At 42.4% G+C, this 144,179-nt stretch overlaps 4 protein-coding genes and 1 pseudogene across 10 annotated transcripts; 3 read left to right on the top strand and 2 right to left on the bottom strand.

The window, feature by feature from the left end:
- Positions 1 to 13,544: 13,544 nt before the first annotated feature.
- Positions 13,545 to 28,993, bottom strand: SPCS3 (signal peptidase complex subunit 3). Its single transcript, XM_066631658.1, has 5 exons — positions 28,679 to 28,993; positions 25,501 to 25,574; positions 23,834 to 23,910; positions 16,388 to 16,503; positions 13,545 to 13,968 (listed from the first exon to the last, which is right to left on the bottom strand). Exons 1-5 carry the CDS (start codon positions 28,819 to 28,821, stop codon positions 13,836 to 13,838), a joined length of 543 nt encoding a protein of 180 aa, XP_066487755.1. The 5' UTR covers positions 28,822 to 28,993; the 3' UTR covers positions 13,545 to 13,835.
- A 1,279-nt stretch (positions 28,994 to 30,272) lies between these two features.
- Positions 30,273 to 61,403, top strand: ASB5 (ankyrin repeat and SOCS box containing 5). 4 transcript variants are annotated; one of them, XM_066631653.1, is made up of 8 exons: positions 30,273 to 30,375; positions 33,201 to 33,494; positions 53,763 to 53,842; positions 55,061 to 55,168; positions 56,240 to 56,390; positions 56,486 to 56,620; positions 57,204 to 57,395; positions 58,771 to 61,403. In XM_066631653.1, the coding sequence occupies exons 2-8, from the start codon at positions 33,299 to 33,301 to the stop codon at positions 58,896 to 58,898; spliced, it is 990 nt and encodes a 329-aa protein (XP_066487750.1). In that variant the 5' UTR covers positions 30,273 to 30,375; positions 33,201 to 33,298; the 3' UTR covers positions 58,899 to 61,403. The 4 variants fall into 4 exon arrangements, with proteins under 4 accessions (XP_066487750.1, XP_066487751.1, XP_066487752.1 ...); XM_066631654.1 differs by lacking the exon at positions 30,273 to 30,375 and having other exon boundaries at positions 33,187 to 33,494; XM_066631655.1 differs by lacking the exons at positions 30,273 to 30,375; positions 33,201 to 33,494 and adding an exon at positions 45,832 to 46,138.
- LOC136656671 (5S ribosomal RNA) lies at positions 52,741 to 52,864 on the top strand (annotated as a pseudogene).
- Positions 61,404 to 65,701: 4,298 nt separating the features above from the next.
- Positions 65,702 to 77,676, top strand: SPATA4 (spermatogenesis associated 4). The gene is made up of 6 exons (XM_066631657.1): positions 65,702 to 65,897; positions 67,609 to 67,738; positions 69,431 to 69,549; positions 72,557 to 72,777; positions 74,598 to 74,711; positions 77,024 to 77,676. Exons 1-6 carry the CDS (start codon positions 65,797 to 65,799, stop codon positions 77,113 to 77,115), a joined length of 777 nt encoding a protein of 258 aa, XP_066487754.1. The 5' UTR covers positions 65,702 to 65,796; the 3' UTR covers positions 77,116 to 77,676.
- A 2,645-nt stretch (positions 77,677 to 80,321) lies between these two features.
- On the bottom strand, positions 80,322 to 143,932 carry WDR17 (WD repeat domain 17). Of its 4 annotated transcripts, XM_066631900.1 has the most exons (29): positions 143,804 to 143,932; positions 143,187 to 143,370; positions 142,452 to 142,682; positions 136,431 to 136,682; positions 135,288 to 135,410; positions 127,247 to 127,434; positions 126,011 to 126,179; positions 122,774 to 122,865; positions 121,175 to 121,257; positions 120,699 to 120,785; positions 119,075 to 119,239; positions 118,374 to 118,576; positions 118,118 to 118,267; positions 117,126 to 117,256; positions 114,886 to 115,011; positions 107,694 to 107,849; positions 106,059 to 106,123; positions 103,895 to 104,027; positions 102,351 to 102,442; positions 100,885 to 100,984; positions 97,996 to 98,135; positions 95,400 to 95,420; positions 92,604 to 92,715; positions 91,090 to 91,231; positions 90,866 to 90,968; positions 90,445 to 90,546; positions 88,368 to 88,466; positions 88,001 to 88,184; positions 80,322 to 81,099 (listed from the first exon to the last, which is right to left on the bottom strand). In XM_066631900.1, exons 1-29 carry the CDS (start codon positions 143,924 to 143,926, stop codon positions 80,980 to 80,982), a joined length of 3,876 nt encoding a protein of 1,291 aa, XP_066487997.1. In that variant the 5' UTR covers positions 143,927 to 143,932; the 3' UTR covers positions 80,322 to 80,979. The 4 variants fall into 4 exon arrangements, with proteins under 4 accessions (XP_066487997.1, XP_066487998.1, XP_066488000.1 ...); XM_066631901.1 differs by lacking the exon at positions 95,400 to 95,420 and having other exon boundaries at positions 143,804 to 143,926; XM_066631903.1 differs by lacking the exon at positions 119,075 to 119,239 and having other exon boundaries at positions 143,804 to 143,926.
- Between the last annotated feature and the right edge of the window lie 247 nt (positions 143,933 to 144,179).

The raw sequence follows: 144,179 nt of genomic DNA, 5'->3' as shown, positions 1-144,179 counted from the left end.
ACACTATTCAGAGTGCGATACCATAGTCTTTTGAGACTGAAGGATGCCAACAAGAAGATTCCAAGGGGAATTTCACAGACAGACACCTCCACCACCACAACAGGATTCTAGGTAAGCAAAGGAGGAGAGATCCATGCAACTTAATGTTGCTGCACCTTTGCCTTTGAAGTATATCTTTTCTGTTGTTGCAACTATTCCACTAATAAATAGGGCTCATTTCCATACAATGTCATGTGGTATGACCACAATTTCTTCTTCAAACCAACTTGTTAAATTTTTTTCATTTCCACAAAACCCAAGACCTCTCTTACCCATACTGACACAGATAGACCATCACATTTTCCCCCAATATCTTGCCAACGCACTGTAAGCATCAACAACAAGGTTAACAAACAATTTTCCCTTAGTCAAAGAGAATCAGTGAAGACATTCAGCAAAACGGCTATGGGATACAACATTATCCTATGAACAGTATGCCTTATCCTTTTCTGCAGTCTTTGTATTCTAAATATTGGCTGCAGTTCATGTGCATTTTCTTTCATCAACAAAACCCAAAATGACCAACAGTGACTTCTTGTGTGTGGAGCTAGTTCCCATCTGAAAGCTCCATGCTGTGTCAAGGAAAACTTTTGTGCATACAATCATCTCCTGAATGCTTCCTGGTGATATTTAAACAGGTTCCCACACCTCTGCTCTGAAAGACTAAGGTCATCTGAGAAACAAAACAGATGCTAATATTTCCATCTTTGCAATCAGTGAATGTGTAAAAAGTCAAACATATGTTTTAGTATATCTGAAGCCAGCAGAATGTACAATGCCTCGTTGCTGTGCCCGTTTTGATTTTGAAATATTTTTATCCCAATTTTTCATTAGTAATTTTCCAGTTTGTTAAGACTAAGAGCATAAAAACAAAACCAACAATACATAACAGTGGAACAATGCCTATTATAAATAGCAGCATCTATTCACTAATACAGCAATAGTTTCAATAGCATAGGGAATATCCTCCCAAAGTTAACATCTACCATTATCTACAAAATCATCCGTTAGGTAAGATAGAATCGCAGCCCTTAGAGTGTATAGTTAAGCTGCTTAAATCCAGTATTTAAATTATGGTGTGCAGATAATAAATAGTCATGATTTAATTCATTCATGTATGTGGTGCTTTACAAAAAAAAATATGAGTGCAGGTCTCTGCCCCAAGGGCTTACAATCAAGACTGTAGAACAGATTGATGTTATGCAGGTAGGTTAATTGCTACTAGTGGTCCGTTATGTACATGCATAGTATGCATTTCTCTTTCTATGGTTTTAGAGGCGTTTTCATGCACAAGCTATGAAATATTTTAGAAGCGGCATTTTAAAGACCCAAAATGCCAAAGCTGATTTTTGTTTGCTAAAGCCCCTCAAATTTGAAACATGCAAATACAAAAATCACTACCCTGTGCAAAAGAGAGAGGAGGAAAAAAAAAACCCTTAGGTCACACTGTCTAGCCCAACTGGGTTAAAGATTATAGAAGAATAACAGAACATTTGTTTTAGGAGCATGCATGAAGAGATGAAGTGGTCTCTGCTGGCAAGATCTGAGGAACTAAGTGACAGCTGACTTGGGTCTTAAGAAGCCGCAAGGCTGCTACAGTTCACAAATGCTTTGAACAGCTCATAATCTGACAATTAGACAGTTTTTGTACAAATATTTTAGAGGTTTTCCACATGCTTCCAACAATTCAAGCCACCCCCCTCTCCATAACAGAATACTTTCAGAAATCTCAAGTTGCAAAGTATTACATTATCTACTGATATTGCTTGTTTGTTTTTATCCCTATTTTTTCTCAGCTGAATTGGTTTCTCTTTTAACACCATGTCAACATCTTATATGAATACGTAGTGAGACAGATTTTCTTTCTTTTTTTAACTGACGGTCTTATGTTCCATATGAGAAGCCTCCAAAAACACTGAATGCTTGTCAAAGTTTACCAGAATGGATTACTATCTTTAATTCTAAAGCAGATTTTAAATAAGTCATATCAGATGTTCTGGCATTGCTGACATATTCACAAGGAGACAAATCTCTAGATTAAGAGACTAAACATTTTTGTTCCATTTATGGTCAGAAGACTTGTTCAGGGGAAAAAGAGAGAGAGAAATAAATGCCACATGGATATAAGTCTCACACGCTATTCTTCCAAAAACGTCTGACTTACATCCCTAAGGTGTTCTGAAAATTATCATGTTTATTATATGTTGTAAGTTATCAGCACATTAGGAATAGAAAAAAAAACAACCTGTGGTACTATACCATATACAACACCATCGGTGTAATTATTTAATCAGTTAAGATTGGGCTACCAAGTTTTCTAGACTCACAAAGAGAGTCTGGTCCAACAAGAAGCTGACAGAACACACCAGGATCCAGGTCTACAGAGCTTGCGTCTTGAGTACACTTCTGTACTGCAGCGAGTCATGGACTCTTTGCTCACAACAGGAGAGGAAACTGAACGCTTTCCACATGCGCTGCCTCCAACGCATCCTTGGTATCACTTGGCAGGACAAAGTTCCAAACAACACAGTCCTGGAATGAACTGGAATCCCTAGCATGTATGCACTGCTGAAACAGAAACGCCTGAGTTGGCTTGGTCATGTCATGAGAATGGGTGATGGCCGGATCTCAAAGGATCTCCTCTATGGAGAACTCGTGCAGGGAAAGCGCCCTACAGGTAGGCCACAGCTGCTATACAAGGATATCTGCAAGAGGGATCTGAAGGCCTTAGGAACGGACCTCAACAGGTGGGAAACCCTGGCCTCTGAGCATCCTGCTTGGAGGCAGGCTGTGCAGCATGGCCTCTCCCAGTTTGAAGAGACACTTGCCCAACAGACTGAGGCAAAGAGGCAAAGAAGGAAGGCCCACAGCCAGGGAGACACACCAGGGACAGACTACATTTGCTCCCAGTGTGGAAGGGATTGTCACTCCCGAATGGCCTTTTCAGCCACACTAGACGCTGTTCCAGAACCACTTTTCAGAGCGCGATACCATAGTCTTTCGAGACTGAAGGACGCCAATAAAATAAGATTAGGTGTTGGTATCCAAATTTCATCTATAAAGTGTCCCCATATATATGTACTATGTACACTGCGGAACAAGGAAAGTATTTGCCCATATAGCTACCTTGTCAAACAAGACTACCCACCATTCTGGATATCTAAGTGTACCTGTAGAACTAAGTTAATAGTGACTATAGGCATCTGATATACATCCAAATGGTCTCTAGAAAGTTATCAGTATGTACAAAAAAAAAAATCAAGATGCAACATAAACATGTTTATATTGGTTGTTTCCAACGTGGTCATCACAGTTCCTGTGCAATCTTAGAAACTGTTGGTAACCAACAGGGCCATAGAGAAGGCTTTTACAACCATTGTTCTTCACCAAAGTATGACACAAGTACATTCTCAAAACGTCAGATTTTGACTCTTCAGACAAATCAAAAGATGCCTCAACTGATCAAATGGTTATTAATGTTATAACAGTAAGACAAGAAGATGGTGTTATATATACTCTTAGTTCTTTGGAGCACTGTCATCATATATACAGAGGTCCTTAAGTATGAGAAACGTGTAAAAGTTAACAGATTACACAAGATGTAAGAGAACATTGGCTATATACTAAAGAAATATTTGAAGGGAAAACACACACACACACACACACACACACACACACAGCCTTCATTCAAAATGGGACTGCTTTCTGTGTATCTCACAGGAACCCCTGTTTCTAAAGTCCATCACCTTGCAAGTGATGACAAGATTTATGAGATATCCACATGCTAGCAAACACTCATAACAATAAGAATTTTTGTTTTAATTCTTTTCCGTGTGAAAACTATCACATGTATCATTACTATGAAAACTAGCCCTTTGGAGGCCCAGGAACTCATAATTCATAGTAACTAAGATCCCCGAACTGAACAAATATTCCAAGAATTCAAATGTGGTTTGTGAGAACAAGCAGTCATTACTCCATCAGGCTAAAGGGTCATTGTAGATATATTACCCCTAGGAATCACTGAACCGACATCACATAGTTCCATTAATCCATAGCATTTGTGTGCGATTACTTGATATGAAAAATGTAGCAATATACCAAGTACGTATAGCTGAAAGATGAAGATGGTTCATAGGACATCTGCTGCAGGAAAGAGCATAAAAAAAGATGAAGACAGAACAAAAATGATCCATCATAAACACTATTGGAAATAGGTAGTACATACTTTCTTGAAATTCTTAAATATTATGAATAAATATTGCTTAAACAGTCATGCACACAGCCCATCTTCGCAGGGAGTACCCAAAACTGTGGATAGCAGTAAACCCAATAATCACTGTTGCTCCAAAAGTGCAAACCCTCCAAACCGCTTCTTCTTCGTGCCTGCTTGTTAGTGCTTGCCCTCCAAACTGCTTCCCCTTTGCACCTGCTTGTTAGTACTAACATAAAGAGGAAGCAGTTTGGAGGGCTGCAAACAGGCAAATAAAACAAAAACAGATGAGTGTGCAGAGGGAATTTGTAAACCACAGATACCTGAAACCATGTCGGTGGTAACCCCAGTAACTAAGTCCACGGAAACAGAGGGTGGGTCTCCAAACCCTGGCCCAGGGGCCAGATGCAGCCCACGGCAAGCCTCTATCCGGCCTGCGGCCAGCCTTTGATCCCGAGAGCCTCTGGCCCAGTTGACCGAACACAATTAGAGTTATGCTTGTGGGGTGGGGAAATGGGGATCTATTTAAGTGTGTGCTTTGTGCTGTGTTTGAAAAAATCCTGGACATTTGAGCCCATTCATTCTTTCATTCAATCATCTAAGTTCCATCTCTAACATAGTCATTTAAATTTTACATTTAATTTTTTTTTCCGCCCTTGACACTGTGCCATATATTTGATGCGGCCCTTCGGTCAAAAAGTTTAGAGACCCCTGATATAATCCATTATCCTGATTATGGGCAGTTGCTATATTCCAGTGAAAACCTGTGTATTCAGAATTGAACCATAAGCAGTTTTCATTTAAGCAGCCCATCAAATTGAAGGCATAGAATAGAAGCAGGATGTCTTTGAAATATTGCTAAAATTAATGTCTGCTAAAATTAATGATGACTCAGTTCAAGACATTACATTATTTATTTATTTAGAAAATGTATAAGCTCTCTGTCATCACAAGGCTCCCATGGCAGCATAGCAAAATAAGCACACATCACCAGAGATTAAATAAAAAATAGCAGGGGGCAGTAGACCCCGAAATCAGTAAAACAACATTTGAAACCAGCTACGAGATGTACTGAAATGCCTGGGAGAACAAAAAAAAGTTGATGCCTGGCACCAAAAAGACAACAAAGTTTGAAGCAGGCAGGTTTCTCTGGAAGAATATTCCATATGATGGCAATCATGAAGGCTCTGTCATCAATCAAGAACTTTCGATGGCAGAGAAACCAAGAAGAAGCCCCTGTGATGGACACAAGGTGTTGGCAATCTCACATGGAATAATGCAGTCCTTCACATACTGAGGTCTCAAAAAAATTGGGGCTTTAAGCCATTTCTGCCCAACATTGCATACATGCAACAGGGACCAAATGTGTACAGCTATGGGCAGGGCAAAAATGGGTTAAGGTTACAACCAACACTGTGAAGTCTCCCTGGAAAAGGGCGAGCAGCCAACGTAGTTGCTCTGAGTGCAGGTGAGATGTGTTGTTCCCTGTAGCTGGTCCCAGTTAGTAACATAACACCTGCATTTTATATTAACTGAAGTTGCCAAGAGGGCTTCATGGCCTCTCTCATAAAAGCACAAACATAGCATAACTAAATGAGGGAGAGCTTGTGCAAAATTTCACAGCTCTAACAGGCACTCCTTTTTGACAATTGTTGGGGAAGGGTGTAAAGAGTGTCCGTAGTGTGTCTGAGAGCAGAGGCTAAAACATGTTCCTATTGCCAAGGAAGTAAGACATCAGGCACAATGCGCTTGCCTAAGCAATGGGGTGATATGCGCAAGAAGAAGATACAGCAAAAGAACATTTTAGAAAAGTAGGGAAAGATAAACAGGAAAATGTTTACACTGTTACAAAAACACTGTAGTGGCATATAACTGACTTCTCAGAAATGTGAAAGAATGATTGAAATTGAAAGCCAAAGTCCATCTTACCTGTTAAAGGAGAAGCAGCTCCTTAAATCTTGGGACAAGGTGACTAAATGAGGCAGGTTTCATCAGGTAGTCCATCTGTTCTAAAAAGTAGCTCAACCTCATGATCCTAGAATGATTCTCCCTGTGTGTCTATTTCCCCAATGGTCAGAAAAGGAAGTAGTTTCTCATATGGTGCACAATTCATTTATGGTATTCATTTCCACTAAGTATGGTGATGGCCACTGGCCTGGATGGCTTTAAGAAGGGATTAGACAAATTCATGCAGGACAAGTCTCAATGATTATTGCTACCTTTGGAATTAGAAAGTTTGCCTCTGAATACCAGTTGCTGTAAAGCAATCTCAATGGAACGGCTATTGCTGCTTGTATGCCCTACTTGGGATCTTCCCAGAGACATCTGGTGGGAAACTAGAGGCTGACATTCAGTATGTTTGATCTGATCTAGCCAGGTTCTTCTGATGTTCCTACGTAACAGAAGCCTTGTTGCCAAGTGCCCTTCAGTTGGTACTGGAGTTGTGTGGGCTACGGGACTACTCAGCGGATGACTTCTGGGTCTCGTGGGTTCTGAAAAAGCTGGTTCCTTCAGAAAAGTCTGAAAAACAGAACTGTTTGGGACCAAGTACCTCCTGGCAACTATAAGCTTCCCCTGTAGTTAGAAAATTGGGGACCCTGGAAAAAAAAGGTATACCGCAAAGCTGTAAAAAGTGAAGTATGGCTCTCCTGAGACCAGGAAACATTCAATGACTCTTGTCTACAGGGAAATCATTTTTATCACTATAATAATTCAAGTGTACAGCATAAAGACAGGAACTCTGGTTTGCCCGTTTCTAAAGAAAGGATTTGTTCTGGGCAATATAGTACTAATTAAAAATAATCCTGGCTTTCCTTCAATATTCTGGCAGATTTTTACCTCACGCTAAAGGTCTCGCATGATGAGAATCGACAAAATAAAGTCCAAATATGACTCATTACTATTGTTTTCTGTATTTTTTCTCAGCACCTTATCCTGCCCCATTTCCCATGCCCACAGATGAAAAAAAACAGATTAGTGGAAACACTGCTGTTTAAAAATACATTTGAAATGTGTTCTGAGCAACTTGAAATTCTCACATTGCAGTACCCCAAATTCTGTATTTAGTTACAGCATACCAGGCGTTGATTTTGGAATTAGTTTAATATTAAATATACCCACACACTCAACACTGCTTTATACAGAGTCAGACCATTGACCTATCTAGCATAGAACCATCCACACCAGCTGGCAGTGGCTTCCCAAGATCCTGAGTAGGGATTTTCCCAGTTCTTTTCACTGGAGATTGAAGCTGGGGCCTCTTGTATGTAAAGCATGTGCTCTACCATTGTGTTATGGCTTCTCCATTGTGTTATGGCTCCTCACAATATTAAGGTCTCTTTACAAGTCAGAGCATTGGTTCATCTTGGCCAACACTGTTCTCTTTCTGGCTGGCTGCAGCTTACCAATGTCTCACTCACCTGTGTCATGTGAACCTTAACTGGAGATGGCAGGGACTGACCCTGAGATGTTGTGCATGCAAAGCTACCCTCTCCTGTGAGCATCTAAGAAATCTCTCCTTCCCCCCTAAAAATACCAAATGATCCAGTACACAAAAAAGGAGAAGAAAATCAGATTGATATAGAATAGAAAGATATCCATAGTAAACCACTAGGATTTTACACTTCCAAAGTCTTCAAGGCTTTGTTTCTCCAGGGAAGGTTCTTTTATACATGTGTAGTAGGTACAGTTGATCCATTTCTAGTACAGCAGTTTGAGTAATCTGAACAAATTGCTTGCTTGCCTGCCATCGGTACAAGGAATGAAAGGGCTGCTGGTCCAAAGAGAGGACCACAGAGCTATTAACACTGTAGCCTGCGAGAAAATGAAAGAGCTGCATGACAAAACTATCCTCTTGTTATCCTTGCCTCACTCACGCAACAAAGCATTCAAAACATGGAGCATGGGGGGGTGGATATTGAACACATTGCTCCACTCCAATCAGTGTGCCTGTTCTAACTCGATCAAGAATTAGAAGGTCTAACTGCCCCCTTCTGCCCCAACACCCCTTAGCTGACTGAAGGTATGAATCCAACTGAGAGTATACTATACCTATACACTGTAAATATTAGGCGTATTGCTTCAAGGGATGGGCAAACTGTTTTATTTTGTTTTTAACAGGATTTTGACTAAACCTCACACAGGAGAAGGTTTGGGACTCTCCATCTTCAGAATTTTTCATTTTTTAAAAGATGTTCAAGTTTCACACTGGGTTTTACTTTTACTACTGCACATGAATCTGAAAGAAAAATCTTCAGCTGTCCAAAGACAAGGTGAAACTTTTCACACAAACAATCCCAAAGAAGAGTAGCAACTGTATGGAATTATGAGTGTGATGGCAGAGAGAACATGGCTTGCTAGTGGGCTCACAACATTGTCTAACCATGGTATCTCCATGGCTAGATGTTTGCATGAAGACAGTTGCAGCAAAGAATCAAGTGTTCTTTGCTTAACATTGCCCTTAGAAGCATAAAATATAGACCTTCAAATGGGCTTCAAACAGTGGTTTACTTTCCTTAGTCCCTGCCTTCTCCACAGCTTCCACCCTTCTTCCACACTGGTGAACAGATCATCTGGCATTACCTTCGACTGGACTGATTCTGGGTGTAGCTTTATAATAGGCTAGTATTGTGAGGAGACCCTTCTCCTGTAGAAACCCTTAGTGTCTTCACCAGAGGCTGATGCAGAATGCTTTGCTCTCTTTCCTATCATCCCTCCATCTTGACCAAGCCACTTTGCTAATGCAGGATAATTTTTAACAGAAGACCCAACTATATTAACAAGCCCTTTTTACAGTTTGAGCCCACAGAGTACGTCATCTCCAACAAGGAGTTACCAGAGAGGGTTTTGGCCTCCCATGAACTGGATAAAGATTTAATATATGTACATATGATTTTAAGCAGTGAACAGTGGATAAAGCAACAATTAAAAGAATAATAATCCAATAGTCTCATCCAGCTAGGAAAAGGTTTAAAATATCAAATCAACTTTCATTACATACAAGATTAAAAGCTTGCCTAAAAGTAAAATCCCAATTGCCCACTCAAATGATGAGCTGAGCTCTTGGTCCTCCCAATAACCAATGGCAAGGAATTGCATGAACATGGGGCCATTCATTTGATGTTCCTGGTAGTATACTTTGGTCTTTAAAATGAAGCCTTCTTTAATGCAAATCAAAGCACTATTTATGAAAAAAGACTGACATCTAGTGGTAGCAGCTATAGAATGAACCGTTTTGAATGTAACTTTTAGAGATTTTCCATTCTCACTTTAAGCTATTTTTCATGTGTTTAGAACAGTGGTTCTCACGCATTTAGCAATGGGACTCACTTTTTAGAATGAGTGTGTCGGGACCCACCAGCAGTGGTGTCATGACCGGAAGTGTTATCATCAAGCAGGAAAATTTTTAATAATCCTAAGTTGCGATCCTACCCACGCTTACCCAGGAGGAAGCTCCATTGACTATCATTGTTAAAAGCAAATACAGAGTAGCCTGTTAAAAGTACAGATCTGCAATATGTTCTCAAATGCAGTCTCATACCAGGGTAGCATTAAGTCTAATATATTAAAAATAAAAATAAAATATTGAAATGGAGACCCACCTGAAACTGGCTCACAACCCACCTAGTGGGTCCCAACCCAGTTTGAGAAACACTGGTTTAGAACATAAGAACAGCCCCACTGGATCAGGCCATAGGCCCATCTAGTCCAGCTTCTTGTATCTCACAGCAGCCCACCAAATGCCCCAGGGAACACACCAGATAACAAGAGACGGTATCCTGGTGCCCGCCCTTGCATCTGGCATTCTGACATAGCCCATTTTTGAATGTTTGAAAATTTTCAGTCCATTTAGGTAGGCATCAAAAGTCATAATTTAATTCTTTATCCTGGGTGTGTGTGCGCGCGCGCACGCGAGCACAAGAGAGAGAGCACGTGCAGCCACGTGCGTGTGATTTTCACACAAGTCACTCATTGTACAGGTGTGATTTATGATTTTATTTGCCAATGATGGAGGCAGAAAAAGTGTCATCGTTTTATAAATTGATTTTAGACAGTTTTACTACCAAAAGTGTCTACTCCATGTCCAGCAGGATGGTTTATCAGGCTCTTGCAAAGACTCTAAAACCTTGACTCCTATACTGTTAACACTGGCTTTGAGCCACGTGATTAGAAAACCAGCTGTTGGCTATTATTCAAGCATTAATAAAAGTTGGTGTAGCATGGTAGCAAGAGACAGGCAGTCCAATCCTAACCAGTGCCAGGCCGCATGGCTTGTGCTGTATCCAGCGCAGGTTAGGAAGCGGATGGGTATCTCCTCAGGGTAGCAGGATATTTCTTACCATGGTCTGAGTAACATCCCAGCCAACCCTATGGGACGTCTTGAATCCATGCCAGCTATTTAGCTGCCAAAAATCCAGGAAACCCAATGTAAAGCCAGGATGGCCAGGAAGGGCGTTAGTCTACAGCAGAGGAGGCATTCTCATGTTTCTTCCCCATTTGCAATACAGAGATAAGACTTACAATATAGGGCTGTAGTAACCACCTAGTGAATTATTTTTTGTTGAAAAATAGTATACGCATATTTCTATTAATACTACATATACTGTGCTTCTGAGTACTCAGGAAGCCCCAAGTATTAATACTCAAAGAATAAAGGTTGTGCAGAACCAAATCCTAAAATGCAGACTAGGTTAGAAATTGTATTCGAGCAAAGCATCCAGGATGGTATTTCACTGCGTTTTCAAAATCATTGTTCTATCTGTAAAGTATGAGAAAGGTACAATCTTGTATGATTCCCTACAGATACTCTTCTGAGAACGTTAAGAGCAAAGGGACCTTGATAAATGAACCATCTAAAAGAACACAAGGAAAACCCTGAGCTTTGCACTTTGCAGACAGTGTCATTTGGGTTTGTACCATTGTGGTCCAATCATGCATACATCATGTGGAGGAACAAATACAAGCCAAAGACCTGTGGGTATGTGGACCAGGATCAGATATGCTGTACACATACATCTGCCCTAAAAGTGGAATTCATGCAAGTGTGCCTTTTTCTACACACAATATTGGAGAAGCAGTCAGCGACATCTATGTGAGTTGCATGGCTTTCATCAGCCACTACTAAGATTGCAATCCTACACACTCAGTTAACTCAATGGAGATTACTTCCAAGTAGATATGTATAGGATTGTGCTGTAAACCACTTTACATGTTGCAAGATCAAAACAATACCACAATATGATGGGCCCAGAGGCTTTTCAGGAGAAAGGGGAATAATCAGACAGCTATAAATCTAATCCAGTGTCTAAGCCATTACAGCATCTTCTTTGCATGTCAAACTTCACCACACTGATCTGAGATAGATGAATACTATGCAAACATGAATACACAAGTAAAAAGAAAATAAATGCTTGCTTGGATAAAAGCCACGAACATGCTGAAGAATAAAATAACCATGAGGAAACACAAGGTGTGACTGTAAAGTAGTTTTAGCTAAACCAATGTGCACAGTATCACAACACACTGAAACACCCTATACCAGTGTTTCTCAAACTGTGGGTCAGGATCCACTAGGTGGGTCACGAGCCAATTTCAGGTGGGTCCCCATTTATTTCAATATTTTATTTTGAATCTATTAGACTTGATGCTACCATGGTAAGTGACTGTATTTGGGAAAATATTACAGACCTGTACTTTTAACAGTCTACTATATATATTCTTTTAACAAATGATAGTAAATGGGACTTACTCCTGGGTCAGTGTGGATAGGATTGCAGCCTAGAATTGTTAAAAATTTTCCTGCTTGATAATAATAATAATAATAATAATAAAACTTTATTTTTATCCCGCCCTTCTCCCTAACGGGACCCAGGGCGGCTAATAATAGTGATAATGTCACTTCTGGTCATGACATTACTTCCGGTCGGTCCTAACAGATTCTCATTCTAAAAAGTGGGTCCTGGTGCTAAATGTGTGAGAACCACTGCTCTATACATTGCATAAAAAAGAATATACTGAGAAAAGTTTACAGGAGTCAGTCTACAACCATCTTGCCTCACTAGTATAATGCAATAGTGCCACCTAATGGTCAATTGCTGCGCTGTTACACATTTTCACAACTTGCCTTGGAGGGCCAACATCACCATCATAAATAGAAAGCAAGCTTTCACTCTTCTTCATACTGGATGTTAAGCAAAAACAGGGTAGGAGAGAGCGAAAAAAGATAGCACTGGCAAGATGAAACAACCCCTGTATGCAGTTTGTGACAGTCTAAAACTAGAACAGAGAAGGTATTAATGCAAACTTAATTAGGTTAGGCCTGCGGTTTTCAAACTCTCTGAGAGTTCAAACTCTGAGAGTTTGAAAAGCACAGTAAGTTCTTGCAAGGGAGGGGAGAAGCAGCGACACCCCAGTCTGAAAACCACTGGGTTAGGCCACAATATGAGCAAAGCTCTCAGAATGCACTACAGATATACTGTAGTGACTAAAGCACAGTTCACAGGTACAACCATTGTTTATCTGTACCAGGAAAGTTTAAGTTCTTTACTCAGCTCCTTTGTGTAAATGGAAGAATGTTACTAGGCCTCACAAGCCATGAACTGCTACTATTATTCCACAGCCCTGTTCCTATTCATCAGATCTTTTATTATTCTGGAGTTTATGAGGCTGGCTGGAGTAGAATTGAATATGGGAATTTCTACACATCCCAATTTCATGGGAAAGGGTGAGTGAGAGACAATTCTGAGCATGGACAAAGGCTGGACTTGGTAGCTTTGATCACTGCACGAAAGGTGCAAGAAAAATGAACAGGACATAAGTGTTAGATTATGACAAAAAGTTTGGTAAGGCTTCTTTTGAAAACTGCTGAACATCATTACTTTCCCTACAATCTCAGAGCTGGGTAGACTAAATCAAAATAAACTTACACATAAGGGAAAAAACACACTATTTATGCTTACTGCTTTAATGCTTCATTGTTTAACTCTGCCTATGAATTCTATTTGTATTTTTAAAAATACTTTTAAGAAGTTAACTTCATAAAATTGTAGGTAATTCTTAAAATGAAGGCTACAACACAGTTTTAACAAGGTCATGACCATTAAAGTTTATGTTTTAGCTAAACTAAGTGGTCTAAAAGGCTATTTCAATCTTCTGTGATACAACCCATTTAAGACCTTATATTTGCCATAGTACTGTTCTTGAAATTGATATTCCCTACATATATATGTTGGTAGGAAGATACCAGAAAAGGAGCATGAATTCTCATTACACTTAAGAACAAACAAGCAAACTGTTTAATGGTTCCAAAAAGTTTATTTATAAGAAAGGTATTTCTTGTCCCAATAAACTGAAAAGACACCCCACCCCCAAATTTAAGCAATTACCTTTCCTCGAGATTTCAGGGTTGTTTTTTTTTCAAAATTTAAAATTAAACACAAGTCTGACCATTTTTTTTCCTTCTTTGTCAGCTAAACCTAAAGAAAACAAGTACAGTACCTTTGAATTGCAGTGGGTGGGAGACGAAAGTGTGATAAAGTTTATAATGTACAAGTATAAAAATATGATACTCAAGGTTCTGCATAATTTAATAGCTTTTTGCCGTTTTGTAAGTATCCGGGAATGGGACAGATACATGCCCTGCTCCTGTCACGAGAGGTAGGATGCCTGCATTTGGTACGACATTCCACGACAGAGTCAAAGTGATGTTTCTGTTGCCCCTGAAATTTGAACAGAACTGTTAGAAGGAATGCAGCTTAGAATATGCAAATTGAAGTCACAAAGAACACTACAGTATTTGTTAGAAAGACTGTCCATGTCACCATCAACAATTTACTAATCTGATTTACTGAACAGTGTGCATCAGCCATATGCAAATAGCATTTTTCATATCAAGAAACTATTTCTATTAAATACTATATTGCAGCATTTTAATGACAAATTATTTCAGCATCTGTCTTTCTGGACTGCAGTCCATTAGTATGCTATAAGGCTACAATCCTATGCCTACTTTCCTAGGAGTAATTTCTGAGTAGACATGCATAGGTCTGGGCTGTAAGACTCTTTGCTGATTCCGCTGCAACAGACTAACATCACTACTCCCTCTGAAAGTTATTCCCAATAAAGTTCACAGTATCCCACATTTGTATCCCACATTTAGTCAGTCATGATTTTAAAGTTACTCATGACTAATAACCTAATAAACGCTATGGATGCAATCTGTAGAAAGTGTGTTTATGCCATAAATCAAAGGGATTAATGTTAAGCACTGGAATAGAACACATGTCAATGTGACATTGGCATGCTTAACTTTCCCTGGATTGCATTCTAAATTTGGAAACAAAAGCAATACAAAAAAATGGAAACGCTGTGGTCTCCTGGAAACATTGTGGTCTCCTGTGAACACTTTCTTTCCGATTCACTGAAAAGTATGAATTCACCATATTCCAAGTCGGTCCTTCTAACTTAGTATTGCTACACTGACTGGCAACAGTTTTCCATAGTTTCGGACAAGGGTCTTTCTCAACCCTGATCTTTCCCAACATCAACTTTGCACATAAAGTACCCAACATTCTGGCATCTCAGAAGTACTTCTCTCTCATCAATGTTTGTGTCAAATGAGAAGGAAAAAATTGCTTTGGTCATTTACTGTGGCTTGGCACTTAGAAGGTGGGTTCAGGGACACGGTTTCAGTCATCTATCTCCTTCCCTATATCTATGTATGACACAAGGATGATATATAGTTGTAAAGAGTCATAGTTTTGGACCAATTCACACAATATCTGAATAGTTCTCAGTCAGATGGTAAAATGTATCTCTGCATTACAAATGGAAATCAGTAAGCATGATGGTCTCCTTAACAAGGAAAGCTCACATGGGAAAGGCGGGATATAAATGTTTTAAATAAATAGTGCTATATGGGAGGAGTTCAGCTTTGACAACTATCAGGAGTACAATATCTTAAATTGCAGAAAGAAAGCAAAGATGCTAAAACTGACATAAAATTGGTTTGAGTTACTAGTATAGATACATTAGGTTAGAGCTGTGATCGTGCACAGTCCAAGATACAACATAGGACTCTGTATGTCAGTTAGAAGGCAAGCCTTTTTGCTGGGTACTGGTGTGAAGTCACATATACAATTTCCTTTTGGAAAGGCGGGAATAGATCGGCAACCATGTCAGCTATCAGCAGTAAAGAAATGTCAAGACTATTCATTCACAAGTCTTGAAGTTTCTCAGGTTTCCCTCCACTCCTTCCCTGTACCAAAACACATGAGATGCCTTCCTCCTTTGCATTGGTTTCTTGTTAAAGGGGGCTGATATGGCATAGCCACTAAAGTTGAATTGTGAACCCGGATTTCCTTGATTTCAGTCTTGCTTTGCTATGTACTCACTAGGTAGCCCTAAGGCAAGCCATTCCCTATCAGCCACAACTATAGGGGATAATAGTTAACAAGGCTATTGTATAACAAGATAATACATGTGAAATGCTCGTTCAGAGTGCTACACAAATGCCAGGTATGATTATACTAAAATCTAAGCATTCCTGTCCCAGTGTAACTCTTCTCAGCTCTTGCGTTAGCAGACAGGGTAAGGGCCACAACTCCTACAGAATGTTTTCTAGATGAATTCAAATTGTGCATAAGATAAATCTATTTATGTCTGCAAAATTTCTTATACCGACAGCAGGTTTGCTGGTAAAATACTGCTGTTTTGTGCTTCTAAATCAGCCATTTTCAACCACTGTGCTGTGGTACCCTGGTGGGCCGCAAGTGGTCCACAGGTGTACTACAGAAATTTGGGTGAAGATCATTTATTAATAGGGCCAATGGGAGATGTGAACCCCCGCCCCCCCACACACTGGCAGCATGGTGTGCCTTGTCAATTGTCAAAAACTTGATAGTGTGCCTTGACCATTTTAGTACCTTGTCAGTGTGCCATGAGATGGAAAAGGTTGAAAATCGCTGTTCTAAATATTTATGCTATTTTGGGGGGGACGGACAACAGATTCTAGCATGGTCATGAACACAATCTTCGAAATACACATTCTTGCTACTTAGGTATTCTCTCACCTCTAGCACCACACATGCACACATCACAAATATATAGCAGTACAAAATAAAGTGGAGATTTACTCACCTGAGACCATTTCCATCATCAAAGAAAAAGTATTTCGATTTCATATCTTTCAGCAGCAGCTTTGGATTATCTCCTCTCAAAATGATTTTATCCCATAGGACCACTTGGTTCAAAGCCTACAATTAAAATTACAATTAAAATTATTCCAATGTGGCAGAAAATCCAGGCTGCAAGCTAAAGGTACAGACAGCCATTCATATAAAACTTTAGGGATACAATTTTTTTTCAGCAATAGATTGGTTACTAAATATCAAGAATTACTGGACTAAACAATTCTACATAATACAGCATGAAGCAGCACGTGCCTGCCTGAACAATTGAAGACAGTAAATTAACACTAGCTTAGTTCTCATAAAATTAAAATGAATTAGTAGTTTTATAAATAGATATTTGTCATGACCTTGAGGAAAATAACCCATAGCACAACAAATTGTGAACCCAATCCTAGGCTATGCATTATAGTCAATAGGACTTAGTCCCAGATAAATGTGGATAGGATTGCAGCTTGTGTCTTGTTATTAAGATTTTTATTACCTACCTAGCTGAACAGGATTACACCACTACCTTGGACATCAAGCAGATTCAGAACTGCAGACTGTTTTTCAAAAATGTTGTCGTATAATCACCACTGAAGCCTGTGGTATAATCACCCTGGAGGCCAAATTTAGGCTTTTAGGTAGAAAGCTGAGAGCCAGGACCTCTAAGGTAGCGTTCTCTGAAGTGCTACCTGTTCCACACGCAGGGCCAGCTAGGCAGGCGGAGATCAGGGGTCTCAATGCGTGGATGAGACGGTGGTGTAGGGAGGAGGGGATTAGATTCGTTAGGCACTGGGGAACGTTTTGGGACAAGCGGGGCCTGTACAAGACGGGCTTCACTTGAACCAGAATGGAACCAGACTGCTGGCGCATAACAATGAAAAAGGTGGCAGAGCAGCTTTTAAACTGATCCCTGGGGGAAGGCCGACAGGAGCCGAGGGGCATCCGGTTCGGGACTCCTCATCCCTATGGGACGAGGATGGGGAGGTTAGAGAACAACAAGACAAAGGCAGAGTAGGAGAAGAAATTGGGAATGGTAGCATGATGGGATGTGATAGACGGTTTGGCACAGTGAGAGGATGTGGGGACAAAGGAGCGAACAAGCAGCCCACCCTGGGGCATTTCGTGTACAAATGCTTTTATGCGAATGCCCGAAGTCTCTGAGCAAAGATGGGGGAACTGGAATGTCTGGTGACAAGGGAAAACATTGATATAGTGGGCATAACGGAAACCTGGTGGACCGTAGAGAATCAGTGGGATACTGTAATCCCGGGCTATAAACTCTACAGGAGGGACAGGCAGGGGCGTGTTGGAGGTGGGGTGGCCATTTATGTTAAGGAAGGGATAGAATCCAGCAAAGTAGAGATTGAAGGTGGGTCCAACTCCACCGTAGAATCTCTGTGGGTTAAATTACCAGGCCTGTGGAGCAATGTAATACTGGGGGTGTGCTATCGTCCTCCAGACCAGAAATCGGAAGGGGACCTTGAAATGAGGAAACAGATCAGGGAGGTGACAAGGAGGGACAGGGTTGTAATCATGGGGGACTTCAATTATCCTCATATTGACTGGGTCAATTTGTGTTCTGGTCACAAAAAGGAGACCGGATTCCTTGACGTGCTAAATGACTGTGCCTTAGAGCAGCTAGTCATGGAGCCCACCAGAGGACAGGTGACTCTGGATTTAATATTATGTACACAGAACCTGGAGGCTGCTTAAAACAACAGTAATAGAGGCCCAGCAGAGGTGTATACCACAAAGAAAGAAGGGTTTCACTAAATCCAGGAGGGTACCCGCATGGCTAACCGGCCAAGTTAGAGAGGTTGTAAAGGGCAAGGAAGCTTCCTTCCGTAAATGGAAGTCTTGCCCTAATGAGGAGAATAAAAAGGAACATAAACTGTGACAAAAGAAATGTAAGAAGGTGATATGGGAGGCCAAGCGAGACTATGAGGAACGCATGGCCAGCAACATTAAGGGGAATAATAAAAGCTTCTTCAAATATGTTAGAAGCAGGAAACCCACCAGAGAAACGGTTGGCCCACTGGATGGTGAGGGAGGGAAAGGGGAGATAAAAGGAGACTTAGAGATGGCAGAGAAATTAAATGAGTTCTTTGCATCTGTCTTCACAGCAGAAGACCTCGGGCAGATACCGCTGCCCGAACAGCCCCTCCTGACTGAGGAATTAAGTCAGATAGAGGTTAAAAGAGATGTTTCAGACCTCATTGATAAATTAAAGATCAATAAGTCACCGGGCCCTGATGGCATCCACCCAAGAGTTATTAAGGAATTGAAGAATGAAGTTGCTGATCTCTTGACTAAGATATGCAACTTGTCCCTCAAAACGGCCAAGGTGCCAGAGGATTGGAGGATAGCAAATGTCACGCCTATTTTTAAAAAGGGAAAGAGGGGGGACCCGGGAAACTATAGGCCTGTCAGCCTAACATCTATACAGGGCAAGATGGTGGAATGCCTCATCAAAGATAGGATCTCAAAACACATAGACGAACAGGCCTTGCTGAGGGAGAATCAGCATGGCTTCTGTAAGGGTAAGTCTTGCCTTATAGCAGGGGTGCTCACACTTTTTTGGCTCGAGAGCTACTTTGAAACCCAGCAAGGCCCAGAGATCTACCAGAGTTTTTTTACAATGTTCGCGCCATCATAACATATAACATTTATGTGTACAATGTATGTTGGTGTACCTTGCATAACCGCATGAGCCAATATTGCACAACACAACATAATTAACTATAAACATTTTTTGTAATTGCTTGAGTTTACTTTGATGACTTGCACTGAAGTGAATCAGCAAAGGATGCATAGTCCGGACAGTAGCTACTGACAGCCAGTCTCAAGCACACTTCCAAATGTTCATCAGTCATGGTGGAACATTACTTGGACTTAATGATCTTCATGTAGGAAAAGGCTGACTCACATAAATAAGTGGAGCCCTTCCTGCCTCAGGTGCTCTTATATCCCTGAGGGCCCTATTGCCTTCAAGTGGCTGCAGCTCTGCAGCACACTCTGCTGGATGCCCAGGCCTTACCCTTAAAGGGGCCACTGCTGACACCACATCTACCTCCTCACCAGATCTTCCTCAATTCCAATACAAGTGGGAGGGGGAGCAGATCTCTATACAGACCAGTGCAAAAACAGGGGAAAGGTGTGGGGGAGGGAGCAAGACCAGTGCAAAACCCGTTGCACACAAAACCAACAGATGGAAGTTGGGGGGGGCAGATCTCCATACATACAAGTGCAAAAACAGGGGAAAGGTAAGTCAGCCCCAGTAGAGTCAACGGGGCTCACTCCCAGGGATGCGCGGACCGGAGAGAAGCCTGCCAGCGGCTCCTCTCCAGGTCTACTCACGAGTCGGCCCCAGTAGAGTCAATGGGGCTCACTCCCAGGGTTGCGTGGATGGGAGAGACGCCTGCCAGCGGCTCCTCTCCAGGTCTACTCACCAGTCAGCCCCAGTAGAGTCAACGGGGCTCACTCCCAGGGATGCGTGGATGGGAGAGAAGCCTGCGATCGACTCATTGTGCCTCGCGATCGACCGGTCGATCGTGATCGACGTATTGAACACCCCTGCCTTATAGAATTCTTTGAAAAGGTCAACAGGCATGTGGAAGCTGGAGAACCTGTAGACATTATATATCTGGACTTTCAGAAGGCGTTCGACACAGTCCCTCACCAAAGGCTACTGAAAAAACTCCACAGTCAGGGAATTAGAGGACAGGACCTCTCATGGATTGAGAACTGGTTGAAGGCCAGGAAACAGAGAGTGGGTGTCAATGGGCAATTTTCACAATGGAGAGGAGTGAAAAGCGGTGTGCCCCAAGGATTTGTCATGGGACCGGTGCTTTTCAACCTCTTCATAAATGACCTGGAGAAAGGGTTGAACAGTAAGGTTGCAAAGTTTGCGGACGACACCAAACTTTTCAGAGTGGTGAAGACCAGAAGTGATTGTGAGGAGCTCCAGAATGATCTCTCCAGACTGGCAAAATGGGCAGCAAAATGGCAGATGCGCTTCAATGTCAGTAAGTGTAAAGTCATGCACATTGGGGCAAAAAATCAAAACTTTAGATATAGGCTGATGGGTTCTGAGCTGTCTGTGACAGATCAGGAGAGAGATCTTGGGGTGGTGGTGGACAGGTCGATGAAAGTGTTGATTCAATGTGTGGCGGCAGTAAAGAAGGTCAATTCTATGCTTGGGATCATTAGAAAAGGTATTGAGAACAAAACGGCTAATATTATAATGCCGTTGTACAAATCTATGGTAAGGCCACATCTGGAGTATTGTGTTCAGTTCTGGTCGCTGCATCTCAAAAAAGACATAGTGGAAATGGAAAAGGTGCAAAAGAGAGCGACTAAGATGATTACTGGGCTGGGGCACCTTCCTTATGAGGAAAGGCTACGGCATTTGGGCCTCTTCAGCCTGGAAAAGAGGCGCCTCAGGAGGGACATGATTGAGACATACAAAATTATGCAGGGGATGCACAGAGTGGCTAGAGAAATGCTCTTTACACTCTCACATAACACCAGAACCAGGGGACATCCGCTAAAATTGAGTGTTGGGAGTTAGAACAGACAAAAGAAAGTATTTCTTTACTCAGCTTGTGGTTGGTCTGTGGAACTCCTCGCCACAGGATGTGGTGATGGCGCCTGGCCTGGAAGCCTTTAAAAGGGGATTGGACAAGTTTCTGGAGGAAAAATCCATTACGGGTTACAAGCCATGATGTGCATATACGACCTCCTGATTTTAGAAATGGGCTATGTCAGAATGCCAGATGCAAGGGAGGGCACCAGAATGAGGTCTCTTGTTATCTGGTGTGCTCCCTGGGGCATTTGGTGAGCCGCTGTGAGATACAGGAAGCTGGACTAATGGGCTTATGGCCTGATCCAGTGGGGCTGTTCTTATGTTATGTTCTTATGAAGCACCAAACTGAGTTACAAACTACTTCTTAAAGCCTGTTTACACCTTTTCCAAGATACTTATTAATCAATAAGAATCTTATTGTCTTAAGAATAAATGCGTCAAATTTTCTAAGAGGCAAACTATAGCTGTAATGGAAGACTTCCGGCAAATGTCAGGAAAGCTGAAAAGTGGGAGGTCCAATAAATTGACTTGCCTTACTGGCAACTTCATCCTTCAGAAAGTGAAGGAAAGAACAAGGAGGCTAGCTACCCTTACAAATAAGGACAAATTGATCAAAGAAGTGAAAATGGTAGAAACTTCAGGCAAAAGTGCCCATGTATCTTGGAAGAGAGATGGACAGGAACAGAGAGAAAGCAAAGTTACAGGTAGTCAGATGTATATCCTGCATTTCAAGAAAGGCTGGTTTTTAATGGGCTCAGAAGATAGTTTTGATTATAACTGTTCAAAAAAGAAAACAGGCTAAGAATGGGGATATCTTGAAAAGCATTTGGAAAGATGAAATACTGAATGCAAAACTGCAAACATGAGAAGTTGGGATATGTCTGAGGAAACCAGTTTGAAAAATTGAGAAGCAAAAGTAACAGTTATAAGACATGGAAGGTGGAATGCTTAAAAGAACAGCATACAAGTATAGCCTTGTAGGAATCACCTGCAGGAATGATTCCGGGAAACCTGAAGCAATGGATGTCTTGAGGTTGGTGAGGGATGCTAAACACAACACTGAAAAGAAGAGGAAGGTCAAGAAAGTGGTAGGTGATGTTGAGAAGATGGGGGAAGTGGTAATTGATGACTGAAGGGAGGCAGAACTGCTTAATTTTTATTTTATATGTCTCCTCTCACAAAAGAAAGGCGGCCCAACCTAAAAATGGTTGCACTAATAAGGAACTGGGAACATCATGGCTCAAGATAAGTAAAGGGTACCAGTAAAGTACCAAGGCAGGTAAAATAAAGGGCACACCTAATTACTTTAAAAGAATTTAGACCCCTTCCCCCCCCCCACCACCAGATGAACTATACCCAAGGTACCAAAGGAGCTTGTGGATGTGATTTTGGAGCCATTGTCTGTAATCTTTGAGAACTCCTGGTCAATGGGTGAGGTGCTGAGCACTAGAGACTAGCAAATGTTGGTCCCATCTTTAAAAAAGGGGGAGCATAAGCCAGGAAACTACAAACTAGTCATCTTGACACTTATCCTGAAACAGATTATTAAGTTGAAAATTATCTGAACACTTTGTGGACACAGTATACCTAGGTTTAAGCAATGAACTCTACAGAGACTTCTATTATATCCTTGTAGATGAAATAGTAATATTTTAGTTAGATGTAATACTGTTCAGTGGGTTCAAAGTTTGGTTCAACAATCCTTCAACCAGAACTATTAAATGGTTTCATATCAACCTGGAAGGAGTTAATGAGTGGAACACTCCAGGGTTCAGTCTTTAAAAATGACCTGGATGAGTGGATAGGAAATGTCCATCAAATTTGCCAATTACACAAAGCTTGGGAGGGGAACAGCTATCCTGGAAGATCAAATCAGGATTCAGAAAACGATCTTGTCAAGCTTGATTAGTGGGCTCATACCACCAAGATGGTGTTCAATAGAAATAAATGGAAAGTTCTACACATTAGAAAAAAAAGTCAGATGGGAGTAACTTGACTTGAGATGGGAGCACGTATGAAAAGGATCTAGGTGGACTACAAGCTGAACATCAGCCAGCAGAACAACTCTACTGCAAAAACAAGGTAATACAATGCTGGAGTGCATTACCTGAAACATAGCATAATAATCATGAGATTATTATTATTAACAATGTTTATATACAACTTTACAACAAAAAGTTGTAATAGATCCACTCTATCCTGCACTATTCAGACCTCACTTGGCATATAGTATCCAGTTCTGGGCACCATATTTTAAGCCATTTCTGCCCAACACTGCATAAGCAACAGGGACCAAATGTGCACTCCTGTGGGATGGGCAAAAATGGGTACAGATAAACTGAAGAACATTCAAAGGAAGGCAAATAATATGGTGAGGGATCTGGAAATAGAGTCTTATATTAAAGGTTAATACAGTTCGGTATGTCTCACCTAGGGAAGAGACTATTAAGGGGAAATATAATAGCCATCTTTGACTTATAGATATAAATTATGTAGAAGCACTTCCAATGGGAGAAAATTACAAGACCATCTTCCACTGTCTGCCAGATGATGGCCTCTTTTTTAGCACAAAGCAGATCTCAAACCATATTTTAAATATCCTCAGCATGCAGTGTAGGCTGGATGCACAAGCACTGCGTGATATGGGTGTGGAGGGGGAGGAAGAGCACAGGAAACTGCTTTTGAGAACAAACAAAAAAGAGTCTTATTGCATGTACAGAATGACTAGAGTTCCTAGTGCTAAAAACTATCCATTAATGGCCATTATGAAACAGATGTAAACTAGTGTATTTTCCCCATCTACCATTTTACCATCATACTTACATTGTTCTTCGTGGAGTATTCTGCTGATAAATACAGAAACAACTGTTTCACGTTCCAATCAAATATACTATGCAGATGTGTGGAAGTTAAGAAATCCTAGCCTTTTAAAAAAATTCTCTTTAAAAAGTATTTGTCAACATTAGAGTTGTCCAACTATGCCATAAATTTCTATGTACTCAGAACGCATGATATTTAAAGGACATGGTCTGAACTATGAATTTTGGAAATTTTATTTTTCTCTGCGACCTAGTAGTCTAATAAAAATTCAAGCTTTTAATATCATCTTACCTACTGAATACACACCACAAGGTCTCTGTGTCGTCCCTTTATAAACCTATTTAACTTCCTTGTATTCATCCCAGCCTTTCCCAGTTGAGCTCCAATATTTATTTCAAAACTTTTAATAAACTCTCCAAAAGAAATTCCATAGCTATGCAAAATAAACAAAGTTAAAGCTTCTTAATGCAAGTTCATTCCATCTGCAGGATACTGTTTCTCAAGCAGCAGGTTCTTGTGCCACAGAGAAAGTCATCATTGAAATTGAAAGAAATTTCTGATAATGGTATTGAAGCTTGTAGTTCAAATAAATTCAAACACCTCAATGGACTAGTGAAAGCATTCAGGCAGACCTGTACATCATAAGGTCCACAGGCCAACTGCACATAGCCTCCCTTATTTGTGACCCACAGGGCACTTCTAAACATCTGTTTCAAAAACACATGCAGCCTGTACAAGTTTCACAGAAGAACATCTGCATTGTCATGATCGTCCTGGACTCAGAAGTGAAGTCATGGCAAGAGTTGGTGCCATATGGTTCCTTCTGTTGCAGTTGGCCATACTACCTGCCCACTTAGGGAGAAACTGTCAGAGAGCAAAAAACAAGACTGAAAGATTGGACAGAACAGTAGAAGAGAAGAGCATACTACTGTGTAGAGAGAGAACAAGAAAAACTCAGAGAAGGAGGAGAGAGAATGAAGTTAACACTGGTGGGAGACCAAAGAGAAAAAGGCCTTACTATGGCAAGCCATACTATGCTTACTATGGCATGAAGAAACTTAATGCAGTTTGGATCAGCGGCAGGCAATAACAGGGTGAGTGGCAGTGAATTTTTTTTTGTGAGCAAGAAGACATTTAATGTATTCTTCTATGTAAATCACTTTGTGAACTTCTTTATGAAAAACATTATATACATATAAGATGCGCAACAGATAATGTTACATCTGCAACTGCCAACCAGGGCTAGCTCAGAACTAGAGTTTGCATTTAGGCTGTTTTGCAAACCACTGTCAATCATGATTAGCAACTTCAGAGCCAACATAGGTATGCTACACTTATGGCAAAAAGTGGGGAGGCCTCTGTCAGGGAAAGAAGCATGAGCCTGCAGTCCATTCCTCATCTCTTTAACTTAGTTAAGCAATCAAAAAGTTACATGTGTACCAAGTAAGTGTTACTGATGTAATTACTACCCATAAATTGTAATTGAGACAAGTTTCAAATACAGACTACATGCTTTCTGTAGCAATCTGTACCATGTATCCATTGTTCCTAATTTTTGTCTGAGAGGCTTTAAAAGAATGCATGGATTTTTCTCATACCAGCACCCCAATTCATTTGTTCTTAAAGTAAGATTTATAAGCTCTAGCAGTCAGCTTTGTTATAAAGGATATCTGCAGTAACATCAAATGTAATTATCCCAAGGTCGCTTCTTTCTCCAGGTCCAGTGAAATCATCTACGTTTTTTCTAAGGAACAAAAAGGGGAAAAAAGCCTTTATTTCAGTATTCATTGCAGTTGGTACAAAAGACAACATAAGATTCTTCAGGAAAATATCATTATTCAGAGTGATGCACAATGGGACAGAGACAATATAAATGATCATTTTAGAATGCTTATGTGGTGGTAGTAATTGCAGTTTAAAACTTTTTTTAAACAATAACTTCAGAACAAAAGAACTGCAAAAGACAATATTCTGGCTAACTTTAAATTTTTAGAGTAGGGCTGTAATTATTCTTATTTACCAATACAATTAGGTGTACACAACTGTTCTAAAAGTACTCAAGTTCAAATCTGAGCTCAGAAATACTACAGACACTTAAACACAAATCCATTTTTCTGTATCCCACAATGTAAAAATAAATGATGCCTAGAACTGGATTAGAGACAAAACATTGCATAACAATTCTAGAAAGAATTGATAAATTCAACCACGAACATCTTCACAGTCTTGGCAACAATATGGAAAGGGTTACAGATTATTCTGCAACATGTTTTAACATCTTAACCCATTTCTGTCCGACCCACAGATGTACACATTTGGTCCCTGTTGTGTATATGCAACGTTGGGCAGAAATGGCTTAATACAAAACAAAGACAGACAGAATACACACACAATTTTACTCTGATTTGTAGTTCATTGCATGGAGAGAAAACAAGCATTTCCAATCCCCTAGTAAACATCAGAACACAAAAGTAGATGTTTTGACAACCTAGTAAATATTTTAGCATAATCAAATACTGTCCTGATTGTAGAATATTAAAATTGAGCATACATTTCCATATTTCTGCAAGATGGACAATCTGCATGAAAGGTCAATGTTTCCCTTCTCTCCCGCACCTGGGCGACATCACACCACCACATACTGTAATCACATAGGGGGGGTAGATGCCCCCATAATGTCCAGAATGCCCCAGTGTCTAACAGACAAGATAGATAAATTATCTGAATTAGCCTACTATTTTTGAACATACTTCAAATCAAAAGTTAAGAAAAAGATTCATGATATAACTGCTTGGTAAACATTTAGGGAAGGGGGCTGAAAAACAGTACATAAATATCCATCAACTTCAAGAAGTTTTATTTTAGTTAAGAAGGAAAAAACAATGTTCTATTAATTTACCATGGATATCTAATGCAATTCACGGAACAGTCAACTGTTCCACTCTGGTGAACAGAAACGAATGAAGGAACTGGGCAAAGCATTGGATCAAAGCGACCCATTGGATCACTATCCATTAAGACTTTGTATACAATGTTAAAAAATCTTTAGAATTGCAACAATTACCTATAACCATAGAGTGACATCTGAAAAACTGAATGTGATTTCCTTGTTAATGGGACAATATAAGAACAGAATAAAATATTAACATTTTCCACATGCTGAGTTTATTCATGCTGGAAAACCACTTGAATTAGCACACTCTAACTGCAAAATGTATATGTAAAATTACTAGTTCTTAATTTAAAGTGCAATAACACTACACTGGAATGTGAGACCAAAAATGAACCCACTGAAACCAAAAGAACTACTCAGATTAACATTAGCATTTTCATGACTTGCATCTGTCACAACGGCAAGAGTCTGTTGCACAATAACACCAACCTCCTTTCTTTTTCTATCCCCCTTTTTTCTATCTATAGGTGGAAAAAATCAACATATGCTTGGCCACAAGCCAGCAGTACAACAGCCACTGACATCTGCTAAACCCATTAAGTTAAATTGTCTTTCCACTATACGCAAGGGAGACTACACTATCAGAGAGTTCGTGTTGTTTGCTCATTGGCTCAGAGAACCAGGAAGTGAGAAAACAGGAAGGAAAGGGGGACAGCTCTGGAAACCATGTACAAAGAGAACGAAACATCAGCAATGCTATGGAGAAGACACGGAAGGAAAGAACGCAGTATTTTAAAAAACATGATAACCCAGATTTAAATCAAAGGCTTCCTTAGGACACTTGCTGCTGGCAGAGAGGCTATGTGAAATAGCAGGTGGAGGGGTACGGTGGGGAGGAAGAAATTATGGTGCCAGTGGCATAGGGGTGCAAAGCACTAAGTTTTGCAGGCAGTCTCTCTGAAACATGTAAGGGGCCCCTCCTTTGGAGCCATTCCAGGCAGTAGAAGCAAAATGGAGGGGTGCAAAGCACTAAGTTTTGCAGACAGCCTCACTACAGCATGCAAGCAGGCCCCCCCCCTTCAGAGCCGTTCCAGGTGGGGGGAGCAAAACTAAGGCATATGTGTGGAATAGCTCTGAAGGGGAGGGTCCCCCGCACGCTTCTGTGAGACTCCCTGCAAAACTCTGTGCTTTGCAACCCCTCTGGCTATGCCACTGCATGGTGCCACCCACCAGCCATTGTCAAAACCATCATGAGCCACGCTTGAACTGCAGCTGGGGGGGAAGGTGGCATCTCACACGGTATCTGCAACAGAATGGATCACTGAAAATCCAGGGTGCATAAAAGGGGACGCCCTGCAATGAAAGCCAAAACAGGAAAAGGCACTGATCCTGCGAGGCGAACCGATCTTGCCTCAGCAGCCCTGTCCAGAGGCACGCAGGGACAGGAGAGCTGGAGCCCAGTCCTATGCCTGTCTACTCAGAAGCAGGCCCCACTAGAGTCAGTGGGGCTCAACCCCAGGAAGGCATCCACGGGACTGCAGCCTTGGAGCCCGAGCCCACGCCCACCTACTCTAAAGCGAGTCCTGTTACACTCAACGGGGCTTACTCCCTGGAAAACGTGGGCAGGGGTGGCAGCCTCAGAGACACCTCCTACACCTGTCTACTCAGAAGTAAGCCCCATTATAGTCGGTGGAGCTTACTCCCAGGTCAGTGTGGAGGGGCTGACAGCCTCAGGGCCCAATCCCCTGCATGTCTACTCAGGAGCAAGCCCCATAAGAGTCAGCGGGGCTTGCTCCCAGGTAAGCACGCACGGGGTTTCAGCCCCAGCCTACGCCCGTGTACTCGGAAGCAAGCCCCGTGGTCGTCAGTGGGGCTCGCTCCCAAGTGAGCGTGGCCAGGGCGGCACCCCCGAGGGCAGCCCTAGCGAGCGCGCGCAGCCTGCTGGCGCCACTCACAGCATGACGCGGGAGACGGCGATGCTGACGGGGACGGAGCGCTCCTTGAAGGCGGTGGTGATGAAGCAGCCGAAGGTCAGCGCCGCCATCACGCTCAGCGAGAAGGCGAAGAGCGAGTTGGCGCGAGTCAGCACCGTGTTCATCTCCGCGCCCTTCCTCCTCACCGCCGGCCCTCTGCTCCCTCAGGGCGAGGGGACCAACGGCCGTCGCGAGACCGCCGCGCGCACGCGTGCCTGTCAGGAGAGGCTCAAGCGGCCGCCGGAAAGCGAGCCCGCCCAGCCGGAGGAGGAGGAAGAGCCCGGAGCCGCGTCCTCCGCCCGCCCGCCCGCCCGGGAGCCGTAGAGAGCGGGCGGCAGAGCGGCCCGGAGAGAGTTGGGCGGCCATGGAGATGGCACGGCTAGAGCGGCCGAGAGAAGGCGTGGCCCTGGCGCCATAGAGACGTTGCGGCTAGAGAGGCCGAGAGAAGGGGTGGCCCTGGCGCCATAGAGACGTTGTGGCTAGAGCGGCCGAGAGCGCGGGGAGGGTGCAGGTTGGTCCTCGGTCTCTCCTGGCGACAGGAAGAGGGCAGCACGTCTGCGCACGGTGCCGCCCATGCCCAAGCCTATGCATGTCTACTCGGAAGTAACTCCCATAGTAGTCAATGGGGCTTACTCCCAGGAAAGTGTGGACAGGTTGGCAGCCTCAGAGCCCCATCCTCTGCATGTCTACTCAGAAGTAAGGCCCATGATAGTCAACAGGGCTTACTCCCAGGAAAGTGTGGACAAGGTGGCAGCCTCAGAGCACAACCCTATGCCTGTCTACTCACAAGTAAGCCCCATTAGAGTCGGTGGGGCTTACTCCCAGGGAGGTGTGGACAGGGTGGAGGCCTTCGAGCCCAACCCTATGCAGGTCTACTCAGAAGTAAGTCCCATTGTTGTCAGTGGGGCTTACTTCCAGGAAAGTGTGGCCAGGATGGCAGCCTTACCCAGTTCAGGGCCTCTGAGAGGAATGTCACTAGGGGGTACCAAGTCTCTCTTGGGCCCTTCCCAAGGGGGAGGGGGTGGGCGGGATGGAGGAGAAGGAGTGGGGGAGGGTGGCAGCAGCCGGGAGAGCCTCTGGAGCCAGGTCCCCTGGGCTTCCCAAGGCAGAGCCAGGCTTACCTGTTTGTGCAGCATCAGCACTGAGGAAAGCCAGACACGCTCTTTAGTCTATCTGACACCTTTTCAATACAGAGAAGCATTGCAGAGAATCGGCACCATCGTATTCAAGCTCACACTAGAGCAGAAAGTGTCCTGCGTGCACCAATGTGGCAGAAGTGTCCCTGAGCTCCTCTGCAGGGGTTGCCAACCTTTGGAGTCTGCAGACCGCCAAGGCAACAATTGGAATAATCGTGGACCGCGTGCAGCCCCCACCCCTCCCTCCTGCACACCAAAAAAAACTATGACTTTTATTTATTCTTCATATTTTGTTCAATGGGGCTTACTCCCAGGAAAGTGTATATAGGATTGTAGCCCCTGTTATATCTGCTAAATGGATCAAGAGATATCTTAAAGTGGTGACTTTTTTATGCTTAACAGGGAGAAGTGCCCAAAGCAGGATAGGTGTGTGAAGTGTGACTGGAAAGCTCAGAAGGGTAGCATTCTAGCCTTGGTTTATTCCCCTGTGACCTTGCACCTCACACAACACTTCTCAAATGTCTCTTCCTTCACTACATGAAGGTAAGCACATTTGGTTGCTAGACCTTTTTATCTGGTAGCAGTGGAATGCTTGTCAGCTAGTGCTTCGGGATGGAATTATGTCAACAGCTGTGAGAGAAGCAAAGGACTAATGCACTGGCTGACGATATCACAAAGGCATTAACTTTCCACACACACACCTCAGCTTTTAAGTGGCTTTCATCTATGCAGTTCCCTGAGGGATGAGATATGGAGAACTCTCCCATGTGAAATGTTGTAGGTTACTCAAACGCAGCATATTCTTTACCGTTCCATCTCAGTTTTCCAATGCTCCTACTTCTGCCTGTGCTAGCAAAGCAGACAGATGTGCTCATTCACAGACTTGTGGTGCCTTATTTCAGAAAGTTTCTTTCTTAGGGTTGGAAAAGCTGCCTTCATTGGCTACTTCATTGCTGGCCTAGATATGAACAAAGCCCAATTATTTAAAAAGAAAACATTTTTTGTATGTGTATTAAATATATGTGTATTAAATAATATGAATTGCCATTCTTTGAAACAGCAGATATAAAAGAATGTTTGGTGGGGGGCTGTCAATTTTTCTTGCATACAGATCACTTTTGAAATAAACAAATGAACAAGATGTTCAAAATCTGGTGCTTTTAACCATGAATGTTTTTTAAAAACTTACCTTTTTGCTTTCAGCCAGACTATATACACTGGCTGAGTCTGAAGAACCATTGTGTCACTGGAAATGTATCTGAGGCTGCAATCCTGTCCACACTTTCCTGGGAGAAAGCCCTATTGTGTTTTCCTGGGAGAAAACACAATAGGACATACTTCAGAGTAGTCATACATAGGATTGTGCCCCAAAACAAAATCCTATACACTCTGAGGGTGCAATCCCAACCCGTTTTCCAGCACTGACATAAGGGCAATGCAGCTCTGAGGTAAGGAAACAAACATTGCCTTACTTTGAGGAGGCGTCCATGTGTGCCACCCAGCTTCAAGATACAGCACATACCCTGTTGGCACAGCTATGCTGGTGCTGTAAAGTTGGTTAGGATTTGGGCCTTACTTGAGAGCAGTTTCCATTGAACTCAGTGGGACTTCCTTCTGAGTAGACATGCAGAGGATTGTGCTCTAACTGTCAACTGGTTTGACTACATCCTGCTCATAAAAGGGAATGAAAGAGGCCCCCTGGACATACTGGGGCTACTGTAGTGCAGCTCAATGAGCACAATCTAGAACAGCAATTGTTAACCTTTTCATCTCATAGCACATTGACAAAGTGCTAAAATTGTCAAGGCACACCATCAGTTTTTTGACAAAGCACACCATGCTGTTGGTGGGGAGGGGGGGTTCATACCCTCACTGACCCTACTAATAAATGATCTAACTGCAAACTCCTGCAGCTCACCTGTGACCCATTTGTGGCACACTGGTTGAAAATTGCTGAATTCTAGAAATAAATTGGTCTCTGTTTCATTAAAATCAGTGGTGGATTTCTGCTTGTGCAAAGGAATTTTTCCACGCTTCCATTTCAAAGTGCAGCCTTTGCACCTGTTGAAAATCTACTTCTGAGTTACCCTTATGTGCAATTTGGAACAGAGGCTACAGCTAAAGGTAGAAATCAAGAGACTTTTCCTTGCATAGGCTTAAGTGCTTTCTGCTCACACAAGAAACTCTGTGATATTTTTGCACAAAGCAAAGCACTACCACAACTGATTTAACAGGACATAGACATACCTAATATCATCGAGTCATGCCACTAAGTCACCCAATCATTGATACGTTCAAGCAGGTCCAATTAACTCACTGAGCTCCTTTGCCTGGCATGACTTTCCCCTTCAATTAACACAGCTGATCTGTGAACATTCTTTGTCACATCCAGACTGGCTCACTCTGATAAAAGTGACTGTGTGGAAGAGATCCGATTGTATGCATTGAAGCCCACATGAATCACTTGATAGTTTTCTAAAAATTAGATCTGATAAAATTATTTGTACTTTTGCTTAGTCAAGGAAAATTGTTCTTTATTAAATAATTGTGAGTGGAAATTCAACTTCATTATATAGTCAGCTCTAAAAACAACAGGTAGTCCCAATGAGTCATCAACATCAACTCTAATAATCAACTATAATAATATTTTTGGCTTGATGATTTGATTGGTTAAAGAAAGATAACCAATAAGGCAACATAAATTAGAAGATAGCCTTTTTGATAACCCTGTGTGATGGCTCTGCAACTGGACCATTGTATAACTTGCCACTAACTAAATGTATTTATTAAAATAAAGCAACATTTATTCCTAAAATAAAGCAAGAATTATTCCCAAAACACTACCTTCTATCCTTTTAGAATATATGCATTAGAAAATTTTATAACATTAAACATGAGATGGAACAGAATTAAAATGAGAAAAATGAATTTGAACAGAAATGTCTTCTCTTTCAGAATTATAGCAGATTGCTACAACAATTACAGCCCAGTTACAGCCCAGTTGCAAGCCTACTGCATTGTGTTCAATGGGGATTATACCCAGTAAAGTGCATATAGGATTGCAGCCTTAGGGTTATAAGCAAATAAAAATAAAGCTGTACATAATACATTTGATAATCTTTGTTTAACTAGGTGCAAAATTAAAAAGATTACTCACAACAGATATACGAGCTGTGGAATGAAACAGTTCTTTTAGTACAGAGTGTTAATATTCAAAGTGTTTGAAACTGTGTTTGTATGTATTCTTCTCCACATGAATACCATCAGACTAGCAGGAGCTCAAGTGAACTCAGTGCTATGTACAGTATAAATAATGCTCATATTTTGAGCAGCAAGCATCATGACCAGCTGATATTTTCTTTCCTCAGGACCAGCTGTTCCCTAGGAGTGTCTGGCTGGAGCCATATGATCTTATCAACATAGTTCAGAGCTGTATCTAAACACTGACAAAGCCTCTTGTGCAGCAATGACTGTCATGGAGGAAAATCGCCCATTTGCCCAACAATTATCAAATGTCTACTTTACAATACTTTCACTTTTCTGTTTTAAACTTTTTGTGAAAATTAGCCTGGCTATACTCAGCCATTTCTACATCGTGAAAGGAAATCGTAAAGAGGCAGCAAGAATAGCTGAGGAGTTTTATGGAATTTCCCAAGGACAAGGTATGTTTCTGTTTACTGTCATTTGTGTAATTTCCTTGTTATTGGATCTGCAAACTTCAAAACTTATTTTACAGCATTAGCCTATACATGTCTACTCAGAAGTAAGATCCATTTATTTCAATGAGACTTACTCCCAAGTAACTGTGTAAGGTATTGCAGCCTTACACAAATTTTCTGTGACTTTTCTTATTCTTCATGCTAATTAACATGTATTAGCCAGTTTGCCACCTTCACTGGTGGGAAAAATATTTACTGTTATTGAATAAAAACAGTTCCTTCCTTCTTTGTGGGCTATCCCACAAATTGCTTAAGCAGACTGTTTAATATGAGTAAAGCTGGCATAGTGTGTTACATTAAAATTGTGAAATCTGATTTCCTCTTGCTCTCCCAAAATTAATTGCATGTATAAAAGAGAATACTGTTACAATACAATATAAATACTGGGAAGGGAGATCTGTGTGCGTGTGTAAAACCAAAATACTGCAAGTTAAAGACATACTGTCTATATCTGTCTCTGAATATTCCTAGGCTTTAGTGCTGAAGCAGTGAAGTAACGCTCAATGGAAGACTATAGGATTAGCGTGGAATAAGCAATGGAAATATAGCATTGCATGTTATTTGTCAGTTTTGAGTTATTTACCCATTGAAGAGAGGAATTGACAATTTAGGAGGTTTTTATGCAAAGGAAGCCCATTTCAGCATGTATAGCTACCTGAGCTTTCATGGTGACTCAATCTCAGCATTCGGCTCTGCCCATGGCATATTAACAGTGTTTATATACCACTTTTCAACAAAAAGTTCACAAAGCGGTTTACAGAGAAAAATCAAATAACTAATAGCAGCAGCCATTAGTTTTGCTGGTGCCAAGGATTGCCTGTATCCTGGAAAGATTCTTGTTTGGTGGTGACAGGGCCAGAATTAACTGTTCAGCACCCCTTGGAATTACCACAGTCATCAGTACAACAGTGCAACAGCTCCCCCCCTTTCATAACTGAACTGTTAATAACAAGTGGGGAAAATTGAAGAGCTACTTTTCCCATAGGATGTTCTTCTACCAAGACAGATCAGGGATCCATCTAGCTCAGTAATGACTACACTGACTGGCAGAGGTTCTCCAGGATTTAATACAGAGGTCTTTCCCAGACTACCTGAAGATGTCAGAGATTGAACCTGGAACAGTCTGCATGAAAAGCATGAACTCTGTGACTCATTTGTGACCCTTCTTCCACAGTCACTCTTATTCCCCCATCCAGCAGAGTTTGAACATGATATGAATCCAGGCCTTTTCACCACCTTAGATGAGAATCCTATCACTACATCATTTTAGCTATCATGAATCAAAGCATGTTTAGAAGTAAAAACAATTTATTTTGATGTGACATTTCCTAGTAAGTAGTACAAGTAGAATTTCAATCTTTGATTGTCTCCACCTGTGACACCGATAAGCGCTTTAAGTTTCTCTTTTATTGTTGTGCCATGTGTGAATTGTTCATAATTTGGGAAGCCACAAAATGGAATGTAAAAATGCTAATGAAAGTACATTTTTAGTTATACTAATTTAAACTTCTATTTAAATACGTGTATTAAAATGCCCTTACAGGTCTGAGCTGCCAACTGGAAGGAATTTCTAACATGAAAGACATGAGATTCTGAAATAGTTTCCACAGGATATATTTTGAGCAAAACAAACTCTCATTTGTTGAATACATGTGGGTATCAATTCACTGGGTGTTTCCATATCATATTTCACTGGTTTCCAAACATTGTAGCACCAGGACCTACTTTTTATAGTGGTACTCTATTGAGACTCACCTAGCTTTATGAGACTTAAAAAAAATATTTCACCTTACCAGCTGTTCAAGCCTCCACTTTCCTTTTTACTAAGGTGAGGGAACCACCTTCTGGAGCATTTATTGAGTTCCACGTTCATCTGATCAGGACCATTCTGGTGGCCATGCACTCTGCTTTGCCTGGCCTTCAATAGGAGCCAAGGCACATTTGCCTACTCACGACTAAAAGTCACTGGTGGCTCAGTTTCTTTTTCCATAGGGCTCAATACATTTTTGTTGTCCGCTTGGCAAAGGACTTCCTTCTTGAGTGTTCTTTGGGGCCTGTGTTCATCAAACCATTCTGGTGGCTTTGTGTTCTTCTTGGCCTGCCCTTCAAAGTGGACTGAGGCAGTATTCACCTACTCATCAGTAAATGCGCCATGCAGCTCAGTTTCACTTTCCATAGGGTTCAATACATTTTCCTTGTCCGCTATCCACTTGTCAGTTTCATGATCCACCAACACTCAAGTCTCACCCACTGGTGGGTCACACAACCCACTGTTTGTGAAAAACACTGTTGTACTTCATTTTCCCTTTAGGGCCGATTCCAAACAATGTTTGCCTTTGAGGGAGTTTATTCATTTTGTTATGAATCTTGTGGAGGTGTGAGGCTCTTGGGGCAGGGCCTCAGCTCAGCCTGATTGACCTTTTAAGGGAGTCCTAGGAAGGCCTCAGACTGGCTCAGGGAGAGGCGGTTACAGCACCTTGGTCCTCTTCCCTGGCTGGGCTTTTTCTGCCTGGGTCCTGCACAGCCTCCCAGCTTCTGGCCAGCCCCAGCATCACTGGCCTCCCAGCTTTTGTAGGGCCAGCTGCCCTTCCCCCAGCCCCTTCCCTTCCTCTCAGGGGAGGTAAAGAGGGCAGTTCCCTGGGAGCTACCCTTCCCTAGGCTTAAAGGCCTCCCTTCTTCTCCTGTTGCCCTTGCCCTTCTTCCCACCCTTCTGGCTTCTCCCCTCTCCTGTTGCCTGGTTCCCCTGTCCTGTAGCCTTCTCCTGAGGTTAGGCAGGGGCCCGGATGCAGGGCGACAGGAAGCATATGTAAAACGTATTGTGTGAGAATTACTTAAAAGTTTTAGAAACCACTTTTTGCTTTTATTGATCATCCAAGCAGATTTTTTTTTTCTTTCCTGGGCAAAAAGGCCTTCTACTACCAGCTTGTGAGAGTGGCTGAGGACAAGTTATTGTATATAGCTAATTCTGATAAATTTGTTTCATTCATTTATTTAAAATACTTTCTCCCAGATAAAATGTAACATTTTTCATCCTATACCTTCAAGGGAATCATTTTAAAACCCCTCTATTCAAAACCCCTCTATTGTTATGCCAGAAGGGAATCTCGAAATGACTAGCAACAAAAGGTTAGGTGGAATGAATGGGAGCGAAAGCACTAAGAACATTTTCTTCCATTGGAACTTCATAGACAGAGGTTAGATACATTCTCAGTTGCATTATAAAAAAAGGAATTTTCTTCCCGGTTTGACTCACTGGTTATTTTGAAGATTTCTCTCTTCCCCGTAATGCAAAATGCATCCTGAATAGCATGATGCACCCTTGTCTTTGGGCCTGTTTTGTACCCAATAGGTGTGCAGCCATCACTGATTTGTTGGAGAGCTCCTTTCCTTCAGGCACCCCTTTGGTTCCTAGCAGTCTCATGTAAACCTCCTATAACCAAGAAAATGGTAGATTAAATATCATGGGCAATTTTGGTAATGTATGATACAGTACATCTTCTCAGAGGCCTCATTAGTGTTTGTGTCACCTGATGCGAGAGCTCATTATGTCACCCCCATGATGGATCTCCTCCTGTACCAGACCATACAGAATAAATTACAATATAATGTGCACAACCTAAATACAATGGCATCACTAGGGTTGACGTAACCCCATTATTTATTCATTTATTTTAATATGTAACCGTACAGGTCACCCAACAAATCACTAACCAACAAAAAAACCAGTGGCCAGCTTGATGACACTTACATAACTGAATAAGAATTCTAGTATTAGATCTGATATATGAAAATGAGAGTTGACTTACATCAACACCTCACTGGTTCCTTGCTGTTACATAATAAACCCCCCCATTGGCTCTTGGAACAATCTGTCTCATTGGTCAGTTTTAAATTTTAAAAATCCACTTTTTGTTACATAAGTCAATTGTTATTTTGAAGATTTGTGTTTCTTTTCTGTTATTTGTCCATAATATTTGATAGAATACAAAGATGTTGATGCAGTTCGTTTCATTGCATTCTGCATGAAATTCCACATTGAATGATATATAACATGATGGTATTATGCAAAAAATACCAAGATTTCACAGTTTTGGCTAGTAGTGGTGTCACCTCACCCTGAGTGCATCACCTGGTGTGGTCTGCATCCCAGCACTCCCTAGCAACACCACTGCATCCTTTCCTCCCACCATATCTGCTGCATTTAGAGAACTTTGGCGTCTCCACTGTGTGTATAGGCATGCCCTGGACACGCGAAACCGTGTATACCAGGGAGGCCCCATTGCCTTTGGAACTCATGAGGTGAGGGACGCTGTGCTCCCCTGTCCTCCAGAGGCTCTTCTGACCCCGGCAGCGGTTGTGCACGTCCACCTGTGGCCTCTGCAGGCCTCAAAATGACTGTTTATGCCAGAAAAATACAACTTCTAGTTTTTCCAGTAAAACTAGAAGTAACATTTTTATGCCTTTAAAAGGAGTTATGAGGGCCGGGGAAGCCACTGAGGGCTTCAGCTCCCCTTGCTTCTGGAGAGGGCACAGGGTGCCTCGCATCTACAGACAAGTGAAACTGCAGATATGGGATCCATGGATATGTGCCCCCTCTGTAATTCTATCACTTAAATGCAGGTACTCCTATGCTAAAAGATAAAGGTAGTAGACACTAGCCTGGAGAGCACCACTTCAACTCCCTCCCTCCCTCCCCACAGCAATACCCTTCCACCCTGTGAAAGCTATGTGGTTTTTTTCTTTCTTATATCTCAGTGGTTATATCTGGCATAAAGGTCTGCAGACTATGGCCACTATTGCAACCACATGTCACTCTTTCACATAGGTAACATACACAAGCCAGTTGAAACAACATATTCTTGGTGTCTTTCAATATACATAATATCATCACCACAATGCTCATCAGTGTAAGCATTGTTCAATACGCAGGCTACATTTTTGAAGAACGGGAATAATAGAGGGCTAAGGAGTATTTTAGTTACTCCAAAGAATTTTTCACAAATTCCCTGCAAGTGGCTTCAGTGAGATTGGAAAAATGAAAAGCTGCTCCACATACTATACTTATACTCCCATTAATTTTTAGTATAAAACCTTTTGTACTGTCAGCTTGAACAAGTTTGCAAATATGCAGCCAGTACAAAGCACCATGTTTAAGGACTTTTGGGGGGAGGATCAGATGCTAAAAATCTAGTTTCATTTTTAACATTAAAGCAGAGTTAAAAGTAACTACCATCAATATTCTCAGTTCTGTGTGCAAACCTCAGCTCAGATATCCAAGTTCAGATGACTGCATGGCAATGGATTGTGATATCCCTGGACAAATCATTTATGTACTATTACTTTTTATATACATTTGCATTTTAATCTAACTCTTCCTCCAAGGAGGTCAGGGCAGCAGATACATTTCTCCCCTCAGTGCTAACCACACTCTTATGAGATAGGCCAGTCAGTGTCTCTCTTACCTAGTATTTTAAGAAAAGTCTTAAATCATATTATTCTACTGTAAGTAGAGCTAGCAACTTTTTCCTGACAGATCTCCTATGCCTTTAACACCTGCTTAAAGGTAGCTAGTAGCATAGCTAGCAGGGTGTGGAGGGGGCAGGCTGCACTAGGTGACACCCTCAAGAGGGATGATACTACTAGTGGCCCAAATTTTTGAAACTTTGGTTTTTACTCATAATACTGTCATGTTGTATATTATTTGATGTGTAATTTAATGCAGAATGTAATGAAAAAACCAGGTTGAATTATATGTGTTCTGTCAAATGTTATAACCAAATAACCAGAAATTGAAAACACAACTGCCTTATGTAAGAAGAAGTGGATTTTCTAAACTCAAAAATGACCAATTGGAATGCTTGTTCCAAACTAACAAGCAAATGAAATGTTAATACTCAAGGAGCAAACACAATACAAAACAAAACAAAAGGCCCTACTGGAAAGCTAACAGTGATGGTTCCATTCTAATTTCAATAGAGACAGAGTACAATTGGCCCTCTTTATCCAGTTCAGCACCTGTGGATTTGCCTCAAAGTGGTTGCCAACCCCACATTTGGAAGGCCTTGAGAACCTCCCAGATATGACAAGAATGGTCTTCTGGTTGTGTCCAGTAGGTGTTCTGAAGCATGAGGAGGCTGTACTCTGGCTCCCTGAGCCTCAGGAGGCCTCCAGAAGGCACTTCCGGTTTTTGGTGAAAAGCCTTCTGGAGGCTTTCTGAGGCCTCCCCGCAGCTCAGAACACCTCCCAGATGGCCAGAAGGCATTTCCAGTCGCGTGTGGGATGTCCCTGAGGCCCTCCCTGCAGATTCCTTTATGCATGGATATTGGTATCTGCAGGGGGTCTGGGTACAGATCCCCCATGAATTCCAAGAGCCAACTGTATCATATTTGTGATACCACTATGAAGGAGGACTTCCTTTTGGCGCCACCAATCAAGCCTCAGAGATTGATGGCATGGCATCCATAATAGCCCTCCCACCAGCAGTGTTCCTGTGAAGGTGTGTGGAAGTGAAGCCAAGCACCTCCCAGTCAAGCTTCATGCATTGTGGAGCTTGGAACCCTGAAAGTTCAGTAATGACATTATGATATCATCGCAAAATAGCCAGAGGCAGCGTCACAACCTGTCATGGCTCTGCACAGCTGTAGAAGGGGTCTTTCAAGGGGAACCTCAGGGGGCACTGCATATGGAAGAACGTGGTCCTTAAGATACCTTCGCCCTAAGCTATTAAGGGCTTTAAATGTTAAGACCAGCACTTTAAATTGTATTTAAGGCACAGAAGCCCTTCTTGAAAAATGCTGGCAGTCTTAATGGTAGGGGCTGCTGTGAGATGAAGTGCTATGAATTTCAAAGTGTGCAAGAGGTTAGACTAAAATTGTGATCACAATGTTCTTTGGAGAAATCCACTCCCCACACCCCAGCTTTCATTATTTTAATGATTGGCTTACAGAAAATGAATAAAAATAGCAATTCTAGGGGCACTGTCGGCTGAAGAGTGGGGTAAAAATATAAATATTGTGAAAAGGAGCCCATGTTTGATAGCACAGATATTTATAATTATATACTGCTTTGATCAGCATGATATGACAAAAGTTTTCTTTGTCAATAGAGTTAGAAAACAGACTTCTTGTATAAATAGTGTGACTGGACACACAAAGGCTACCAGGATTTGGATTATATGAAATAATTAGGATGTGGCATAAACATGCTATTTGAGTTCTAGTGTTGATTTTACAAGTAGATCTGCCATATATCTTTTAAAATTCGATAATGTTGGTGCATAGTCAATACACAGCAGGTGTTTTAATATAGGAGTACATTACTTAAAAATTAACTGGAGAACAACTACCATAGCTTTAAATTAGGAAAACTTTGTTCCTCATCTCAATATGTTCCTGTTCAGAGAAGAGACAAAGGCTACAATGCTTTGTGCACTTATCTGGGAGTGTGCTTAACTGAGCTGAACTTAACCAAGTCTCACTGAACTTAATGGGACTTTTAAGTAGACAGGCCTCTCTATTTCACTGCACTGAAAGTTGCTTTAACATAGTTTAATCGCTTTGGGAACTTTTTGTTGAAAAGCAGTATATAAATACTGTTATTATTATTATTAACATAGTAGCTGATGATTCTTCACAAGTATGACATTTTCTAAGCTGTGCTGCATCAATACAAATGTGGGACATGCCTGGCATGTGTTTTGTCCTTACGTGTTCTCTAACTCACTGGTTCCCAAACTGGTGGGTTGTGTAATGCTCCGTTCTGCAGGAGGTGCTTTGTGCCTGCTTTTAGAAAATGTTCCAAGCCTTGGGGAGCGCTCTGCAGGGCTCCGCAGGGCTCCCCGCACCTCCTGTAGCTTGCTGCAGCCCTGCCTTCTGAAAGTAAGTGCAAAGAACCCCCCCTTGCCCCCTTAGCAACACGATCGTGGGGATTGTGTCGCTGCCCTAGCCCCGCCCCATAAGAACTAACAGAGAGTAAAGTTCCCTCAAAGTTTGAGAACCACTGCTCTAACTAATCCAAACTACAGTAGTCGTGAATCATCTTCAACATAACCTACTGACTAACTTCCCAGAGCCAACTGCTTTGTATCATTTCCCTCCATCCTTATCCAGATAGTTATATCCAAAGATCCACCCCTTGAATTCTGGAAATTATGTAGTAGCTCATATTTCTAGATTGGTTATCCGGAGAAGCTGACTACATTCACAATTACGAATGATAAGTAATGTTTTCCTATTACCCTGTTTAAACAATTGCAACTGATAATGTTGTCCCACAACAGGTGTGGGGAGAGAGAAAATAGTACAAGTTGTCTTCTCAGCTCACATTCCTGATAGATCATAGTTCTATTTATAAAAACTATATGCATGTATCCTTGCTTTCTAGGTGCAACAGAGATCTTGTTGGTCACGAAAAGAATGTGACAGAGAGTAACTACTCAGCACAGCACGTAAAACAACAGCATTTAACATTTTGTTTTTCTCTGGCCATATAATCAGCAACTGAGCAATGAGATTTACAAGAGCCTTACACAGTCTTAAGGGCATACCAAATCAGTTGAGATACAGAGCTTTGTTTTTTGTAGCTGTCATAAATTCTCCTAGAAATAGGATCACTATCCCTCCTTTTCAACATGGACCTTCCTGGTTTTCAATGTCTCCCAGCCTAAGGATGAAGCTGTTACATCCCCATGTTGCCATCAGCGGCTTAAAGTGTGCTTTCCTTAGGACGAAATCCTAACCAACTTTCCAGCACTGGCATAGCTGTGCCAGTGGGGCATATGCTGCATTTGCAGTTAGGGGACAGTCACAGAAGCCTCCTCAAGGTAAGGCAGTGTTTGTTCCTTTACCTTGGAGTTGCATTGCCCTTTACTTCAGTGCTGGAAAATTGGTTAGGATTGTGCCCTTAGGCTGCAATCCTAACCACACTTTCCTGAGAGTAAGCCCCATTGAACAAAATAGGACTTACTTCTGAGTAGACCTGGTTAGGATTGTGCCCTTCGAGTAATAGTCACACATGGCTGCTTCCTCCCTTGCCATGACACACTGAGTGTTTTCATAGACTTTCATAGACTTTCATTCACCCTGTGTGCTCAGTACTGACACGATTGGCATCAGTCAGGTGGGGCACTAACTGAGAGCCCACACCCCCAATCTGAACCCTGGTGTACTTTTGGCAGTGCGCCATCAGGTGCACACAGAGGGCAGGGCTTTGCTCTGGAGACCCTAGCAACCCAACTCTGGTACAGAATCCTGAGTTCAGTGGTGGTTCTGGGGCTTCTGTCACTCTGGGATTGTGCCTATAAATGCTGTCCCCAACACACGGGCCTGGAGGGCTTCTGAGGGCTGAAGTGGTCATGTGCAGCCTCTCTAGCCCTGAGAAGGCCTTCTACGGCCTCCAGAAGGCCTTAGATATGTACTTCCATTTTAAAAAAGTACCTTTCTACAGCCTTCTGAAAGACCTTCTAAGAGCAGGAGAGACCCTCAAAACACCTCTGGATGCAATTGGAGCACCGGGCACCCTGAGCAGCATGGCTGGGGGGCAGTGGATGGTGGGCAGCGCCCCTCAGCCATGCCATCTGGGAGCATGTGCACCCACTGACCCCACCCCCCAGTATGACAGTGCCTGGGTCAAGGGTAAACTAGGGTTGCCAACTCCTGAAAGACAAAATTCCTGCATTTGGAAGGATCCCTGGGGCAGAACCTGGCAGGGACAATGGACAGTGTCTGGGAGGATCTGGGACAGAACACACAGGAAATGTGTTCGTCTAAAATGTGCAAGCTCTCAAATTCTTATTTACAGAAAAATAGATTTCTTGCCACCCACCCTGAAGACCTACCATTGAGCATTTGCTTTGGCATAGGAAAAGCAAGGTATATCTTTTAATAAATACATACAACATACATAAATATATAGAGTCATACAAAATACATACATAACTCATGCTCCCTTGAGAAGAAAAGGGAAGGCATGAAAAAGGAGGAACTTGGCCCATGATCACCTCCTGGGCAATCTAGTCACTAAGTTTTCTTTTTCCCTGGCACATAAAGAAACTGTGGCCGCAATCCTAACCAAGTTTCCAGCACTGACATAAGGGCAATGCAACTCCGAGGTATGGGAACAAACATTGTCTTACCTTGAGGAGGCCTCCATGACTGCCCCCAAACCGCAGGATGTAGCACATGACGCACTGGCACTGCTATGCCAATGCTGGAAAGTTGGTTAGGATTGCGCCCTGTATCTCCCATCTCTATATTTTAATAAGCAAAAACAGTTTAGCCAAGAGAGAGACTGACCAGTTTGGATGGGAGCCAATTCTTGTTGGCCACAGCTACAGAGGGTAAGGGTGGTACAAACTAATCAAAAATAGTGGTGCAATTCTCCATGCAGCTATACAGAAAACTCAAGTCAAACATCCTATTAAGCATTCCCTCATTCAAATATTCCTATAGGTCAGTGGTTCTCAAACTTTTTCGCATCAGGACACACTTTTTTTAAATGGCACTCTTATCAGGACCCACCTAGGTTTATCAAACTTTTAAAAAAGGAGATCTAGAAAGAAATAATATTTTATTTATTTACCTACAACTAATAATATTTTTGTTTCTCTATTTACAAAAAAAACCCCCATCCACATCTTATAATGAAGCAGCCCTAATGAACTTTAACAAATGCTCTTCTTCCTTTCCTACATTCCGCCCAGAAAAAAAGAACATAAAATCTTCTGGGTGTTCTTTTTTTTTTAACTCTTTTTAGGGAGCATCAACTAAGACACTAACAGCCCAGTCTTGAGTCGCCCGGCACGCGGGGCTGCCATGGTGTAAAAAATGGCTGCCACAGTATCCTGTGTATGCTGGGTAGTTGCCAATGGCTCCTCGGGAGAAGCTCCTTACTTCTCCCTGAGTAAAGGAAGTAGCCCCACAATGGGGCTACTTGATTCTGCAGCAACTCTTTAGCCAGCACAGAATCAAGAAGCCTTGTGTTAGGCTGCGAGGCCCAACACAGGGCTCTGGATTCAGCGGAGCTGAGCTCTGCAGGTCCTGCTCCCTCCTGCCCCTCTCCTAGCGTTTTGGGGCTGCTAGAAGTGGCATCCAGCACAGAGGTGAGCACAGCTTCCAGGAGGCAGGCAGCACTCACCTCCTGGGTGCTGCTTCCAGCGACCCCAAAGCGCTCCGATGAAGCCTTTTGCACTGCTTAGCACAAATGGCTCTATCGCAGTCGGGGAAGTGACATGAGTCTCCTCTGAAATCCTCTCCTCTTATAAAGGGGGGGGCGGCCCAGTCTAGTACTAAATCACTGCTTGAGAGGCAGCAGCTTGCTGCCTCTCAAGCAGCAAACTTGGGCCATCTCCTCCTCCTTTGGGAGAATAGTTTTTTTTAAAAGCGAAAGAAGCCGGCAGAGGTGCCAGCTTCTTTCATTTTAAAAAAAAAAGAAAAAGAAAAATGGGCGGTGGGGGGACGAGGCTGGCAGTGGCACCCCAAAGGGGCAGCACCCAGGACATTTGCCCCTCTTGCCCTCTCTAGGTCCGCCACTGCCTCTCCCAATGTTCCCGATCTGCCCCTTGCATAATGCAAGGGGGCACAAGCCTTTTTTTGCACGGCTGCATGGGGGGGAGGATAGGATTGGGCGCTAAGTTAGTTAAACAGGACCAGAAGATAAGTAGTTGCTTTTACTAGGCAAATCACTGCTGTAATAAGATCATTACCCTAGTTAATCTCTGCTGTAACTTCATCCTAGATGAGCCTCTTCTGTTTGCTTGTTTATGCAGATTTCTTTCCAGCATTACAAATAGGTTGTTTAGCGTCATGTCCAAAGGATATTTGCTCTAGTTTACCGGGTGTTCCGAAAAATAACAACAGTTACATATGCATGATCCTTGCTGCTATGTTTTAGTACATTTTAATTATTATTTCCTCATTTACATTTCTCCATATTGTAGTTTTGCAGCATCTCAAAATGCTTTAACCACTGCAAAAGTTAGCTATTTCAGTCAAATGGTGAAGCATTGACATGGCAGTTTTAATTTGTAAAGTGCTACAAAATTTATTATGCTTGCCTTCATAACTATCATGTGAAAGATAAATCATACTCTTTACAGATGGGGGGCTAACCTGAGAGGACCATGATTTCTTTTAACTGGAAACCAAAAATCAAGCAGCCTCGTCCTTTTTCAATCACGTAAACAAGACCCAGGCTGTAGCTAAGCTGATTCTTTCTGGTTTTATAAATAGAAAATGCCAATGCAATCCTTTCCTTCCCTCACTCTAGCTAGCTGTACTGCTTGTAAACGTTGCTGAATGGGTTTCACTGTAGTAGCTATTCCACTGCAAGCTATCGTAGCCAGACCCTTTGTGACAAAATGTGAAGGGAGGGAAGAAAGTAGTTCAGTTTGTGGATGTTCTGCAGGGAAGAACATCTGCATTAGTGACATGCAGGGTTTGGTAGGAGAAAAAAAAATACTAAAATTATGTCTGCCAATACTGCTGTTGAGAGGAGCTGCAGTAAACAGAATCTCTCAAAGAGGAGCCTAGAATGCATGGGGGAGTGTCCTCCGAAACGAAAAGCTAGCTGGGGTATTCTCACCAGCCAAGGTTAGTAACGCAATCATTTCAACTGGCCGAAGGGGCCCTGGAAAATGCTAATGTGACTCATTTTTTGCAACAGACTAATGTTAACTGTGTTTCTCAATTCAAAACGTCAGTGTAAATCTTCATTTGTGGCATTGTGTGTTTTGCATTACAGTTCCATATGAAATAATGTATTTTTCCTGTCATGTGTATTGCTGTTCAACTAGCGGTAATACGTTTTGTTTGACTTCTGCCTATGCAAATGTTGAAGCCTCCTTAGATAGAAAGTGAAGCAAAGGCCAGCATTGCTAAGTACTGAGTTCTGTTTACAGCATAGAAGGGGTGGGGTTGGGGGAATCATATATGTTCCTAGTCTTGTTGAGATAGCAAGGCAGGAGACCTCAAAAGAACTACAGGTGATAAAACACTGTAGAAACTGGTCGATATAGTGATTTGCACCTATATGTGTGCCTCTAAAGCATTTTAATGCACACAAAATATGTTGGTTTATATAAATGAAGGCATTATTAAATTTCTGTTCAATGAATACCCCAGGGTTCCTGCCATTGGTAGCTTACCAAAACTCGATAAACCTTGGTTTCTTCTTCCTGGCCATCCAGTTCTACTGACACCATTTTATCATGGTTTCAGATTCTGTCCTGAAACCATGACCAAAACATGTAGATCTATTATTTGTTATATATTTGAAACATTAATAGTACAGGCCTATGCATGTCTACTCAGAAGTAAGCTCCACTTAGTTCTATGGTACCTACTTCCAGGTAAGTGTGTATAGGATGGCAGCCTACAGATATTACCATTAAAGTGAAAAGGCAACTATTTGTAGACAACATTACTATGGTTACCCTTGATGTCTCCCTATATTCTTTCAGAAGCCAGAGTTTTACTTGAGAATGCTTTAGATCCTTGTTTCAGGATTCGCTAGTGTTTTTTATATCTAGCCAGCATTATTCTAAAGAAGAATTATTTTTGATTAAGATACTGTTTTTATGTCAAGTGAAGAGCATAGCTATGAACAGTGTCTCCTGCCTAGCTAATTGAGTTAGGGCGCAATCCTTATGCTGGCATAGGAGCCCCGGGAAGGTCACAAACGTGCCATAAAGCACATTTGCGCCTCCGTGGGAGGAAGCTGCATCAGCGCATCTAGATGCGCCGATGCACGGAGGCCAGCAGAAGCCTCCACGGCGGCTTCCTTGCCGCCGCTTGTGCCAGCGCACCCACGCTGACACAAGTGGCGAAGGTAGGCTTGGGTGTGTGTGGAGGAGGCGGGAGGGAGTCTACTGTTTGGCACAATGGAGACAAAATAGCAAGGGAGAGAGATGTGGTGTTAGTCTTATAGATAACTTGCCTTTGTTTATTGTTCAGAGATATGCTTCCTAACATATACGTAGTACTTGCATAGTCAGGATGTGATCAAGTCAAAGTAAAGCGAAGTACAATTGATTTCAGTGGGAAATTAAGCACATGTTTTATTTCCTCTAATTTAAATTAATAGGACTCAGGACTACTTAACTTTTTCTTAATTTGATCCATACTCAAAACTTTTTAACTCAAATTTTTGCAAACTTCACTGGGCAGACAGGCAGCCAAATCAAACATCCGTTCCCACACTGCTGTGCCATTGCGGACTACACTGCACCTTGCAGGGAATTTTTGGCTGCTGAAATAGGGGAACAATTAAGCAAGGCAAAAGCAGCTGCAGTGGGTCAACTTGGACCTGCGCCAGCAATATCACTGGTGCAAGTCCATGTTGATCCTTGCAGGTGGGTCAGGCCCAGGAAGGGCCTCAAGATTCAGCACATATCAGCCCCATAATCCAGCCCCCTTCAGGTCCAATCTGCCCACCCCATCCACATCCTGTTCCACCCTCCTCCACCCCATTCAACCCTCTCCCTGACTTCCCCCCACCCTGTTCTGCCACCCCCCACACCAGGCTTACCTGGTCAGGGACCTCCATCATTCCGCTTGTGCACATGGGAAGGCTCTTGCTTTATGGCACTTTTGTGGCAGCCAACACTGGTGGAACATCTTTCCTATCAATAGGGTTGGACTGTAAGCTAATGTAAGTTAATATTTCTTATAAATAAGCTGATAAGCTAAGCAGGAGTCATGGAACTTCAGACTCCCCTTTACTGGGCTGAAACATTAATAAACCTCAACCCAGGCTGCATTCTGTTTTCCTCCTTACTGCACTCGTTAAAGAAACTGCAGGTGAGAACTCACCAACTCTTGGGCATGACATGTCATTGCTTCCATTTCAGGCACAGAAGGCCAGGCAGAGCCCCACATTGTTTGCCATGCCAGGAACCTTCAGGTGTCCATCTTTTTACTCTGACCTGTCCTCTGACCTGAGCACTCACCTTGCCACAAGGACTACTTAACAAGCAATTCCTAGGGCTGCTAACCAGCCAGGGGTTGACCTGGAGACTCCCAGAATCAGTCTTCATTTCCAGATGTCTACTGAAGTAATTCTAGAAATGGCCTACCTGATTTAATGACACTATGATGGGGGGGGGGGGAATCTCCTGGAATAGCTTTAGTTAGAATTGGCAACCCTAGCCACTCCCCCACCCCCTCCAAGGCATAAATGCTGATGGAGTTTCCTATCACCATGCAGACATCTTTTTCTGGGTTCTGTCCATTTTACCTAGAAATCTTAGCAAGTTGATGTTATTGTTTCCATGGTCTAATAAAACAAGATAGAGTAAGACCTAGATTCAAATCACTGCTCAGCCTAGAAAGCTGCTTGATGGCCCAGGCCACAGGTGATCCTTTCTCATAGGGTGTGCAAGGATAAAAATGGAATTTATAATCCCATGTACACTACTCTGAGCTTGTTGGAGGAATGATGGTAAAAAGATGCAATAATATTTATATTTGCATGTAGCTAACATCGCCAGTTCCTTTCCAGCCAGTATTAATCAAAGTTAATTAGGTGTAATCATTAGGGGGTTTTGAAGATCAAAGCATGGATGAGCTAACAGGAAGCAAAATACACAGTGACAGCCAATCGAATAATTCACAATAGATTAAAGGGACATAATTTATTACCCAGTTTGAGTAGGAAAGGGACGTCAAGAGAATATTTTTAAAGAGATGTTAAAAAGTTAAATTACCATTCCCCTCTGAAGCATTTAACATACTAGTTGAACTTACCTTCTACTGTGGCTGACTAGAGAGCATCCTACAAATGTAATATTCCCTTCCATAAACACTTATCTTTTGCTCAAGCATATGTATGTATAAACTTGCGTATTATTACTTTAAAACATAAGGGTGATGTGTGGGAGCACTTCCATAACTTAACAAGAAGAACACCCAGGAAACTATCCCAGTAGCATATTGAAATATTGCCTTTACTTAACCTTTCTGTGAAGGTTCAACCCCCAGCCCACTGAGCTAGGAAAAGTGAAAAGGGGGTGGATATGATGCAATACAGTAGAACCTCCAAAGTTGACCACCTCTCTATAATGACCACCTCCTTAAGTTGACCTAATTTTCACAGTATGGACAGACACTGCATATACACTATGGGAGACCAACCTTTCTATATTGACCACCCCGTAAGTTGTATCTTGACCACTTCGACCATTGCACAGAGTATTAATTTACCCTCCGTAAGTTGCCCACTGAACGCGAAACTGTGGGCCTGTGTTTTGTCTGGTTTGTCCCATCTTGGAAAAGCAAGAAGCTACATGACAATCCCTCCCCTATGCCTGCTAGCGTGTGTGTGAAAGGGTTTTTATAGGTGGGCGCACTGCTAATAGCCTTGGTGCCCTTCGGGGAGAAAGGCGGAATACAAATCTAATAAATAAATAGCTAACAGCCCTGTGCTGGCTGCCGATTGTACCTGGACACGTACCAAGTTGTGAGGGACATGAGGTTGCTTGTGCTTAGATCCTTCTGGAGCACTTCACAATCCCTTCTGGTCTTCACCACTCAGAAAAGTTTAGTGTCATCCACAAACTTGTCCACCTCCCTGCTTATCCCTGTTTCCAGGTCATTTATGCAGATGTTGAAAAGCACCAGTCCCAGGACAGATCTTTGAGGCACTCCACTTTCCACCTCTCTCCACTTTTTTTGTCAATTGTCCTTTGACACTCACTCTCTGTTTCCTGATCCTCAACCAGTTCCCAATCCATGAGAGGACCTGTCCTCTTATTCCCTGACTGTGAGATTTTCTCAACAGCTTTTAGTGAGGGACCATATCAAACACCTTCTGGCATTTAGTGAATCTGAGAAGACCTAGTGGAGGCCAGGCAGCCTAAGTAAAAAAGTGTGTTTTTTTAGCTGTTGGGGCTATGTAACATGCTACATTCTGTGGGCTGGCAAGGGATAGCACTGGTCTGCCTGTCTACTATGAAACCAAGTATTTTTTTTTTTTTTGCTTACAAGTTTTTTTAAGCTTATGAATTTTCAGGGTTTTTTTTAAACACTGATTGTGGGCTGTTTATTCTCTGTCTCTTGATATAGATATAGATGATATAAATAGTAAGCATCACAAGAGGATCAATTCTCATTGATATCTGCAATAAAACTTTTAAAAAATCCAATCTAAATAATAACTTGGCCTTGCATTTGTTGTCCTGGGAGCTAAACAGGATAATAAATAAAGGCCTTTTCCCCTATATGTTGACCACCTTCCTATGTTGACCAATTTCCTCCAGTCCCTTGGGTGGTCAACTTAAAGAGGTTCTACTGTATTTGCTCTCACAATAATCCTGTGTGATCCTCTTATTCTTCCCATTCTATAGATGGGAAACTGCTAAAGAGAATCATTACTCAAAGGTGAGCTCTTTGCCCAGTTAACAGAGGTAGGTTGAAAGAGATCCTTTGATCTACCTTTGATAGTTTGAAAGGTTGTCACCAGATCCTTGAACAAGACTATGATAGGCATTTGATATGAAAGTCATGCAGTTCGAAATCCAGCCCTCTAGTCACTGGATCACATTGTTTCTTTGTTATGATAGTGATATTTTAAGCCATGCATTATTTGTATGCGTGATTTGTACAAAGTAGTACAAGCTGGCTTGCTCCTAACCTCGAGGCTTCGCAGCTTTGTTTACTGCAGAAGTTTTCCAGGTGAAAGTTCATATTATAATGAGTGCAGAGCTCATTCTAAAAATGGCTGAAGTGCATTGGGAGCTGAACCCAACTAAAGGGGACCCATCTTATTAACGATGAGCAGGTTTTATAATTTTGATTGGCTGGAAGTGCCATGGGGAGATGGAGATTTAGGTATTGTATGTGTTTTTTAAAAAACGATTCCTTGTTCATGCCTGTTTCTAGTCACTTTAAAAATCTGATCTCTGCAGTAGTTTCAGAACTGTAGGCTGCTATTTCCAGTAAATCAGATACCAGCTGGCTTGGAACAGAGTCTAAATATAGACAGAGGCACTTTGCATTTCAGTCAGAGGGAAAAGATTCATACAGATGATGAATGATTTTTGTGCAGGGGAAATGTTGCCAAATTGCCTTTTTCAAATGCTGTATACTTGTTATAAAATGACATTTTGAGCCAGTATGCTTCAAGGATGGCTTAATCTCCTTTACAATACATGGAAAAGCTCCTGTGTGAGAGTAGGAGGGTAGCCTTTGAAAAAGGACAAGAACTTGCTAAAATTCATGTACATCAGAAGTAATATGTACATTCATGTACATCAGAAGTAATATCATTATCTGCAAAACTGTGTCCACAATAGAGACAGTCACATAGCCAAGTACCAGAAAAGACAACTTGCTGAGTTTCACTATGATGATGATGATTCTTATAATGTGTTCACTGGAGCTTTCTTCCAGGAAAGTATGTATAGGATTAAAGCCTGGATAGCCTACTTTTTAAAAATGAAACTGTTGTCAGTTTCAAAGCACTCTCTGCTTCAGATGTCCCAAGCTATTGCGGAATAATACATCATACTGAGGGTGGAGAAGAGCTTCCAGCAATATGTAATGAGGGGCACTGAGGGAGGAAGTGATCTCTGGTGTAACAGGATGGATGCTGAAAGTGTTCAAATGTGTTGTCCCTTTTTTTAATCTATAAAATGTTGGAGGGCATATGCTGTTGATATCGACTGTGGGCAGGGACACCTTGCAGACTTGATACAAAACAGAGTTTGGATTCTGCCTTGGTATTGTGTGAGAATATGTAAACTTTGTTTGCATAAACAGCATTAAGTAGCAAGATTTCACAGTTAAGGATGAAAATGATTTGTAGGAAAGAAAAACAACAACTCGGCTGCACTGCTTTATTTTCCTTTCAGCAAAATCTGTGGTGTCTGCAGCAGATCAAAATGCCACAGAGGTGTTAATAAGGTACTTTATATGCGCAGTACAGTTTCTCAATGCAGCAGCTTAGGGCTCACTTTGGCAGCAAAACAAGTTGGCACGAGGGGTGTTGAATTCTCTGCAGTGGCAATGCATAAGGCTGGTTGTAAACAACAACCAGTAAACCTGGGATTTGTGTCTTCCATGATAATATTGCAAAAAGAACATTTTCTTCCTGTCTTACTATTTTCTGGCTCAAATACTGCCTAAGATTTTTAAAATACATCTCTAGCATAATGACAGATATTTAGGAAACTTTAATAAAAATGCCATTAATTTCAGCTTATAACTTAAACAACCTATCCTGCACATGCCCGATCTCGTCTGATCTTGGAAGCTAAGCAGGGTCAGGCCTGGTTAGTACTTGGATGGGAGACCGCCTGGGAATACTGGGTGCTGTAGGCTTATACCATAGTCTTTCGAGACTGAAGGTTGCCAACCATTTTGGAACAGTCCTGTTCACCCTGGTGACTGGGTGATCTTGAGCTGCCTTATGTCCAGATTTGTGACCTTTCTCTGTGCATCATAGCAGTACTCCGTGTGGAAGCTGATCCTGTGTTTTGAATATGGTATTGAAAATATTCAATTTCTGTAACATGCTAAAAACTGGAAAGTAATCCAGTGTTTTTCAAGGCACAGGAAGCTGCTGTGATCTCCCTCTGGCCACAGCATCAGAATGAGAAGTTCTAAGCCTTGGCATAAATAAAGGTACATGTATTTATAAATAAGTCAAGGACCAACCCAAGACCTCTTGCTGCCTGAGACAACATGCCAAATGCCTCCCCCTTACTTGGTGAGGTGCCAGCTTCTGCTCCTCTCACACTAGCCCACTGCTCTCCTCTCCTCCACACTTCTGTTCTGTTCCCCTCTTCCTTTTCCAGTTCAGGAAGTGGGAACAATCAGAAGAGGATCAGGGGAGGCAAGCAGGTGGACAGAGGTGGGAGCCCCCTCCAATCTGCTGCTTGAGGCAACTGCTTCAGTTAGCCTCATGAATGGGCCAGCCCTGAATAAGTTCCACTTAGTCCACTGGGATTTGCTCCCAATTAATTGTGCATAGGATTTCAGTCATCAAAAACATGGTTTGCAATATCATCCTTTTTGAATGCGGAAACCTCCTGCTATCTTTCTGTCTCTGTGTTTGCAATTGAATTAAATTAATGTGCATACACTGAGGGATGAGATCTTTGTGGCATAAGGTTGATGTAGAATTTGGGATTTTCGGATTTACTATTTGTCAGCTATGATACTCATCAATGAAAACATATATTTTTGTAATCTAAACTATATTGATGATATTCCATAGGTTCCTGGGCAGATCGCTCACCATTGCATGAAGCAGCGAGTCAGGGGCGTCTCCTTTCTCTAAAAACTTTAATTACACAGGTAAAAGTGCTTTTTTTTTTAAAGACAGTGGGTTGAATCCTCATTAGAACATTAGTCTTAAGAAGTCCAACATAAGGAAGCCTTTTCTGTTTCTTTCTCATGTCCATTTCTTGGCTTTTTCCATGCATTTCCATCCTGGGCTTTCAAACCACTCTGTCATAAACCTCCCTTCCTGCCTTTGATAATTGCACTTATTACTATCAAATATGACCACAATTCACCTGCAAGTGCAATAAGAACTACGAAATACGAGGAGGTCACCATGTCATTTTCCTGTGTAGCATTTAAGTTTCCTGCAAGGTGTCTCCCTCTGTTGATGGAAAAAGTATAATGCTAGAGATGGATGTAAACTGGATCTCTGTTTATCTTTATTATCTACAGTTTCAGGATTAGATAGGGGTCTTCCCCAGAGCCTAATGGATCTAATCTGATGCTCAGATGAAAATAAGATAAATAAAGGTTATGGGTGTGGGGAGGGGGGGCAGAGAACCATGGATAACCAGATCTGTGGATAGAGAGGGATACCTGTATTGTGAAATTTTGATTGTAGGAAGGCAGAAGTATATCTTTTACTAGGAGATTGAGGCCCCAATCCCATCATCTCCCTCCCCCTCCAATGCAATTGTGCCACTAGAGCTGATGCTGCATCCAGTGGGGAGGGGTCAGTTCCAAAGGTTTCCTTTGAGTAATGGAACATTTGTTACCTTACCCAGGAGTAATCCTCTGGCACTGGAAAGGGTCTGCTCAAACATGCACCAGTGATTTTGTTGGTGCAAATTTGAGTAGACCCAGGAAGGGGGATAGGAAATAGGTAGTGCCGTTTCCACTGATCCTGCCACCTTCCAGACCGCATTCCACCCTCTCCTCACCCCCCTCCCATCCCCTGCACTGACTTACTGATACCTGTAAGGAGGATGTGGAGACTTTGCTGGTATAGAGCTGCAGCTGCTTGCAGCTTGTGGAAGCAGCCCAGCTCTGCAATACAGCATGTACTCCTTTGTGTCAACTGTGAAGGACCTTATACAACTGGAACACTGTTTTCAGTGGTATAAGGCCTGTTGGGCTCCTTGGAGACAATCCTATGCACACTTTTCTGGGAGTGAGCTCTGTTGAACTCAGCTCTGTTGAGTGAGCTCAGTGAGACTTCTGAGTAGAAAGGCATAGGATTATTTCGTGAACAGATTTGGTTATAATTATTAATATTTTTCTTTTCTTTAGGGATACAATGTAAATGCTCTAACAATTGATCAAGTGACTCCACTGCATGAGGCATGCTTAGGGGATCACGTAGGATGTGCTAGAATCCTTCTTGAAGCAGGAGCAAACGTAAGTATTGTTTTCTCTGATAATATCTGCACTACTACCAGCTTGAATTAGCTAGAAGACATTGAGGAGCCTTTACAAATGTTGGAGTACTGGCACAATATTCAACCAGTAAGCCATCCTATTAGACAGCAAGCCACTATGTTTTGTATTAGATTACATTTTGCAATAGGCATTTGGGCAATCCATTGGATACATGTAGAATTTGCTTATCCAAAGATTCAAAAATTTAACCATATAATTTTGCAGTTAGTACATTTTGTAGCAACACTACTTTGCTTTGGGAAGCACACAAGGCTTAAAGCCTTGTTGCTTGATGGAGTGCAAGGAGCAGAGGCACTCTGAGGGTTGAGGGAAGGAACTGGAGCAGCAAGGAGTCAGAGAGGCAGAAAAGAAGAGACGGCAGGCAAGGTTTCAAATGTGGATGCACGGGGGAAGCCAGAAGCTGGAATAGATCCTTGCCCAGCCTCCACCAAGCTTTTTATTGACTCTCAAGCAGTACAGAACAAGCTGAGTTTACTGTCGGTCAGAGATAGCAATACTATAGTAACACATTCCTGAGCTCTGAGCACTTCTCCTTATCTCTAATGCTAGCTCATCCTGTTTACTAGGTAAAAAGCAGTGAACAAGGTTGTGGCTCAGAATGTGTTCTGGCCAAAGCAGGTGTGCCTGCGGTTGCCAAGTTCACTAAGCCTCTATGTTACTATGCATATTTCCTACACATTTCAGATCAAAACTTTCTTCAATAGCTTGACAACATACTGTCTTACTTCTTTTCCTCTTTTGTCATCGTATATATTGCATCAGTTAAGGACTTTTTTATCCTTCATATTTTGCCATTGCCTTCCAGTGACCTTTATCACAAGTATTTGGGTTCCTTCATTGGACAGATCTTGTTGTTTTCTGCTGCAAGCCAAAATGGTGGACGGTTCAGAGAATTGGGTATTCTTGCTGTAACCGCATCTTCTTGAAACATAAAGAAGCACAACAATGACAAAAGATACAAATATTCCCCAGAAAAAAAAATACAAACAAGTATTTTATTCCTGATCATGGACCTATCCAATATTTTAGGTGAATGCTACAACAATTGACGGAATGACACCGCTATTCAATGCCTGTTCAAGAGGAAGTGCATCCTGCGTAGAACTTCTGTTGGAGTATGGTGCCAAAGCTCAGTGGGAAACATGTCTTCCTTCTCCAACTCATGAAGCAGCCAACAGAGGTGAGAAATTATAACTGAAATAGATCAAGAAGTGCATTTTTCATTATAAATACAATTTCTTGTTGGTCGGGATACTTACATTTTATTTTGATCAGGTCACAGCAATTGTCTGGAGTTGTTGATCTCTTGGGGCATAGATGTTGACCAAGACATTCCTCACCTGGGAACACCTTTATATGCAGCTTGCATTTCACAGCAGAAACAATGTGTACATGCGCTTCTGCATTCAGGTACATTTTAATTTTAAAACTGCTTGATCAATATATGGCTATGCTCTTTTTTCTTCTCTGAGTAGGGAGAAATTTCTGCGTTTGGCTTCTTCTGGAGGAGATAGTGCACTAGAGGCTTATGGCATTTCTGTAATATTCGCAAAACAACAATTAGATCATAGGTAAAAAGAAGCAGCATGTGCAGTGGCAGCAGGTTTACTGTTTCTCATTAGATCCATCGAAAGAGGAGGACCTGTACCCCACTGTGCCTTCAGCCATCTCTGTCTCTCTCCTTCTGTTTCAAACAACAAGCAGCTATTTTTTTTCACATACACCTTACATCAGCTCTGCCCTTGTGCCAACTTTGTCTCAGATAATTTCTAAAGGATTTTGTACATCTCTAGAATAGTATAATTCATTATCCACATAAGTAATTATGACAACCCCAGCTGTTGTACTACTGAAAATATCTTCTACTGCAGAATCAATATCTAGATTAGATCAAGAACCTAATGTCTGAGAGTTAAGAGTTAGAGTCAAGCACTAGGATTTGTCTCTGTCACTTTAATTAACCTATATTCTCCTTTTCCGTTACAATCTACAGGTGCAAATGTACAAAAAGGAAAGTTTTTGGAAACTCCACTACATGGAGCTGCAAGGCAATCTAGTGCAGAAATAATAAACATGCTTCTTGAATTTGGGGCAGACATAAATGCCAAAAATACAGAGTTTGAACGACCTGTAGATGTAGCTCCTCCACACAGTTTGGTGGAAAAAGTATTGCTTCTACATGAAGGTAAAGCAGAAGTATATATGTATATTTATCAGAGTAACCACGCCTTGAGAAAAGGGTTTCTCCATGTTTAAGATTTTTAAAAGAGGAAGCTACTTACAAGTTGTGGAAACAATGATAGCAGAACCAGTCCAGTCAAAGACACATTAAAAACAACTTTCACAAACGGAAAAGGAACATCTTCGATTATGGAAAACTTTTGCCTAGATTTGAATTCTCCCAGCCTCTTTTCCCAGTGTGAAGTTTGTTGGAAAACAGGTTTTTCTATATTATTATCTTTTACATGAATTATAGCCATGAAGTTTTCTTTTCCTAAGTTATATGAACATTTTCACTAACTTTATCCTCCATAAAAACAGAACTATGTATATTTATATATGAGGCAGAACCTATGGGACAATATTTTTTTTTCTGTTTCTATTTAAAAGAATATAGAGTACATCTGAAACATACTAAATAATGTAATTTTTGACAAATGTAACCTGTAGCTTTAATCATTCTCAGTACAGTAGATTTTGTGCTCATACCATACAGAAAGTGGAAACCCAAAAGAGTAACAGTTTAGGCATTTGAAGAAGTCTTGCTGAATGTTTACAGGCAGAGCTTTCATACAATTAGTTAATTAAAATTGAAATAGCTGTTATGGAAACCTGTACTAGGAAGTGAAAAAAATACATCTTGGTAAAAATGGAAGGCACATTAACATGAATGTGTGAGAATGGCAGTTGTGGTACATAGCGGGAAGTGGTTGGTGTTGTTTTACTTTGAATTAGTTTAAAGTTTCCATTTGGGTAGACTAACATACCATACTACCTGGGGAAAAAGGTGCCTTTTGTGGTGGGTCTCTTATATTTAGTAGGGGGAGAGCAACTATCCCTATTCACCCCAGCACAGTGTCTCTTCTAGTGACTGTTGCTGGTCTACTCAGATGTCAGTCTCATTATGTTCAATGGAGCTTACTCCCAGGAAAGTGCATACGACTGCAGCCTTAGGGCATCATATGCAACTTTCCAGTGCAGATGCAACTGCAATGCAGCCCTCAGGTAAGGGAACAAACATTCTCTAACATTGAGGAGGCCTCCCTGGCTGCCACCTCACTGTAGGGTGCAGTGCATGCCCTGTTTGCACAGCTGCATCAGTGCTGGAGAGTTGGATAGGATTGGGCCCATAGATTGTGAGACCTTTTGGGACAGGGGACCATTGTTTTATGAATGTTTTATTAATTTATTGTTTTGTAAACTTATTCTTCTTTCGAATACCAGCATATAAATATTTGTAGTAATAATAGTATCTTAAAAATATATAATTGTGTCATAAGCACACACTGTGAAACCTTGAGAATAATTAACACTCAATTTTATGTTTTATCCACTTGCAGCTACTCCGTATTCTCTTTGCCAACTGTGCCGACTACGTATCCGAAATTACATAGGAAGAGCCAGGTTGCATCTTGTTCCACAACTCCAGTTGCCAACCATATTGAAAGACTTCTTATTGTATAGATAAAGTAGTGACTAACCTTTAAAAATTTGAACAAGAATGTTACTATATGTTTTACGTGAACAATTGTTTGGATAGGGAAGGAAGGGCATAAACTGACTTTCATATACTAACATAAATTCCTGACAACTGAAATGCAACAGTTGTTAACAACAATTTTGGGGATCCCTTAAATAACCCAGTGACTAGGTGCTCATATAATAAAGTTAGAATTTATTCATGTTCTGGAACTGTACTTTAACATAGCATGATTAACCACTCCACTGCTGAAATACATTTTACCTATGTTTAGGGCCTTCCCAGATGATTGATTCTTATGTAGGGAATAGGCAGCTGTAATTAAGGCCCAGATCAAATGTGCAAAAACCTATGTGGAAATCAGCATTTCTCTGGTGGGGTCAGTCAGCTGAAGGTGGGTCAGTCAGCCGAAGGTGGGTAGCTCCTCATCCCAGGCAGGCAGGTCAGGCAAAAGCTTCCTGTGGTGAGGAGCACCCCCTGGCTTCCCAGACTGACCTCGCCTCATAGGAAGCAGGTGAGGCTTTCAAAACCCACGTGTGTTTCCTTATCCATGACTTTCCCCCCCCCCCACAATGAGTTCTTTTTTCACTTCTTAATCCATGAGTTTGGAATCTTCTATATGGGTTTTGAATGCATAGTCAGAAACTTAGGTGGTTGTCTGATATCTGTGAGTTCTGACATGTTAGATGTTAGGTGAGATAGGCCACAATCCTAACCCACTTTCCAGCACTGACATAAGGGCAATGCAACTCTGAGATAAGAGAACAAACATTGCCTTACCTTGAGGGGGCCTCCATGACCGCCCTCCAACTGCAGGATGCAACACATGCCCCACTGGCACAGTGCTGGAAAGTGAGTTAGGATTGCGCCCATAATGTCCTAGACCAGTATTTACTAACTTGTGATACACATACTACTGGTGGTATGCAGGGTTGTGTGTGGTGGTACACACAGCACCCCCGGACACCCACCACCCAGCATCAGAACTGTGACAAACAGTGGTTTTGTGCACTTGAAAAAGCCCTCTGCCTGCCCTGAGCCTCTTTCCAGTGTTTGTTCTGTCACATATGACTTCCCAACATGGAAATAATTGGCGATGACAACATCACCAGCTGTACCTCTGTTCGGTGGACATCTGGGGATGACGGTTGCAAAACATTGTTCTAGTCTGTCTCTTGAGGAAGATTGGACCAGTAAATTTATTGCCTCAGAAGGGAAACTCCTACCCTTTCAACAGACAAGTGCTGCTGGGATATGTGCAGACACAGGAAGACAACTGCAGGATGCTCGACAGCACCAGAGAAAGGACTACTGTAGCTTTTTCCACAGATAAACCCCTGCACTGGAATGAATGTGTGGTTGCAAATCACATGTGAGTTGACTCTCACAGATGTGACTGACAAATATCATTTCCCAGGGATGTACTGCATATTTGGGCTAGGCCTAATTTGTTGTAGAGATTCCAGAGTCTTTCATCTAGCAATTGCCAAACCAATCCTATTCATATTAACTCATAAGGTCATTGTGTTCAATGAGTTTCGTTCTAAATTAATGTACATAAGATTGCAGTCTGAGGCTGCATCCTTGTACATACGTTCCTGGGAGTAAACCCCATTGAACACAATGGGACTATCTTCTGAGTAGAAATGCTCAGAAGTACAAAGTGTTAGACAAGAGATTCTGGTCAGATATCAGGAAGAAATTCCTGACAGTAAGGGCAGTTTGGCAGGAAAAATAGACTGCTAAGGGAGGTGGTGGATTTTCCCTTGCAGTGGATCTTCAAGCTCAACAGGGTACCTGCTAGAGATGCTCTAGGAAGATTTCCTGCTATAGGCAGGGGGTTGAACTAGATGACTTTGTGGGTCCCTTCCAATTCTATGATTCTATGCCTGGTATTGAACTGTAAATCAGTTTCACTGGAATGGCATTTTCCTGCCACTTGCAAGAAGTATTTATTGTTGCTGGAAACATTAGAATTTCCTAGGAATGCTTCAAATTCTTTCCCCATTCACTCTCATTCCTCAGATGAGCACACCAGGTGAAGACTCAGACCCTTTTTTTCTTCCAGACAAGAAGTCTCAGCCCTTAGTGGGGGCATTTGTCCCTTTAAATGGTATTGCTCTGTCACGCTCAGCTCCCCTTTCCCATTCATTAGAGGAGACTGCAGGTGAAGAAGGAAGGAAGCTGAAGTAGCCAAAGCAACAGTTTTTTATATGGACACAAGCCTTTTTAACAACTGACTGCTTTGTGTCTAATCCAGACACTTACACAGAGTGGTGCTATACCACTTAGGGAAGCTTTTACGAGCTCGTATTTTGAAAGCTTTAGAGCCTGTATGTCTGATTAAGCCCTTTTGTTCCTTTATATATTTTTGTTTGTTTTGTTATATTCTGGTTCAAGAAGTCAGTAATGTGTATATGTAGAAATGCAGGCTGTTAAGTGCATTCTATACATATCTAAAATCTGAAGACAATAAAAGAAATAAATGTGTCATTTTTCTTTCTGCCTTTCCTATTCAAGCACTTCATGAGCAAGATACTGTGAATTATTTCCCTTTCTTTTCAGTCTTCTGCTTGTGGTATGGAATCAAACACATCTCCACCACGGACTACTTAATGTATAAGCTTGTCCACTCCAGCACTAGTTTCATCATACTAGCTGGCGTTCAGAAATCATTTTGTGCAGTTTTTCATACAATAGAATCACTGGCCAGGATTGCAGTTCATGATACCTGTCTACCCTCCATCCATCCACCGGAACTCAAGTAGCCAATAGGCAGTCCTATGCACCATTCACCACATTTCTCTGTATCTTTGTGTAAGTCTCATACCAGTTGTCACGCCTTTACCCATATGAGCCAAAGTTCTTTGAAAGAACTTGGATTTTCCAATGCCATGCTACGCTGAGAACAGTGCCTACTGCTCCATCAAGAGTTGTACCATCTGCCTTTCTGCTGTTAGTGAGAGAGGTGTGAGAATGCCAGGAGGAAGAATGGCCTGTGATTTTTCCATCTCCCTGGTGATGTGCTACCCCCAAATGGACTTAATAACTCCATGACCTACTTTTGCTGGGGGGTGGTAGAGGGATATTTCTCCCAGGAGTATCCTGCTGGTGAGTCACCAACATAGTCGCCTGCTAAAGAGGGTGATTCCAAAGGGCCGCCTCCCCTTGGGAATGACACACGGGTGCTACTCCCCTCCTCTTCTACTGTCTCATATGTCAGAACATTTTGCTTCTTTGATTATGCTTGTACAAAAGGCACAGGAATCTTTGATTAGGCAGTCAGTCAGTCCACTCAGGCATCACTTGTCTTATGTTGCTGTGGGCCCAATCCTATCCAGCGTTTCAGTGCTGATACAGCTGCAGCATAGCCCCGAGGTAAAGGAACAGAGGAGGCCTCTGTGTCTGCCTTCCCACAGCAGGATGTATAGCACATACCCTGTTGGTATAGCTGCAATGGCACTAGAAAGTTGGATAGGATTGGGCCCTCGATCACTGTTGCCCTTAGTACCTCTGTAGCGAGTAGTCTATCCAGCTGAATGGTCTGCACTGCCAACTGTGGGAGGACTTGATCCTCATTTAGGGGTAGCACACATTGTTTAACAAAAACATAATGAAAACCTTTTGTATGACTATGAAGATCAGAAGTTATTTTAAAATCCAAATGTGCCATTGTTTTAGAATGGTTTATACCTCTACAATTTTTTTAAAAAGTACAGGTAAAGATAAACTTCAGTACACAAATATAGGTGTTAACTTGTCCCCTGGATTGTGTTTATCATCCAGCAGCAACTAAACAAGACTCCACATAAGAAGCTTGCCTCTGGCTACATTAAATGGGTGAGGTAATTCGGAAACAATCCAACAGCACTGCTAAAGAATGGGGCTTTACAAGAGAGGCCCTTTCCATAACAAATGCTTGGGAGTTAAGCCAAAGTCAACTGTGGATGCCTTCCTAAATGTCAGTCAGACACTTTGGGCACAATCCTAACCCTTTATGTCAGTGCTTTCCAGCACTGGCATAGCGATGCCAATGGGGCATGTGCTGCATTCTGCAGCACATTTACTTTGAATAACATTCTCTTACTCAAAGTAAGGGAATGTTTGTTCCCTTACCTCAGAGCTGCATTGCCCTTGTGTCAGTGCTGGAAAGCACTGACATAAGGCGTTAGGATTGTGCTCTTTGTGGCTTTGCTGTTTGACATGAATCACCAAACCTGGTTTGTCCTTCCTGTTGATTCAAAATATTCAGTTTGGTCTTTAGACTTACATGACATTTTAGAAATGGCCTTTGAGCAAATCCTCAGGGCACCTTTCATTAGATATTTTCTCCAATTGGCTGCAGCTCATTTCCACATGTGGAGGCAAAGATAGCCTTGATCAGAACTGGTATGATGATTCACACAACCATTTGTTCAGTAGAAGAAACAAGTCTTGAGTAGAGATGTGAAAGAGAACAAAAATAAACTGATCAGAGGTGTCCTGCCTGTTAGGAGGAGAAGGGAGGCAGCACAGCAAAGGAGAGGGAGAAACTCATGTTGAGCTTAAAAACCTACAGTTCACAAATGGTCCCTACACGATAGTGACAAAAAATACCAGGCTATGCAGGGAAACACCCCATTGAGTTGTATGGGATTTATTATACAATCTATGTATGTCTACTCAGAATTAAGACTTGCTGAGTTCAAGGAGACTTACTCCTGATCAAATGTGTATAGCATTCCAGTCTTAGGCTGCAATCTTGTAACATCTGAGAATGAGTTCCAATGAATTCAGTGAAGCTTATTTCTGAATAGACATGCATAAGATTGTTCTGTCAGCCACAGATAAGTGTGTACAAGATTGCAGCCTAAATATATTTTGGATTGGATTATGGCCATACTGGGTAGATAGGACTCATTAGCCTGGGAAGGCAGCTCATCTGAGAGAAAGAAAACTCTGATCCCAAACCTCCACTGCCTTGTGGCTACATCCAGTTATGGAAAAGGCTTCAGGAGGCAACCTCAAGGCAAAATCCGGAGCCAGAGTCCCTGAGGCAGTTCATGGCTGAACACAGTCACGTTCTGGCAACTCCTGCAACACCACTGGAACCAACCCTATTGGCCTCTGCCTTTCCATTGGACCATTTCAGCGACGACGTGGAGAGGGGGGATTTGCTGCATGGGAAACAGTCTATCCTCCATATCTACGTTACCCAGGCTTCACGCACTGGAGAGGACACTCTGTTCCAGAACCACCATTCAGAGCGCGATACCATAGTCTTCCGAGACTGAAGGATGCCAAGAAATTACGGCCATACACTTTTATCCTAAAGACACTTGCTTGGATGCAAGCTTCATGGAAATGAAACACAAAATAGCAAAATTTGATGGATATTTTGCAAACAAGTTTGACCACCCCAAAAATTAGATGATTTAACAAAAAACGATCATGACTTTTTCAGGGACCAAGACAAACAACCATACCAGAAATCATAAGTCAATCTGCCATAACATTTAAAAATTAATTTGGTCAGGATAAGTTTGTTTTTCTTTTTCTAGCCAGGAATTGTTACTTTGGGGGGGGGGGGACTGACTCCAGGGTAACAAGATACAATAGAGAGACCCTCTGCTGCAAGTCCAACTGAGTTCAGTGGGGGTTACTGCAAGAAAAGTGTGCAAAGGATTGCACTCTCAAGCACAGCTCCCCATCTTTAAACATTGTCTAGCAGAGAGAATGTTGACAGGTGCAGCTTCTTAAACCCTTCCATGTTGATCTTCGCCTGCCAACATTCCCTTTTCTAGACAATGGTTAAAGATAGGGGGCTGTGCTTGTCCCCCCCTTTTTCAATTTAGATTGAGAGTGCAATCCTATGCACAGTTTCCTGGAAGTAAACCCCACTGAACTCAGTGGGACTTACTTCTGAGTAGACATGCATAGGATTGGGCTGTAATTCCAGACAAGAAAGGAGAAAGGACAAGAAAGGATTACAGGATCTGAATACATGCATTACAAAGAAGCCCTGGCCAAGTTGTCTGTATTAAAGCCTTTGCGCTATTCTGAAAGAGGGAGGGAATCAAAGGCATCCAAGAGAGCGCTCCAAGGGCATCTCTGCTCCCAAAGTGAACCTCCGTCTTTGCAGGGACATGCGGTGGGTGGGGAGGCAGGTGAGGCAGAGCCTCTACGCTGGAGTCCTTCGAAAAGCGATGCTGCTGTGTAAGGCACCCAGGAACCACAACCCCCGCACTCTGTGCTCCCCTCACCCTGCCCGTGGGTTGTGAGTGCGGTGTGAGGCACCCAAGCAGGTGAGGCAGAGCCTCCCCGCCGAGTCCTTGGAAAAGCCATGCCGCTATGTGAGGCGCCCAAGCCCCCAGAACCCACACGCTCTGTGCTCCCTCCCTCCTCGCTCAGTGCGTGGTTTGTGAGTGCAGGGTGAGGCACACAGGCAGGTGAGGCAGTGCCTCCCCACTGGAGTCCTTTGGAAAGCGTTGCACTCTGCACTTCTGCGCCTGGGTTGTGGGTGCCTCACACGGCAGCGGCGCTTTTCAAAGGACTCCTGCGAGGAGGCTCTGCCTCCCCACCCACCGCACGTCCCTGGTCCCTTGGGTACCAAGGTAATAATTGCAACCTACCATACAGCCAAAGCGTTCCCTAGCAACGAGTATCTCTGACGCGCTTGCGCAGACGGGACAAGCGGGCTAGGCACTGCAACGCATGCGTGCCGGCGTTTGTTGTTGTTTAGGTGGGTGGGGTGGGGGTGGAGCGACTCTCCAACGGCGGGGCGGTTGCCTGGGCAACCCACTGTTGCCATGGCTACGGAGGAAGCCTCCGTAGGCCTGGCGGCGCTGGAGTAGTACCCTCAGAGCCTCGCCAGACCCTGACCGTCGAGGGTGCTCCTCTCGTCCTCATGTCTTACTTCACGAGCCAGAGGAGGACCGGGCTGCCCCGGCCGGTGCTGCGCTGGCTGCAGAGCCTCGACCTCACCTTCTCCCCGAGGCACTTCTGTAGGTGAGGCGTGCGAGGCCCGAGGAGGGCTGGAGGCCACCCTGGCAAACCCCTTGGCCTGCCAGGCGCCTGCCCTGAGGCTCCCCTCCCCCCAGACCAGGTCCAAAGAGCCCCAGTGGGGCTCATATAAAGCCCAATCCTATGTGTGTGTCTACTCAGAAGTAACCCCAGTGGGGCTTACTCTCTGGTAAGTGTGGATAGGACTGTGGCCTGCCATCCTATGCATGCTTTCCAGAGAGTTAGCCCCACTGGAGACCATGGGACTTACTTCTGAGTAGACACATAGGATTGGGCTCTATATAAGCATCACTGGGGCTTTTTGGACACTTTCCACTCTTTGGACACTATCCACACTTTCCTGGGAGTAAGTCTCATTGACTATAATGGAGCTTACTTCTGAGTAGACATGCATAGGATTGGGCTGTCATTCAGTATTTCTATCCTGCCTTTGCACCACTTACAATTCAGTGGTTCTCAACCTGTGATCCAGAGACTACAGGTGACCCTTGAGACCCGGTCCCTGAGGTCTCAGGGGTATAAAAGATCATTTTGATCACTTCCAGTGTCTCACCAAGTGAGTGCTCCCCCATGGACTTACTTCTGAGTAAACGTGCATAGGATTGTGCTGTAACAAGCTTGTGTATGTTTACTCAGAAGTAAGGCACACTGTTCAGTGGGGCTTAGTTCCAGGAGTGTGTGTGTATAGGATTGCAGCATCTTAGACTCTTACAGGGGAAGGGAGGGGCTGCAGTTGGGTGGTAGAGCACCTGCTGTGCATGCAGATGGTTCCTGGCTTAATCCCTGGTATCTCTAGATGGTTTTTGGCATCCTTCTGTCTCGGAAGACTATGGTATCACGCTCTGAATGGTGGTTCTGGAACGGAGTGTCCTCTCCAGTGGGTGAAGCCTGGGTAAAGTAGATATGGAGGATAGACTGTTTCCCATGCAGCAAATCCCCCCTCTCCACATCATCGCTGAAATGGTCCAATGGAAAGGCAGAGGCCAATAGGGTTGGTTCCAGCCATGAACTGCCTCAGGGACTCTGGCTCCAGATTTCGCCTCGAGGTTGACTCCTGAAGCCTTTTCCTTAACTAGATGTAGCCACAAGGCAATGGAGGTTTGGGATCAGAGTTTTCCTTCTCTCAGATGAGCTGCCTTCCCAGGCTAATGAGTCCCATCTACCCGGTGGCTGTTTAGTCATCTCTTACGACAAGTACAGCCAAACGGAGGGCCTATTCTTATCCCCAGCCCCCAGGGGACTAGATCTCTATCTAGTCTAGATAGGGCTGAGGAAAATGTCTAGATAGGGCTGAGGCAAAGCATCTTCTATGCTTTGCCAACACTGTCCAGAATGGCTCCAATGGCAAGTGGGAGGGGCCGCTTTCACAGTGCATTGTGGCACCTGCAGTACTTGCTGTTATGCCCCCCTCTAGCTACTCTACTGACTCCTTGTGCCTGAATGTTTCTGTACTGTTTTCCAGCATGTTTTCCCTCTGTTCAGCAATGTACTTCTTCTCTGTAGAAGAAAGGGGAAACTTTCAGCTGTTTTGCTTTTTACAGATACCTGAAGGGTGGGGAGGCAAGGAAATGTCTTACTTGAAAAGACCTCTCAGGTTTGACAAACCTACAGAGGTCTCTTGTACAGGAAGTGATACTCCTCTGCAGAGGACTAACAGAAAAATATTGAAACATAATTTTTTTTTTCTTTTGAGTAGAGATTTTTCAAATGGCTTTCTCATTGCTGAAATATTCTCTTGGTATTACCCAGAAGACATTCCAATGCGTTGCTTTGAAAATGGGACCTCATTAGCTGTCAAGCTCAGCAACTGGTCACAGCTTGGAAAGGTGAGCAACCAATGTAGCCTGTGCTTTTCAGATAAATGTTACTATCTTTGACAGGAAACATTAGGAGTGCAGCTTCTTTACTTATCTGCATTCTGATTCTTTTACTGTCTCTTCAAGCCACCAGCAGTCATGTCTACTCTAAGAGATACACAATATATAGCTGTTAGGTTAAATATGTTGCTTATATTCAAGTGGGAGGGAGGAGAGTAGGTTGGATGATGACAGTGTTTCTTCTTAGAAAACAGAAAAAAATGAATACACTACCATCATTTAAACACATTTATAATGTGGTTTACAAGACAACCCTCCCTGCAAGTTATTACTTAAAGAGCATATAAGGTTCTACACAGTTCTGATATTAATTATTCCAGAAAGTAAATGTCCAATCTTGTGTTGACCTAATTCTGTTGACCAGCATGTTTTTGCATAATACGTCAATATTGCTCTGCTGTTTGAGCAAAGAGCCACTTTTTGCTGTGGTGCCCTCGTCTGTATGTTTTTGTTTTTTTATGATTGTAAGCTCTGACAGGGAACCATCTGACTTATTTTGATTTATTTTTCAGTGTAAATGGCTTTGTGAACTACCCTTGTTGAAAAGCAGTATATGAATATTTTTAACAATAACAACAACAAAAATATTGTTGTAACTGATTTGTTGCATATTTTTGCAATCCTTTCTGCACTTGAAGGAGCAGTAGGGTTCTTCCAGCATGCCACATACAAACGTTTGAGTTGTAAGCAGATTAATGAACCCCTGCCAAGTGGGCAAAAACTTCATCTTTTAAAGTGGTTTCCTGTTATTTTTTGCAGCGAGCGAGCAGCCTTCTCCTTTCATACCAGCATGGCTTCTTTTCCAGTGGTTCTCTTCCAGTGGTGTCTCTTCTGTGTGTGTGTGTGTGTGTGTGTGTGTGTGTGTGTGTGTGTTTTAGATTGTGAGCCCTTTGAGCACAGGGAATTATTTATTGATATATTTTGCTATGTAAACTGCTTTGTGAACTATTTTTTGTTGAAAAGCAGTATAGAAAAACTCTTAATAATAATAAAAATTAAACAATAACTTCCAAATCTGTCATCCTTCAAATAACACAGTAAAAATAGTTTTAGGATTATATGATCAACCAGATCTATCATTAATCACATTTTAATTTTTTATCACTGAACTAGGCTAAAAATATGCATTTTATTGCATTTGTGCCTCCACACTTGCAACATCAGCCATTCACTATAATAACTGTTTAAAAAATAATAATACTGAAACATTTTTGGAGTAGCTGATTTTGGGCCCACTCCTATCCACTTTTCCAGTGCCAGTGCAGCTGTGCCAGTGGGGTGTGCGCTGCATCCTGTGGTGAGGGAGCAGTCACAGAGGCCTCCTGAAGGTATGGAAACATTTGTTCCCTTACCTCGGGGCTACATTGTGGCTGCACCAGTGCTGGAAATTTGGATAGGATTGGGCCCTTTGTTTGGTTTCAGTAAACTCTGTGATTTATGCCTACCTGTATGATACACATCTGTCTGTATATCAGTTGTGGTGCACAGATTTTGGAATCTGTGGTGTTTGTAATCCTTACTTTGTCTGAAAATGATTTTCATGTTCTTGATTTGGGGGTGAAGAGGAATAGATTTTTAAAAAGCTGAAGGCAAGAAAATGAATGATTTTGTCTGAAGCAATTCTTTTGCTTTTATTAAAAGTTCTTTGCAAAAAGAAACCTGAAGCCAATTCGAGAGCTAATTGATGGGACAATTCATTGTAAACCAGGAGCTGCCGAAATATTTGTACAAGACATTTATACAATGCTGACAAACAGGCGGTAGGTTACATTTGCCACATTACATTTGAAAGTTGCACGTTAGCACCTATATATGGATAAAATTTTGTGCTCCCTGCGAGTTATTAAGTTACATATTAACAATAAGTTAATACAGTGGTTTCCTAATTTTTCCAACTGATGGCTCCCTTGACCTACTGGGCTATTGGCCATGGCTCCCCCTTAGGGCTACAATTCTATACATTGTATAGGACAACTGGTTTTTCATGAGGATTCCACAGTTCCCTTGGCTGGTTTCTAAGTCTCCCTGGGGAACCATGGTTCCTACTTCGCGAACCACTGAGTTAATAGATTAGCAGTTGTTCTACAGAAATGAGTTGAATTAACTCTTAAGCTTTTCCCAAGTGTAGAGCAAGAGTTATATTTTTCTCTTACAAAATCTTCACTTCTCATTAAGACATAATCATGAATTAATTACCCCAAGTAGTATTTAAAAAAAAATCAGTGGGGCTTTTGATATACAATCAGTTCTCATTATCTGCTAGGGTTAGGTTCCTGGAAAACCTAGTGCTGTGGTTTTCACGCATTTAGTACCGGGACCCACTTTTTATCTGTCAGAATCTGTCAGGACCCACCGGAAGTGATGTCATGGCCAGAAGTGACATCATCAAGCAGGAAAATTTTTAACAATCCTAGGCTGCAATCCTGCCCACACTTACCTAGGAGTACGTCCCATTTACTATCATTATTAAAATAATATACATAGTACCTTGTTAAAAGTACAGGTCTGTAACATTTACCCAAATGCAGTCACATACCATGGTAGCATCAAGTCTAATATATTAAAAATAAAATGTTGAAATGAATGGGGACCAACCTGAAATTGGCTCGTGACCCACCTAGTGGGTCCCGACCCACAGTTTGAGAAACACTGACCTAGTGGCTACCAAATTAGTGGATACTGAATCACTGAGCCTGTGGGGAAATGGGGTTAGGTTCCAGGGAACCCTCTTCACCATACACTCAGTGAACTTTATGAACCTGAATCTTATCCTGTAGTCTAAGTAGCTGGGAGATAGGGAGGGCTCATCAACAACTCCAACATCTGATGCTTCCTGCATTGTGCTGGCTCTCCCTTGACTTGTTGAAGGTTGCTGGCCTGACAAAGAGGCTTCAGAGTTCAGCAGTGGGGAGGGGGTTGCTTCACCCTTCCTCCTCCTTTGCCTGTCTTTAGGGCTTCTTCCTTGGGCTTGCTCCAGCCCCATAGTATCCCTCAGGTAGCCTTCCAGAGACCGCTCATCGTTGCCAGCGTTGTGAAGGTTCAGCTGGAGTCCCTGAGATGGTGGGGCAAGTCTGGAAGCAGACACAAATGTGTCTAATCTCTATGGGCAAATACCAATGGCCATATGATGGCAGAGAATGGACCTAAGCCAGACGACATTCTAAAAAACAAGGAGTATAATTGGCTGGATGAAATTACTGCAAGCCCCTGCCCAATGGCCATATACTGTATAGGCATCTCTTCTTCTCCCCCCTGCACAGTGTTGGCACTGCCTTCTGTTTGCAAGGAGGCAACTATCTCTTCTCTTCCGCCTCCTGCAACCCCTCTTACCCCCACCTGCAAGGAGGCAACTGTCTCTTCTCTTCCGCCTCCTGCAACCCCTCTTACCCCCACCTGCTTGCTTTAGCTATGTCAGGCCCCCCCCCCCCCAGCACTGTATTCATGGATAATGAGAACAGAGTCTGGGATAATGAGAGGTAGTTGGCAATTCTGCCCCTTGCAGATGAGTAAAGTCACAGATAGTGAATTCACATATAAAAAAAACTGACTGTAATAGCCAAGTGAAGGAAAAACAATGGCTTAAAATACCCAGCTCCTCATAGCACTGGTGCACTGTTTTTGGGAGTCAAGCTGTATGTCTGAAAGCACTGATCCCAGACTGTATAACAAAAATGCTGAATGCATGCTGTGTACAATTAAATTACAACACATTTGGATCAATACTCTATACATGTCTGCTATAAATAAGTCCTATGAACATAACAGGACTTCCTCCCAGATTTCAGAATAAATAAACCATATCTGTTCAGATGTCTCATAAAAATAAAATGGTACATATACATCCTTATCGGCTTCAGGCACGAGCTAGTTTGATCAGCACTGATGGCAGCTGCAACTGGTGGTGTCAGCAGTGAAGTACTGTCTCCCACCCCATTCTTCAGTGGTCACATCAGCAGCTTTGTGGTTTGCTAGTCACCATCACCAAAAGTGGCTACAGTGCATGGGTGTTGAAGGGTCTGATTAGGTTCTGTGATAGCTGTACCTGCATTGTCTTACTGGTTCACACTGTGATCCAGGGAGCTGCTAAGCAAGTATAGGGAGCATGTAAGAACCAGCCATAGCTTCCCAGGGCAAGAGCAAAACAACTGAGGCACGTTTGCCTACTCATAAGTAAATGCATATGTGGCTCATTTTCACTTTCCATAGGAATCAATACATTTTTGCTTGCAGAGGGGAACGTCCTTCTTGAGTGTTTTTTGGGGGCCTGCGTTCATCAGATTAGAGCCATTCTGGTGGCGTTTCATTCCACTTGGCCTGCCCTTCTAAGTGGACTGAGACATGGTTGCCTACTCATGAGTAAATGCACATACCTGGCTCAGTTTCACTTTACATAGGACTCAATACATTTTCCTCCACATCTTTCAGCTTGTCAGTTTCAATGTCATAATCCACCAACAATGTTGGGAATCCCACAGTTTGGGAGACACTGGCCTCCATACTACCTGATGAATTTCTGTATGTGTCACCTGCTGAGCCTAATGCTTGTTCTCAGCAAGGGTTCTTTGAAAAAAGTGTCAAAGGCAGCAATCAAGCAAATGACATCACCACTCCTGCTGTAGGCAGAGTTCTGCTCCCCCTCAATGACATCTTTTGAGTGTCCCTCATTTATAAAAATGGAAATATCAATTACAGCAATAACTGTTTCTGTGTTAATTTGACTACCAGGAAAAATATATGCAATATGTATGTCTTTTTTTCCCCTTCTAGGATAAAACACATTCAAGATGAAGAGACTGACTTTACAGACCGCATTTACCAAGATAAGTTACCAATGGTTGCTAGATCAACAGCTTCAAGGGCGATTAAATCCAACATTACGCTAACAGAAATAATGGTGGAGCCAAATATCAACAAAAACAGACAGAAGATCAATGCAATCATTAACATGCACATGCAGCGTAGACTGTTAGAGAGGGAGCAGAATCCAGGTGAGCGGCTCTTCCTAAACCTGCTTTGGAGAATGGATGATTCTTGAATATTAGAATTACTTTCCTAATGCCATTTCTTGCCACTCATCTCCTGAATCGGTAGTTCTCAAATACCAGTGTGTTGGGAGCCAATTTTTGGTGGTTTGGGAAACTGACAGAGCAGATTAGGCCATGTTCATCAAGGATTCAGCAGGCTGCTACTCATGGGGAGCACTGGTGCCCAATCACCATTATAGCCACACACCTTGGCATTTATAAATCAGGCAGCAGCCTCTAGGGCCCTTAAAAAGTTCAAGAACCAGTGTCCTAAGTTCCTATTCTGTTAGTTGATTAGTGTTCTCTTTCTGTTATGTTGGAAAGGCAAACTGCCATATCAACTATAAAGCTGAAACTGAAATACTGAATTGGGGATAAAGTAAGTTAAAGTTATTCAGAGTGCAGTCTTAAGTTTCTGGTGGCACAGTAGGCACTCCCCCAGCCAAGAATGTCGTGAATATGCTGGAAAGGATTGCTGTCCACCTGGAGAGCAAGCAGCGCTGGTGGATGGGCCACTGGCAGTGATAAAGAACGTGCTGGGGGTGAGAATGGATCAGAGCTGAGGTGTTTCTGGGTGGAAGGAGTGCAGAGTGCAGAACGGGGGCAGATTGGGCCCGCAAGGGGTGAGACTGGCAGAGCAGGCCTTTGCCATATCCCAGGGGTGCCCAAACCCTGGCCTGGGGGCCATTCGCGGCCCTCAGGGACCCCCAGTCCGGCCCATGGGGTGCTGCTAGTCTGCAATGAGCTTCTGGCCCTCCGGAAACTTGCTGGAGCCTGCGCTGGCCCGAAGCAACTGCTTTCAGCACAAGGATGGCTGTTCAACCTTTCGCATGAGCTGCAGGCCAAAGGCTCCCTCCACTGCTTGCTGTTTCACATCTGTGATGCAGTAGCGGCAGCAAAGGAAAGGCCAGCCTTGCTTCATGCAAGGCCTTTTATAGGCCTTGAGCTACTGCAAGACCTTCATTCATTTAAGTCCAATCTGTAATATATTCATTTATGTATATTTATTCAAATTTTAAATGTAAATTAATTATTTCCCTGACACAGCATTAGAGACATGATGTGCCCACCTGCCAAAAAGTTTGGACTCCCATATCCTAACCCCCTCTTGGGTCTCCTGGCATTACATGGGGCTGCTCAGACTTGCACCTGTTATTTAGCAGGCATAGATCTGAGTAGCCCCATAGGGCAGACTGGGTTGTTACTCAGCGTAAGGAAGAAAATATCCCCTTATCCCAAGGAAACCTCCAGCCTGCTCCAAAGCTGCACTGGATACAGCAGAGGCTATACAGCCCTGCTGCACCAGTGCAGCTTAGGGTTGCGCTGCACATTAGGTATACAATATATTCCATCCTGAAAGTTCAATGTCTGTTTCTACACGAAAAAGCAAATATTCCATTACAATTGTATAAAAGTTCAGTAACACCCCATTGAACTACAAAAAATCTGGAAAGTCAAATTGTGCAGGACAAAAGATCCTGTTCCTTGATTGCTGAACCCAGATCTCCAAGTGAGCTATTACTGGATATTTCCAGAATGTATCTAGATTGCATGCCACACTTTGGGGAACAGAAGCTTGCTTATGCATGAAATCGTATCCCAAATTATCAAAATGCCAAATTCTGGACTATTCCATTTAACATTTGGAATGCACCTGAATATCATTTTTAAACTTCCCCAAATATTAATCTGCCTTGTGAGGGGCAGTGTATTTTTTGAAAAAAAGGGCATGGTGCTTTAAAAAAATGACTAGACATTCAGTAATTTGTTATGTTCTTTTAAAGAACGGTTTAATATTAAACGAACATTGGGAGAATGTGCTATTCGTCGTCCTTCTGTTTTGACTCCTGCCATGAGCTCACCTAATCTTCTAAAGCAGAAATCTGTTCGTGTACCAAGTAAGCATTTTCTTTTTTGGATTTGGAAGTCCAACGCTGCAGTCTTGTGCACTCTGAACTTGAACTTTTCATTGAACAAAGTGGGAATTATTATGTGTGTTTATTTGGGAGTATCACATAGTATTTCTGTTAATATGTGAATGTAATTTCCGCTGAAGTCACTGGGACCTAATTCTATGACACCTAAACAATCTGTCATACAATAGCTAATGCTATACATCTATCCATGTGAGCAACATTTCTTTGAAAAATATTTCTCTTATATCAAAAGTACTATTAAAAAAAAGTAATCTAGGATCATTGATCAACTAAGGATTTTAGTGGGACTTAATTTGAAGTAAACATACATAATATTACACTGCAATCCTTTGATAATTTTACATCATTAAATAAATAAATAAATAAATAAATAAATAAATAAATAAATAAATAAATGTGCTTGAATTTGAATATTAGACTATAGTATTCATGCCTTTTTGAAATATCTGTAAGACTTACAGACTTACAGACTGTAATTACTTCCAGGTCGGAGGGGGTGGCAGGCTGATTGCTGTGCCCTGGGGTGGCACCAATCAGCTGCACAGCTGAGAGAGTGATGGAGGCAAGGGTAGAATTGATTGCAAAGGAACCCACTCTGCTACCTAGTTAATTAGCCAGTCAAAGTGTATAACTTTACAGCAATTATACTGATAGAACTGGAATGAATTTCAGTAGCTAGAGTATTTGTCATATGAAAATTGGAAATGAAAATGTGTGTACAGGCTCATGTACTGATATAAAAACTAGGCTATATGTTCTATGGATACTCATGTACCCTCCCTTTCCAGCATAGGCTGTGGTTTCCTTAACCTTATGGCATCATTAACAGATGATATCTTTTTTCTCCCTGCTCTTCTGCCTAGCATAAGTCATTTAATAAAACTGAATTAACAACAGATTGGACCAGGGCTCTCCAGACTTCAGCCTATGGGCCAGATCTGGTGCCCTGCCTTTTCTCTCTTCTGTGCGAATGGCGCTTAACATTTTGAGGGGGAGCCTTCCTTCCCTGCTGCCGATCGCCCACAAACTGCTCTGGCCTGCTGCTTCCAGGTTCTGTCATCCTAGCAGCCACTGTGTCCAGATTTCTAGGCAGACACGGCTGGCCAGGGCAGTTTAAGGGAGATTGGCTGAGAGGATGGAAGGCTCTCTGGTGGAACAGTAAATGCCAGTCATGCCAGGGACCTTTCCCAATGCGCAGCAGTCTCCATTGTAGAGTTTGCTGGATTAGACTGTTAGAACTCGATGCATATTGAGTTGTGATTCTCAGATGACTTGCTAGTTCAACAATGGTATCTTTTAACAAGAAGTAGCCCTCTGTAGTGTATGATGCTCATTTCAGCTGCACAAATTACGAAGAAGCTAATTTCATAGATTTCCCCTAAGATATTATTATGAACGCTTATACTTCAGAAATACTGGCCTTTTGGAAACCACAGATGATATTATTGGTCTGAAGTTCTCTGTATTTTTAATAGGGGGTAATTAGTCTCTCAAAGGCTGCTTTTGACCAATACAAATTGCCTTTAGACAGTCTCTACTGTCAAGCTGAGTTCATGCATATGTGGGTAGTTCTTTCTTCTCTCCCTGCCTTGGCTTCTAACTTCAAAGCTGCCTTGCCCATCTACTTCCTTCCTACCCAAAACAACCTTTTCTGTTACAAATATGAGTGAGATTCTTCCCCCAGTCCCTTCTCTCCACATGCAGCTCCTTTCCATCACCTCTCTGCCCCATTCCTCTACCTACTGTATTTTGTCCTTGCTTCTCATCTCAGTGTCTGTTCTTGTTCTTCTGCAAATGTCTCTCTCTAGTGGTCTAGTTTCCCTGCCACCTGGGCCCTATTCCTTCAAATAATTCAGCATCCCTCTCACTTTTTAAGGAATAGACAACCAGTTATTCTTACTGTTATCTTCTAAGCAATGGGGGGGGGGGCTTTGCCTGTTCCTGCACCTCTCATGGTAGCTTAACTCACAGAAAACTGCAAAGTGAAGACTGTTGTGGCATGAAGATGAACATCATCATCCACACAGAAACCACCATTAGACACAGGAACTGGTAAAGTTAGCAACCTGGTTAATAGTGTGTTGCTGACAATCCAAATTGTTTAGAAGCAAACTGTTTAAAACTTTCTATAACATTTTAGCAGTTCTAACAATGGTTTGTTGTAGTATGGGGTCTGCTCTATAAATTAACTTCTAAAAAAATGGTTGTGTGTATTTTGTGTTTCTTTTTTCCCAAGCTTTAGCAGTTTGCAACTCATTTTCTGTTGTTCTTAGGTGTAGTATCCACAGAAATCAGAGGCAAAATGGGTGTTCACTTCAGAACCATCCAAGTGAAACAAGCTGAGAGATGCCCTTTTGATTTGTAAGTGATGCAGCTCTAGGCACCCATCTTAAAGGATTTTAACCAGAGACAGATCATGGAAGCATGACCTTTAAATGTAAAAGAAGCCTTATGACTTTGGTTCTTTACCTTATGCAGGAACTTGTTCAATAAAGAATAGTGGAAAAATAGCTGCTAAATTTGGTATTTGCACAGGTGTGAGAAAGATGCATCAAAAACTGATAGTACAGGGAGACATGAGAAGTACTGATTGAGTCTGCTGAAGTTTTCCTTTTTACTAAAGCTAGCATTTGCACTTTTAGGTAGTATTATAAGCTTAATAAAACTGATTACTGAAAAAATGGCATCAAGTTTTCTTTTAGGTTACTTAGTAAGTGTACTGTTCCTCTTCAGTCATAATATTTACAATAGAACAATAAAACTTTGTTTCATAATCTGTAATCCTGAGCATTTATACTCTGAATTCAGTGGTCATTCAAGTGTTAAATTAGCTAATTCACCAGCTGTGAAGAGAGTTTCATATTACATTCATTGCAATCTGTTTCACATATTTAACAGACCAAATTAAAAAGATTTTTCAACCCCAGTTGTATGTAGTGTTAACTTATCTGCATTTTATTCTTATGTAAAGAATCTATTTCAACAACAATGCCCTGGTTAACTAGTGATACTTGATGCTGTCAGTGCTTCTGCATGTGGATTTCTTTAGTCTCATATAATCCTTTTGCTTTGGTGGAAGTTTTTGATTAGAAACTTCTTTGTTTCTAATGTGCATTTCAGTCACTAGAATTGTTGGATCTCAATATTTTAGTTAATTTTTAACAAAACATAGATACTAGTATGCATTGCCAACAATTTATACTGACAGTTGTAAGAGGCTGATATCAGAAAGTATTTTTAATGTGAAGGCTAACAGCCCAATCCTATCCACTTTCCTGTGAATAAGCCTCATTGAATCTAATGGGACTTACTTCTGAGGAGACATGCATAGGATTGGGCTGTAAATCAGTTCTGTTTCACAATGAAGTTACATTCACATTTTAGTAGACAATGAATATTTGAATAAAGGAAAAACAGAGGGTCTGTACAGCTGTAACAGACAGCTATTGGAGTACATCTAAGCCCTGCTTATTTCAGTAAAACTGTTGTTCACAACTGTGTACTGGATACTGGCCTGGGACTACAATTATCTCAGTCGCTGTCTACAATATATTTAATGTCTATCCTTACATAGAACACCTCAAAATAAACTGCATTACAATTAATAACCAATATCACCTTAGTATAAAAAGAATTCTTTGCATAAGATTTATTGTGGCCTAGTTTGACATCATGCAGAAAACAAGATCTAATCCTAATTCTGCTTGACATCCCCTAGCCTTGGGCATGCCTGCTCCTTCTCAGCTTCATGCTTGAAGGGGGGTTTCTTCTTCAGTTCCTAATGTGCTTCAAATTATGTTCAAAACAAGTCTGATTTGCCAGGCTCAGACACTACATCCTGGCTTGTCTAAACTAGAATTAGAAGTAAAATATTAATCCCTTGCACAATGGAGATGGGAGAGCATGCCTGCCTGAGGTAGCGGATGCTACACAGAACCAGGATTAAACCATGGTTCTGCATAACTTCTGAACTGTCACTGTGATTCTTTGAAGAAAATCAAGTCTTCTAGGAACAAATTCAGTTTTTTCCTTATTATGATATTCTTTAAGGCAATACTACCATAAAGTTTAAAATTATATACCTTTCCCCAGAACCGAACATAGCAGGACACTAAAGAAAGCAAGAAATGGCATTTTGAAGTAGTTTTTACTTATACCTCAGTTCATACAACAAATGTTGGTGTTCAGAACCCCCCAAATCCATTTGTCATTACCTGCCATCCTCACCCTCATCCTGACTATGTGGTATTACAAATTAAACACTTGATTTTTTTATTATTTTTTATTATTTTTTTAAATAATTATCAATTTTACAGGTAATTCTTTAAGATAATAGGCCTCTTTTTAAAACTTCCAACTCTGCAGAAAACTTGTCAAAAATAGTAAAACATAAGAATGTCATCATTTCCCCCTAAATTGTGTAAAGATTGTACTGTGAGAGGATTTAACTGGCATATATACAAACTGGGGGCATCAAGTGCCTCAACAGTAATCCCATTTCTAGCACTCCCAATTTCTCCCTTGAGCTTAATCTCCACTGAAATCAGATGCCTAGAACCACTTTACCCATTGGGACACATTTGTCTTGATCTACTCACAAGGAGGATGCAGATTCCCATAGGCCTCCCATGTCCCCCAACAGTCTGAAATGCAGCCTATGCGCATAGTCCTATATAAGGAGCAAGAGAAGGGAGAAAAAGACCCCTGTGGGTAGACACTACACTCTTGCTGGGAATGTATCATGCACAGTTTTTGGTCTAGATTACCCCTTCATCTAACAATGCAACTACATCTTACTGCTTATTCTAGCTGAATCAACCATTGCAAACCTTCAAAAAGGTGATGGTGCATCCAACAGGAACTTGAATCCTTGGCAGAACACACAACATTCACCACAGGTAAAATGTAATATGGGTTGAAAAGCTAAGCAGTTCACCATAGTCAAAGCTACAGAACTATCATTGTTTACCCAAATTGCAAAGATAAGGGAGGATTACATGATGTTCATGATATCTTGAAAAATGAAAAAGGACCAATTTGGTTTGTTTTTTAATTATCACTAGTGAAATGCTTGAGGAATACTTTAATCAACTCAAATAAAAAGCAAAATAGTGAGTGTTTTGAAATAAGTCACTATTTTTCTGAGGTTATCAACAACCTCATGGAAGCACCATTGTGGCTGCAAGTACAGAATGTCTCTCTCCTCTTTCCAGCATTATGCACTATGATACCAGGAAGAGACAACCCAGGCTGTGTGAAGAGGCTGTGTTTGCAGCCACATTGGTATTTCTATGAAATATATTACATGAAAGTATCACTGACCAAGAAGGATGCTTATTTTACATGCATTATGATGCAGAACTTTTAATCTATTTCTTTTTTCATAATTATTTTAGCTAGAGCACAACTATGGATATAAATCCTATGTAAACCACCATTACTTTATACTTGGGTGCTGAATTTGAATATCATATCTTTACAATAAATAAAATAATCATTTTAAGTTTACATATGTATTTGGGTACATTCCAATAATTAGTTTGTAGACAATGTATTTGTTGGAAAGCAGATTTTAGAAATATGCTTACTCATTAAAATAAAGAAATGTCACAAAATGCAAATTCAGATATTCAAAATATAAGAAATTTCTTACGCTAGTTGAGGTGTAAAACTAAGTATTCCAAAATACTTGTTAAATAATAATCTGTATTTACTATACAACCATTTAAATTTATACATATGAATCATTATTAGAACACAATCCATCATGCACAGTAGCTGCATAAGCTCCACTCATTGCAAAGGATCTTGTCCCAAATATTCAGCAAATTGTGTCCTTAGAGAAATACCCAAATGTTATCTATAGAATGAAGCATGTACTCCTCCATCATAGGATAGTAGTTCTTACAGCAGCTACAATGACTGTTCAAAGCAGCAATTTATGCATGCACATAGTCTTTCAAGATACGAGCTTCACAGAGGTGCAGGTGTGTCTTACAGGTTTGTTCACAGAAATAGCATTTTAATCTTCCTTTTAGAAAGTCCATGGCTGCCAATGATAGATGTGACTTTTTCTTTGGTTTACCAAATGTGTTAATATAAAATTTAAATTTACAATTTGCAAAGTTTATAAAACTGTCCAAGGAGGATTCAACCTTATATTCTTCAGCCAGTATAGATTAAAGTAACTAGTTATTCACATTTAGCAGAACTGGAGAGTGTTCTTTCATTAGAATGGGTTGAGTCGTATTCCTGTGCCCAGAGGTGAAAAGGGATTCACTTTTGCCCACATCAATGCATCGTTCAGTGAAATAGCAGATTTTCCATCTTCAAGGAAATACACTGGACCCTGTACAATATAAGCAGCATAAACACCAAAGTATTACACATTTCATTTATAAGTACTCAGAGGCAAAGGAAATGTAGGAAAAGTAAACATTGCTTTGTTCTTCTCTGAAAAGAATATCAATAGAAAAATATCTGCCTTATAGCACAAGCCTATGCATGTGTTCTCAAATGTCCCACTGGATATACTGGGATTTATTCCCAGGTAAGTATGTATAGGTGTGCACCAGTATCCCCAGGGGTTCCCTTTCAAAAACCCCGATAGGTACCAGAAACCACGGATATAGGGAATGCTATAAAAATAGTGACCCCCCACACCCATTTGGTTTACCTTTGATTTTTGCTGTCACACCTGTACTTTCATTCCATTTCCAAGCCTTTTGCAGCAGAACTGAGCTTTGTGCAAATATATTTTGCTTTACTTGCTTGTTAAACTGAAGAACAAAGCCTGCATACTAAAGAAAGGAAACTGAACATTAACAGGAAGCAAGAGCTTTCTGTTAACATTCAGTTAAAACCCCCTCTAGTGTGCAGGCTGGTTCTTCAGTTTAAAAAGAAAAGAAAGCAGGGTACACTTGCACAAAGCTCAGTTCTGCTGCAAAAGGCTTGGAAATGGAATGAAAGTACAGGTGTGACAGCAAAAATCAAAGGTTCCATTTTTGAAGTATAAGCTGTCAGTGTTCAGTGGCTTACCTTGGTAAGTCCTGTTCCTGGTGGAGACGGGGCATTCCTGACAGATGGGAATGTCCCTCATCGCATCCTGTAGGCAGGACAAAACCCAAAGGGTGGAGCTCCCTGTGCAGGGGACCTGGACCCAGACTAATAGCCGAGCCACAGTCCTCAGAAAAAACAACTTCATAATGCAGAAAAGGTTAACTTCGGACAAAAAATGAAGAGACACTCAGGATAGAAAAACGAGAGTGCAGTAGACCCCAAACAAGCAAAGACTAACCCCTCATTGTGTGTTCAAACTTCAAACTGGACCAGAAAGGTGCCGAGTCCAATGAGAATAGAAAAAATGGGAGGGCAGAATGCCCTGTCTCCACCAGGAACAGGACTTACCAAGGTAAGCTATAAACTACTGATTTCCCTGGTGGAGACGGGGGCATTCCTGACAGATGGGATCTCCCTGAGCAGTAATCCCTGAGTTGGGCAGGATCAGAGACAGAACACCTTAAACCTTAAGCACCTTTTGGAGGATTTTACATCCAGAGGCAGCATCCACAGAGCTAACTTTATAGTGCTTCAGAAAGGTATGAGGTGATGACCAAGTGGCTGCTCTACAGATCTCAGACAAGGAGGCGATGCCATCGAAGGCGGCCGAAGTGGCTGCCCCCCTCAACGAATGTGCTAGAATCCCTTCAGGAGGTTGGAGTCCCAAAGCTTCATAGGCCAGAGAAATGCATGTTCTCAACCACCTAGCCAGAGTCACGGGAGAGACTTTCCTTCCTAGTGTCCTACCCTGGTAGGCTATTTAATAGAACATCAGTTTTTCTAAAAGATTTAGTGTGCTCTGTGTAGAATCTGATAGCCCTACGTACATCCAGCATGTGCCAGGACCTCTCTCTTGGATGTTTGGGATTTGGACAAAAGGATGGCAGGACTAGTTCTTGTTGCCAGTGGAAAATCGAATTGACTTTGGGCAAGAAAGATGGGTCGGTTTGGAGAACCACACTGTCCTTATGAAAGACGCAGAGTTTGGGATGAATAGAGAGGGCTCCCAGTTCCAAGACTCCACGAGCAGAGGTGATAGCCACAAGGAAGGCAGTCTTTATGGAGATCATTTTTAAAGGAATTGTAGCCAGAGGCTCAAAGGGGGCACTAGATAGAGCTGTAAGAACTTTGAAAAGGTCCCAGGTTGGTACCCTATGAATGGGGGGAGGATTAAGAAGAGCCACCCCCTTTAAAAAATGCTTAACATGGGGGTGCATCAGTAGAGACAGATGGCCTCCTGCTCCCAGAGTGCCTTGAATTGCTCACACCTGGCGCAGCAGGATAGAAGTTTTGAGGCCCTTCTCCATCCAGTCCTGTAGGAAGTCAAGAATAACAGAAACTGACGGGGAGCTGGGGTCAAGATTCTTTTCTCTACACCACAAGCTAAACCTCTTCCATGTGGTTCTATAAACCCTTCTTGTGGAAGACCGTCTAGAGCAGGGGTCGGCAACCTTAAACATTCAAAGAGTCATTTAGACCTGTTTTCCGGATAAAAGAAAACCTTGGGAGCCACAAAAGCCTCTTGACATCTAAAATGAAGATAACACTGCATATATAGTTTTTTTACCTTTATGCTATGTATAAAAAAAACTATAGTGTGTTAAAATCAATGGGATTTCATTTGACTCCAAAGTGGAGTCAGGGGAGGGGAAAAAAACTGACAGATGCTGCTTTGTGCTGAATCAAAGCAATGGGAAGACTTATGCAGGCTTACTCAGAGGTAAGCGCCTCTCTGATTTCCATGGGGCTTCCTCCTTAGTCAGTGTGTGTAGTATTAGGATCGCATCCTCCACCCTCAGACTTCTTTTGGGAAGTCTGCCTTGTCGGTTTCAGAGGGACTGACTTCCATGCTCAAGCGCACTGACCAGGAGAGAAATCGCACAAAGAACAAAGAGGGGCTGATTCCAGAGTCGGCTCCCAATCCTAAGCATGCCTACTCAGAAGTAAGTCCCATTCAGTTCAATGGGGTTTACTCCCAGGAAAGTGTGCACTCCCTGCAGGCGCACTCCAGGGAGCTCCAGGGTCGGTCACCCCATCTCTTCTGCAGTGGGGGGGACGGGACTTTAAGGCAAAGGGTGTCACGAAGCCTGCCAAACTCAGAGGGATGGAGCCAAAGGTTCCCCCTGCCTGCTCTGTGCTGGGGGGGGGGGACGGTGCCAGGGTGAGAAGAGCCCAGCCTGGGCGCAGGGGAGGTGCGGCGCCCCGAACCCGCACTCACCAGCAGCCAGCGCCTGCAGCACATTGCGCCGGAGAGAGGCGCCCTCGGGGCTGGGCTGGCTGGGTGGCGGCCGCGGGGAAGGCACCCCACTTCCAGCCCCCACTTGGGAGCCGCAGCAGACCGCTGAAAGAGCCGCATGCGGCTCTAAAAACACAGGTTGCCGACCCCTGGTCTAGAGGATAACATGGTGGAGATGCACCTCTCAAAGAAATCTAGACGTTTAAGCTCTAGCCTTTCAACTTCCACGTAGTCAGATGGAACCTGTGTGACTGTGGATGAAGTGGTGGGCCCTGAGAGAGAAGGTCTGCCTGGTGAAGAATTTTCCAAGGGGGGAGAACTGACAACTGTAGAAGTTCTGGATACCAGGTTCGCCTTGGCCAGTTTGGGGTGACTAGGACCACTGTCACCTTGTATAGCCTTATTAGTCTGAGCACCTGTGCCAGAAGAGGAACCGGGGAAAGGCGTAAAGACGACCCTTGGGCCAAGGGGTCGAAAGAGCATCGATTGCCTCTGCCCTTGGATCCTCCGTCCTGGAAAAGAACCTTTCCACTTGGGCATTTTCGCTTGTGGTGAACAGATCCAGAACTGGTATGCTGAAGCAGGCTGTGATTTCTGAGAAGGTCTGAGGATGCAGACCCCATTCTCCAGCTTAGCCAATCTGCCTCTACATTTGATTTTCCCGCCAGGTGTTGGGCACTTAGAGGTGTTGGGCACTCTGGATTTGCCTGAGACACGAAAGGAGTGAAAAGGCGGGATGGGTCTGAATTTTACCTGATTTTTGGGTGCAGAAGGCAAGTCCTTTCACTTGTCCCTATTTTCCACCAGAACAGGTTCAAGAGACTAACCGAATAGCTTACCCCCGACAAAGGGGGTACCTACCAGCCTGCTTTGCAAAGCAGGATCTGCGTCAAAAGAGCGAAGCCACAGGTTGTGTCTTGCCACTACGTTGGAGGCCCTGGCCCTGGACGAGAACTGGAGAGCGTCCAGGGAGGAGTTGGCTGTGAATGCTACTGCCAGGGAGATCTTTTTGAGAGAATCCTTGACAGCCTTAGGAAGAGAAGGGTTGGAGTTAGAGAGCTCATCAATCCAAAGAAAAGTGACCCTTGCAAAGCTCTCAGGGCAAAGGAGGAGGCTTCAAAGGCTCTTTTAAGATTGGCCTCGAACCTCTGATCAGAGGGATCTCGAGGTCCTCCCTCCCCTTCTGATGGAATGATAGCATTGGTGGCCAAAGTTGCCACTGGAGCATCCACGGAAGGTGTCCTAATTTTTTCAAGAATCGCTTTGGGGAGGGAGTAGAATTTGTTAACTAATCTAGCATCCCTCCTGCCATGCAAAGGTGTTTTCCACTCAGATTCCATCACTTTAAGGAAGGCCTCAGGGATTTCCCCCTGGCGGAGGGGCCCTTGGGGAAAAAGAGGCTGACCTGAAGTGGAGGACAGTGCAGCCGAGCCAGATTCAACATCTGTGGATGCACTGAGGCTCAAGGTTCCGATTACCTTCTCCAACACCCTGGGTAGGAATTCTGCTGGAAAAAGGCAATTCACGTTGGAGCCAGCACCTCCCTGCTCCCCCCCAGACAATTCTCCTTCTTCTCTAGAGGAGAGTTCCTCAGAAGAACTGAGTTCAAGGCCTCCATGTCCCATGGCAGCAACTGGTGAGCGCTTGGACTTGGTAGCATGTGTGGCTCCCCGTGGCTTAGAGTGTTTAAGACTTTTCTTATGCCTGGGGGCATCAGAGTGAGGCAGTGGGAAAATCAGACCCCTGCAGGGCTAAAGGTGGGCAGGGAGGGGTTCTGAGACGTTTAGCCTTGCCCTTCCTGCTGTCATTGGAGGACTGTGATGGTTGAGCGGCAGAGCTGTGTGCAGCCAACCTGGCATCTATAAGTCCCTCCAGCCATTGCATAATGTGTTCTTTGTCTGCGCTCCCTATGGAAGCAGGGGCTGCAGGAGTCTTGGGTGCCTTGTGAGTTGGTGCCAAAGATTTGGCTAATCTGGGTATTTGTGAAGTGCCCAGGTCAGGCAGGCAGGACTCAGAACTTGCATCAGAATACATGGTGAGCTCAGTGGAAAAAAATCGCAGTTAAAAATTTGGGGGGGAGGGGTGATATATTGGGGGGGCCAGGGGCCAAAAAACACCCAACAATTTAACAGCCTAAGCCAAGACACAAAAGGGGGTACTTCAAAATTCACCCAGACCAGGTCTCACAACAGTTGTACCAGCCAGAGCCAAGACACAAACAAGGTCCCTAAAATGGCTTCCCATTCCTTGCTGGTTACAGTTAAAACTTACAGTTTTGGCGGGAAAGCCGGGACCAGGCAGCAGCAGACAGCAGTAGGCAGCACAAAATGGCACCTGCACCTCCATGGAGGCAGACCTGGGCACTCAAGATATGTGGAAGGGGTCTGCCTAGTCTCACCCAGGACGCTGCATTAGCACTGGGGAGACCTGGGGGAAATCCACAGCCCCCCTTTCCCTGCCACCACCTCTGAGAGGTGCGGACCAGGCACGCCAAAATGGCTGCTGCTGCTGCGTCCCCAGAGGTGGGCGCCGGGCTGCCATGCTTCAGGGACCTCGGAGCGGCAAGGCACAGAGGCAGGCTGGAAGCTCTGCTGAGTGGAGCGTGCCTGCCTGCTCCAGAGAAGCCTCCCGCCGCCCCAGCCGGCGAGCCCGAGGAGGGGGGAGAAGGCGTGGGAGAGGAGAAAAGAGGCGCGCTGCGCAGGAGAGCTCCAAAGGGCGACCAGCCTGTGTGCGAGGCAGGAATGATCTGGGTCCAGGTCCCCACGCACAGGGAACTCCACCCTTTGGGTTTTGACCTGCCTATAGGATGCGACAAGGGACATTCCCATCTGTCAGGAATGCCCCCGTCTCCACCAGGGAATTGAAATGTATTACACAATAAATTGTTCAAAAATGATGCATGCGATTAGTATCTTGCCATAAAACATGATGGCTAACATGACTTTCTCTTAAAAATGAGCCCATCTGACAGTTAACTTAATCAAGGAATAGCAAGATACTTCTAATGCAGAAGAGCTTTACCAGAGTGTAGATCCATAATAAATCACAATGAGTGAAGCAGAGGGAGAAGATATACTGTGTGACCCTAAGCATGCTGACTCTGAAGCAAGTTCCACTGAGCTCACTGGAAATTGCTCTCTAGTAAGTGTGTTACGGATTGCAACATTCAATATCTTCAGGAGGGGGCAGGGGCAGGAGGTCTGGTCTAGAGGGCTGAGCCTCCAATTGCCTGAAGATAACATCTGAAGGTCTCCAGTTCAAGGCCACCCGCACCATGAATGGCAAGACCTTGAAGCAGCTGACAAGCTGAGCCGAGTTATTCCACCTGCTCTTCGGAAGGAGCTGCTTGTCAGCCTGTGTGGGAGGAGGCCAGAAAGTGATAACAGAATGCAAAAGTTCCATCTGAAATGTTGTGTGGTTCTTGAAAGATAGAACCTTTCTTTAACTGTAAAAATCCCTACGGGGATTTAAACAGCCTGCCTATGTAAACCGCCTTGAATTAAAGTCTGAGGAGAAATCTGACAACCAAGCAAGGCGGTATATAAATACCTGTAGTATCATCATCATCATCATCATCATCATCTTCAAGCTATTTGATGGAAATGAGTATGAATATATTACTACAAACAGTATTTCCCAAACATTTTTGACAGTGACCCTAAATAGTTTTTCTCAGTCCACTAACCTATGCAGTTGGTATATGTTAATAACAACAACAACGTCGCTTTGGAGCACCAAACAATTATGTCACTGTGATAGACTTGCAAAGCTCTGGTTAGCTGAGAGGGAAAATGAGTGGGCCATTCAGTCTGCAGTGAATGCTGCTTCCCCAGACTCTCAGAACATCTGTGAGACCCTTGCTTGGGATGCAATCCTTGGTTTGGAAGCCATTGCTAGAAAGAGTTGGTATTTGCTAAATTGTCACAAAGAACAGCCCAGTTCCATTAACCAATACCTGTATCCTCAGGCCTGTCAAGCAAGAGATAGGAGCATTTGAATGACTAGGAAGGTTAGATCCCATAACGTAATCGGGTCCTTTCATTCCTTTCAGAGGTTCTTCTTTTATTCGAGATACCAGAGTTGCATAAATCTCTTGTTGCAATTCTGATGGAGGTGTTTGTGGTAATTCATCTGTAGACCTGTGAAAGAAAAGCATGCTGTGTATTTGCAGTAGGGATCATGTCTCACAACATGCTAACTGAAGATGATGTCAAAAACATCAATTTCACATTGTTTATGGTGCATATGTCCCCTACTAAAGGCAAAAGAGTAAACATTCAAAACACCAACAAACAATTCTGTTATGGTCACAGTACACTTACTTGTTTAGTAATTGTGTACAAGCTCTCCATGCATCTAGTTCCTCAGAGAGTTGTTCAATTTTCAGGGGAACACACACGTCCCTTCTTTTTAAAAGCTGGCTGGAAAAGAATGCAGGATAATGAAAGTTTTGAAAGCAGACAATATCAATTCAAGCTGTGTGGGGAGCTACTATTTCCTGAATAAATTTTGAAACCGAGGACAAATGCTATGGACTGTTTTATTGCACTTCCTGAAGCAAATAGAAACATAGATACTACCTCACTACCTCACTACCACCTCTAAAGAACCCTTTGCAGATGTAACAGCAAGAAGGAAAAAGTTATTTTCTCCTCCCCAGCACAGTCTTTTACAAAAATACATTTATGTTAATCAGCAGGCCTCAGAGAAAGCTGAGAACCAGAAGTCCTCTAGTTGACTACTCTCCTGCTTCACATTCTCCATAAACCAAGGAAACCTGAATTAGGTCCTCAGAGGCTTATGGGACCAAACATTGGCTCTTCATGACATACAGCCCAATCCTAACTTAATAGCCCAATTCTATTCTTCCCTCCCCTTGTCAATTCAGCGATGCTAAAATTGCTACCACTGCATTTTTCAAAGGGGTGCAGTTGCAGAGGTCAACTCTGAGTAAGGGAACATTCATTCTGTAGCATGGAGGGCGAGGACTGTGTTAGCAAATTTGCTGACACAGATTTGTGTGGAACAGCCATGGGATTGGATCCAGGAAGGAGGCTAAGATTTGGTGGTAACTGCTGTCGCCACTCCCCAGATCCAATCCACTTTTTCCACACCCTCATCGCTGCCCTGTCCTGAACCCTCCCACCCTGTCTGGCTTCCCCCAACATCCTACCTGCCTCAGCAGGTTCAGTGCGCTCCTCCTGTGGGCATGGGAAGGCTCCAGCTGGCACTCCTGCAGCACACTACTCTGTGTGCTGCCAGAACACTTTTTACGGCTGCCATAACATAGTTGCCGGCAAAACATATGTTACACTATTAGCTGGCCCAGATAGGATTGGGTCATAACTTTCCAATGCCAATACAGGTGTGCCAACAGGTGTGTGCTGTATTCTGTGGTGGTGGGACAGTCAGTGAGTCCGCCTTAAGGTAAGGGAACATTTGTTCCCTTACTTCAGGGCTGCATTGCAGCTGCATGGACACTGGAAATTTGGTTAGTATGGGCTGCTAATTTAGTTGTAAAACAGCAGGGTGTCAATGGCAATCGGCCTCCTCGGTATGTGCTTAAACCCTTTGAGAGGAGCTTAATCACTGGACACCCATCTTTCAGTTCTACCTACACAAACTGTGATCCCAACATATTACATAAAACATGGGCCAAAACTACAATTATGAAATATGTCTCTTGCTTCTTTTATTTCAGGACACTAATACAAGTAGTATTTTCCTATTAGCCAAATTGTATTTCTCAGATTAATACCAGTAAAAATACAAAATATTTCATTTCATATGTATTTTATCATATTGACTGGCAACCTTCAGTCTTGGAAGACTATGGTATAAGCCTACAGCACCCAGTATTCCCAAGCGGTCTCCCATCCAAATACTAACCAGGCCTGATACTGCTTAGCTTCTGAGATCAGACAAGATCATATTGATTTCAGAAACATGATCCATTTGGGACATTGAATCAGAACCCTGATTGTGACTTCAACAGGCTCTGAAATAAAATGGATGTTTTTGTATGCCCATGCTGCGTCCCAGTTAAGACAACTATGGACAGCCATTGTGCAGGACCAGTGGCTGTGGTTGAACTGATGTACTGTGTATTTGAATAATCCAACTTCAAAGGAATTTTTATAAGTACCAATGGACAACCACTGTTTTTCCACCACTGTGTTGGTTTTTCTCTAATTAAAACGCTTTGTGAACTACTCTTGTAGGAAAGCAGTATGTAAGTATTCTTAATAAGTCATATGTGCAAATCATGTTTGCATAGGCCTGACATATCGCAAACTTGCAAGCTCACAAGCTTTTGGAAGAGGAAACTATATATAATACCCACCATAATTCTGAATGAGACTTTCAGAAGCAATTGTTGCAGTAATTAAAGACTCTTACCTAGTATATTCATAAAGCGCTGGTACAATGTTAGTGTACTGTCTTCTAATAGCCAGTAAAGCACCAATGTAACCACACAATATTAACAGCTCATTTCGAAATCTGGAAATAGAATATATTGATTAAAAAAGAAGTGTTTCCACTGGGTTACAGAAAGATCACTGGCATACAATTTATTTATATCTGGTTTTAACAGCTTAGAAAGCTTCCAATGATTTACACAACAAATTAAAGCCAACAACACAGTTGCAAAAGGCTCAAAACCTGCTCTTGGTTTATCTGCAAGATCGACTTATGCTTGAGTGTCTAGGGTGAATGATGTGAGGAAATAATCGGCTAGCTACTGAAGTCACATAAATACATATCAATAAGATGTAACTATAGAAATAGTTAGAATAAGCATGGGGAGAAACATACTTACTCACTACATTTATGAAGCAGCAGCCTTTCTGTGCGTAAATAGCTTAGAAGATCAAGAAATGGACAGACGGAGTCCAGGGTCCAATCTGAGCTACTGATCTGTTCTGTGATAAATGGAAAAGAAAAAAAAGCTTAACACTAAAAAATGTAAAGAAGTTAAAAAAACCTGAACCACACAAGTGAATATTTTTAGCCCTGCTCTGCTGGTCTCATTTAGATGCTTACCTTTGACATACTCAAGGCCTATAGGAAGTGCTTTTTCTGGTTCTATGGTTAACAAATAATACTTAATTGATCCAAATAGATCTCCTTCTGTCTGAGCTGATTCTGCTAACTGCATACATTCTTCTACATCTGGTAGGCTGCACTGAAAAACAAAAATGTTTGTAAAGAAACAAACGTTTACAAAAATAATTCTAAGAAAGGCACGAAACTAGTATTCTGACAAAACAGGCTTGATCCAGTTGAACACAAATAACACAGAAGTGCAGATAATCCTACAGGACTCAAAAGATCCCATTGCTTCCACCAAGTGCCATGTCTATAGGGATCTCCAGAATATAAATAACTTGCACAGCACATGGAAAGAAAGGAACAGTGCACACAGACTTTCCATTCTGGGTAATGGTCACATGCACTCCTTTGCACAAATATTTGTTTGCTTGCCTTGGGAGGATGATGGGGAAATAATGCTCTGTTGAATCCTATGGGACTCCTCTACACATAGGAATTGTACCTATACTTAATTTGGTCAAGTCAACAGTATGTATAACTAAAAACAGACCACCCTTTGCATTAGTGAAGGATAATTCTGTTCAGCAGAGAGTGTAAAACTTATTCTCATACTGATGTAATTAAAGACTATATAAGGTTACAGTTCAACAATTCTGTTGTGTACACCAAGCTTCATCTGTACAGAGGCTTCCCATTCTTTTCTGCATGAGAAATAAACATGTCCAATGGGAAATGCCTCTGTCTCTCTGCACAAATAGGGCTCTGAAAACCAATACGAAAATGGAGACAGAATGAATAAATAATGTAGAAGATGGTTATTATGATGCTCTATAACTGGGAAAAAAATTATTTTGACTGTCCCTTTTATTTAGATCAGTGTTTCCCAAATGATGGGTCGTGTCCCACCAGTGGGTAACAACCTGATCATTGGTAGGTTGTGAAACTGAAACTGACAAGCTGATGGCTAACAAAGAAAATGTACTGAGCCCTATGCATGTTTATTCATGAGCAGACAAATTTGCCTCAGTTCACTTCGAAGGGCAGGCCAAGAAGAATACAACAGCCACCAGAATGGTTCCAATGAATACAAACCCAAAAAGCATGCAAGAAGGAAGTCATTCCCCCCTCCCCCCACCAACCTGGCAAGGAAAATATGGGAGATGAAATTGAGCTGCATGTGTGTGCCTACTCATGAGTAGGGATCTATTCCTCAGTCCACCCACTTTGAAGGCCAGGTGAGGGGAACGCAAGCCCACCAAAATGGATGAATGTGGAGGTCATCCACATGGAGGTCATCAAATGCTCCAGAAGGCCCTCCCCTAGTAGGCTTGAGCAGATAAGGTGAAACTCGTGTGTGCGTGTGTAAGTAAGCTAGATGGATCCTGATTGAGTGTCATTTAAAAAGTGGATCCCGGTGCTAAAATGTTTGGGAACCACAAATCTAGATGTTAAATTAACAGAAAACCTCCTTTGGGTTAAGGTAGATAAGTTGGCCTCAAACCTACCTTCTCATGTAGGTCATTTATCTCTGCTGTGCATCCCGGATAAAAAGCACAAAGCTTTATTAATTGTAGTTCATTATTCGGAATCATCATGAGAAGGTCTGCAGCTAAATCCCTGGAGGAACAACAAAGAAAGGTGACAGTCATAACACAGAAAATATACAAGGGGAGAAGCAACATCAGAGTTAAGATTTCCTGTTCCTTTCCTACTTGACTAACAATGAAACTTTTAGTACAGTGCATAGTTCTGGATGGTGATCTACAAGATACTTAATACTACGGTAAGAGAAAAGGCTCAGAAGTTGTTAAGCATGGTTGTGAAAGAATGCATGGTCAGATTTGTAAGATAGTGGCAAAGAGCTACCTAAACAGCTTGTAAGTACTACTGCCCATTCCTTTCTGAAATTACAAGCAGATTTAGCTCAGGTGGATTTCCCATTAAACCTTTAAACCATTCCCATTCAACCTTAAATGTGTTTTTTTAAAAACAAGAAGCTACTAATTTTTTTCCTTTATTGTTTGCAAACCATTTATGACCTTTTGGTAGAGACATGGTTATTAGAAGTTCTAAAGGCATGTATCTTGCACCTACAGAATTGTAAGCTGCCAAATGAACTATGGGGTGTGTGCATTATATAGCTGATAATACTGGAATGTAACACATGGTTGCTATAGTGGGACTGCAAATCAATCCACCTCTTCCAGTACTCCACAGGCACTTCCAATGAATGACCCTCTCCCCATTCAGTGTCAGGAATGCCCACAACAGAAATGTGCACACGGAGCTGTCTCCTACAATGCACTGAATGGGGGAAGTCCTGCAACTGCACATCAGAGCCACACATACAAGGAACCCCAGGAATGGTTTTGTTTATTGGATAAGGACTCCTGTCTGTAGTAATTTAAAAATGGGGAAGATTATCATAATCTCCATCATCAGTGGAGAAGGGAATTTTTTAATGTGATGACATTCACATGCATACACACAAATTCAGTCACTTAAAATAGACAGGGTGAGATCCTTCAACTGACTGACAAAAGAGGCATACACTTTGAAAATCCAGAGTTCTAAAAAAGCTCTTCTGTAATATAAGAACTTAAATATTTGATACCTAAAGCTTCCTGGGTGACCTTGGGCCAGTCACTTTCTCTCAGCCTCACCTACCTCACAGGGTTGTTGTGAGGACAAAAGGAAGGAAGCAGCTGTGTACACCACCCTGGGCTCTTCGGAGGAAGGGTGGTATAAAAATGTGACTAAATAAAAATGTGAATAAATAAGTATTTGTGCAGATTTATCTGTCTGTAATGCTGGCATTAAACACTGCTGCAACAGTGGCACAACATTAGGTTTTGTGAAGCAACAAGCTGCTGAATTCTTTAACCCGCTGTTTCTCAAACTGTGGGTCGGGACCCACTAGGTGGGTTGCGAGAATTTCAGGTGGGTTCCCATTCATTTCAATATTTTATTTTTAATGTATTAGACTTGATGCTACCATGATATGTGACTGCATTTGGGGAAATGTTATAAATCTGCACTTTTAACAAACTACTATGTATATTCTTTTAACAATGATAGTAAAGGAAATTTACTCCTGGGTAAGTGTGTGTAGGACTGCAAACTAGGATAGTTAAAAATTTTCCTGCTTGATGATGTCACTTCTGGTCATCACATCACTTCTGGTGGGTCCTGATAGATTCTCATTCTGTCCCGCTGGGTCCCAGTGCTAAATGTGTGAGAACCACTGCTCTAACCTGAGCACTTATGTTCAAGTACAGTAGTTCTTATGGGTCAACCCAGAGTCAGTGCAGCCACAGAGCTGACAGAAGTGGCCACTTTGAGCAGCAAACTGGGGGGAGGGCATGTCAAAGGGTGTCCCACATGTCATTTCTTCCTGCTGCCCACTGAGCCACTTTAATCGGCTCTCTGACCCTCTCGTTTATTTAAAAGATTTTTACCCTGCCTTTCCTTTGCCAAAGCAGATGCTCAAGGCAGCTGTGGCAGCTTTTCACTTGTGGCAGTCCACCTCTTCCTCTGCTGCCAAGGCTGCGAGCAGTCATAGAGATGGTGCTACAAGAACCACAGTGCTATAACACAGTGATCCTGTTTGGTCATTTGCTTTCATGAGTGATCAGGATTGCTTAGCTCTGCCTCCTTCTTGCCTGCACAGCAAGAAAGCCAGGGGGGTAAGGAGGAGTCAGAACCCACTTATGCCTCCTTCTTCTCACCTACATATTCCTTTTGCTCTGCTCAGTACTATTGAAACAAGATGAGAGGGGCGAACTGGGAGTGATTATCAGTGAGCAAGGGAAGGGGAGGCCCTGGATCACTGTGTTTCACCTTGCCTCCCTCTCTTTGCCCACTGAGCTGCTTCATTAAGCAGCCAGGCAGGTGAGAAGGGATGGTGGCAGGAACAGGTGTGGAGAGGTGCCCACAATTTTTTTTAATGCAGTTTTTAAGGAGAAGTTCAAATTAGCATGGGCTGTATGTAAATCTTCCCCAATTCAGGTGGCATATCCCTTCAAGCCACTCTTGGATCAACCTGTCAGGGCTCAACTCTTCTCCTTGGGGACAAGAGAAGGATGTCTTAAGGCTCCTTGCTCTTAGAGCTCAAGTTCTCACCTGCACTAGTATGCTTCTTTTAAAGTCTATTGAGCCTGTCAATGCTACAAATCATACAAGGTATTTTGCTATATTAGAAGAGCCAAGCCAAGATTAGACATTTTCTTTTTAACCTAATCGAACCGAGCATGCTTTGTAGAGGGATTTATTAGAATCTCTCTCTAGAAACGAAAAAGTACCTGTATCCAAGAGATGGAAAGCTAGGAAAAAGATACTCAAATTGTAACAAATAAATAAGAATTTGAAGAGTAATAAACACAGAGGGGTGGGGGCAGAACGATAGATACAAATAAGCAGGAGGCATAGCCCAATTTACTGGACCTACCCTGATAATTTTAGTTTTTAAACAAACATGAAAGGACACGTTGCATTACCCAACATGCAAATTACAGATTAGGTGTCCAGAGTCAGAAACTCCACATTTTCAGTAGTAAAACTATTTATCCTGTTCACAAAACTAAACATGAAGCTGACCTCTCAAACTTCCCATGGTCGTGGCACCCTTCTTTTGCAGCGGCCTCTTCTTCCTGGCTTTCCGGGGTACCACCATCTTGGATCACACACTGCAAGATGGCAGTGCCTGGGAAAGCCAAGAAGAAGAGGCCACCAGGGACATCCTGTGGCACACTGGTGAGTTCACCATGAAGCCCTCAGGTACTGGTGTGCACAGTTTATAGCCATCAATTAACTCTGCTGTGCTTTATTTCATCATCTCTTGTTTTAGTAGAGCATACTGGATGCCATATAGTTAAGAATTTATTTCAGTACAGAGATACAAACTAAAAAAGTAATTATAATTTTTAAAAGCCTGACTCTGAAGTTGACATGCTGATAGCATTACAGTCTCACAGTAGGAAACAAAAGGACTGAGTTGTGAAAGCTGGTGACACACTTTCCTTAGATGCTTAATTCATTATGCTCTTCTTGATTTGTAAGATCAGATACTACAGGCATATGATTGGCAAAGATGGAAGGCTCAATTAATGTTTAATAAGTCAGATGTAAGCTCCCCTGGCATGTCAGTGTATACTATGACTGGGGCAGAAAATACTATGTCAACCCAGTCCATTCCTCCTAGAAATGGCTATAGATAGAAGACTTCATATTTTCCACTCAAATTGATTCTAAGTTAAAAGGGTGAAATATAGTTCCGTGGGAGCCACCAACCTACTTTTGCATAATTCTGCTTTCCTTGGGTCACTCCTCGAGACATCTGAACACAATTATATAGTTCTACACCTTCCCTTTTAATTTGACTGTAACTTCAGCTTCCAGGCAAGTCATAGAAAACTGCCTTCTACTGCATTGGAACATTGGTCCATCTAGCTCAGCACTGTTGACACTGACTATCTACACAGTTGTCATCCAGGGGGGTCTCTCTCAAACCTATCTGGAAACACCAGAGATGTACCTGGGACCTTCTGCATGCAAAACACATGCTTTACTACTAAGGCCCCCTCCCCCAAAAGGAAGGAAAGGGCGATTACAGAAAGGTCAACCTCCAGGTTTTGGTTTACTTTGTTGTACTTGGGGACACTTTAGCAATTACTTGTTACGTTAGGGGAGGTTGTCCTTAAGAACAAGTATTTAAAAAGTCTTGAAGTGATTTATGTCCATGCAGAGATAAGCAAATCAACTATAATTAGGTTATGAGCAGAAGTGAAAAATAGCAAACATCTCCACATTATCTGAATCAAGGAGAAAGAGATAATTCACACACCATGGAATTTTGGGGGCAGATTATCTCTTATTTTAACTTTTTTCCCCTCAGGATTGTGGGATGTTGAAAGGGAGTTTCATTCTTTAAAAGCAGATGTGGGGTCTCCAATTTGAATAACAACCATGGTGCAGAGGGAGAGAGGTATCACCCTATGAATATCAACCAGTATTTAGAGACATACTGTGGTGGTAGCATACAGCCATCAAGACTATTGGCCACCAATAGATCCAGCCTCCATGAATTTGTCCAATTCCCTTTTAAAGCCACTAACCCTAAGCCAGTGGCCATCACCACATCTTGTTGCAACCAAGCATACAGACTAATTATGCGCTGTGTGAGGAAGTACTTCCTTTTGTCCTCTGAATCTTCCATTAATCATATTTCTCACTGGATGACCCCTGGCTTGGCCCATTTAAAGTTGACCTTAAGTTGGACAAATCATATGAATTACACATATTCAAGGAACAGCATGAGAAAAGTCAGTAGAAGTTGCTGTGTGCAAACTAGTGATCTATTCCTACTACACTCCTGCTGTGGCCAATCCACATGATCAGTTTCCCCAAAGGCATGGCCAATCCATGAACTGTTGTCACTTTTTTAAAAGTTTCATGCACTGAAAAAATAGACTCAAAAGATGCTCAGGTAAATGGATTCCATTTAGTACTTGGGGAAGTCTAATCATTAAAGTGACAAAAGCAACTGCAACCACAAAGGTGCTGTTCTGATGTACATCAGTCACTCAAGCAGAGCACTGTAAAACCCACTTAGAAATCCACCCATGCATAACAATATTGCAGTTGTTAGTTCAGCCAGTGTCAAGACCTTGTGTTTCGCTGAATGATTATTTGTGCTTCCTGCTAATTTTACACAGTATTTCTCTGCTACAAGGACCTTAGTGTCTGTTTATTGTAGGATTACCATACTACCATAGCTATTTATTCAGGACATAAAGATTCCTTAAAGCCAATTTTAAGATCATGGGACTTCTGTATTCTATAACAATGCTTATGGTCTGTTAGGGTGGAAAAAAAATCTTTTGAGGAAGAAGTTCTTACCATGTTGTTACAGTCATACATTTTCTTGCTAGTAACTCTAGAGCATAATGTGTTGCTTGCGCTGCACATTCTCCTAAGACAGTACCCACACTGACTGCCAACTCCAGTTCATTTCCACGAATCAGGTTTGCCAAGGCAAGCTTGCTCAATAAGAAAATCATATCATTAAGCGTAATAAGCACTTTGGAGGATTCATTGAGACCAACAGATTAACATTTACTTACGAGGGTACGTTAAAGAGCTACAACATGCATTATTTATTCACATACCATGGTTCCCCAGTTTTGCTTGCCGCACTTGTTATGGTGAGTGCAACAAACCCCAGCCTTTCATCCAAATCTTGGAGCTGCAGAGAAGGACAAGGATCACTCCCACAGTTTACTGTGATTGCCACTCCCTCCACACAGCTCTAAAATTGGTAGGAAGGCTGAAAATTGTTTGTCTCCTGTGTCACAGAAGCCCCTGGAGCATCATGGCAGGACAGTGCTAAAGTGAGGAACTCCCACTGCCGTTTCCAGCATTGGAAGTGAAAAAGGTGAGATTTCTTTGGCTGCTGCACTGACAAGCTGCTTGGAATGCCTTCCTACCAGGGCAAAACCAACAAGCTTTGCAACCCTAAAGTTTGGGCTGAGGAGGGGAGCAAGGGATTATCTCTGACCTCACAAGGGTGTGGCACATGAAGCCAGGGCAAGGTCCCTGCAGTCACAATTTTGGCAATAGCCAGCCAAAAACTGTAGATCACTCTCATAGAATTAAAAGAGTGGGGCCTGTTTTATTTTGATTCACTCTCTCTCTAAAACTAAGCAACACTGAATGAATAGAAATTATTTGCCTGGAAGAAATACAGAAAGCCAAACTACTACCAGTTTAAGGAAGCTTCAGACTTTAAGTAGGAAGTGCTTTTACTCATTCAATCTCCTAAAGATAACCAGATATCCCATAAATAGTGAAAGGATTGGAGATAAAATAAACTTGCAGCTTGAAATATATGCATATTCCAACTATGCCCTGTACACAAGCCAAAACTATGTGTTACATGTATGGCTGCTGCCCAAGGGAACAGCCCTGTGTCTTTATCTCTTCACCATATAGTATAAACATGTTGTGTAAGTGTCACAACCTACTCACCAAATGGGATTTAAATACCTCCTTTTCTATAAATTTTATCTATAAATTCTTTTCTAGGTTTATACATACTGATGCCTAGTTGCTACCAGACCCCTAAATGGCTATTTATACCCCAAGGCATAGATTTTCTATGGGCCCAACCCTATCCAACTTTCCAGCACATGTGCAGCTGCAATGCAGCCCCGAGGTAAAGGAACAAATGTTCCCATACCTTGAGGAGGCCTCTGTGACTGCCTCTCTAACAAAGGAAATGGTGCATACCTCATTGGCACAGCAGCACCGGCACTGGAAATTTGGATGGGATTGGGCCCTCTGTCTATTAACTGCACTATCTGCATGTGTGGTATTCTCACTTAATACCTTTTCAACGTAGGGTTACAGTCGAATTCTTAGAGTTGCATCAGTCTAAAGCACTTAGCCAACAAGTTATTTTGACTTGTGAACATAGAAAAAGGCATCAACAAAATGAGCAGTTTTGGAAAAATCAATTAAAAAAAACAAACTTAATTCTAACTTCTCTGTCCTGGTTTGGCCCTAAAGACTTTTGAAACTTGGTAGGTTAAGCATACACCACTGTGGTATCAAATATGACATACAGCACTTCTCCAGAATGTCTAGGAAAATATGCTTCCCTCCCTCTTCCTGAAAACGTACACCTCAGGATAAGGTTTTTTTTTCTTTGAATGTCTGCCCAAATCAAGGCTGGAGGATAATGTTTACAAGTCTGGGCCCAGCTAATGGGGAAATTTGTTTTGAAGCCAGACTATTAATTCCTAAAGGCAGGTAGCATAGGAAAGAGTACTAGTGCTTGTTGGGTGACAATGTTTTGTAACTACGATACTTAATTGGGTACTTTATCCATCAGAAAGTTTATTGTGATTTTCTGGGGCATAGTGATTTCCTGAAACAGGAATAAGTCAAAATGCACACGGCACCTTGGAATCTGTTTTAATTTCCAGATAGCTAGTTATGAACATGCATCTCAGAAGGATAGGCATCCAGATATTTGAGGCAGCAAAACACAATGCTTATGGAAGCAAGAAGATCTGTACCAATGCAAGGGCTCTTAGAGGAAGCAGAAGGACCCCTTGCATGAGCACAACTCCCCTTCCATGAACGGAAAGGGCCTCTGACAATGGTACACTGCTGCACCAAGAGTCTGTGCGCCGCCTACTGTATTTCTCAGCTTCAGCAGCAGAGGCAGGAAAATTCATCATAGGGCTAGCAGTTTTATGCTACATGGGAGAAGAAGGCGGCTTCCAATGGCAGCCAGGAATTCTCTGTCAAGTTTAGCTCCAACCCCAGACTACTGACATTTTTGTTCTCTTTCCCCAGACAAACTTTATTCTGCTTTTTTATGGTAAGCAGGGTAAAAAAGGGACACTAAGCATTGCTCCAACAACTTGGACAGATAGATACACATAGCATTGAGGGGCTTTACAGCATAGTGGCATTTTGATTATATTGTCCTGAACATATCACGACTTCCAACAGTTTACAAATTTTTTTAATAGGATAATAAAATCCAACTAAATTACATAAATTTTAAATGTTCTCAATTATTGCCTGCCTGTCTTGTAAGTAGCGACAATACATATGTTCTTTATTCTGCACCACTTGTTGATGTACATCACCCAAGTGATGAAGAACTAAGTTTACTGCTACATAACAGCACTGGACTACACCTAATATAGCGTGTACAGAGGCTGTGCAAAATAAGGAGTAACTATTTCTATTCTGTATAAACAGAAAATTATTTACCTCAATATTCTCGACAGCTAAATGACAACATGCTGCCATCACTGCGCAGCCATCTTGGAAGTAACACTCAGCCAGTTCTCTACTGACCTTATGCAGAAGTCTATAGGAACCAAAAACATTCGTGTGGATTAATGTACATAAAGCAACCCAATACGATTCACATATTACTCGTCAATATTTCAAAATCTGGCCGGCACCACTCATTGTTTAATGAATAACATCACTGTTTATTAAAATTTACAAAGCTCTTTCTGAGTGTTCAGGCTGCTTCACACATTATTATCTTGCTCCGTAAGGGAAGTATTATTATCCCCATCTTGGTTCTGGGAGGTCACACAAGAAAGGAGACTCACCCAAGGCCACCGTGCAAGTTCATGGCAGAAGTAACATTCAAATTAGGGTATCCCAATTTGAACTCAGTCTGCTCAATGGGGTTACTTAGATCTGGGTTATTTAGATCTTTGGAAGCTACTTAGCTGATGCAAAACTGAGTAGCCCCATATAGGGCTTTCAGGCTCACAACAGGGGTTAGGATATAACGGAGGCCTGCTCTGCTATCCCCACAACCTCCCAGGCCTGAAATGCCCCCTCCCCACTCTAGCCCCAAACTGTCCCGACCTTTAGAATACCCTCCCCCACATCCCTGTAGCCCAGCACAACACTTACCTGCCCTGGTAGCCATTGTGTGGGATGCAGCACCCATGGGAAAGCCTTCCCACTGGTGCCATTTGCTTGTGTGGTGTTGAAAAGTGCTTTACAGCACTTTTATGACACTCAGTGCTGGTGCTGACCAGTAATACGATTAGGCCTCCCAACATATAAATCAACTGTGACACATACAGTTGATGGGTCCTCTAGGAAAGCACAAATTTAAACCTGGCAAGCAGGCCACAGCCACTCCTTTCTACCCCCATATCCCAAGGCCAAGAGGATACTGAATAGAAGTCTTAGAAGGGATCATGCCACAGCAAGGCAAAAGCCTTGGTGTAACGTAACAGTACTTGAATTCTGGGGATTGATCCCAGCTGCAGCAAAAGGGTACAAATTGTGACTTGTGATGGGAGTCAAGACTGCTAGACAAGCACACAATTTTGGGAGAACAGACAGAGCACAATCCTCCCCCTCACACAATAAACAGGTGACCCTACTAAAAATGTATATTATATATTAAAAATGTATTCTATGTATCAAGGAATAGCATGTAAGGTCAATGCAAGTCTATTTCTATTATTAATCGATCAGGTACACAAGTAATCTGAAGTTACTCATTTGCTCCAGTTACGGAATAGCCCTGTTTTGTAGCAATACAAGACCTCTCAGAGAGAAAATATGAGGAACTGCAGTGCTATAGCTTTCAACCTCAAACCTTCATCATCTCATTTCCAAACCATGAACATGGTGAGTACGCTAATTTTTAAATCTGCCATAACGAACACATGTACATAAAATGTTTCTGCCTGACTCACTCATTGTAATCTTCTGTGCCATTTCCTTCAACATTTCCTGATCCATTTGATGCTGAACATTGTAATGTTTGCATATTTCCTTCACATGCTGCCTAGAAACAGTAAAATAATGTCAACCATTCTCTTCTTGACAATAAAGCAGGCAGTAAAAACAACACTATGCTAATAAGAATTAGCAGTCATACTGCATTAGTTGAAAACAGGCCTTCCACTGTCTGATGCAGAAAAAAGAACTGTCTTTGATCTAGGCTTCAAATGGTCAGTTGTAGGCTCTATGATATAGATATATAATAAAGTAAAACAGTAGGAAGCTGCCTGGTCTGCTAGCAGGGATAGAAGAGCACAAACAGAAAAGGAAAATGTGAATGTTTAAAAGAATTTATAAAGCTTCTATTCAAGGACATATCCATACCTGCAATAGATGCACTGTTCTAGTATTTGCAAGAGAATCCTATTAGAGAGAACTCCCAAATTTTACAAGGCTGCTGATGTTGGTTCATTGATGACTTTGTGGATCAGAATGCAAATTGATGGCTACCTTTACAACAGAAAAATCTACCTTTCGGCTGTTATTCCTTCCCTTCTCCTTAATAATTTCCTCTACAATTCCAAACTTTTTTTTCCTGCAAGGTTTACTGCCACCACACCCCCCAAAAGACACAAGATACATGGAAGCTGGACTACATTATGGGACACAGATGAGACCAGAACACTATTTGACAAATAAGATCTGCAATGAGTCCTAACTATTCTCACAGTTCCATCCTACATTAGCATGTGAGTAATGCTAGGGGTAAGGCAAGATAATTTCTTCTTGGCTTCTACCCTTGGGCAGTCCCACCCTGGATCCAAGCCTATAGCCTGTTTTGTGCTCTTAAAGTCAACCCTGCTTGTGCAACTGATGACAATCCTGAATGAATTGCCTACTCCAAGCCACCGTGCCTTTAGGGAAAGCAATCCACTGTTTCCATGTTCATTTGAACTGTACTTCCTCTAAGGATAGTTTCACTAATCTCATGCCAAAACTGAATACTTCAAGAAAATTTGAGTAAAATTTTACAGTATGAATTCTTAAATAAAGCATTGACTTTATGGGAAAAATTGCAGAGAACTGAACATGAGATATGGAAATACAGTCGTGCGCCACTTAACCTTCCACTTAATGATGGACTGTATATATAAAGATGGTCAAAGCACAATAAAGAGGCTCTTAATGAGGCAGTCAGGACTTTCATAGCCTGCAGCAGAGTGTCAATTTACACAATAAAAAGGCTCTTAATGCAAAGAAGAGGAAATCTAACTCCAGTATCCTGTACAGCCAGTTAGCTTTTGGCAGCAAGTGTCTTTTTAAACAAAGGCACTAGATTGGGTTGAATGTTCACTTAATAACTTAATCGCATAACAATGGGGATTGGAGAACTTATCCCCATTGTTAAGTGGCGCACACCTGTACAGCCTTCAAATTTAATATTGTGAATATAGCCAGATTTACTCCATCCTAATGTATACATTTACTTTTGTATGTTAAGCACATCCATTTGTACCTGTGCAACAAGCAGAGCTTCCTTAAGCTGACCTCTTGAAGTAAAAAACGTGACAAGCTTCTTCACGTCACCAGTTGCTATGCAGTATGGAATAACACCATCGTTTTCTTCCTGAATTAACTGATCAGCTCTCCTAATGAGAATTTATTTTAAAAATCTCAGTTATTTAGTTTCATTTCAGTTTTTCTTATTATCAGATGTATTTACAGCATATTAGTGGCTTACAGACTTTGTAAAGCTGACATCACTGATGCCTCCTGAGACACCTATGACTCTTCCTAAAAGCATGGTTTTTAAAAATGTACGATTTTTGATTCAATGCGACCTTCACAAAAATTTACAAAGACTTCCAAATAATTGCATTTTATTGTTTAAGTTAGTTATTCTTAATAATTATAAATGCATCACATTTTATCACTGAAGATGTCATTCACAGGATCATTACTGTCTTGCTCTACAAGTACAGTCTCTGCAAACACAGGTGCTACTGTAATCTACAGCTAAAAGCAGGTGGGAAAAGGGAAATTTGGAGATTTAGTTCAGAAAGGCAGCACTGATCCTGCAGTTCTTCTTAACCATACCCCTGATATCTGGGTATAATGAGGCTTTTAAAAGTGATGATTTAGCAACTATTTGTATTCACTCCAGCACTATTTGTTGGTGTGTCTTTTTTTAAAGACTGTGATTCCCCCTTTAGAACAGGAAATAATTTTATTACTTTTGGCCCAAAAACAATTTTGTGAGCTTTTGGGGTTAAAAAGCAATATATAAATATTTTAAGTAAATTAGGGCCCAATCCTATCCAACTTTCCAGCACTGATGTAGCCACAAGTTAAGAGAACAAAAAGCTCCATACCTTGAGGAGGCCTTCATGACTGTCTTGTCCGTCCCGTCCCCCCCACTACAGGATACAGTGCATACCCCACAGGTATGGATGCATCAGTGCTGGCAAGTTGGATAGGATTGGGCCCTAAGTCATGGTTAACACATCCAACCTTTCCTTGGGGTGGTTTTACTACCCCAGAGGTATATTCCTTGCTAAAACTAATGCTGCAACTTTGTTCTGGGTCCATTACATATCTAACATTCAGCCAGTTATCATTCATGATTTATTGTCTGTGAATGAGAATATATCTTTCATAGAATTTTTATCCCAGTGACACTGACAATTCCTAATGGGATAAAGAAACCCAAATGTAATCAAGCTGAGTTTTTTGGGTTTTTTTGTTTTTTGCATTCAAAGTAACCCTGCCAGATACAGTAGTAGTTCAACAACTCTCCTATCAGTGATTAACCACAAGAGACCATTACTCTGCATTTCAGGAAACCTAATCTGCATTTCTAAGCCTCAGGCTTTTGGAAAGACATAAAAGTGCTGCAAGAACCTCTGAAGAGGTTAAATCATTTTTCTCCCCAGTTCAATTTACATTTTTAAAAGGCTGGGCAAACAATGGGTTCTTCAGGCAGGATTGCTGTTAGTTATGTCTGCATAACAATTATGCAGAATGGCTTACTAAATGGCAATAGCAGTACGATACCTTAAAAAATGTTGCTGTGCAACCTTATATGTACATGCTTGTACTAGCCTGTTTTGTAGAAGAAACTGTGAAATTTTGCACCCATTTTCTTTCTACAGGTCTTGTTAGGGTCACTCCCTAACAAGTCACTCATTTTTAGGGTCAAAATGAGTTAGGGTCACTCATTTTTGTTAAAAATCTCTAATCTCAACTTTGGGGTGGTTTTCCTACTACATTTTGTATTTTAAAAAATTGGGGTTATAAACCTATCACAAAAACCATTTGCGGTTTCTCTTTTCAAAACAAATAGTTAAGAATTAAAAGAGATTGGAAGCATTAACCCAAGATGTTCTTAATTATAATAATAACCAGTATTTATATACTGCCTTTCTTGGTCATTGGATTACTCCTTTGACAAGGTGTAAATGACAAGGCATAATACGAGGTGGTTCATATAGGCACAGATCCTAAGATGATGGTAGAATTTTACACTGAAAAAGTTGTCTTCAGAATTACCTACTCTGGCAGCCATAATACAGGCATCAAAGCGCTGTCTGTCTACCTCCAATTTATCTACTGAAAGAAACAATACAGACTTATGGAAAAAAAATTGGGCAACACACACACACACACACACCTGGTCTTACCTTTGCATTAACTTCTTCCAGTATTTCATAGATACCCCTGGTGCAACTGAGAGTGCTTTGTCCCACTAGAACACAGAATGTTTTGCACCTAGTATTATTCCTTCCTTGTACTATGAGGTGACTGTGCCATTCAATCATTTCTGAAAAACAGTCCTAGTCTTATACAATCTATTCCAATTACAAAAAGATAGCTAACAAATTAACAAGTCCTTTCAATTTATAATTTAACATTAATCATATCTGAAAAATTAAGTCAGAAAGGAAGCTGAGCATTTCATTTGCCATTTCTCAGTGTGGCAAGGAATAGAAAAGGGAAATTCCCTTCTCTATTCCCTTCCACATTGAGAACTAGTTATTATTTTGCCAAACATGCATTTCTCAAATACATCTTTTCCAGTAGACAGTACTGGTGGGGCCTTGTTATCTACGGAGGAAACACCTCAGTTTGAGAACCACTACCTTAACCCAAGGAACCATAGGCCAAAACTCCCCAGCAGGATTCAGAAGGTGCCACATTCCCAAGCTGTTTCGCCACATGGGGAGTTGGGTAGGATTGGATTGCCCATAGTTTATTTTAGGTAAGCTGTTTTAAATATACTCAGTTTAGGATGTGCACATACATACATGAATGCATAATCAAGGTTCATAGGTTTGCCTCTGGATTCATTCAAGATTAATTATGAAATACTTTTTTTGCTTTAAAGAAAGTGACTAAACTGGTAACATTGCTACTGTCATTATAAGAAAATAATTGCCACAAATTGCCTCATTACTCTAATTTGATGCAAGAACTTTCCTTTCTATATTTCATAACAAGTATAGCAATGTAGGACAGTTAAAATTGCACTTTAACATACATTCTGAGGCTTTCATGGCCAATATTGCTAATGTTGAGAGGCTTTCAATTGCCAATATTGAGAGGGTAGAGCCTCCATTTGCCTGAAGATTAACATCCACAAGGTCGCCAGTTCGAGGCCACCAGCACCGTGCGACCTTGAAGCAGCTGGCAAGCTGCAGCTGAGCTGTTCCATCTGCTCGGAGCATGGGAGGATGGAGGCCAGAATGTTAAACCAGATCGGAGTGTAACATCTTGAATGTGGTGGTTCTTGAAAGAGAGAACCTTCTTTCAATTTGTAAAAATCCCTGCGTGGATTTAATAAGCCTGCCTATGTAAACCGCCTTGAATAAAGTCTTGAATAAAGACCAAGAAAGGCGGTATATAAATACTGTATATTATTATTATTATTATTATTATTATTATTGTTACAATTAAAATTATGCCGGTTTAATGGCTGTTGTCTATTAAAAACGTGAGTACCTAATGTTTTGCCCACATCTATGGTGGGCATTATCAAAGGTTCTGAGAGCACATAGTTGCACTTCTTTAAAGCAAAGGGGTTTATGCCTTTGATATGCAGTCCTAGTGCATAGATCCATTTAACTGTGTATAAAAACAGTAACTTCAGTATGGAACCCATAGGTATGACAGAGATATAGATGCTTCTGAGGAATATGATTATTCTGCAGAATTATCTGGTAATAATCACACCTGAAAAGAGGTGGATAGAAGTGATCCTTTTCCCCCTCTAAATGACATGCTGACAGACTTTATCAAACAATAATCTAGTAGTTTACCTCCCCAAGTTCCACCATAAGTTCACAATATCTCTGAATCTGTCCTAGTCTTAGATGGATCTCTGCTGCTTCTTTTAGTCTTTCCTCCTTGCTTGGTGCTCCAATTCCACCTCCAAATTTAGACATCTTTACAGTTGTAAGTTCTTGGGCTTTTGACTGATTGGGAGAAAAAGGTACATGAGATCAAAATGTATTTGATAAGCTATATGGTAAGCTTTGATAAAATGCTCAAAACATATGGGGCCCCATCTAGAGGTGCTCTAGCATGGCAGAACTACAGCTACATGATGATTCCAGCTGCCCCCACTTGCTCAAATTATTAGTTGTGTCAGTACTTTATACAATGGTAGCCCATATGGCAGAGGGGGGAGGTGCCCAGTTGTCTAAATTCAGTACCTGCTTCTCCACATGAGCTACAATCTTGTCTCTAACCCCACCCCACCCATGCCCCAAAACAACCTATTATCCACCTAATAGGAAAGATCCTATAGCAGAAACCAGTTCTTGCTTGAAAATTTCCTTCACAAAATAGAAATAATCTGAAATAAGTAATGTACACATCTTGGAGACAACAACACATATTATATGGCTGCCCAAACCCTGGCCCAGGGGCCATTTGTGGCCCTCTGGGCCCCCCAATCCGGCCCGCTGGGAGCCCCCAGTCTCCAATTAGCCTCTGGCTCTCCAGAGATTTACTGGAGGCCACGCTGACCCAACGCAACTACTCGCAGTGCAAGAGCAGATTATTTGACGTCTTGCACGAGCCGCAGACTGAGGGCTTCCTCCGCTGCTTGCTGTTTCATGTCTATGAAGCAGCAGCAGCAGCAACGAAAGGGCCGACCTTGCTTTGCACAAATTCTTTTATAGGCCTTGAGAGAACACAAGACCTTGATTCATTCATATGAGTTCCACCTCTAATATATTCATTTATGTAAATTTATTCAAATTTTAAACAATTTTTTTTCCCCAGCTCCCAACACAGTGTCAGAGAGAGGATGTGACAGTCCTGCCAAAAAGGTTAGGACACCCCTGTCTTAGACAATGCACCTCTGACTTGCAGGAAGTTATATTAAATGTAGGACAAAAAGATCAACCTGTCCTAATTACTATCTATATTATTTTAAACGATTAATAGCAATGGTAAAATGAAACGTTTTTCTTGGTGTATCTGTTTTAAACCTAGATTGGTGCAGTTTTTGTCAAGATAAAGATTTTTTCCAAAATGAAAATTCTTTCTCCAAATTTCTGCTGGAAAATCAGTTCATTTTGCATTATAGAAATGCAAAGCTAAGTGGACACAATATTTGCAAACAGAGTTGTTTTATTCTGCAATTATACTTTTGCACTGTACATCTGATATGGATGAGTTCACATACCATTTATATCTGCTGTATTTATTCTTGTAAGGAGAAATATAGACTAAACAGACGCGTGTGGCCTCTGGGAACCAAGTGCCTCGGGAACTAAGTGCCAGGTAAGGCACAAGAGTTTAGCATCTGGGCGAGGAGAAGGCAAGGAGACCTCTGAGTTTTGGAGAAGGAGAGGAGGAGGAGGAGGAGGTAAGTGTACTCATTCTAACGCTTTGTCTTTCTAACTCCCTGTCTTCTAACCTTAACCTTACCTTTAAAGCAACCTTAAATCAAAATTGAAAGTTAGCACCTAAGGGAGGTACATAGGGCTACTCTGAGCAGGAGCAGAGTCCTACTCGTGAGTAAGAGCAGAGTCCTACTCGTGAGTAAGAGCCCAAGGGTCAGGCATTTAAATCAAAGTTGAAAGTTAGCTGCACCTAAGGTAGCACTTAATCGAAGGAAGGGAGGAGGATAAAGTGGAAAGCAGGTTTTTTCTACTTGTTTAAATTAAACCTATACTTAACCCAGGTTAAACCTAATCTAAGTTAGAACATAACCTAAACAGGTCAGTAAATTGGGACACAGGATCTAGAGAGCAATAAATAATTAAACAAACCCAAATAAAAACTAGCTTGAGGTTACAAAAACAGTCCAGCCTAAGAGAACAGAACTAGGAGGGAAAGGACCTAGGAAGGGCCAATTCCCAACCCATTAAGAGCCCCATTAGGCTAATCCAAGCAGTCCATTCAGGAGCCTGCAGAGTAGGTCACGCCCATCAGCAGCCATTTGCCTTCCTGAGCTTTTGTAAACTCACCTGGGAAGGCCAGCCCCCTTTCAATCAGGAAGGAAGGAGGGGGGAGGAGCCAGCCAGGAGTATAAAGCTAGGCAGGCCATCGCGTGAGGCTCTCTGCAGATGCGTGTGGCCTCTGGGAACCAAGTGCCTCGGGAACTAAGTGCCAGGTAAGGCACAAGAGTTTAGCATCTGGGCGAGTTCAGCAGCAGGGCGAGGAGGCCAGGGCCCCATACACTGCCCTTCCTCTTCCCTTGAGAAAAGGGCTGCTATCCAGTGTACGGTTTTTAAAAGGACCCCTAGATAAAACAACAACAACAACAAAAAAGCTATGCAGTCAGACAGCCAGCAGCAGGGTGGGGGCTATCCAGTGTTCTGCATCGAGTGCCACATGTATGATTATATGCCTCTGGGGCATAAGTCATGGGTGTGTCCTCGATGCAAGGAGCTCCAGGCTCTCAGGGAACGCGTCCGCTCCCTTGAAGCCTTGGTGGCCGACCTGGAGAAGCGCAGGCAGCCAGAGGAGGACCGTGGGGAGACTTCTGGGGACGATCAGGCTTCGTCCCAACCTCAGGCGTGCAGCTCCTCGGCTGCCCGGGTGGGAAGTCTCGGGACTGGAGGACGTCATCCTGGAGAGGAGGGAAACAATCCCCTAGGGGGGATCCCTTCTCCAGGGGATGGGCCCGTATCCGAGCGCACTCGGGATACTCCTCGGCGGGAGGGGGGTCGGGGGCTTCTTGTAGTGGGGGATTCGATTATTAGAAACATAGAGAGGGGGGTTTGCGACGGATGTGAGGACCGCATGGTGACTTGCCTGCCTGGTGCGAAGGTTGCGGACATCACTTCTCGTCTAGACAGGCTGGTAGACAGTGCTGGGGGAGAGGTAGCGGCTGTGGTGCATGTCAGCACCAACGATGTGGGCAAGTGTAGCTGGGAGGTCCTGGAGGCCAAATTTAGGCTTTTAGGCAGGAAGCTGAAAGCCAGGACCTCAAAGGTAGCGTTCTCTGAAGTGCTACCTGTTCCACGCGCAGGGCCAGCTAGGCAGGCGGAGATCAGGGGTCTCAATGCGTGGATGAGACGGTGGTGTAGGGAGGAGGGGTTTTGATTCGTTAGGCACTGGGGAACGTTTTGGGACAAGCGGGGCCTGTACAAGAGGGACGGGCTCCATTTGAACCAGAATGGAACCAGACTGCTGGCGCATAACATTAAAAAGGTGGCAGAGCAGCTTTTAAACTGATCCCTGGGGGAAGGCCGACAGGAGCCGAGGGGCATCCTGTTCGGGACTCCTCATCCCTATGGGATGAGGATGGGGAGGTTAGAGAACAACAAGACAAAGGCAGGGTAGGAGAAGAAATTGGGAAAGGTAGGGTGATGGGATGTGATAGACGGTTTGGCACAATGAGAGGATGCGGGGACAAAGGAGCAAATAAGCAGCCCATCCTGGGGCATTCCGTGTATAAATGCTTTTATGCGAATGCCCGAAGTCTACGAGCAAAGGTAGGAGAACTGGAATGTCTGGTGACAAGGGAAAATATTGACATAGTGGGCATAACGGAAACCTGGTGGAATGCGGAGAATCAGTGGGATACCGCAATCCCGGGCAATAAACTCTACAGGAGGGACAGGCAGGGGCGTGTTGGAGGTGGGGTGGCCCTTTATGTTAAGGAAGGGATAGAATCCAGCAAAGTAGAGATTGAAGGTGGGTCCGACTCCACCGTAGAATCTCTGTGGGTTAAATTACCAGGCTTGTGCAGCGATGTAATACTGGGGGTGTGCTATCGTCCTCCAGACCAGAAATCGGATGGGGACCTTGAAATGAGGAAACAGATCAGGGAGGTGACAAGGAGGGACAGGGTTGTAATCATGGGGGACTTCAATTATCCTCATATTGACTGGGTCAATTTGTGTTCTGGTCACGATAAGGAAACCGGATTTCTTGACGTGCTAAATGACTGTGGCTTAGATCAGCTAGTCACGGAGCCCACCAGAGGACAGGTGACTCTGGATTTAATTTTGTGCGGTTCGCAGGACCTGGTTAGAGATGTAAACGTTACTGAGCCATTGGGGAACAGTGATCATGCTGCGATCCGTTTTGACGTGCACGCTGGGGGAAGAATACCAGGCAAATCTCTAACAAAAACCCTTGACTTCCGACGGGCGGACTTCCCTCAAATGAGGAGGCTGGTTAGAAGGAGGTTGAAAGGGAGGGTAAAAAGAGTCCAGTCTCTCCAGAGTGCATGGAGGCTGCTTAAAACAACAGTAATAGAGGCCCAGCAGAGGTGTATACCGCAAAGAAAGAAGGGTTCCACTAAATCCAGGAGAGTGCCCGCATGGCTAACCAGCCAAGTTAGAGAGGCTGTGAAGGGCAAGGAAGCTTCCTTCCGTAAATGGAAGTCTTGCCCTAATGAAGAGAATAAAAAGGAACATAAACTGTGGCAAAAGAAATGTAAGAAGGTGATAGGGGAGGCCAAGCGAGACTATGAGGAACGCATGGCCAGCAACATTAAGGGGAATAATAAAAGCTTCTTCAAATATGTTAGAAGCAGGAAACCCGCCAGAGAAGCGGTTGGCCCTCTGGATGGTGAGGGAGGGAAAGGGGAGATAAAAGGAGACTTAGAGATGGCAGAGAAATTAAATGAGTTCTTTGCATCTGTCTTCACGGCAGAAGACCTCGGGCAGATACCGCTGCCCGAACGGCCCCTCCTAACCGAGGAGTTAAGTCAGATAGAGGTTAAAAGACAAGATGTTTCAGACCTCATTGATAAATTAAAGATCAATAAGTCACCGGACCCTGATGGCATACACCCAAGGGTTATTAAGGAATTGAAGAATGAAGTTGCAGATCTCTTGACTAAGGTATGCAATTTGTCCCTCAAAACGGCCACAGTGCCAGAAGATTGGAGGATAGCAAATGTCACGCCTATTTTTAAAAAGGGAAAGAGGGGGGACCCGGGAAACTATAGGCCGGTCAGCCTAACATCCATACCGGGTAAGATGGTGGAATGCCTCATCAAAGATAGGATCTCAAAACACATAGACGAACAGGCCTTGCTGAGGGAGAGTCAGCATGGCTTCTGTAAGGGTAAGTCTTGCCTCACAAACCTTATAGAATTCTTTGAAAAGGTCAACAGGCATGTGGATGCGGGAGAACCCGTGGACATTATATATCTGGACTTTCAGAAGGCATTTGACACGGTCCCTCACCAAAGGCTACTGAAAAAACTCCACAGTCAGGGAATTAGAGGACAGGTCCTCTCGTGGATTGAGAACTGGTTGGAGGCCAGGAAGCAGAGAGTGGGTGTCAATGGGCAATTTTCTCAATGGAGAGAGGTGAAAAGCGGTGTGCCCCAAGGATCTGTCCTGGGATCGGTGCTTTTCAACCTCTTCATAAATGACCTGGAGACAGGGTTGAGCAGTGAAGTGGCTAAGTTTGCAGACGACACCAAACTTTTCCGAGTGGTAAAGACCAGAAGTGATTGTGAAGAGCTCCAGAAGGATCTCTCCAGACTGGCAGAATGGGCAGCAAAATGGCAGATGCGCTTCAATGTCAGTAAGTGTAAAGTCATGCACATTGGGGCAAAAAATCAAAACTTTAGATATAGGCTGATGGGTTCTGAGCTGTCTGTGACAGATCAGGAGAGAGATCTTGGGGTGGTGGTGGACAGGTCGATGAAAGTGTCGACCCAATGTGCGGTGGCAGTGAAGAAGGCCAATTCTATGCTTGGGATCATTAGGAAGGGTATTGAGAACAAAACGGTTAGTATTATAATGCCGTTGTACAAATCTATGGTAAGGCCACACCTGGAGTATTGTGTCCAGTTCTGGTCGCCGCATCTCAAAAAAGACATAGTGGAAATGGAAAAGGTGCAAAAGAGAGCGACTAAGATGATTACGGGGCTGGGGCACCTTCCTTATGAGGAAAGGCTACGGCGTTTGGGCCTCTTCAGCCTAGAAAAGAGACGCTTGAGGGGGGACATGATTGAGACATACAAAATTATGCAGGGGATGGACAGAGTGGATAGGGAGATGCTCTTTACACTCTCACATAATACCAGAACCAGGGGACATCCACTAAAATTGAGTGTTGGGCGGGTTAGGACAGACAAAAGAAAATATTTCTTTACTCAGCGTGTGGTCAGTCTGTGGAACTCCTTGCCACAGGATGTGGTGCTGGCGTCTAGCCTAGACGCCTTTAAAAGGGGATTGGACGAGTTTCTGGAGGAAAAATCCATTATGGGGTACAAGCCATTATGTGTATGCGCAACCTCCTGATTTTAGGAATGGGTTAAGTCAGAATGCCAGATGTAGGGGAGGGCACCAGGATGAGGTCTCTTGTTATCTGGTGTGCTCCCTGGGGCATTTGGTGGGCCGCTGTGAGATACAGGAAGCTGGACTAGATGGGCCTATGGCCTGATCCAGTGGGGCTGTTCTTATGTTCTTATGTTATGTTAATAAAACATAAACTAAACAGACAAGTCCATATTGATTGGTCAAAAAGCAGTGGTTCTTAATCTTTTGGAGCCTGAGGCAAAAACTGGAATTGAGGACCACATGTGGCTATGAGTTGTCTGGTCTCCGACCTCTCTGGTGGTCCATCGCCTGAGCAGTCTCCCACGGACTATCAAAGAGGATGGAGAATGGATCACCCATAGCCACAGTTGACACTTCAGTGGCTATGGCTGCAGGCAGTCCATTGGTCCATGGGAGATTTCTTACTTGGCGAGACACTAGAAACGATCAAAGGCAATTTTTTCCCCTGAGACCTCATGGACCACTTCTCAGGGTCTCACCCTGGTTAGCAGTCGGTGGCCTAAAGCATTTCTGAGAAAATAAAAGTATTTTGCACACACACAAAAAGAACAGTTTCACCCAAAAGATTTATTCCCATGAATATATTTTTGCAAATGCAGGGACTGTATGGTTTCTTGTCAAATATAGATTCTCCCCACATAATAACATAATAGGTGTCTTATCTGGTAAAGCAACCATTTCTCATTTTTTTGGGAACCTAGAAAGCTTAGAAGATATAAAAAATAAAGAATATTTAACTTACCATTTTAAATCTAACCATATGCTTCATGTGCATAATTCCTTTGCAATAATTCTGTGGAAGCAAGCTATCATCTTGGCCTTTTATTACAGCAACTAGGTCCCATAAGTTTTTACTGCCTCCTGGGGGCTGAATGAAAATGGAACACAACAAACTTTGTTTAAGCAGTACTGGATCCAAGGCTGCAATAAATGTATTGATAGTTATTAATCAGTGCAAAAGTAAAGGAAGAACAGGTACCTGTAGTTTCAAAAGTAAACAACTTAACCCTAGGCTCACCCTCTGAGCTGTGGCCCTGATCCAATGCATCTCCTCAGCTGCTTTTTGGGGGAAAAGAGAGAGAGAGAGAGATACACATGGGGAGTTCCAATCATATCTACCTCGGTTCTGAGACAACAGAGAGGGGGGAAAACCTCTGACATTCAGGAGAGCCAATTAAGTGAGGAGATGATGGTGGGTCAGAATGACCATAGCTCAGTGGTATAACACATGCACAAAGTTCCACATTTTCTGTGCACAAAGTCCCAGATTCAATCTCCTGCATCTCCAGGTAAGGCAAGGAAAGAGCCCCATCTGAAACCCTGGAGAGTTACTACCTGACAATGTAAATAATACTCAGCAAGATGGATCAATGCAAAGGAAGTTTCCTACATTCATCTCTCCTTTTAAAAAGGGTTTGAACTGGCTGAATATTTCATTGTACACTCCAAATCCCATAATGTATTGAGCAAACTGCAAATTAACAAGTTAATACTGAATCAGGAGAGAAATTCTGGACTCTTTATGCATTCACTACTTACACTTGTATGATTGAGTAGCATTCATATGGTTGAATAAGTCTTATAATTTGATCTTCTATTTAAACTATGGCTTCAACCCTAAGCAGGCATAAAACTGCGTAGTAAATCAGTAAACAGACGGCCCTTGGTATCTGTGGGTTCAGTACCCATGGATTTGAATATCCGTGTTCTTGGCCGAAAAACAGAAGTCATGCTTTTTGGCTCGCCAAAGAAAGGCCTTAGAAAAGCCTTCTGAGGGTCGGGGAGGCCGTAGGTGGTCTCCCTGTCCCTCAGAAGGCCCTCCAGACCTGATCAGAGCACAGCTCCAGTTCAGAGGGTTTGGGTCTCCCGAAATCAGTGGAAGTGAACATCTGCAGATTTTGGTAGCAAATTAGCTCAGCAGTTCTCAAACTCACAGGGAGTTTGAGCCCCGCTGTAAGTTCTTGCAGGGGAGGGGGGAGGCAGCGACGTGATGGCTTTGGAGGGGCACAGGGGCTTGGTGAGGCTTACCATAGTGTATAGCAGCCTCCCAGGGGTAAGGGGAGCTCTGCGCAAGCCTCCGCAGGGCTCCCCAACATGCAGAGACAGGCAAAATAACCATCACAACCCACTTCTGGTTTTGCAATCACAAACCAGAAGTAGGTTGCGATAGTTATTTGTATAAGTGGTTTTGATGTTATCTCAAGGTGGGATGAAGCACCAGATTTTCCAGAGGGGAATGTGGTCCTTCTCAGCGCTACCCTGGAGATTGCTATGAAGTGTAATGATGTCCTAGATAAAAATACTGCAGGGAGAAGGAGAGATGCACAAAATAGGCAGATTATACACTTAAAAGTAAATTGGTAGTTCTTCAAGTTAATGGCAAATGTTGCAATGTCACGTATCTAATGGCTCAGATAAGTTTAGATACACTTTTATTGAATTTAATGAACAAAAAAGAAAAAGAGCATTCCACTGTAAAATAACAAAATTGAAGTCCGTTTGTCTCATTTACATCCTGGCTAATTACACAGGCCAACACACATTTTGCTTCCTTAAACGTTACACCAATTCCTGGGTATATTTGGGGTGCTGATTCAAAAAATGGCATCACGTCTAGTTTTGGAGATATAGTATAGCCTCATTAGTGAATGGTTCAAGCAGCTTCCTCATGAGGAAGCCATGGTGTAGGCTTCCTCATGAGGAAGCTGCTTGAACCATTCACTAATGAGGCTATACTATATCTTCAACTAGACATGATAGGGCAAAACGGACGCCATTTTTGGAATCGGCACCCCAAATTCATATCAAACCACCATAAAGTTTGGGAAAAACTTTTATGACCCTCAATTTTGTAGGCCTGTGTTATTTATGTTTTATTTACGTTTATTTAATTATTTAAATAAAATGACTCAATGAGATTTGAGATTACTATTGTATATAACCATATCATCTATGCATTCATTTTTCACTGTTAATACTTACTGATAAACATTCTGAAAACCATCTGAGCTTTCTCCCTCGAGCATCACCCATCAATTTGTCTACTTCTTGTTTGATATCTCTGGATACTTTCCCACATAGCAAAGGAGAAGCACCCACTTCCACAGCACGATCTATTAAAAACAAATGTTTCATTTATGCAACTTAAAAGAGTTAATATGACAGAAAAGAAAAGATCATAAAATAGCACACCAAAGCAAGGTTCTATTGACTTTTTGGACTGCCACAGAGATCTCGTGGTAAACCACCAGGTTAAATTTCTACTCTCAATATGATTGTTCTGCTGGTACAATTATTTTGAACCTTTCCTATGTCTAGTTCTATCAGAGTTTCTTTCCATTTGTGGGGAACTGGAAATGGGAAAAAGTAAAGGATGAATGCATATTGGAATATGCACCTAAACATAGGTTATCTGTCTTACTATGAAAGGCATAAACATTCCTGTCTGCCAATGTGAAGCTACTCACAAAACATGTGAAAGTCATGGAACCAAAGTTCAAACAAGGCAAAGCCTGCATATAGGCAAACCTCAATGTGCAATTAATGCAAACAAATGAGCATGGATTGAGTAGTTTTGAGTTTGTAAATGGTATTTTTCAGGATGGCCTATGTATGTGTGCCTCCAATTCTACCTTCTCAAATTGTGCATTGGCTCCTACATCAAGGGAACAAAGTAAAAGAGAATGGAAGTTAGCCAGCAATATTGTGCTTGTGCTTTCACATAAAAAAATGTTATCATGCATCTTCAGCTTACTACTATAATGCACATGAACATCAAATGCTAATATTTTTTGGGGGGGAGGGGGATACGAATCTCACACACAAGAAAGTGGTTGTATAAGAACAGATATCTAAAACATTCCACAGCTTCTTATGGATATGCAAGAACATGACAAGGCAAAATGGGGAGCAAAACACTATTTGGAAATAAAAGGGCAGTTCTGCACATCCCCAATCCATGCATATTTACCCACCAATATTTCCAATAATTTCATCCCATGATCTGTCTGCCAAGATATGAAGTTGGAGAGGATTTATCAGTGGTGTTAAAGACCAAAGTCTCACAGTGGAATCTCGTGAACAAGAAGCCATAGTGAAGGGACGACTAGGATGACATGTTAATCCTAAAAAGAAAAATATTTTAATAGGCTAGTTTTAAATTGCAGATCAAAATTTATAAGTAGGTAAGGACACTGAAAATATATAGTATCACGCACTTAAATATATTACCATAGACATCGGCACCGTGATCATACACTGTGTCCAGACAGGTTCCATCTCTTGTATCCCATACTTTGATTGTATAATCCCAGCTGCCTGATATCAGCAAATAAGGTATTTCTGTATTCCACAACAGTCCCCGTACTGGTGCTGTATGCCCATTAAGAACATTTATACAAGCATCTTGTGTATAATCCCATACTCTAACAGTGCTGTATGAAGGAAGTGAAAGACATTTACCACCAACATTTGTTCATCCATAAGACAAAAACTTTACATGTAGCATTTCCCAAAACTTCAATGCAACACATCCGAAGAATACCTTGCACAAAATCATAACATCATAGTTCTCAGCTACAGGCACCTTGACTGACAATTAAATCAATGGAACCTAACGGAGTTTGTGACCAAACTTTTTTACAATATAATTCAAAACCAATCACCAAGACTACCTTCTAGGTATGACTGATACACTGGATTCCTAAGCTGCACAAGATCACACACTGGCATAGAGTCAATTGAAGCACTTAATTTCTAGTCGGGAGCTGTCTGTCACAGAATTCATCTAGTAACTGGGACATCAGTCAACTGTTGTATACAGATAAGATCAAATAATGAGCACAGTCCATACTCTAAAGGAAAATCTCCCACTAATTGTATTAGTTTTAACCCACACACAACTACTATAACTTCAGCCCAAATATGCTCACCCATCATCAGAACCACTACAGAGGATTCCTTCTCTCAGAGGAGACCATCTTACATGAAACACCTTTGCTGTATGCCCACTGAATACCTTCAGCGGTTGATCAGAACTAGTTGCTAAGTAATAGACACGAACATTTTTATCTTCACATCCTGTGGCTATCATATCTCTGCAAAAGGAGAACAAGAGTCAGTAGAACATTATGATTTAACCCTTTCACTGCTTCTTCACTCCAGACATCTAATGGTAGAAATTAATGACTTGAGGTCAAATCCTATCCAATTTTCCAGCACCAGTGCAGCCCTCTCAACAGGGCATGCTCTGTATCCTGCGGAGTGGGCGGGGAGCGATCATGGAGGCCTCCTCCAAGTAATAAAACATTTGTTCCCTTTCCTCAAGGCTGTGTTGCGGCTGCACCAGCACTGGAAAGCTGGATAGGATCAGGCCCTTAATCTGCTATCAATTCAGCTGTACCTCTGTTATTTGTAAGAGACAGTGTTAACTTATGTGGTATTCGTCATGCTGTTAACAGTTATCAGACATTAACATCAGAGGAAGAAATTAATTAGGGCAGAATTCTTCATCTTCCTAATCTCTCCTATCAAGTAAAATATTTTTCAGGGAATCATTCATACAAACCCTTTGTGATGACAAGAGGTCAAAGTGGAGTAGGGACCACAATCTTATTTACTCGTTGTTTCGATGCAAGCAATATTACTCTAATTTGCATTTTCCTTCAAAGTTTTACTTTATTTTATTGCTCATCAATTATGTTACTGAATACTTATCTCTCTTTTTTTGTACACTAGAACATATGCATGATACTGGTATATAATTCTCTATAGCACCAACAATTATCCTGCATATTAAGTCCAAGTCAAATGTGCTGGGTATTACTGCATTCTAAACAAATAGTTTGCTGAATAAGTCTCAAATGCAGTGTAGTTTATTATTTAGCTTGTTGGGAACTACTTTCCCAAGTGCAGAACCAATTACACCCATTACTTGCTGAAAGTGGGATCCAAACCTATTTTTGTGTTACAGTATGCTGGATTTCAGGATAATTGTTTAGGGCACTTGTGAGTCCAGGGAGTGTCTGAAAACCCCCAAGCTCCAACAGTTTCTGGTTCTATTTTAGACACTAAGCAATTGTTTTGTTGAGTTCATTGTATGGCTGACTGGCAGCCAACTAAACATGGAATCTGGTTTGCAAATAACTAAATTATTTAAAAATAATCATCTTCTTGACCAATTCACCAAGACCACAATAGCAAGCTTTTCCTACTGCACCTTTTCCCTCTTTGATTACTGGATCATTCCAGCATTAACTCCATATGTGGATCTGTGTCAAAATGCAGATACAACAAACAAGTCTTCCTGGTAGTCTCAATAATGAAACTAAAAATGTGTGGATCTTAGATATAACTGAAGCCATTCAAAGGACGACTGTGCTATCTATGGACAGCATAATCTGGAACAGATTGTCTTTTTATTAAGCTAGATCCAGACTAAAAGCTTATATCACATTAACTTCATTTGTTATAGAGCAAGCTTGCTGTGACCTTTATTACTCCTTGGGTCTTTATGAGGCAAATTTTACTAGACGGCTTTATAGAATAGCTACTCACTTGTTGTTTTGACTCCAGTCACAACCAAACACTGCAGCTGGATGTTTGTACTTGTGAAGAATTTTGCCATCAATGGTTCGAATAATACTGAATAAATTGCAATATGGAAACATAAGTCAGAGGCTTGCAAAAATCTTTTTTTTTAGTGTCAGAAGTATTATGTGATTTTACTTTAACTACTTATGAAAAATATGAGAACACAAAAGAGGACCCATACCATCAATTACAGAAAACAAAAAATTCTACTTTAAAAAGGTACAATAAAAGTTTAATAGTTTTTGGTATTATGATATGAGAATGACTTTTCATTAAGAAACTAAAAACTTACTAGTCCATGAATAAAACATGAACTGATAAAAAACCACACTTCTGTCATTTACTGGAGCATGTAACTCTTAATTCACATTTTTTTCAGGTAAAAAAATACATGAACATTTATATAGCAAATAGTAAAGTTGCCTTCAATAGACACTCACCAGAATCCATCACCACTGCAAGTTGCTATCCTTTTGGAATCTTTATGACTCCATGCAATGCAGAAGATACCATTTTTTCCATGCTTCAAAAAATGCAAAATGCCTATCAATAAGAAATAATTCACCCCTTTTTCTATTATTTATACAAGTTACTGTGACAGTTCCATTTCAAGATTTGTTATAATCAGTCTTTGAGACTGATCTTGGAATTGAAAACACCTTCTTCATCCTGCTAGACGACCTGAGCTGAGAGATGGACGGAGAAGTGAAAAGCTGTCAATTCTCCTGAACATCTCAGCTGTTGCCCAATATGTTTGTTGTGCTTGGTGCAAGCCTGACAAACAACCCAGAGCAATCTCATGATGCTCTTGCTCAGGTTGACAGCAAGAGAGCAACAGGTTTCACAGGTTTTGGGATAAATGGCCAAACTTTGGTTCACTGGAACAATGTTCTCCCCCCCACCCCACACACACACACACACACACTTGGCTGTTTGTGAGTAGCCCATAGAAATTTCAACACTCAGTCACACCTTGCTCCATCCTAGTCAGACCAGTAAACAATGCCAGATCCTGGGAATGTCCTAGCTCCAAGATAAACAGGACCATTTGCGGAGACAAAATTGTGCCTTTGACCTCTGGTTTCCCCTCACCAACTTCACTGGGAATTCAGTCAAGAGTCCCTTATTCTAATCAAGACACAGATTTCCTGAGCAATTAAGAAGCACCCAGCTGTACCCATCCCAAAGTGTAACACAATAAGAAATTGTTATTTCCACCAGGGAGAAGTGATTGGAAATACAGGCATGTCTCCTTATTCACAGGGTTCCATTCTGGAACCCCCTGCAGATATCTAAAACCATGGATATAGGCAAATGCCTGTCTCTGTGGTCTGGAGGCTGCCACCCCTAAAAGATGAGGGGAGCTCCTCTAGGACTTCCCTGGGCCTCCCAATGCCTTATAAGGCATTAAAAAAATCACTTCCGGTTTCTCCATGAAACTGGAAGTCACATGTTTTGAGCTACACAGCTCAGACTGAGCCTGGCAGAGGCTGGGAACAGATATCCTTGACCTCTGCTGAGCTCGAACTTCCCTCACCCCTGGAGGGGGCGCAGGCTAGGTGTGTACAATGGAGGGGCAGACCCGATCCGCAGATAACTGAATCTGTCGATATGAGATCCAAAGATATGAGCCCCTGTACATCGTGGTGATACATCAAGAACTATCTCTGAACAAAAGTTTCTATAAAAGGTCTGGTTAAAATCTTACCTTGCCAGTAATATGAATCTATGCCAGCAGGGATTGTGTCATAAGCATGTTGACGCCACAAAGTTATTCTCAAGGAGGGCAATGCTTTTTTTTTTTTAATGGGGATTCTCAACACACACACAAAACAAAAAACTGGAGAGGCACTTTTGGCAACTGGACCAAAAAAGAGTGCCCTCTTTTAGTGCTAGTTTTCACTGCAGCTTTGTTTTTAGGTTTAATTACTCTTTGGAAAACAACCTACTACTACACTTATTGACTGAAAGTTTCAATAGACAGACATTAGTGGGAGCTAAAATCTCATTTATAAAGTACTCAAAATACTCAATCTTACCTCACTGAAACGGGTTATAATTTTGCCTCGTGGGACATCCCAAATGAAACCACCATTCCTGGAAGTTGCACCAGCTATGCAATTCAAGTCTCCTTTTTAAAAAAAAGTTAACTGAATCAATAGGTTTAGAAGATTATATTATATATTATAATAATTATAATATTATATATTTATAATATATATAAAAGATTATATATTATCCTTCTTTTCCTATCCTAAAGGCTCAGAACAGATAACATGATTTTAAAACAGGTGCTCCAGAGCTATAAGGCCAGTCCTTAAAGGCAGACTCCCTTTCCAACCCCAAACACCTATTTTCTCTCAGAAAAACTTTCTTAGATCATTTTCACTGAAGATTTGGGAAGAAAGGAAGACCTCCGCATTCCATTCTAAAGGTGATCAATTTCTGCTGTGCTTTTAAGACTAATTATTAGGGGTCATGTCAGAGATGAGCCAGATTAGGCACCAAGTGGGAGCTCACCTGGCCAGGCCAATTCCTAAACAACCTGCATCAGTGGCAGCATCCAATGCACTATTGGCAGATGGATAGGGTGCCACTGGGGGTCCAGCACTGCTTTTGTTGCCCAGGGTCCCCAGCAGATCAGGGAAAGATCACAAACCATCTTCCTTATTTATATTTATGCAAAACAGAGACCATTGCCACAGCATTTTCACTTAACTTACAAACACTGAGGTGTACAGCTAAAAATACTCAAAATTCTAAAAGGTTACAAATCTAATACAAATCTACACTGAATTATTCAATCTATATGATACAAGACAAGTACATTTTTTATCTTATTGTTTGTTGCACATGTTACAGTGGTGTGCAGTTTTACTTATCCGGCTACTACTAGTTATTTTTAAGAATAATTATATGCCGCTTTTCAACAGGACTAGTTTGCAAAGCAGTTTATATTGTAAAATAATAAATGGTTCCCTGTCCCCAAAGGGATCACAGTCTAAAAAGAGATGGAAAAGAGACAACAGCAACAGCCACTGGAAAAAGATGCCATTCTGAGGTGAAGAGGGAAGAGAAAAGCCACTATGTAGGGCAATGATTTTCAAACTAGTGCATCGTGATGGCCCAGTCTGAAGGCCCTGGCCTCTTTCCCCTTAAGGGGTGGGGGCAGAGGGTAGGCAGCAACATGATCCCCAGGATCATGTCTCTTACAGGGCTGCAGGGACTGGGATGCACTCACCAGTCCCTACAGCAGCTGTCCTGGAGTGCTAAGAGTCCTGTACGAGTGTCTGCAGGGCTCCGCAGCTCATTAGAAGTGAAAGTGGAGCGATCGTGCTCCACTTCTGCAAAACCGGAAGTAGAGCGCAATCATTCCACTTTCACTTCTAATGAGCTCTGGAGCCCTGCAGTCACTCATGCAGGGCTCCCTGCACCCCCAGATGGTTGCTGCAGCGACTGGCGAGTGCATCCCAGTCCCTGCAGCCCCCCTGAGCGATGCTATCCTGGGGATCGCGTCACTGCCTTTCCCCCACTCCCACTGCCTCCCTCCGCCCCTGCAAGTACTTACAGCAATGCAAACTCTCCTAGAGAGTTTGAAAACTGCTGATGTAGGGTATAAGAATCTATCCCCGAACAGAAATCTTATACAGCAACTGCCCCCCCCCCAAACTTGTAACAATTTACCAGACATTGCCCACATCTTTCACATTTATCTTTGCAACTCTAGGGGCTAAAAGTATGCTTTTAAAATCCAAAACTAATGTTGAATCTTGTATCAGGTACTATATTCCGGCTTGGATTCAACAGAGCACTTGCATAAGTGGAAGGTAGTTCCTTCCACTGTATGTCCTATTCCATGTCCTATATCAGGGGTGCCCAAACCCCGGCCCTGGGGCCACATGCGGCCCTCGAGGCCTCTCAATGCGGCCCTCAGGGAGCCCCCAGTCTCCAATGAGCCTCTGGCCCTCTAGAGATTTGTTGCGGCCTGCACTGGCCCGACACAACTGCTCTCAGCGTGAAAGCGACTGTTTGACCTTTTTGCGTGAGCTGTGGGATGAGGGCTTCCTTCACTGCTTGCTGTTTCATGTCTGTGAGGCAGTAGTGGCAGCAAAGGAAAGGCCAGCCTTGCTTTGTGCAAGGCCTTTTATAGGCCTTGAGCTATTGCAAGACCTTCCTTCATTCATATAAGTTCATCTTTAATATATTCATTTATGTAAACTTAAGTAAATTTATTCAAATTTTAAATGTAAATTAATTCTTTCTTTCCCCGGCCCCCAACGCAGTGTCAGAGATTTGATGTGGCCTTCCTGCCAAAAACTTTGGACACCCTTGTCCTATGTCATGAGTAGACTGCTGTTCTTCGAATGCCAATCCTCTGTGTGAGCATGAGCAAGATTGCCCACCCCAAAAAGATTTCTTGATTAAAATAGCAAATTATGGTGTTTTTTAATCCAAATTCTTATTCAAAATTGTATAAACAGTGCAATAAAGCACAATAAACATTTCACACTGTGAACTCTATATAATATTAGACTGTTACCAAACATATACACATATGTATTCATTGGTTTTCCAAGCTTTTCAAAACTGTAGCACCACACAGACAAGCAGGGTTTTTTTTTCCATCACAGTATTACCTCTCCCCCCTTCACATACCAGAATGACATAAAATGTGCAAAAAACTCACCACTCACATCTCTTCCCCCTCCCCCCCAGCTGCCACACCGTTGCACATCCTCTAGCACAGTGATTTTCAACCTTTTTCACGGCACACTGGCAAGGCACAAAAATGCTCAAAGCACACCATTAGCTTTCTTGTTTTTTTTTACAATTGACTAGGCACACTGTGCTGCCAATGGGGGGCTCACATCCCCAACAGTCCTACTAAAAATGACCTTCTCCCAAATTTCCGCGGCACACTTGGGGACCATTCATGGCACACCAGTATTGCACGGAACAGTAGTTGAAAATGGCTGCTCTAGCAGATACTTTTACTCAACCACTCCACCACTGAAAATGCTTGGGGGGCTCACTGCCTTAATGAAAACTACTTGTGGATTCCTCAAAAGCAAGCAAAAGTGGTGTTATTTCGTGAAATGGAAGTTTTTGTGTTTCAACCTTAATATTGTTTTATATTGCGATTTGAGTAAAAACTCTTATTATTCCACAATCTGTGTTGGTCCCCAAAAAAGTACATCCCTACATGTAATCAAAGGAAATTCTCTTTTTTTAAAATAGAAATTACTATGCAATTATTAAAAGTAAAATATTCTCACCTGGAGCCCACGAAAGGGAATATATGACCCCCTCATTGCCAGGAGAAGTATACACAGCAGTTAAAGTATTTATATCCCACACCTTTATTGTTCCATCAAATGATGCTGTAGCTAGGAGGTCAGGGTTATCAGGTTTGAATTTACAATCAAAGATCGTTTCAACATGTCCCTAGAACAATAGAAGCAAACTTTAATATCTTGCACTAGTTGATGGGGAAACTATATCTGATAACATCTCTTCTGCAGATTTTTAGGGCAGAATCCTGAGGGAGGTCTCGGCTGGCACAAATCCCTTGCACCAGCCAAAGAGTGCTGTGAAAGTGCCATGAAGCGCTTTTGCGCCACTCTCACAGTAGATAGGCCACTGCACAGATGTGCAATGGCAGGGCTTGTTAAGTTTGCATCGGCTGAGCTTGGTCAGCACAGGGGTCAGTGTGGCGTGGGGAGTACAGGGAGGAGGCAGGAGGGAGGCGTTTCGGGGTGGGGAGGATGGGCAGTGAGGGTTCCCGGGGCAATCCAGCAGGCAGGCAGCGAGAGGCGGGGCCAGAATCCAGCACTTAGCCAGATCCTAGCCCTTTTCCCAAGCAGCCCTGGGCTATTCAGGTTTGCACTACTAATTTCAGTGGCAGAGATTCAAGTAGCTCCTTTGGGGCTGCTGTGGCTCTTTCCAGGATAAAAGGAAAAGTTTCCCCTTGCCTCAGGCTCAGCCTCACACAGTTCCAAACTTGAACTGGATACAGCGCATACTCACCAGCCTGCCTGTACCAGTACAAGTTAGGATTACGCTGTCAGTCTCTTAAAAAAGAGGGCTGGGGGAATAAGAACCACGAAGACTATAGAAATGGGACTCACATAACAAATTAGTTCATTAGGGCACTTCCAGAAATTCAAAAAATTTTCCCACATGGAGGAAAAAAAACCTGTTTGCTTTACCTAAGGGATAGATTCAGGCAGGGAACATGATATGTGTTCCAAGTCATTTATGGATATAGCAATTCCTAACTGGAAATCGATTGCCACTCCCTCAAAATATGATAGCTGCAGAATGGTGTAATTTTGATAATTGAAGCTAAAGCTTTCAAACTACAGCTGTATCCATGGATGGCCCAGACCACAGGACTGCATTCCCTAAATGAATGCAATGCATCCCCAAGGGCACTCGGGATACAACACTTGGAGAAAGTTTTGAATGTCTGAATTGATTTCTAGTCAAATGATCAGAAAGAACAAACATACCAAATCTCTAAGAAAATCCCATTTTTTGACTCCCATGTCATAAAGTCCCACTCCACCATCCATGAAACAGCAGACAGCATGCCCAGGAGGGAGAGAAAATGCTTGGTTTTGTGTCAGAGTTGGAGGTGGAACTGCCTCACTTGTAGATGACATGTGATGATTTTTGGTTGGAGACTGTGAAGAAAGTGCTAAAATAAAAGAGAAAACATATTAGCTTTCTTTTGGGGGGGGGGTTACATTCACAACAAAGCATTATAATTGTCCACTTGTCACTGGTAATTAAAAGGTGTCTAATGTAATGAACAACAGACATACAGACCTTAAATTTAAAAGAAGACTTATGACAAATAGTGTGGCACCTTCTTTCCAAGTACATTGCCTTGGAAATAAGTTTTAATAAGTGTAACAGACCTTGATTCCTTGCTTAAGATAAACACCTATCTTAAGATACTATCACTTTTACAACAAAAAAACACAAGGCTATAATCCTATCCACACTTTCCTGGGAGTAAGCCCCATTGACTATAATGAGGCTTACTTCTGAGTAAACATGCATAGGATTGTGCTCTAAAATCAAATCACTTGTTAACCACAGGAACATCTAATTTAAATTTAGTAATTTTATGATAAGTCACTTTGCAAGACATTTTGCTTAAAATAAATAATAAAACCACTCAAAGCAAGACCATATTTATACAAATTAATGCAACTCCTACACTCTGGGATAAAGCATGGTATTACACACTACACCACCTCAGTGCTTCCATCTCAGAAATGTTCTTCACATACATATCAACCTATAATGTTGCCTTATAATGTCTATTTTGCTCAGTATTGTTCAGACTGATTGGTAGAGAGTCTTCAAAGTTTCATTTTATTTAAACTTCCAAATTAGGCAACAGACAATACATATACAATTCATACACAAACTAAAGATTAAGTATAGCAAGTATGAAGCAGTATGTCCTACTTACTTATATCCCTACTTCAGATTACCCAATTCCAGTCTTCATCATAACTTTTAATACTTGTCATCAGGGATGGAAACTTGAGTCAGTGACTAGGACTTGAGTCATGAGAATGCACATTTTCCATTGACTCCTAAGTAACGCACATGGAAGACTCTGAAAAACATTTGAGTCAGGGCTCCCCTGACTCGGCACTCATCCCCACACATGCTGACTTGAGTCTTCCTGTGTCTGGGTGTGCTTGTGTACTGTTTTCACAGAGTAAAAAACCTTGTGAGGCCATCATTCTGATTAGGAGAGCAGCAGGGAAGTTCCAGCCGGGAGGCAGGGAAAGAGTTAATGTTTTCCTCTTGCCATGAATAAGAGGGAGGAGGCAGGAACAGGCTTTTTGACCATCTCTGATAGGAAGGAATGGATGATCATTGGATGCAGGAGGCTCAAGGAGGTTCTTGCCTTATGATTGGCTGCAGAACCCCAGGGAGGGAGAGAAAGGAGGAAGGGAAGTTGTGGGAGAGGGAAGTGGTTTGTAGAAATCATGCTTTTCTCTGCATGGCTGTTACTTTGGCAGAGGAAGCTTCACTGAATGACAGGCAGCAGTGGGACTACTTCTGAGTAGAGCTGCAAAGCATTGGATCTTCCTGGTAAGCCTTGCAGATGCTGCACCCGTCTTTCCTCCCTCTTTCCACTTTCTTCCCCGCTCTCTTTACAGATGGGACAGGGCAGCAGGGGAGCCTTTAAAGTGAAGTTCACCTCCCCCCCCACACACACTCACACAGAGCCTGGCAGTAGCCACATTTTTTCCATGGCGGGCTACTTGACTTGAGCCCTCTTGAGTTGCGAAAGGGTGACTCAGCGAGTTGGAAAGTGCCCCTGTTATGACTCTTGTTTGAGTTGAGTCACCGGGGGGGGGGGGGGGTCATTCTACACAAGTCAAATCCTGCTGGATTTTCCCATCTCTGCTTGTCATAGCTACTAATCTTTTCACTATAATTAAGTTTCCAAAGGTCTTCAAAGTTTCAGATGGAAGTCTTTCCTAGCCCTATCCAGTGATGCCAGGGATTGAGCCTAGGGCCTTCAGTTTACAAGGCATGTGTTTTATCACTGAGCTTCAGTGAGTGCTAAACCCTTTTTGGTATGTCTGCAACAGTCTCTGAGATACCATACCCTAGACTTGGCACTCTTTAGCTCTGGGTCCCACTGTTGAAGCATAATTTATCTTTATTTTTTTTCAAAAAAAGTACACAAGTAACAAAAAAATCAGATCTTTACTACTTCATACATCACAGTAGATCTTCAGCAGTCATTTTGTTAAGTAGCTCATGTATATCCATTGGTTGTCTACCCCTGATTTGGACAATACCATTTGTTATTTATGTAGATTTTTTTCAAGGGCCGAAAGCACTCTAAACATCATCCAGTAAGTTCTCCTAAGCAACTAGGATAGCACTATCCCAATTTTGTAGAGGCCAAGATAGCAGGTTTCCTAGAGCTACCTTGTAAGTTCATGGCTTTAACAGGAATTTGAATCAAGCACCTCATTCATACTTTATGCTTTTACCCTGCTACCCTATACAACCAAGTTAATTTGTTAGAGCAGCTGCTCTCTCACAGCCAGATCCCATTTGGTAACAGTCTCTACAATTCTGAAAAATCAAAGGAATCTATATATCATCTTCTACAGTAGATTCAACGGAAGTCAGCGATGGGCTTTGCCAGTTTCTATTGTACATGTTGTTATAGCTAATGCTGGAAACCCAGATACACCACCCTCTGCTAAGCTTTTAGAACATTCAGCACAAATGTCAGCAAAATTAGTGTTATAACATTCAAAGAACATTTGAGATTTCATAGCGTTCAAGAAGAGATTCATTTTCCGAGCACAAGAGGGAAAAGCGCAAAAACACAATAACCAGGAATAATCAAGCACATAGAGAACAACAGGCTAGTAGTAAATTCATTCATATATTAAACTGAGACTTTGAAAACAAGGGCTGATTACCATAACAATGTTGACAAAGTAGAGGAGATGAAAAATGATGCAAGGGTGGCCAGTGGGAATAATTAGGAGGGGAAGACTTATCAGTAGCTTTGAAAATATAAGCAAGTAACTGATGTAGTACTACAGTACAGTAAACACTCTGCCTGGGAGCATCTTGGAGCAGATGGAAGAATAAGAAAGAGTTTCTAAGAAAAGCTATTTTCTTAGCTTGCTTCTGAGAGGCATGCTTTCCATTGCTATGCTACTCATGATTAACACATGTAACACAGACTTCAAGAGAAAGATCAGTGGATGTGGATGAATGGCTAATAAAAATTCTCCTTTTTATGATGACAGAAATGAACAGCTATGCATTATACACTTGCTGTTGCAGATCTCCTATCATGGGGCCTTGCAATGCTGTCTCCACCAATAGCCCTGAAGGAGATGAGACCAGGATGCAGCACTGGGCTCTGGGCAAGTCATCCTGACTGATCAGAGCAACAGGCTATTGTAAGAGATGAAGGACCCCACTCATGCATACATGGCCAGCTGCACCTTTTTTAGAGGGCAGAAAACAGGAAACTGAGGAGGAGAAGGGCTGCCTGATAGCTGGGAGTCAGGAAAGGCTCCAGCCAATGCAGTCAACCAGGAAGATGAAAGCAGTGAAGAAGCACCCTCTTTCCTTCCATGTTAGAAGCCAGGGTATATATATCACTCAGATGTACAAAAATAGAGGAAAGGGAAGGGGGAAGGTAGAAAGGAGAACAGAGAAAAACATTAACAGATATACAGTGGTACCTCGCATAACGAATGCCCCACACAGCGAAAAACTCGCAGAACGAAAGCGTTTTGCGAAGTTTGGTAACTCGCACAATGAATTTTTATAACTTATACTTCGCAAAACGAATTTTTCCTTTTTTTTTATTGTCCTGGTTTGTTTTAAATCGCACAACCGTTAATACCCAGGATGCATTGTGCCTGGAGGTTTAAAAAGCCTCCCCAATGCAGCCTGGGCTCACTTCTCCACGTGCAGTTCCAGGGTTGACTTCCAGGAGCAACTGTGGCCTGTGCTGTGGGCAAACCCTGTCTTTAGTCAACTATTCTGAGCAGTTCTGAGCAGTTCACCAACTCCTTGGGGAACCTACTACCAGCAGTTAAGGTAAGTTTCTTTGAACTTTTCATAACTTTTGGGAAGTGGTGGCCAGCGTTTGAGGTACATTTTGGGGGGCCAGCTGGCCAGTTTTGGCCTGCTGTTTTGGGGAGGTTAGGGGAGTTTTTCCAGCAGTTTGGGGAATCTGTGGCACTCATTTGCAACCGTTTTTCCAGACCAGGATTTAAGGAGCTTCTTCATAGGGACATCTCAAGCAGTGGAAAGGTAGGGAGCATAGCTTCACCATGTGCATTTGTTCTCCTGTGTTGGGGGGGGCTGTTATGCCACTTTTTTGTCCCGGGCAGGTTTGGCCAGGTAGGGAGCGTAGCTTCACCATCTGCATTTGTTCTCCTGTGTTGGGGGGGGGGGCTGTTATGCCACTTCTTTGTCCCGGGCAGGTTTGGCCAGGGGTGGGAAGGTGTGCGTGAAGCGGATATGAAGCACTGCCTTTTGTTTTTGCGAATGCAGCAACTGCTGACATGGGTCCCAAGAAGGCTGCTCCTGCAGAGGCCGGGAAGAGGACAAAGATGACGCTAGAAATGAAGAAGGAGATCATCCAGAAACACGATGGAGACATGCGAGTGACAGACCTCGCCAGGGAGTACGGGAGGAATCCATCCACCATCGGGACCATTCTGAAGATGAGGGAGAAGATCCTTGCGACAGATGCAGCCAAGGGAGTCACCAGGATCGTGAAGAACCGGCCAGCTGTTCTGGAGGAGGTGGAGAAGTTGCTGCTCATCTGGATGGAAGAGAAGCAGCGTGCAGGGGACACAGTGACAGAGGCTGCCATTTGTGAGAAGGCCAAGGCCTTGCATGCAGACCTCGCACAGGAAGAGCCAGGAACCTCAGCCGAGCCAGAAGTCTTCAAGGCAAGCAGAGGCTGGTTTGAAAGATTCAAAACCAGATCTGGAATCCACAGCGTGGTCAGGCATGGAGAGGCTGCCAGTTCCGATGTTCCTGTGGCTAAGGACTTTGCCTCGGAGTTCCTGGAGGTCGTGACTACACAGGGCTACCTTCCACAGCAGGTCTTCAACTGCGATGAGACCGGGCTGTTTTGGAAGAGGATGCCCAAAAGGACCTCACTCACTCAAGAGGAGACCAAGCTGCCTGGCCACAAGCCCATGAAGGACCGTCTGACCCTCCTCTTCTGTGCCAATGCCAGCGGGGACCTGAAGATAAAGCCCCTGCTGGTGTACCACTCCGAGAACCCACGGGCCTTCAGGAAGCACAAGGTCAACAAAGACCGGCTGAGCGTGTTGTGGCGATCCAACGCTAAGGCTTGGGTCACACGCGTCCTGTTTGTGGACTGGGTCAATCTGGCTTTTGGCCCTGCTGTCAAGCAGTACCTGCTGGACAACGACCTGCCGCTGAAGGCCGTGCTTCTGATGGACAATGCTCCTGCTCATCCTCCAGGCCTTGAGGAAGACTTGTTAGAGGACTTCCGCTTCATAAACATCATGTTCCTGCCGCCTAACACCACCCCACTACTCCAGCCAATGGATCAGCAGGTCATCGCCAATTTCAAAAAACTCTACACCAAGGAGCTTTTCAGGCACTGCTTCGAGGTGACCGATTGCACCAACCTCACCCTGCGTGAATTCTGGAGAGAGCACTTCGACATTGTCAGCTGCGTGAAGATCATCACCATGGCCTGGGACAGGATCAGCCAGAGAAATCTGAATTCCGCTTGACGCAACCTGTGGCCAGAGTGTGTGGCAACAAGTGACTCTGATGCTTCTGCACCTGCACCAGAGTCAACAGTGCTGGAGGACATTGTTTCCTTGGGGAGGACCATGGGCCTCGAGGTCACAGAGGAGGATGTCTGCGAGCTGGTGGAGGACCACGACCGGGAGCTGTTCACCCAGGAGCTGGTCGAACTGCAGGCAGAGGCTACACAGGAGCAGGCCTCTTTGGAAGAGGAAGAAGCGACAAGTGAGGAACAGCTGTCCTCCACGGAACTGAAGGACATCTGCCAACAGTGGCAAAACATGCAGACTTATGCACAGCAGCACCACCCAGACAAGGCTCTGGCACATGACCTTGCGAACATGTTTGATAGAAGGATCATGTCCTCTTTCAGAGGGGTGCTGAAAAGGCGGCTGAAGCAGCAGACCATGGAGAGGTTCTTCATGAAGAAGCAAAGAGTGGAAGAGTAACCTGCTGCTTCTACCAGTGGTGCCCAGTTGCCTTCATCCTCCTCCTCGTCCTCCTAGAAGCCTTGAAGTCAAGCCTTGAAGCCTTCTCCCAGTTGTCCAAGTTGTTAAGTTAAGGTAAGTTAGAGCAGTGATGCTGAGACTTGGGGGACAGAGGGGTCTGTCTCCAAACTCGCATAACGAAAAACTTGGCTAACTGCAAACTGCTTCTGCCCTAGCTAGCCAGCCTGAGACCGTTCCCAGTTTGCCAGTGTCCCTGCCTATTCTACTGCGCCTTCTCCCAGTTTGCCAGCATTGTCCAAGTTGTCTGGTAAGTTAGAGCAGTGATGCTGAGACTTGGGGGACAGAGGGGTCTGTCTTCAGGTTGTCTTTAGCTAACTGCAAACTGCTTCTGCCCTAGCTAGCCAGCCTGAGACCGTTCCCAGTTTGCCAGTGTCCCTGCCTACTCTACTGCGCCTTCTCCCAGTTTGCCAGCATTGTCCAAGTTGTTAAGTTAAGTTAGAGCAGTGATGCTGAGACTTGGGGGACAGAGGGGGCTGTCTCCAGGTTGTCTCTGGCTAACTGTAAACTGCTTCTGTCCTAGCTAGACAGCCTGAGACCGTTCCCAGTTTGCCAGTGTCCCTGCCTACTCTACTGCGCCTTCTCCCAGTTTGCCAGCATTGTCCAAGTTGTCTGGTAAGTTACAGCAGTGATGCTGAGACTTGGGGGACAGAGGGGACTGTCTCCAGGTTGTCTTTGGCTAACTGTAAACTGCTTCTCTCCTAACTAGCCAGCCTGAGACCGTTCCTGCATGCACCTTCTCCACGTTTGCCAGTGTCCCTGCCTACTCTACTGCACCTGCTCCCAGTTGACCAGCGTTCGTGCCATCCCCTGAGAGACCCTCCGCAGCTCTGGGAACGTAAAAGACTGCTGCTGTGATGTGGAGACAGTTCTGTCTGCCTCCAGTTTCCTGACTTAAAAGACTGGTCCTGTAGGTTGAGACACTTCAGCCTGACTTGGTAACCTTAAAATGTTTGTGTACAAGTGTCCCCTAGAGCCTTAGAGAGTTCTTTGGTGATTTTAAAAAGTTTCTGTATTGGTTTCTATATGATGTCCCTGTTTACATGCCTTAAAAATGTACTTTCTGAAGAGTTTTGCACAGTTCAAGGACTGTTTGTGACTGTTTCTGTTCAGTTTCAGTGTTGAGCCTCAAGTCAGATGGTCCTGCCTCATGTTTGCTGATTTTTAAATGTTTTTCTGTCATGTTTAAAAAGTTGAAGTTTTGTGCTTGAAATTTTTGAAATCCTCTGTACAGTATGTATGCCTTTAAAGAGCACTTAATAAACACTTTGTAAACCAAATTTGACTTTGTTCTGACTTTTCTTGCCCATAGGAACGCATTAATTAAATTTCAATGCATTCCTATGGGAAAACACGCTTCACAAAACGAAAAACTCGCATAACGAATTAATTTCGTTATGCGAGGCACCACTGTACATACTTCAAAACCATTTACCAGTCTAATTCTTAAGATCCCTGATTTTTCTTACTGGCATGCATTTTGCATTACAAAATGAGAACCTATGATATATTCCACTAATTCTAGAACAGAAAGTCTATTATTCTTTAAGGAGCTACCTAACTGACAAGAATTTGGTCTAAGGACCATACAGTGCATACTGTGTCAAAGTACTAACAACTGACAATACTCACAAGTGCAGATTCCAAAGGGGAAATTAGGTTCTTTGATTTTGCATATTTTTCTAGATCATGATTCTATATTAAAACATGAAACACATAAACTTACATTTTTTCTTTAAAGGGGAACTAAGAACATGTAAACCATGGAAACCCGTCTTCTTCAGTTTAAAATTATCTATTGGTGTTGTTCGTGACACATTCCAAACACGCAACACACCAACCTGAGAATCTGCAATAAAAAGATAGGTAGCTAACAGCACAAACCCATACATGTCTACAGAAGTAAACTACACCGAGCTTAATTGAACTTAGGGCCCAATCCTACCCAACTTTCCAGCACTAAAGCCTCTACAATGCAGCCCAGAATTCAAGGAACAAACATTCCTTTACGTTGAGAAGGCCTCCATGACTGCAGCACACGCTCCATTGGCATGGATGCAGCAGTCCTGGAAAGTTGGAAAGGACTGCGCCCTGAATTCCAGGTAAGTGTGTATAGGATTGCAGTCAGAGTTTAACAAACAGGTAAGTCTAATAACTCAGCTACAAAATCAATACAATTGGCTGGTTTTAACAAACAGTATCTGAATTGTGGGTGCACATGTCTTGGCAGACAACATGAAAATACAACTATTCCAGCACAAACATTTCTAGACTAGCAAAAATAGAAAATGACAAATAAAAGAAGTCTGTAAATGCCATGATGTATTATGAATATATACAGACATTCACTCACTAAATGAATCTGGATTTGCAAGTGCTTTTGCAAATATACCCACCAGGCAAGCACTCAGTGCCAAGGATTGGTTGAGCACTTTCCCATGCATTGGCTGAATCCTCAGACTTCAAAAGACAAATGTCCTTCCCACTATGTGTCCCTTTCTTAAAATATTGGTCAGCCAGCTGCAAAACTGCTGTGTGAATCAGATGTGTGTGTTGGCCACAACATGAATGCTAACCAAGAGGTGACTCCCAAATTAAACTTCTCTCCTTCAGCTTGAACCATACACCAAAACTGCAGGACCATTTTTTCTTCTTCATAACTTGCCCAGGATAGAGAAACGTACATGAATTTTAAGGATAGCAATGACACTAGTAAAAACAACTAAAACACTAGTAAAACACATCAACTCTAGATAATAATGCACCAGTAATCCTCATTTCTCTGATGTCAATAACCCATTAGCAGTCATGGCTTTGGATTCTTTCCTGTGTATTTCTTTAACAAAAAAAATGTGAAAAAAGTTTTTACCTCCAGTGATAAACATTCCAGGAGCACTGGGAACCCAAGCTAAGCACTGCACAGATGCTGCTGAACTAGGAAAATTAAAGACTGTGATACAGGACAGAGACTCTGAATCAACTAGGCGGATTCCATTGTGCAAGTTTGCAAGAAGAAGATAGTCTGTTGACAGAGGGTCCCATTCCAGGGCAGTGACAGGATCTTCTTCATCTGTTCCTTCAAGAGATTCTGGCCTTAGAACATGTTTCTGATTCTTACAACCTTTAAAAAGTAAGAAAATATATCACCTTAAATTGAGGTAAGAGTTACCTCTCAAAATGTTGAAGTAGCCTTACATTCTAATACCTACAATGTTTAAAAAACATTTACTTGTCCTCCCTCCAGGTCACGTCCCCACAAGCAACAGCCACTTCATGCCCAAGAACTCACCCAATGAAAATCAAAAGTTTCCACAAAGTAAAACAAATGACGCTTCTAGCTGTACAGACGATTTTGAGTGGAAAAACAGCACAGAGGTAAAGGGCTAATACCCCTTACCTCTTGGTAGCCTCAATTCAAATTGCAGACCCATGCAGATGCTACCGGAGAGCCTGCAACAACACACTAACACATGAGAATCACATTTAGTTTGATCATACATCAATACATCAATACATCATGCATCATACAGATCCAAGAAAACAATGGTCATGAAAACACAGGACTACCAACTAAAAGAAAATACTGGGGTGGTGGTGGAGAATATATGAAGATCCCATATTCGCAGATATGGGTGGGTCCCCCTGCACCTCCCCCCACCTTCCAGAGGCAAGGAGAATGGGCTTCCCCAGCCTCCTAATGCCTTTATGGGCATAAAAACATCACTTCCAGTTTTTGGCTGAAAACCAGAAGCGATGATTTTTGGCTAAATGGCCATTCTGAGGCCCACTGAGCCTGCAGGTGGACATCTGCAGCCTCTGCCAAGCTCCCTCACCTCCAGAGGGTCCAGGCCATGGGGTTAGGCATTCACTCATATCCGTGGTTTTGGCTATCCACCGGAGGGCGTTTCTAGAACAGACGCTGCCCCCCGGATAAGAGGGCACTAATATACCAGTAAATTAACAGCATGATCCTATCCATAAGAATATAAGAACAGCCCCACTGGATCAGGCCATAGGCCCATCTAGTCCAGCTTCCTGTATCTCACAGCGGCCCACCAAATGCCCCAGGGAGTACACCAGTTAACAAGAGACCTGCATCCTGGTGCCCTCCTTTGCTTCTGACATAGCCCATTCCTAAAATCAGGAGGTGGCACACACACATCATTGCTTGTAACCCATAATGGATTTTTCCTCCAGAAACTTGTCCAATCCCCTTCTAAAGGTATCCAGGCCAGATGCCGTCACCACATCCTGTGGCAAGGAGTTCCACAGACCAAACACACGTTGAGTAAAGAAATATTTTCTTTTGTCTGTTCTAACTCTCCCAACACTCAATTTTAGTGGATGTCCCCTGGTTCTGGTGTTATGTGAGAGTGTAAAGAGCATCTCTCTATCCACTTTATCCTTCCCCTGCATAATTTTGTATGTATCAATCACATCCCCCCTCAGGCGTCTTTTTTCGAGGCTGAAGAGGCCCAAATGCCGTAGCCTTGCCTCATAAGGAAGGTGCCCCAGCCCAGCAATCATCTTAGTTGTCCTCTTTTGCAGCTTTTCCATTTCCACTATATCTTTTTGAGATGCAGTGACCAGAACTGGACACAATACTCCAGGTGTGGCCTTACCATAGATTTGTACAACGGCATTATAATATTAGCTGTTTTGTTCTCAATACCTTTTCTAATGATCCCAAGCATAGAATTGGCCTTCTTCACTGCCGCCGCACATTGGGTCGGCACTTTCATCGACCTGTCCACCACCACCCCAAGATCTCTCTCCTGATCTGTCACAGACAGCTCAGAACCCATTAGCCTATAAGTGAAGTTTTGATTTTTTGCCCCAATGTGCATGACTTTACTCTTACTTACATTGAAATGCGTCTGCCATTTTGCTGCCTATTCTGCCAGTTTGGAGAGATCCTTCTGGAGCTCCTCACAATCACTTCTGGTCTTCACCACTCGGAAAAGTTTGGTGTTGTCTGCAAACTTAGCCACCTTACTGCTCAACCCTGTCTCCAGGTCATTTATGAAGAGGTTGAAGAGCACCGGTCCCAGGACAGATCCTTGGGGCACACGCTTTTCATTCAACTCCTTCTGTGCCAATGCCATTCACAGGGAAGTTTTGAGGAGCCATGAAGGCCTCTTTAAGGTAAAGGAACATTTGTTCTCTTGCCTATGTGTAAGTCCTCACTGCCCTGTGAGATGTAGCTGGTATAAGACCAAGTGGAACTGGGAAGGCAGACTGATGCCAGGACAAGGAATAGGATATGAGTGGCACCGCTGCTGCCAAGACCACTCCCTTCCCAGCTTTGATCTGCCTTCCTCCAACCCTGGTCTCCTTCCAATTCCTCCCCGTCCCAGCTCTAGTCTGCCCGCCCACCCACCCACCTTTCATTTATCCCTTTGCTGACTTACCTGAGCCAGGGCTTGTTGGGAGGTTGCTGATGCATGGACCTGACCATCTGCCACTTGCAGTGGCAGCCAGAACAAACTGTATGACATGTCACAATTTGAGACAGCAGTAAAGACCCTTACATTACTGAAATGCTAGTTCTGGCAGTATAAAGCTGTTAGAATTGGACCATAAGTTGCATATTTTTCTAGCCAAATCTGAGTCACCGGAATATGGCAGCAGCCGTCCAGACAGTGATAGAAACAGCTGCTTCCAAAAGATGCCATCAGAATGGTTCCAGAGTGGCTTCCTTGCATCTTCAACAGAAGCTTTTTCAGCAACTGCACCAGAGGCAAGTTAATGCCAAGTGGCTGATGGATGTTTTATTCTTCTGTTGCACTGTTTTATTGATGCTTTGTGGTTTCGACTGGCAAGAACCTATCTTTCCAACATATTTCCGAGAACTACATATTATAGGACAGAGAGCCGCCATGTGGCCACAAACTGATCATGTAAGAAACTTCTTTTGGAATGAAAAGGAAATTCCTGTACCATCCAAGTTCTTAGATTTTGAAGGTGTAGTTTTATTCATACTTACTTTAGAGTGAGCTAAACTGATTATTCCTATCCCATGATAAGGGTGCCAAAATGACTCTGTCATATTTCAGGGCTTGGAATGACCACTAATTTATGTTAAAATTTCACATATTTTTCTATACCTGCAGTTTTCAACCTTTCATCTCACAGCACACTGAGAAGGACTAAAGTTGCCAGGGCCCACTATATTTTTAAGGACATTAAAAAAATATTAAGATACAGAAATAAACAAAATGCATTAGCATAAGCTTACACAGAATAACACACCTAAATCTGAACAGCGGACTGAAGAATGACATACGTTCTGCCCTCCCTAAAACTCTCTCAATGGCCCTACTAATAAATGACTGTCTTCCAAACTTCCACAGAATACCTACAGACCATCCACAGTATACCAATGTGCCATGGCTCACTAGCTGAAAACTGCTGTTTTATACTTTCCTTCTTTGTTGCATGTAATATTCCCTTGCGTTAAATAGTAGCCACAGAGATTAGTTAGCTGAAAACAAATTCAACACACTGGAGTAAATACTAATCACTAACAATTACCAGACATCATTCCATTCTGCGAAATACTCAATGATGACTCAGGCTTAAATTATAGCACTGAAGGTGCTTAGTTCTCTTTGGAAGGGCAAAATAGATCTTTGTCCTTCCCCATGAGCCTAATCCTACATTCTCTGTAATTTCCTACTAATTCTTATCAAAAATTAAGAGCTCAAATCAGACTAGTAGCAACACACACAACTCTGCAACAGTTTTCATATACATGGAAGGAGTTTGTAAGAGTCATCCCACTCAAGCAATTTGTTGCAGATGTGGAAACTTCTAATGCAAAACAAAAATGCTACTCCATTTGCTTTGAGGACACAGCTGCCTGAGATGCATTCCATGCACTCACAGGTATGTATCCTTGAGATCTCTCCAGAAAAGTAAGCAAGACAGCCTGCTTAAGCAAGTGCTCCATGTGGTCCTGGGAATTCAGCACAACCTCTGGACTGAGGAAACTGAAGGATCTTTGGAAAAGAATTCTCAACAACCATATCATCGCAAATTCAATGTATCCACTGCAAAATGAAAATTTGTCATGTTGTTTACAAATAGTCACTGATGTTAAAATGCACCTGGCCAACGGTCACCTCCAACACAACATTTTGTGTTTCAAATCTATGGTAAGCAACAAGATTCCAATTTTGGAAGTATTTTCTCCCCAGATTTAGTGAATAGCAGCTCCCTTTCCATATTTTTGTTGCCAAACACGCACCAATCACCAAGGTCTGATTTCATATTGGGAGAATGGAAGGAAAAATAACACTCTTCCATTCTCCTGTAGAATAAGGGTAACATGGTAGCATTCAAACACATAAATGCTTCCATGTCTGGCTGAACAAACATGTTCTGACTAGTTTAAACATGACTAGTTTAAATTTAGGAGACGTTTCACAACTGCAGCACTTAATAAAAACACTGCACTGATATGCTTGAACAGAAAAAAGTTACATCAGAACCTACTCTGCTAGAAATAACTCATTAAGAAATTCACAGCATCAGATCAATCTTTTTTAATCAGTTGAAAGTGGAGTAAATGACTGGAAATAAAAAATCTGAACAAAACAATTCTAACAGCACTATTAGCTGAAATGATTACAATTACATACTGAATTTATATTCAGACAAGCACAGTTCTGAATTGTCATACTGAAGAAAAATAATCTAAAAAGAAACCCCCACATTCCCTAAACCAAGACTGATATGAAACTGTGGTGGTTGCTATAGCAATGTGATCTTAAAGAAGATCACTTCATTCATCTAAGCAGCCTGATAGACCTTAACATGCCAATGTTTGCAGTTATAAGCAGATTCATGCATAATTGCATCAATGACCATCAATCTGCCCTTTGACCGCAGTAAGTAACTCCCCAGAAATGCATCTGCTTTGAAACGTAGCACTATGCTTTGTATGTTGGATGTCCAGTCAGCATGGTCAAAGATATTCCCAATGCACTTCACATGTCGTGATAGCCACACTTTTCTCTATATGGAAAACTATATATGCATGAAGCATCCCTGAAAGGTGAACAGAATAATCCTTAGCCATTACCATCTATGGCAAATGGTGGCACTTTGTCTCATTATGCTGTTCTTGATAAGCACACATGATGTTGCAAAATCAAATTAGTTATATAGAAGCCGTGATGTTAATGAACTCTCTAACTCAGGGTTCCCAAACATTTAAGCACTGGGACCTATTTAAAAGAACACTCTCAGGGCCCACCTAGCTTTTAAAAAAATCTTCACTTTACCAGCCACTCAAGCCCTTTCTCATCCTTTTTACTATTTGGAAAGGGGGGAGAAGAATCACCTTCTGGAGTGTTTTTTGAGCTCCATGTTCATCAGAGCAGGACCATTCTGGTGGGCTTGCATTTCTCTTCACCTGGCCTTCAGTAAGAGCCAAGACATGCAGTAAGAGCCCACATGCAAGTAAATGCACATTTAGCTTTCCAAAAGGCTCAGTACATTTTCCTTGACCACTTGGAAGCAGGGAACTGCTTTCTTGAGAGTTTGTTGATGCATCAGATCGGGACCATTCTGATGGCATTATGTTTCCCTTGGGCTTGCCTTCTGAAGCAGATCAAGGCACATTTTCCTACTTGCAAGTAAACACACATGTGCTGCTCTGTTCGATTTCCATAGGATTCAATACCTTTTCCTTGTTAGCTATGAGCGTGTCACTTTCATTTTTAGGAACTGCTGCTTTATTGCTAATCTAAAGCAGAAGCTATGATGGGCAAGTTTGGGTTCATGAACAAGTTTGAGCCAATGCAGTAGAAGTATTTGTGGGAGGAAGGGGGAGGAAGAGTATATTTCCTTGACAGAACAATTTGCTATCTCCCATCATTCTTACCTGGTTGAAAAATTGAAAGACTTCCATCAGTGTGTCCAAATACTACTTTCCCCTTCTTCTTGGGATGCCATCTAAATAGACAAATGTCTGACAAGAAACTGTGGGCATCTTTATGCACTGTTACACCGCTGTCCGGTCCTGAAATTGTCCAGATATATAGTGGGCCTCTGTGGGAGACAAACGCAACCACATCGCCTGCATTCCAGCACCAACTAAGAGATGCAGGAATACCTGAAATATAAAAACAAATCCAAGAATCTGAAAAGCCATCTACTGCCATAGCTCCAGAAGCATAATACTGAACAGGATCAAAAGGACAACACATATTCCTTCTTAAAAGTAAGAAGCCCACATCCTAGCCCACAATAGGAAGTGGGTGGCTTTTTTACTTTTTCAAACATTTGGAGGCTTGGGGAGCACTGCAGAGGGGTCCACAGGCTCCCCAGATACCCCACGAGGCTGGCACTGGCTGTTGGTAAGTGTGCAACACACACACTCCGTCCCTGGCAACATGTGAACCTAGAAATTACATTGCTGTCTTCCCCCTTCCCCACAATGACTTACTTTGGTTTTCAAACTCACTGATCTAAATAAAATAATCAACATAGGCAAAAGATCTGTCCTTTACAATACTGAGATAAGACCAATGCTATTTCCTGCTGAAAAATTTAGACATGATGAATTAGAAAACTGCAGCCACTACAAAAAATTGTTAGGGTCAGGTTTCTTACATACCTTTTGTACTGTCAAGTTTCGCAACAACTTTTTGATCAGCCACATTCCAAATTACAACTAAGTTATCTGCACTTGCGCTTGCAAACAGGTCATGGTTATGGGGACACCAAGATATAGCTGTGATTGTTTTCTTGTGTTCAGACATAATTGCCCATAACTTGAATTCACTGTACCGATGATCCAACTAGGTTACACAAGTTTAAGTAAAAATATATTAGATTAAACTCTTAAAATTCCCTATTATTTTGTTTGTTACTTATTTGCTAAAAGTAAATATAAAATGTATTTTAAGTAACAGTAATAGCTAGAACACATTTTAACCGACATATAATTGTGATACGTTTTAGGTGATGCACCAAAGAAAAGAGAGCTTCTGGAGAAAAAACTTAATTCAAAAACTATCAACAAATATTTAAGTTATGGGTTCACTTAATTTCCTTTGTGCATACATTTCTGTCCTAGAGCTTTTCTTTCACAGAGAACAATATGTATAGTTGCTTTGAAGAAAAAAAAGCATGTTTACTAGTTAATCCTGCAGTGATATTTCTTTTAGAAATTAAAATGAAGCAGTAAGAAAAGAAAAATACTTAAAAGTAAAGCCTAAAAATCCATCTCACCTGATATATATAAATAGCAAGGGTTGCACAATAGGCAAACCTATCCCCACTAGCAGCACAGACATCTTTATTCCAAGGTTGACAACCGGCAGCTAGGAGACCCACTTGCTTAACCTGCGCCATTTTTACCTGTTAAAACAATTGGAAACAATTAATCCAACACCAATACTTCAATAAGCACTCCTGTTATAAATTACTTTTAAAGAACCATCAAGGAGATCCATAAAACAAGACAGTATCATCTTAAAACCATGTAAATATTCTTTGAGAATGTGAATAAATTCTCACAGCAAAATCCTATGCATATCTACTCAGAAGTAAACCCCACCAAGTTCAATGGAACTGACTACTAGGTTTGTATAGGACTGCAGTCTTA

This window comes from Tiliqua scincoides, chromosome 6, assembly GCF_035046505.1.
Source record: "Tiliqua scincoides isolate rTilSci1 chromosome 6, rTilSci1.hap2, whole genome shotgun sequence".
Classification (NCBI taxonomy): Eukaryota; Metazoa; Chordata; class Lepidosauria; order Squamata; family Scincidae; genus Tiliqua; species Tiliqua scincoides.
Note: the sequence above shows the minus strand (reverse complement) of the source record. Positions and strands in the feature narration are given on the sequence as shown.

Coding starts and splice junctions, on each gene's coding strand:
- SPCS3 (XM_066631658.1), bottom strand. CDS start 28,821: ATGAACACGGTGCTGACTCGCGCCAACTCGCTCTTCGCCTTCTCGCTG. Junction 25,575..28,678: donor GCCGTCTCCCGCGTCATGCT/GTGAGTGGCGCC, acceptor TTTGTTCCTTAG/AAAAAACGTAGATGATTTCA. Junction 23,911..25,500: donor TACATTTGATGTTACTGCAG/ATATCCTTTATA, acceptor TAACTTCCACAC/ATCTGCATAGTATATTTGAT.
- ASB5 (XM_066631653.1), top strand. CDS start 33,299: ATGACTGTCATGGAGGAAAATCGCCCATTTGCCCAACAATTATCAAAT. Junction 33,495..53,762: donor TGGAATTTCCCAAGGACAAG/GTATGTTTCTGT, acceptor GATATTCCATAG/GTTCCTGGGCAGATCGCTCA. Junction 57,396..58,770: donor AGTATTGCTTCTACATGAAG/GTAAAGCAGAAG, acceptor ATCCACTTGCAG/CTACTCCGTATTCTCTTTGC.
- SPATA4 (XM_066631657.1), top strand. CDS start 65,797: ATGTCTTACTTCACGAGCCAGAGGAGGACCGGGCTGCCCCGGCCGGTG. Junction 65,898..67,608: donor TCCCCGAGGCACTTCTGTAG/GTGAGGCGTGCG, acceptor TCTTTTGAGTAG/AGATTTTTCAAATGGCTTTC. Junction 74,712..77,023: donor GAAATCTGTTCGTGTACCAA/GTAAGCATTTTC, acceptor TGTTGTTCTTAG/GTGTAGTATCCACAGAAATC.
- WDR17 (XM_066631900.1), bottom strand. CDS start 143,926: ATGGCGCAGGTTAAGCAAGTGGGTCTCCTAGCTGCCGGTTGTCAACCT. Junction 115,012..117,125: donor GGTTTTCAGAATGTTTATCA/GTAAGTATTAAC, acceptor ATTTTCATTCAG/CCCCCAGGAGGCAGTAAAAA. Junction 88,467..90,444: donor GCGCTTTATGAATATACTAG/GTAAGAGTCTTT, acceptor ATTCTTTTCCAG/CCAGCTTTTAAAAAGAAGGG.